General features: G+C 44.1%; 3 protein-coding genes across 11 annotated transcripts; 1 reads left to right on the top strand and 2 right to left on the bottom strand.

The window, feature by feature from the left end:
* The first annotated feature begins 25,781 nt into the window (after nucleotides 1-25,781).
* On the top strand, nucleotides 25,782-58,196 carry LOC118788675 (target of Nesh-SH3). Of its 9 annotated transcripts, XM_036544663.1 has the most exons (23): nucleotides 25,782-25,958; nucleotides 33,032-33,211; nucleotides 35,592-35,660; nucleotides 35,962-36,094; nucleotides 37,642-37,823; nucleotides 37,944-37,996; nucleotides 38,974-39,019; nucleotides 39,468-39,548; nucleotides 39,866-39,940; nucleotides 41,584-41,781; nucleotides 42,234-42,311; nucleotides 43,714-43,899; nucleotides 44,782-44,847; nucleotides 50,391-50,456; nucleotides 51,059-51,184; nucleotides 51,739-51,828; nucleotides 51,945-52,157; nucleotides 52,360-52,465; nucleotides 53,422-53,501; nucleotides 55,233-55,262; nucleotides 56,045-56,203; nucleotides 56,340-56,462; nucleotides 57,029-58,196. In XM_036544663.1, the coding sequence occupies exons 1-23, from the start codon at nucleotides 25,880-25,882 to the stop codon at nucleotides 57,142-57,144; spliced, it is 2,535 nt and encodes an 844-aa protein (XP_036400556.1). In that variant the 5' UTR covers nucleotides 25,782-25,879; the 3' UTR covers nucleotides 57,145-58,196. The 9 variants fall into 9 exon arrangements, with proteins under 9 accessions (XP_036400556.1, XP_036400558.1, XP_036400559.1 ...); XM_036544665.1 differs by lacking the exon at nucleotides 39,866-39,940; XM_036544666.1 differs by lacking the exon at nucleotides 42,234-42,311.
* A 1,518-nt stretch (nucleotides 58,197-59,714) lies between these two features.
* On the bottom strand, nucleotides 59,715-98,325 carry tfg (trafficking from ER to golgi regulator). The gene is made up of 8 exons (XM_036546023.1): nucleotides 98,221-98,325; nucleotides 95,309-95,522; nucleotides 93,435-93,518; nucleotides 83,451-83,597; nucleotides 79,756-79,923; nucleotides 78,331-78,477; nucleotides 60,870-60,962; nucleotides 59,715-60,441 (listed from the first exon to the last, which is right to left on the bottom strand). Exons 2-8 carry the CDS (start codon nucleotides 95,490-95,492, stop codon nucleotides 60,062-60,064), a joined length of 1,203 nt encoding a protein of 400 aa, XP_036401916.1. The 5' UTR covers nucleotides 95,493-95,522; nucleotides 98,221-98,325; the 3' UTR covers nucleotides 59,715-60,061.
* Nucleotides 98,326-106,015: 7,690 nt separating this feature from the next.
* col8a1a (collagen, type VIII, alpha 1a) lies at nucleotides 106,016-137,354 on the bottom strand. The gene is made up of 3 exons (XM_036545501.1): nucleotides 137,298-137,354; nucleotides 109,699-109,981; nucleotides 106,016-108,040 (listed from the first exon to the last, which is right to left on the bottom strand). Exons 2-3 carry the CDS (start codon nucleotides 109,976-109,978, stop codon nucleotides 106,125-106,127), a joined length of 2,196 nt encoding a protein of 731 aa, XP_036401394.1. The 5' UTR covers nucleotides 109,979-109,981; nucleotides 137,298-137,354; the 3' UTR covers nucleotides 106,016-106,124.
* Nucleotides 137,355-144,179: the final 6,825 nt, after the last annotated feature.

Raw genomic sequence — 144,179 nt, 5'->3', positions numbered from 1 at the left:
TCCATTTGAATGGCTTTTCACCCTGCACACATTTTATTTGTCTCTGTATCTATCAACGTCTACTCTAAGGTGGGCATTTACTGAAGCAGACAGACCCTCCCTGAGGGCTGGACATAGCTGTGGTTAGTGAGTGAATGCTGTCATCATTTCGCTGGCATTGCCTTGGAACAAGTTTTGGAATAGGGGATAAAAAAGTCTGAACAAAAACACTCTCATTCATAGTACCACATGTCTAGCTTAGTGCATCAAATTCAAACAGTGCTGAAACCAGTTAGCCAGCTGAAAGGACGACATTGAATAAATAACCCGTGGGTCTTAATTCCTTTTGAAAACTAATGAACTGACAGATTTTCCCTCTTTTCTGTGGTTTTGATTTTTTTTTTTTGGTTTTCGGCTTTAAAATAGTGTGGTCACTAATTCCGTGTTAAGCAATTGCAAGCACAGCACTAGGACCAGATTTTTCATTGCTATTTCCATACCCGGTACTCTGGTGCAACCATGGTGGTACACTCTGAGGGTCAAGAACATTACTGATGATCTCCAGAGCAGATTCCAGATTCCCAAATCATAGCAGATTGCAGAAGATCTTCCACTGACACAAGAATCAGTTGAAGTATTAAAGGCAGTTTGATTATGATGCATTGACTCTCTCTAATCCTGGATGCAAAAACCAGTAAAAAAACAAAGAAAGTATGAGAGAGACCAACAGACTGAAAAGCAGAGATCAAATGACTGTTGACTAAGAAAAAATGTGGTATATAACATTTTACATTGCCAAGAAGTTAGAGAAAGTTAGAGAAAAGTTATAAATGAGATAGTTGTCGTTTTGGCAAGTAGTGGTGGCCATACGTGTATTTATGAAGCAATGTGAGGGGCACAGAAGATTATAAAAATCATCTAAAAGAATCTTTCTTCATGAGAGAAAATAGGTCATTTTAAAAACAGTCATTACAGTCTATTCTGGTAAATCCTTACATTGCTTTCCCTTCCTGTCACTTTTCCAAAGGTTACTCTTCATTTGGAAGTCAGGATGTTGGATGAAAATAAGATTTATCACCTTTAGGGCTGAGAGATTCCTCTTTCCTCACCAGGCAACCAACAGACTGTTTCCGTCTGTCATGGGATGGCTTGTTTAGTTCCTTGGTGAAGAACTAAGAAAAAGAATCTGTTGATTTGTGTCAGCTGAGTGTTTAATGGATTGAAATTTTTCTATACTTAGCGTGAAGTTTTCCCTCAGCTGTGAATATTCCACCATTTTCCTCCAGGACCGTGTATCATTGTTCCACATTTTAGCCATCCCTAACAACTATGTTTTTTTCCCTCTCATGGATTGAGCGAGAGAAGAATCACTCTTGGAGTCAGGTTGACGGGGTTGTGATAAGGGGACTTGTAATGAGAAGCACATTGAGCCAGGCGGATTACTGTGTTCTCTGTTCCCACATGAAAATGGTGACACTCCAGCTCTTGGCACTGTTGCATTTGTAATATGCTCTCCTACACGGGTACAGTAACAAAGCAGCCATCGTTACCGCGGCAAAACTAAAATGTTTATTTCCATAGCAATTACAGTTTCATACACAGATGGATGGAAAGTTTGCCTCAGCATTTTTAATTCACCCTCAGCTGGGCAGTATCAGATGTTCAAGGAACTTCATCTTAATGGCCAACACTGGTGCAAACCTGACACTTTTTCAAAGCAGCCTACTCAGATTCCCAATTCATAATTGTTTTTTTTTTCAAGATTTGAAGAACCGTCTCAGTGAAACATTTCATAAGTCGATCGATGTAATGGTTGGGAAGCATTCAGATTACTATGGCAAGCAGGGAATTTACAGTCTTGCCTTTATTTTCCCCTGTATTTCCACATCCAAAAACCAATTTGGATTTCCTCACATCGAAGTCAATGCCATGATGGACAGTTGGACTCAGATGGTGTTTTTTGGGATGGCCAAGTGCGGGTCTACTTCACTGAGATGGGGAAAACCCCAAAAGTGTTATGGAATGTTTGATAGAATTAAGCTGCCTCTGGAAGGGAGGTCCACTGGAGCAGTGCGCACAATATAAAACGTGACATTCCTTACTGTTAGTTCTTGAATTCTGGGCTTCTGTCTTTGGACATTTCTCTTTGTGTTGGTTTGGCCTGCTGTAGGAGTTTGGAGTCCGCAGGGATGTTGTTACAAATACATTTTTAATCATAATGATCCTAATGATATGCCTGGTCAAATGTTGCACAGCACTTATGTCAACCAACAGATGTTTTCTGTTACACACAAGATTAATGGGATATCCATGGTTGTTGTCTCTAGCCAAATATGAAGGCTAGTCAACCAAATCCTCAAGAGCAAACTGCAAGGAATAAAAACAGTGATCTATATCTGAACCATACAGTTATTCATTCAACAGAAAAATGTATAAATTCATTGATTTGAATAATATAAAATTTCAATTTCAAAATTATCTGTCCCAAATGGGAAATTCATTCTGAAGTCACAAAAAAGACACATACATACTACATACAAACATACATACACACACTACAGTCATATACACATGTGCAGGATATTTCCAAGAAGAATGTGCAAAATTTACATGTGCAGAATTTAGCATAGTTATTACATGGGGGATGAATGAAATTTTCATTCTATTACACTTTGCTGTGGGCGCCCTGAACCTGCGTCTTGAACGGAGAGTGCAGGCTTCTTGTGCAAAGAGTAATTGCTGCATTCTAGAACGGAGCTTGCTTTGTGCAAAACCTGATGAGAGAAGATGTTGGTGAGGAAGGTCTGTTATACCAATGATCTTACCAGCTATTCTTACCTCCACAGTTTAAAGACCCTTTGCTGATCCATTGACGGCCTGAACATGTAATGAATAACATCACAAAGTTGATCTGCATATGACCTCAAAAGATTAGCAGTGACACTGTCAGGCCCTGAGCTTTTTTATTAGTCTTATTAAGTACAGCCATAAACCTATGTGCATTAGACATCACCTTAGAAGGGGCAATGACCTTCTTGCATTGAACCTTATGTTCATCAGTAAAATCATACTTATCAAATCTCGGATAAAAACCATTTAGTGCTTCTGCCGTCTCTTTTTTAAATTAAAACAATCAGTGCCAATAGGCTTATAGTTCTTGGGTTGTTGACCTGACATAATTTTCATACTATCTCACACTGCCTTTGGATCATTTCTGTTAAAGCTTTCTTCTTAAAAAACCTACATTTCAGTCTTAAAAGATTGCTTCAATCTGTGCAATGAATACTATTGTTCATAAATGAATATTATTCCAAAAAACAGAAGATTCACATTTATTCACACTCATGAAATATGGAGGACTCTCTGTAAATCACACACACACACACACGCACACACACACACACACACACACACACACACACACACACACACACACACAAACACACATAATAACCACATACATACATCTATGCCTACACACAAATGCACACATATTTATATGTGGACAGATTGAGATATTTAGATTTGTTGTCAACATTCTGTTGCTGCTCAGTACTCCATAACAGTTGAAGAAAATGGGTGGGTTATCTTCCCTGTCATCCAGAGAGATGCCTTCAGGGCCCCCATCTCAGTTTGCGTGACAGTGGAACTCACTTTAGAGAAATAGACAGAGGCAGATGACTCTGCAAGCTGATAATGTCCACACATTGCTCATTTAGCAGTTGATGTGGGAATGCAAGTCAACCGTGAACAACTAAAGAGTCTAAAATTGACCATACCATTCAGATTCGAGCCTTTATTTAATTCAGCATTTAAGTAAGTGCATGTTTACTTGCACAGTGATATAATGTTGTTGTCTTCCTTGAAAAATGTGAATGAGCTCACGTTTTTGTTTTGAATATGGCTGCAGCATAATCCGCTCCACAAAGAGAATTATGCGGCTTTCGTGCAACATGTGGTCATACTCAAAGGCTGAGCTAGTGCTGGTATCATGGGGATCTGATCTACATCTCAGACAACCATTACTTTCCTTTCAGTACTTATGTGTTCCCAGGGGCCATTCTTTCCTTTGGTTTAGTGGTGCTGCTCTTTAACCACATTGACAGCTTTGAGTAATTCAGTCATTCATACAATTGTTTATACTCAGGGACACCCTAAACCACTTCCAGTCAGAACCCCTAATTGCCTTAAGCGCGATGTTTATACCAGGCAGGTTAACCACAGGCTCGTGGGGAAGAGAGTGGGATCCTAATCTCACATGATAAAAAGCCAAGTCCAGAACCTGCTAATGTTAACATCAGTTCTGTGCCAGGTCTGGTTGGCACGTGAATCTAAGTAATAGTCTTGCACGATATTGTGGTTTCCCTGCAAGCACAGTACACAGGTGATCCTGGTCTACCCACTCAGGTTTTGGCCACCACGGTTCTTTGGCTTTAATGAGGAAGATTTCTGAAGCTCTTCCCCCTGTTTGTCAGAACATATTGTTTTGATTCCTTTGCCTTGGACCCGAGAGTGGTCGAGCTAACGCAAAGTCGTGCCTCATCTGGTTTTGGGACGCCTGTCAAGATCCCGTCTGCCGCGCTTGGGGGTGAAATGGTTTCCAGAAGCTCTCGCTCGCCGCGTTCCGTGGCCCCGCTGGTGTGGGAGCCCCACCCCTTTCGAGGGAAGGGGCTGCCATGACGACCCCTGTCTCCGAAGTGCGGAGCGAGCTCTCCAGTAAACATTCCACGGAGAGCGAGCCCCTCTCTGAAGTGATCACAGCTGCGCACCTCAGCCCTGAGTGAGAACAGCACACCCTCCAGTTCTTTGGCTATGTGAGATCTGAGGTGTTGAGACCCATGGCAGAACATCAATGTTTATGTCAAAACACAGTCCTGGGTATGTGTCCAGAGCAAGCACTTTAAGTGGGAACACTCTGACATACGAGATCAACACCCCTGAGACTTTGGGGTAGGGATAGAAGTATAGTGTCTCAAAAGACTGGACTGGTAATCAACATTTAATGAAAAAAGAGCTGTTAACTACTGCAAAAATGCTTTGAAGGTTTGGGATCTCTAAAACATCCTGTTTTCCTTGCACCTGAAGCTGCAGTAGAGTGTCCTAACAGCATTTGGGAAGCCAGCATCAGGAGATCATAGCTTGTGTCAGGGAAAAAAGGGAAGGCTGCTTAAGGGAAAAAAAACGTTCACTCGGCACAAGGATACCTGCTGAGTATTTCACAAACACTCCCAGAGTTCTGGTGAACATCTTGTGACTGGGGTTCAGATCAAGGTTGAGATAAGAGGCAGGCAGAGGGTTTAGATAAACCTAGAGAAAAATTGAGAGTCTTACAGATATGTCACTCATGAATTATAAAATTCGAGACACACGGCAGCTCATTTGTCACATTAATGCTGGGTTTGAAGGTTTCATCAATTGGTGATGGGTCGTGTAAGTTGGCATCAGCTAAGGGGTCATCATCATCATCATCATCATCATCATCATCATCATTGATTTCATCACACAGAATACTTGGTTTTAACAACCTGCAGAATTCAGCCACAGCCTTCGTTTAAAAACATTACCATGGAGACAAATGGTTCTGGTAACTTCACTGCGCCAGCAGAACTTCACAGCAGTTCTGCAATGTTGAGTTGTGGCATTTTTAAATGCAGTATAAACGCTGTGGGAGACTACAGCTCCTTCAGCTTGTCAGCAGGGTCAGTCTGCATTTTCTTCCTCTCTCACTACATCTAGGTTCCCCAGGGGAAACAAAGGATACACGAACATGTGTGAAACCCAATCTCTGAAAAAGGGTTAATGCTACTTACAGTGTTTCCCCCATGCTTTTCACATGACATCATTTCAGCCACAGGGACACCCACAGTGTTGAATGACATGCTGCTTTCAGGCAATTCTCCTTGTTTGTTTGGTTCACATTACCAGTTCTCTTGTTGCAGACTGATCGAGGGGCCTATGTGAACAAAATCGGGCAAAGCAGACGGATTCTTCGTCTCACGGCACTTTCGCCACGGTGATCTGAGAGGCTCCATGGTAGACACAGTTGATACAATTTGGTCTTTTATTCATGCAGTAAAAAGCAAAAAAAATCTGTCCTTTCTGGGTCACTGAAATACACTATTGCATAATAGCCTTTGAACTGCAGAGTGCTGGTTTTGGGCCTGGTCCAAAGCGAGCCATCTCTAATGGCTCCTGCAGGCCTGGCGTTAAACGGGAAGGCAGCACATGCCAGCCCTCTGGAGCTTCTGAGGCCCTTTAAACCTGCCTGTACTGGTGGCACCTGGGGGTGGGGTGGGGGGGGGGGGGTGCTGGAGAGGGCAGTGCGACACCAGCTCTGTTCAGCAAAAAAGAGGCACTCTCAGGAGTGTGGATGTCAGATGTGTCTACCTGTGGCCTTGACTTAAGGTCCTATCAAAACCACCATTAACCTTTTATATTTACTGGGGCTGTGCTGTCCACAAAGTCTGAGCTTTTGGCCTGTGACACCAGGAATACCTGTTGTGAGGCCTTTCACTATACACTATCACAGGACAGAAAACTGAGAAATAGACTTCTTTTCTTCTCCATCTTACAGTAACTGGACTTTCCATTCTTCTTATGAATACTGTTGATGGGTCTTGAATACTTAACTGCTTCTTAATTTTAGCTCATCTGCGAGCTCATCTGTATTCTGTGACCCTGCCTAATTACAGTCTGAATGCAACCACCCCTTGTCTATGTCAGACTGGCATGCTAGCTAAATCTTTACGTTTACACAGAGACCTCAGTGGTAGGATGATGAAAGTGATCAACATTCTTTATGACATAGCCTAAACAGATTTATTATGGTCCAGCTGGAGGGGTGATGGTGAAGTGAAATCATTAGCATACATTAGAGTCTAAAAGCGCTGTGGAGACCTGTTCAATTGAATTATGGTGAAGTGATTACCCATAATGCTATCCGGCTCCCGATTTGTGTCCAAGGCCCTGAGGCAGACTGTCTTCTTTTTAGGGTTGGTTTTTATTGAGAAGCAAACTGTGCCAAGAAGGACAGAGAATTTAATATTTCCATTCAGAGACGTTTGCACAGAAATGTGATTAAAATGGTTCTTAGATACTTAGAACCCTGATAGCTTTCTTTTATTACCATTACTTTCTATTTTTGCTACTCCTCATTCCTTATTTTTCCTCATTTAGGTTTGACCTTCCAACATGAATAGACAATTTGTCACACAAAGGATAAAAAGCACATTGTGGCTTTCTCACTGGACTGTTAAATGAAGGGCATGGACTGTGGCTTTTAAAAGCACCTTCATCTGGTCTAATATAAAGTTAAATTATAAATAATCTATAATGAGGCAAAAGAGTTTGGATGCTACCTAGGCAGTCAGTACAGTTTGGAGGGAGATTTTGTGAGGTCTTTAACTGGCTGTTTATCAGCTCATCTTCTCAAATGCATTTCACAAGACCCATGGAGGAACGAGTGAAGGAATGCAACCCCTTTGAAACTTTACCTACATCCATTATTAGAAAAGAGCTGATTGTAAATTACTATTATCAAATTTTGTAGACTTGGCTCTGTGTCATATTTGACAAGGCAGTGAAATTATTTCTACCATTTTTTTCCCCTCATCTAAATGAGAAACCCTCATCTGTTCACTGCATTTTCTATCAGGTTCTTCTTCCAGTGCTAAACTGACTAGTTATTTCTGGCAGGCATTTATGATTTCTGTCCTCTCTGCGGCCAGATGCACATGAGCAAAACATTCTACTTTTAGCAAAAAACATAATAACAGAAATTCCTTAGATTCAGCACAGGCAAAATCTTGTGAGACACTGTCATGGCTGGGGAAAATGATCAGTTGCTTAGCAGCAGCGCGCTAAGCATTCCAATCACCTCAGCGAGTCGTGATGCTTCATTTCATGAAGTTTAATCCAAAAAAAATTTCTTTCATCATCTGTTTTTCAGGCCTTCTTGAAGAAACCGAGTGAAAAAATGGTTGATTTAAGGTCAAAAGCCTGAAAAATCAATTACAACATGAGTGAACACAAACTTCGAGGATGACAAGAGACACAAATCCGACGGGAACAAACAATATCTGGTGTAAACACGCACGCCGATGGTCAAAACACGCAAACATAGTGTGCACAAAGCCTTTGTGTGTGATCTCAATCGTAATTGATATTGATTGCGATGATTTATGTTTATCTTATCTTTCTGAAAGGGCTTTCATGTCCATATAACCCCCTGCTTGGGACTTGTTTTGGATTTCTCTGCCATGTGCAGAGGCTGGAAGATGTTTTCTTGGGCAGCTAATAGTGTTTGCAAATCTGATATTAGCTGCTGTCCTTTTAGATATCCAGCCAAAAGCCACAGTCCCCTTATGACAGTCATATGGCTTCCAGATGGCCTTCAGCCCATACCAATCCTTAAAGTACAAAAATGGTGTATAATATTTTTCTGAATGCACAGCAAACCTCCAATCTGTGACTTGCAGATAAACACTCTGTGACAATATGCCTGTCATGAAGAATCTTCAGTTTTACATGATGTCTTTTTTAGTTTTAGTTTTTTTTTCTGCATGGTTTTCCAACCATTTTCAAGATAAATGGATAAAAGAAAATTACTAATTTCTGGCAAAGCCTAATTCTTTGTGAAATCTGAACATTTTTACTGTGAAACGGTAAGGTTTTGGTGCAATGAACCAGCTGTGTTCCTTTTGTGTGTTGATGGCCAGTATTACAACTCAGTATTACAACTTGGTCCTTTGCATGGTTCTTCTGTTATAGAATATAATCCTGCTCCAAGGTACAATTATTGAGGATGACACTCTGGATCCTGGCATGCCCTAAAATCTCCTGGAAGGAATCTCACCTCCATCAAATGGGCAGGGGTTGTGAGCCATTTTTTTCACGCTCAAGGCAAGATATAAACGATCAAAAATATGCAGTGATGGATGTCAGTCTGCCCATCAAGAGGAGATTTTCCCTAGTAAAACCAGTGCCTGCAGTATGAAACCTTATATCCATTAATCCCCTGAATTCAACAATACACACTGCTAATCCCAGCCATCCACAGTCATTTCGCCTCAAGAAGCAACCAACCCAAGATCAATCAGAATGCTTTGCATAAATAGGGCAAAGGATGGAAATAAGGGAAAATGTGCACGAATATGGCATGTTGTGAAACCTCTTATTGAAGGACAGTTTCACTGCTGAATGGACATCGCACTTTTTCACTGTTTGCCACTACATTACCATGTGCTGCAGGGGCCCTGACTTTGTCTAGAAGCAGCTCTTTCTGTAATCAAAGGGCCTTCTTTGATTATTTTCCCAGCTAAGTACACCATTCTGACTTTTTGTGATGGCTCAGATTTGATGCATCAGATTGTCTGCTCTGCCTCCTGTAAGGTAATGAGATATTGCTGTTTTAGTCATGGTCTGACTTCAACTCATTAATCAATGTCTCTCTTAATATTTGGGGTCTTTATTTCAGAACTGTAGTCTTTGCTGTTTGATGTCGCAATCTTGTCTGATTGTTAATATGTTGATGCACAAACAAGAAATATTCAAACGTAAGTATACATTTAACATAGGGCATTTGGGAAGTGCACATTAAAGCTATTTCTTGAGCAGGATCATACTGTATATGCCTGTGTGGTCACAGCTGGAGTTCTACTCAATTCCATTGGTGAGCCAGACAGGAAATGATGCAATCTCCCAATGACAGAATGCCATTGTCTTACGCTGTTCTGTACCCCCTTTTGCACTGTGTGGTGGTTGCTTCTCATGTCTGACAGCTCTTATATAACAGAGGGGCAACTGGTATGCAAGAAGCAAAATTGCTTTTCAAGAGTCCACTTTTCTCTGATTTCAGAGGCAGTCTCAAACGACTGTGACAGCTGCATACTCGGTGGGCTTGGTGGTCACATGGTTCTGATAGATCTTTTCTCTTCATGCACAGTATTAAGTCTAAAAGGCATATTATTGTGCTTAATTGATGTAAAGGCTTTGAACTTTAGTTATCGTTTTAGCTGGACACATCCACAAAGAGTCCACATGCACATATCTAAAACACATGGTGAATATTTATTTCAAATAACAGTACACACAAATACAATTCCTATGACTGGGCTACTTTTATCATGAAAAAAGACCCTTATGGTTAAAATGAACTGTTTCACTCTTCTGTAATTTATGACATGAAAGTCTTTACTCATTTCCTTTATTTAGCAATAGATGCAGCTGTCATGACTGCGGCGTCTTAGCCGGTTGTTTTCTTTTCCCTGTCCATGTGCTTTTGTTTTTCCTTGTGTTCTAGCCCTGCCCCGTTCTCCGCCCACCTGATTGTCTCTACCTGCCTGCCTGCACACCTGCATCCCATCTTGTCATCTGCCTTGCCCTATATATTCCCCGTTTGTTTCTTGTCTCGTTGCTAGTTCGTCTCAGTTATCTGTTTCGCTACAAGCTATTTTTCCTGTTCTGCCTGCCAGCCTGTTTTCCCGATCTTGCCTGTTTCCCTCGACTGTGTTTTTGGATCTGTTTGGTACTGTTAGCCGTGTTTTTCTGGTTTTCCGACTTTGCCTGTTTTTGACTTCGTTTTCTGGATTCCCCGTATCGGCTTATTATACTTCGCTTGGTGCACCCATTCCGCTGTCTGCGCTTGAGTCCCTGCCTGAGTTGTGACACAGCTATGCTCAGGTTAAAGATCTTTCCAAAATCCTCTGAAAAGGTTAAACCTTAACATAGGGAGTGGACTCTACCAAAGCAAGCACACAATGCACAACATGTTTTCTTGAGTACAAATTATGACAAATGTATTTTATTTAAACTTCAACATTTTGTACTAATTATCCCTATCCCTTAAACTTGTTCAATATGGCCTCCTGCAATCAAATTTGAGAGGAGCCAAGCACCCAGTTGACAGAGTAGGATATATCACAGGGTATGGAAAATAGAGACTGTGTTCTTCCTGAATAAAATGTTGTACATTATTAGCTGAATTCCTCAATGCTTAAAATTTTCTTCCTGAAAATTGTGTTTCCTGACTGTGTTCTTCCTGAATAAAATATTGTACATTATTAGCTGAATTCCTCAATGCTTAAAATTTAGCTTTACAAATACGCGCATCATTTCAAGTACAGTGCTGGGACTGTGAGTGATTTGCAGACAATCCACCACACAGGATATCCCTATAATGGAAAGGTATGTGTACATAATATGCCCTCAGTTTTGTTTGATGATTTAGTCTTTCATGAATTTGCAACTGGCTTCAACTCTACAGTTACACTCTGTAATTTGTCAAGGTTGACAGATCAATCTGCACTGAACTGAAGTCAATCAAAACAGTTTTGTAGTAATTTATGATGTTAAGTGTGAAGGTACATCCTTGCAATGAGGGAGACAGATGTACTTCATTTGCTATAGCTGTGCCACATGCTTTATTACAGTATAGAACTATCTGTCAGTCCCATTTAAGTTCATAGTAGTCAATAAATCTTGAAGGGATTAAGTTGAGACATTACATCCTCTGTTTTGAATAGAAAAGCCAAAACAGTATAGAATGCATTTTCTTGCATGCACTTAGGTCTGTGGGGTGTGAGTAGGGAAATCTGCCACACTGGCAGCCAGGGGCAGGTGCTGTCCATGGCAGTTTATGGCTGCTTAGAGTGGCTGGAAAATCTCTCCACCTGGCAGAGAGGGTTTTAATGTGGAATGCAGCAATGAGAGAGAACAAGCACTCAGTCCCCCCTCTCCTGACACCATTAGTCTTTCTTTCTGGTGTTTTGTCAGGTCTCTGTCAACAGTCACTAAGGCAGCCATCACTTCCCCCCACCCCACTGTGCAACAGTGTGTATGTTTCTCTAGCCCTAAATGGGGGGGGGGGGGGGGGGGGCTTGAATGGAACTCTTACTATTTTTTCCCCCTCCTCAAAAATAACACCAGTTGTTATGTAACGACGTCAACGAGTAAATTATGGGCTACATCATCGTTTGCCTTGCATTAAGTCTAATTATCTGTCTCTGCAGCAATTACGGGCCTGGCTGGAGGCTTTGGCACAGACATTATTTTAAGCGTATAAAACTCGCCACTCTGAATTTTAGATGACAAGCTGCTTACTTTATTTATTTAACATTTATTTAACGCTCTGTTCATGAAAAAAAAAAAAGCCTCTGTCCCCTGCACTTCACAAGGCTTGTAGCCTGTGCGGTAACGTATGAGTGGAATACAGTATTTGTGAAGTAACGCATTTTCACTTAATTTTGTTTATTTATTCAAACACAATTATTGATGTCCAGATGTCATCATACGCACTGGAGTCACTGCTGAATGTGTCTGTAATATCTCACTTAAACAAAGTGACATGCTATTTTCTCTGCAGAGAATGTGTTCTTTGCTATATATGTATTTATATTTAAAAATATAAGCCACTTTTAATGGAGAAAAGTAATTTAAATAGTATTTTTCAATTTAGTCGAGATAACTTACATTTTATATCTAAAATGATAGTAAACGTACCTGCTACAAATTTCACTGCTATTATTCAGGGCAAATATTAATATTATCTCTGTTATTTAAATACCATATTTGTATTCAGGTACATTCTGAGAAGAGAATAATTATAAAATTCCCTTTGTAGAATGTAAATGTATGAACTACAGGCTTGTTGCAAGGGCTCTAGGAGCCTGTCAGCCTTTTACTTCGAGATTTTTTCCTGTTTTCATGTGATTTTCTCACATGTATTGCAACAGGCTTCAGCCTATGTGTGTTTGTGATATAACTGACTGCCAGATCCAATGATCCTAGAAAGGTTTCAAGGAGAGACAATAAACTTGTCCTCTGAATCTCCGCTAAGCCACCTGGGAAATAAAATTGAGGTTTTCGGGAAGAAGCACAAGGACTTGCGGTGCTGGAGAAACAACCTCCTAATCTCTAATTATTTCCAGTACTGCACTTGAAGAGATGCTCACTCTGTACTGGAAGCCATTACTAGTGATTGCAGGTCAGCAGGCCTCTCCCAGCCTCCATGGCCAGTCCACCAAAGTGGCAGCTCTCCAGTGCATGTGTCAGAAAGCCTTTTCAAGTGTCAAAAAAGTAACCCTTTTTGAGATTTTTATTGTTGTGCTGCAGTTTTGCAGCGGGGTCTGTCTAACCTCTGTGCTGTACAGAAATCTGATGACAGGAACATTTGTATAATCCAGTGCTTTTAAGCCTTGTATCCACACAAAATAACTTTCATTCATAGATGGACTTTAAGCAGGGATAATTTCATTCTGAATGTCATCAGATCCCAATGAAGGAAATGCTGGGTTTCCCTTACTCTAAACACAATATTTTCTTCCTTTGTTTTATATAGGTGAAATGCTTTTAACAGAATATTCTGTTTATTTATTTACCTTTTATGGAAAAGTCTATCATCTAAGTATACAGGATAAGGGATACTACAGAATGTTGGATTATTCCCGCATGCACAAATGGCTTTAATTCACATGTCCTTTATTTTTGTTTCAAATACCTGTGAAAATGGAAAAAAATGACTACATTTTTTGCATTTCATTGTTCCAGCAGGAATGAATATCATTTGGAACATACACCTGCTGACCAATGTTTCCAACTGACCATTAATGTTATCCAGACCGACTTGGAAAAAAGGCACAGTAATAGTTATTTCAGCACTATCTGGTGAATGGAACCCATGGTGGCTATTTCTGCTTGAAGCCATTGTACCCTGGCAGGCCAAAACCACCTGACCTAGAGGTCACATTTATCCAGTAACTGACCATGAATGCCGCTGCTCAGGCGTGGTCAACTACTTAGATAACACATAGTGTTAGTTAAGGAAATCATGTAGAGTTATTTAGGAATTTTACTCATAGTTGGTACGATGTCTTTGGCTAACACCTGTATGGCAGTGCTCTCCCTTACTGCTGCTGCTGTGAACTGCCTTCAGTTCAAATGAACTGCATGTGGCACAACAATTTTGTGATGTGTTGACCTTCCACTTAGATTTTCCACTGAACCTGGTGCATGGCAAAGTGCACTGCCCCTGAAAGTGCACTGCAGCAGGGCTTAGGTCCAAAGCGTTGGGCTACGTTGCATGTTACTTTGGATTAAAGAACCATGCAATCTTGAGAAATATGAGTTTCAATAAATCTCTTTGGTAAGGTCTTTGCCAAACACATCACAATATTGGTTCCAATAAATTATTCATTTTCCATGTGGGTTGATAGTTCCATGCCCCCACACTCTTACTCTGTGGTTCAAAGGGTTCCTCCATTATTTTTCCTTTGCAGGTTTATTTGTATTAATCACCCATGACTGTAGATTTGAGTGGAGTAAGAAAGCCATTTAAAGACTCCAGATCAGGCTGCTGGTAAAACAAACAATGGTCAATCAAAGTGTCTCTCTTTCTGGCTTCAGTTTTAGATTGTTTCAAGATGTTTTTTTTTTACAATTTTTTTTTAATTTGTTTACTCAGATACAATTGGTAAAACAATTTTCAGACCAATTTTTATAAACAATTTTAGAATAGAATAAAACAGTTCTCCATCAATAGACAGCAGAGACACTGAAAATAAACTCTACATCTGACCCTTTAAAGTTGAAATAAAAATAGGTATTCATATGTATTTCCTTTATGAGTCAGATTTTTTTTTAATATATGGTGTTTTCCACAGAACTATATACTGTACACTGAACACAAACTCAATAGTCTGAAATGTTTTCTGAAGAATAATCTGGATTTAGACCATTACAAAACCAAAAACATTGGATAATCAAAAATATTTTCACCTGAATAGCGGTGATACTGGCCATTGTAGCGGTGACTGGCCATTGTAAAGTGGCTTGGCAGATCACCACTTTAGGTGGATTCTCAGCAGAGTTAAAGCCATGTTTGCTGTATGATATCTTCCAATGGCAGTTCGCCATCATTTAATGTTAAGATTCTTGTACGATACTATGATCTACTTGTGTGGTAAAATGTCACATTGGAACTCAGAAAACATCAAATATTGTTACGATTATTATAATATTTACAGAAATATGGCACAGGGGTGTTGTGGTTTAATGTGGAAAACATGTTTTGTTTTTATATTTCCCCTTGAGGCCTGCCTAATCACACAGGCCAGCAGTTCACCTCACCTCTAATGTGTGTGTATGCGTGTGCGTGTGTGTGAGTGCGTGCATGTCACTGTCTGCATAGGAGAGGAGGTGATAAATGTGCAGATACTTTGATTGTCATTGTCTCCTTAACACTCTGAACAGAACAGACTCAGAACTGAGAGTAAACCCGAATAACCCTCTCACAACATTTACTGTATATCAGAGTCATTAACATACAGTATATGTATCCACTTAAACATTTTCATGGCTCCAAAACAATACCAAAACACATGGTGCTTTAAACAGCTGCACTCAGGTTCCAAACACACAAAAGTGTGATTAAATTGGGCACTGTATTTGCCATAGCCATTTAAGTAACTGATTGGGTGAAGCTGACCTTGCTCTGTAGCTTTGCACATGTCACAAACAGCTGAGATGAGTGCAAGATGCTGTTTATCCCTGGGGCAAATAGCATCTTGCACAAAAAAATCTTCTGTCAGTTAAAGTAATTTACAGTGGTTCTGTTTCATCTGTATGGGAGGCAGAGCAGGGCAGGGCTTAAGGTGTCAGGTTTAACCCAAAGGCTCCATGTTTGACCAAGCTACTTCACCTGAAATACCTCTGTAAATGCTGTTGTTTAAACTATTGACATGTAACATTTAGCTTGGGGAAAGCAATGTATTTGGGCTACTGGCTACTGACCCCTTGATCCAGGTATTTAGCGCAGCATGTTTGTATTCTGGGGCAAAGTCTCAGAATTCTGCATCAATTAGCTTTGAAAACATTTTCATCTGGTCAGCTGATGGTCTGTTTGAATCTCAGCAGCTGTCTCTCTACCCCTTTAAACCCCTATGCCAGTAACATTCATTATAAAACACATCCCCAAAAGCTCATTTATTCTCAATTACCTGTTAACACAAGTTTATTCAATACTCTTCAGACATAATGACATTCCAAAGTTTGGGATTTTTTTCCCAAGGATTGATGTCTCTGACAGGGTCTCTGTCTCCGGAACAGCACCTGTTTGTCAAGACTGGAAATAGCTTTTGTAAATCTGTTTTCTGGTTTCATTGGCAACGATTACAAAACCCACACAATCGCCTCAATGTAATGTATAATGTCTGCTGTTACACTCTGCCAGATTTCTTTTTGTCCCTGAATTCCCCACCATGGTCAAATATAAATAGTTCCTTTACAGAATTCTACACTTTCTATCCCACAGAACAGACATTTAAAGATAAACACAGACTCCCTCCATCTAAACACCCATACTTCTAATGGTGTTTTACAAATGGGTGTCTCTGACAAGAATGAATCCGGCATGCAGATCAATGTAACACAGTGGCGCACAGACATAATGTCCCAGTGGCTGTGTAATGGATCTGTTCCTATGGAAGGCCTTATGAGCTCCACAGCCCTTTGCATGGTGTATTAAGAGTGTGTTGTGTTTTCCGCTATAATAAATTGTGCTGTATTCATTACAGTATGTTGGCTTGCAGTACTTGGTGAGACAAACTTTTGAGCTGTGGTGCCATGGGTATGATAAAACAAGTATTCATTCAGACAAATGGTGTGTGTCAGTGGAGAGCTTTTCTTACATTCCAGCTGTATCCGGATTACTCGAGCATATCAAATGTCCACTGTCTGATTGCCTGCTTAAATGTGTCTAGAGTGGTAACTGTTTTATCCTTTTTGAGGAAGGCTTTGTTTTGGACACAGTCTCATTGTTAATGTCTTAAATGCATTGATTCAGTGAGTATTTTCTTCCTGATGAATTGGATGGCAGGTATTTCTGGAGGGTGAGCAGGAGGTGAGAGGAAGAATTCCCCCCGGGGAAGTAATGCAAATGGATTGCTCAGGTTGGCGTCTGGGTGAATCTCCCTCACCTGGGCCTGCCCCACAGGCCTGTCTGGAGACTGAGTTTGTATCTTCTCTACATGATGATTTGGGAGGAGAATTTTCAGATGATCCCTATGCAATTAACAAACTGCTCCCATTTCCCACTGCTCCCGTTTCACCTCTCCATGTGTTTGGGGGTTGGGGTTGTTCACAAAAAACTGCTCCTATCCACCTTTGGTAGAAATCTCACTTGCCATCTCCTTTTCTGGTCAAATGGCATCCCTCCTCCACCCCATCTCCACCTTTCTTCCTTTACCCTTTGACTGTTTGGAAACCCACAGCTACTGAATCACTGCTAGCGGGTCTGTCTTTTTTACTTTGTTGCGGGTGAGTAGCTTTTACTGTGTGTGTGCGTTTTCACTGTGTAGCATGTTTCCACTGTGGTGTGAATATGTGTTTTGCAATCTGAAGTCAGTGTGTATTGAACCGTATAAAGCCCCCATGTATGGAAGGACTTTTCTGGAGGCCATCAAACAATTCCATCCATTCATTTCCATTTGTGTCTTAAATTAGACTCTTCGGCAAGGAAAATTAAATAGAGTTATTCCTGGAAATTAGTAGCATGTTGACAGATGGGAAGAACATTGCTCAACACTCTAGAGGTCCAAAAAAAGTTCATAAACACAATCAGTCTTCTCTCCTTTGGTTCAGGTTGTTCAGATGTTCATTGGTAAGATGCAGAGGTGACAAGTGGAACTTTAGAATAATCATTTTGCCATATTTCTCTGAATAACCAGTTCACACACAGCATGATTTTGGCATAGGACATCCTGATGAAGCCATTGGGGTATCACAAGCATTGATGTAATTGGTTTATATTTGTAATATTACTTATACTCTCATATGAATTCACACTTTGTTTCTTTTTCATGGAACATGTAGCTGAACCACCAACTGTAGAAATAACCATAATTTTTCTGCTTGTAATTTGGCTTTTTAAACTTTGACTCCAGGTGAGGAATTAAAGGTGTACCAGTACTCATGTAGCGAATGATTGGGTTATATAAAGCCTGTCACTTACGCTCAGAAGGGTTTATAGAAGCGTACCAGTGAGACAAATCCAGATGTCATAAGCAAGGAACTTGGCATGCATTCCTGGTATGTCTTTCTTCACAGTTACAGGTTTCCTGTGACCTCTTCCTAGAAATGACTACTAGCTGTAACTACATATTCTGGTAACGAGGGAAAAAAATGGTCTGCTTTATAGATATTTCTCGAAATTATCCATTGGTTGGATTATTGTTATTCACATTAGAGCTGTCATTGTGCTTTCTCCCAGAAATGGAGCAATGCTGTACGTCAGACCGAGGGATGCTGTTCGTCAGATGCTATTAAATAGCAGACCACAGCGAGCCGCTGCCCAGTGTCTGTTTTTATGATGTAAAACTCAGGTCATATTCTTGGGTCATTTCTTCTACCCTCCATGTGGACCTCTATAGTAAGGCACTCTCTGATGTCTTGATTTCAGCAATTATTGACGCATCTGGATCCTGGGTACACTCCTGTTTAGTTGGTTAGAATCGCTCCTCTGAATAGCTTGAACAATAAAGGGGGAAAATTTTGAAATGGTGCATGAAGCTGTCTGGTTTAGCACATCCAGAAATAGTGCTTATAATGACTGTTTTTCACCAGTCCAGAGCTTTCATTTCTGAAGCACTACACATGAATCAGTTGGTTAAATCACATCTACACATATCCATGCTTGCATATGTGTGTACAGTATGAGCATTCAGTAGACATCAACTCTTATCTCTGTTACACACACACACACACAGAGAAAAGGAGTGAAGTAAAGGGTCAGCATTCAAAGTCTTCCATCTCCTTCAATGGAAGCCCCCTGTGTAACGTGAGCCCAGAAAAAGCAGCCACCATTAAAGCCAGGGAGCTGGAGAGGCTGACATGTGGGCTTAGAGGGAGAGAGGATTTATGGAGGAGGAAGCAGCCAGCGCTTTGTGAGCAATGTCATTTTGACAATTGATCATGAGTAGGAGTTCTCCACGGCTGTGGTTAATGGCCCTCTCCCTCAGCCTGGCCCGGCATTGTATCTGTTAAGGACGGGAGCGTACTGTAAACGTTTAAGACAAGATTCCATACATCACAGTTTCCATAGAGCTGTTGTCAAGCCCCAGCAGTCCTGATGGGTGTGTGTGTGTGCGGGGGTATTTATTTTAACATGCGCCAATGTGTTGACATTTCTAGAGGAAAAACAGCTGGACTCACAGCCCTTTTCCAGTGGTGCAAACAACACGTTACATGATAAAAGTGGTGGAACAGCGTCAGGGATTAGAAGAAAGCTGACAAAATGAATGGTTTCCAGGTAACAGGTTCTCTCACATTTTACTGCTGGCAGAGGCTTAGACTTATTTTCAAGACAATATCTTTTACATTACATTATTTAGCAGATGCTCTTACTCACAGCAACTTACATAGGTTACAATGTTATCCATTTGTACAGCTGGATATTTACTGAGGCAATTGTGGGTTAAGTACCCTGCCCAAGGACACAGCAGCGTCCCAGCAGGGATCAAACCGCCAACCTCTCAGTTACGAGTCTTGCTCCTTAACCACTATGCTACACTGCCACCTAGATTTGTCTATTAATCATATATGAATAGTTACTTCTGGGTAACTGTAGTACTTATTACCATAATAACTCAGTAAATGTCATACTTACTAATTTCAGGATACCTATTGCCCTTCATTTCTCTTGATGCTTGTCTTGTGAAACACCTTAAATCCTTTGCATACATATTAAACATATTGAAAATTTCTGATGGCTAGACATTAAGTATGGGACACTGCTGAATCAGAGACACTGGGGCTGACACCCCTCAGTAATTTTAAATCAGGATAATAGTACTTTGTGTCACCACCTCAGCATTCTGGAACCGTATGGTGCTGCCCACTTGCCACTGATGCTGATAAGATTATGAAGCTTCTACCATAAAATCACACACACAATCTCTGTCGAGTTCTGTCAAGTTCTGCAGGAAGCACTAACAACTCACAGACAACTGTTTTTTGGCACCATCTGTTATTTTAGAATGGCTATTTGCATTGGCTTTTGGTGGTCTCTTCATTATTCGGAATAGGAGATGGTGAGAATTTCTAGATTGCTTGATATCTGGTTGCAGCTCATTAAATACAGTTGAGTGGATATGAATGTTGATCAATCAAGCCTGATGATTGTAATTGATGTGGGAATAGTGATATTTATATTTGGCTTGGCGTCTGATGAAGGGCTCTTACCTTGATATGGGCTGAGGGTGTTGACCACCCATTTGGACACCATGAACAGGGAAAAGAAAGGGGCAGATGGGGTGGAAGAAGGATGCTGTGAAAGGCTGAGTGAGGAAGTAGTAAGTGTAATTTTTATGAATTCAAAGATTTATGAATGTTCTGAATGGGATCAGTTTGTTGAGGCTTGGTTAATTGCATAGGCAGTGTCTGAAAAATTTCCCGATTTTTCATTTGGAACTTCAATTATTTGCACACAGTCTTAGTTTTCATCTGAGGTATGATTTCAATGTTCGTGCATCCAAGAGTCATGGCAAACTCAGAAGGGCATTTAAATGAACTAAACTGGGGTAGAAATCATATTGTCTGCACAAGTTTTATCAATTCAAACAATGGGAGACAAAACATCCCAGTCGCCTTCAGTTAACTAAAAACTAATGGAGCGGAATCTGCAATTCTGTGGTGAGAATTTAAGGTATTGTACTGGGAAATGGAAAATATTGTATGATTTTCTGTTCCCTGTCTCCAAGTGCTAGATGGTCCAACTAGGGGAATTGACCAGGGTACGTAATGAATGGACTGCCCATATGGGCTACATATGCAAACATTTTCCCAATGGCAAAATCACAAAAAATGGCTCTAACTTCATAATTTAATATTTTGAGGAATTTGATGTGGCCCACATGAATCGTTTGCAAGCCATATTTCCACTTTACTCAACGTAATCCAGTTTGAGATTCACTACGCAGAAGTTCATAAATCTCTGTGCTGACGGCTGTCACCTTGGCCTGCCAATTGCAAGAGGGTGGGTCAGAAAAAGTAGGACAATGTGCCGGGAGGTTTATGGGAGCTGATTCTTTGATACCAGCGGGGTTGGAGGTAGTGAGCACTGGTAGTATGACAGGGGATGGACTCAGAGGAGGGGAGACGGCCCCCAAATGCTGTGAGAGAGGAGGAGTTCATTGAAGTCCAAAAACTGGGGTCATGGCTATTCTCTGTGGGTGCTTCCCCAAGCTCCTCATATGTGCTTTTTCACCAATGTGACATTTGCTGACGAGTGGAAAGCCCAACGTATTGAAAAGCTAAAAAGTGAAGGCGGGGAACAGGTCATCTTGATACTTAAACCAGAACGATCGCCATCTTGGACTTACGTTTTTTCCACTCTTTCCCTCAAAAAACCCTAAATCCCTCTTCTGATCCTCTCATTCCTTTTCCCAGGTGCATAGAAACGTCCCCTGCAGGGGTTAGCAGCGTAACCACGGTCTGTCATTAACCTGCTGTCATTTTTAACAAGGACTGCAAGATGTTTAACATTTGTAGGCCAGGCAGGTTGCCCTTTACTAATATATTTATCTACTTCAGGACAGTACTGTCTGAGACCCTGCAGGCACATCTTCTATAACCTGAAATGGGATGGGTGGCAGATGGTGCTTTTGGGCAGTGGCCTCTTAGTCTGATTCTGAGCGCACTTGCAGTGATATTCTGCACAAAAGACAGCTGGACATTTCTGTGCCAGAACGCGGAGAAACAAGAGGAAGATTAATTTCACCTTAATAGGGGTTAATTGCCAGTAACAGATGTTCATACTCCACGGGTCGGGGCATTTTTGGAGGGGTCACAGCAGATAATGCCCAGACAGGCCCTCGGAGCAGTGCAGCGAGTGTTGACAAAACCCAGACGGCAACAGATGACAAAAGAAACAAAAGGAAGCAACCCCCCACCATCCCCCCACCCAAAAAATGAATATGTATGACAGTAACATTCTTTAGAAGAGGCATATATGGATCCGCTAATTCTTCTGTCATGATGTGGACATGCCTCCACACGCGCACACAGATCAGTGAGCCGCTAACTGAAACTGTATTGGTGCTACAATCTGATACTCGTGAAGGGGGGCTGACATGGGAGGTGGGGTTTGGCCTTTCATGCAGAGCTTTCTAGACCAAAGCACTTGTCCATCATTCGTCTTGCCTGGTTAGCTTGGCATCAGTCATGGACACAGAGGCGACTTTTTGTGCTGCTGTTTTATCATGTGAAATAAAGCTCCTCTGGGATCCTCTGGAATGTTTCTGGGCGATGAGGGCTGGTTTAATGTGACTGCTTGTAAAAGGGCTAAATGGAATCGTTGCTTCTACTTGACAAGGCTCTGACCGTGACAAAGCTTTAAAGGTTTGCACGCTGTCCCTCAGCCTGTTACACAGACTAAATATGGTTTACAGATTAATGGAATGCATTAATATGGTGGCAGCAATTAAAGAATAAAATGATGCCTTGTGGTATATTTTTGTACAGTTAATCCTTATGGGCTAATGAAGTTTTATACAGTCAGTGGTTTGAAGTCAGCTGATTAAATACACATCAGAAATGAGTGACAATACTGTGTCATTACTGTGTACATACAGATTTTCCATTGGGGACCGAAGGATGTTATTTTGTAATACATTTTACCAGTAAATACTTTACAAGGGTGACCTTCTAAAGTATACTAATGGGCTAAGAACTGTGGTCTCCACCAGCCAGATCAAATTCCAAATTTATTGAATTGTAAACTCAATTGAACTCCTCAGTTTTGAGCATGCTAACATGCTTTGCACACTGGAGGGTGATTTTAACTGCTTTTTTATTTGTTTGCTTTGATTAAAATCATATTCCATGTTCTCAGCGCCACTCTGGGTGTCGCTGTGTCATTCGCTCCTTGCTAGGCCAGCTTGGTTATTGTGTTGTTTTTGATGTACAACCTGCTAGGGTGGCCATCCGTGCAGTACTCACAGGCTGAAGCTGTGGACCTCCTCCAAAGATGATTGGGAAATGTGATGCTGGTAAGGCCATTCAGTGCAATGGACACAGCCATCATGGAGGAGCTGTCACATGCACTGTTTGGGAGCTGGTCAGAAGGCCTCAGTGGGTGCTCTGAAGGCTTCACCGAGTCTTAGAAAAGAACACCTCCTTCGGCTGAGGTCATGGAACAGAATGTTTTACCGTCTCAGTGGTGATATATATATGGTGGGATATTTGTTTCTTCTTTTGTGATTTTTGTACTCCCTCTCTCACACTCTGTTCTCTGAAATCACTGCCCCAGACAAAGAGCACATTTAAAGGTAGGCAATGAGTTTTCCTTCTAAAAAGGATTAGGCTGTCCGCACGGACACCGAGAGGTGGTTATATAAACTCATCTCGACGCTTGCTGTACTGGCCAGTCAGTTTCCTTCCTGCAGCTTCAACACTCATCGCTCTGATGAATTACAGGGGTTGGCCCTGGGAGTGCAAAGTTGGAGGGCGCCCCACAGTGGTGAGAAGGACTCTCCATATCCTCCTCATTACCCACCCTCAACACCTCTCCACCCCCTTCCTCTCACCCTCCACCCTGGCCCCCCAAACTCTGCACATCTGTGTGTCAGATCCTGAGCTAGCACATGCAGTGAAAGCATGGCCAGACTCTTTATCTCCTTAACCACAGTGTGCAGAGTGATTTGCACAGCATTCAGATGTGCACAGGTGCGCACTTAAATCTCTGTTTTCTGCTCCCTTGGCTCTTGGAATTACATGTTCAAAGACACTCGCAAGCAGCCCTTGCAAAGCAACAACAGCTACTACTAAAACATTGCTACCACAAATTTATGAACTGAGACATGTTACGTGATTGGAAAGAGATCTGCAGTGATATCAGCAATGTTTTCTTTTTTGTATTGCTGAGTTTGAGCAGATGACTATAAATCTATGCTGCATGTGTTGATATTCATTAGAACTACAGCTAGATCCCATTAAAGGCCTGCCTCGATGACCATTGGATGACAGTGAGTTGTTATTCTAATTAGCCAGCCACTGACGGTGCCCTGTAGCCAGAACATGCTTTGGAGGTTGAGTCTGGTATTAATTAGGAGAGCAAGAATCTCTAATTGCCCAATTATCGTGTTGATTCTTTGGTGGACTGCTCTCCTTAATTAGTACAAGCTCCTACCCCCTGAAAATCTGCCCATCCTTCTCCTTTGAACTGGAATCAATTAACTTTTACTGTGTGGGCCGAAACAGTCTCTCCGTTCGTCTGCAGCGAGGGAGGCAGGACATGGAAAAAAGCGCGGGGAAACCTGAGCTTGCACAAAACAGGAAATGGCACACAGTGCTGACTTTAGTTAGCAGCTTGTCAGAGCTCGTTTGTCTGAGTAAAATGTCTTGGGATGTTCACTGGAAAGACTCAACAGCAAATCTGTTGGCCCACCTATGGCTCCAGATGGACCAGGCCGACCTTCAGAGGACTGGTGCTCAGTCAAACATGTGCCTTCATTCTCAAAGGGACCATCACCAGGAGCAGACCCTGGCCAACTGGGCGGGGAATTAGCCTCACGGAAAAGGACGCTCGTTGAAACTGTGTGTGTAGCACAGCTGTGCTCCGTGCCAGAAGAGAGATTGGACCAGATACATGCGTCAAACCAATAGGTATATGACGAGTTACACTGCGTCACGAAAATGAACAAAGGCTTCCTGTTATGTCGTAACTTTCCATTAATTCCAGAATCCCTGGAATATATGTGTATACATAAAAAAGTGAGTGTATGTATGTGGGGGGGTGTATGTGTGTGTCTGGAAGTGTTTGTGTGTGTATGTGTGTGTGTGCGTGTATACTGGTGACGGCTCCTTTTTACCTCAGACAAGCGTGTACTGGTGTGCTTACATGTATTTGTTTAATTGCGTAATTCTGTGTAAGCTGGACTCTGATTTCTGGATGGAGGCGAAGGCTTTTGGGAATGTGCCGTCACTCGCATCCCGAGCGAGGGGGGGGGGGGGGGGGGCGTTTCGAGGCTTCACCCTTGCTGTCACGTGCGTTGGCATGTGCGAGTAGGCTCCTCCCACAGTCAGCACTTCACATATGGGGATGTCCCAGGTCCAGAGAGCGCCTCCCCTACTCCCTCACACCACCCCCAATCTCAGGGGGCTGCTCTTTTTGGCAGGACCACCTGCATGCTGACTCACAGTGATAGGCGCTGACAGTAAGGGATGCGCCAGGGGTAGGGGCGGCTCGGATGTTTGTTGTTGTTTCTGACTGCATGTGCTGCGCTGTGGCGATTGAGTTCAAAGTGGCTCTGTAAACACAGGGGTGAGCGGGGTTTTGGGGCAGAGCATTTGAAGAGGGCTCTGGTGTGCTATCAGGGCCTTTGTGTGAGGAGAATGATGAGGGAGCCCCCCCGTGGGTGTTTTTGAGTGGGGGGTACCGCTGTGTTGGCGTTGCCCTCAGCTTCCTCCCAGCTGTGCTGGGTTAAGACGAGAAAAAAAAAAGAGAAAAGAAGCAAGCAAAAAACATTTAACGACAAGCAGAGGGCTGGCAAACTGAGGAGGTGGGGAAAATGTGTAAGCAAAAAAAAAAGGAGGCAAAAAGACAGACGGAGCAAGGGGGAGAGAGAAGCACTACAAAAACTACAGTAAAACACCACATTCACCCCCCCCCCCCCCACCCTCCTCCCTCACCCACACCCCCACCCCTACTCCCCCCTCTACTGAACCTGTGGGGGTGTGACATCACCAGCCTCCCTCCTTCTGCTAGTATAGATTCTGGTGGGACCTGCTCTCTGTATCACTCAGCAGTCCTGCAACAGCGAGCCGAACAAGTCCTTGAGTCAGCCAGTCACCTTGGTGAAGTTGTCCAGCCAGCGCCTCCCTGTCCGGTCCAGAGCTCAGTGCAGACGCCATGCTCCTCAGACCGCTGCTCCTGTTCCTCCTCGCTGGGATTGTACTGCTCGGCCACTGCTCGGCGCAGAGGATAAGAGGCGAGTGCGCCGACGCGCAGTGTCATGCTGCTACCGCAGGTGTTCATTAAACGTGTCATTTCCTTCTCCCTCCTCTCCCGCCGAAGGGAACAGAGCAGGTGACGAGTCTGTGAGATATTATGTGCTGACAGGCAAGAGGATAGGTAACATACATTAACATATATGTTTAAATTAGGATTTGTCTGGGTGCATATCAGCTTGTTCTCTGTTGCAGAAAATGAGGAATTGTTGTTGCATTTTTCTGGTAAACTTTAGGAGTGTATCTCAAAATGTAACAGAATTTTACAATATTTATCATTACTTAAACATGAAGGGAAATTGCATTATAATGGCAAGACGGTGAAGTGAGTAATGACAGTGAAATACTTACTGAACTTGGGAGTTCTGATGAGCATGACCTTTGTAACATGATCAGAGATCAGCAAATTTCAAAGATCTGCAACACCATAGATTTCTGTGTATACAATATTGTGCTTTGTGTTAGGAATAAATTCATGATTTCTGTCACTATTCCTGTGAAAAACACAGTAAAAATAGATTTATATACATACATTTTATAATTTCTTTTTAGCTGAATACGGTTGGAGCTGCTGTGGGTGTGAAGAGCTTTGTGTCTGACTGAGAGTGATTAGAGTTGGTTATACCACATTGATCAGTTTGGTCAACTTCATTAGAGCCATTTAGACTTTCATATTGCATTTAGAAGAGTAAAGTAATTTGAGCTTGTATTACTTTACGCGTGTGGCTGCCATATCATACTTTCCTTAATGTAAATGAGATTTGGGTGGGTGTTATATGTGCATGCATACATTTGTGTGTTGTTATATATGCATGTCAGTGTGTGCGTGTATGTGCATTAGTGTCTGTATGCATACATGCATGTGCGAGTCCACGTGTGTGCAAGGGCATATGTATATGTGCATTGTGTGTGTGTGTGTGCGTGTGCGTGTGTGTGTGTGTATGTGCAGCGTGTGAGTGTGTGTGTGTGTGTATGTGCAGTGTGTGAGTGTGCATGTGCAGCACGTATGTAGGTATGTGTGTATGCTTGTATATGTGCAGTGTGTGTGTATATATATGTGTGAGTGTGTGCAAGTGCAGCGTGTGTGTGCATGCATGTGTTTGTGTATGTGCAGCATGTGAGCATGAATGCACAGTGTGTATGTATGTGTGTGCAGGTGTGTGTGTGTGTGTGCCCTTGTGTGTTTGTGTATGCATGTGTGTATGGGTATGTGCAGCATGTGTGTGAGTGTGTATGTGCAGCGTGTATGTGCATGTGTGTGTTTGAGTGTGTGCGTGTGTGTATGTGTGTGTGAGTGTGTGTGTGTGTGTGTGTGAGTGTGTGTGTGTGTATGTGTGAGTGTGTGTGTGTGTGCGTGTGAGTGTGTGCGTGTGTATGTGTGAGTGTGTGTGTATACGCAGGATGTGAATGTGTATGAACAGTGTGTGTGTATGCAGGATGTGAATTTGTATGAACAGTGTGTGTGTGTATGCACGTGTGTTTGTGTGTGTGTATGTGTGTGCAACGTATATGTGTTTATGTACTTGTGCAGTGTGTGTGGGTGGGTGTTTGTTTGTGTGTGTGTGTGTGTGTGTGTGTGTGCGTGGATGTGTGAGTGTGTATGTGCAGCGTGTATGTGCATGTGTGTGTGTGAGTGTGTGCATGTGTATGTGTGAGTGTGTGTATATATGCAGGATGTGAATATGTATGAACAGTGTGTGTGTGTACGCATGTGTGTTTGTGTGCGTGTGCAGTGTGTGTGGGTGTGTGTGTGTGTGTGTGTGTATGTATGTGCGTGTGTTTCAGAGAGTGCTGTTTGCCAGCTCTCCTGGTGTGCAGTATGTTGTGCATGCTGCTTCCCCTCACTGTGATTGGCGGTGGTGACCGCTGCTGTTTCTGGGGCTGTGCCAGGCACTGTGTACATGCTGCTGGAGGGAGTTTCACCTCCCCCAGCACTCCACTGCTGGAGTACGATTCGTTCCCTGCTCCCCCTGTAGGGCTTTCCACGCACCGTCAGCAGGGTCAGCTGGAACTGTTTTGGAGGAGGAAAAACATCTGACTGCTGTTTTATGCGCTTATTGTCGTGCTTGTTGCAAAGTGGTGCACATATGGACTGACTAAAAGCGTGTGGGAAGGGATCAGTCTGTGATAAACCACCGCTGCGATCTGAATGACCCCTGCGTGATTTGTGCTGATATCCACCTAACATCCATCAGGATGTTGTTTTTCGTAATTGCGGAACAATTTGAGGGCGAGAGGTATCAATGGAGCGGACGGATAGAACAGGGTAGGGTTTGTTAGTGTGAGCACTGGGATTTTCAACTGGGATTTGCAACTTCGCAAAAAAGCAACAGCAAAAAACTAACTAACCAAAAAAACAGGTTTTTTCCACTCCGGCTGATGTTTCCCCTATTAAGTCTTTCAAAATGATATTACTGTTATTGAATGTTTTTCAGATCTCTCCACCAATGCCGCAGATTAGGTCATTCTCTCCAATGGCAGAGCACATTGGCTCTTGCGCCATATGCAGGGTATACATCTGTGAGACCGCCAGTGCTCCAAATGTAGGAGGGGCTTTCTGACAGCCTTGGCCGGCCCTGGCGGAAATGATCACACCCTACTTCTTCATGCATGGAAGAGGTTAACGGGAAGAGATGAAAAGACTGTACAGCAGGCTCCGGTGTGCCAGAGCACTGTCTGTTGGACACTGCTGTTCCCAAATACACAATATTCGTCCTGCTTTGATTCTCTGCCTCTTTGTCTTCACGGGTCACTTTCTTTTGAAAGTAGAGAGTTTGGGGGACCAGTGTGATCTTGGGTGGCAGGGAGGTAGTGCCACCTAGTGGAATGACTGCCGCACCTTTAGCTGTGCTCAGACAGCCTCAGGTGGGTTTGAGAATGGCTGATCGGAGGGTGATGAAGCAACAGGTCACTAGCAGTGGAATGAAAGGGTCTGTGGAGTTAACAGCCACAGCTAAAATGACTGGGAGAGAAAGAGCATGAGCTATGGGAGGCAGAAGAATGCATGGATTTATATGTGTCCCCCGCTGGGCTGTGGGGCCAAACATCTTGGTAGAGTCTTTGTAGTATCTGAACTGGCTCCAAAGTGAAGGTGGCTTGGCGTTTGAGTGGGCGCCACGCTACTCTGACAGTGAGGCAAGACAGAAGGCCAAGACCTCCCACTCTGGGGCACCAAACCTGGTTTATCTTAAAGGCTGCTGTTATCTTAACATCTTAACCCCAATGTTATCTTAATGAAGTGAGACTTCGAAACCAGACCAGGGCTCAATCAATCATATTGTACAACAGTTTCTTGCTTCAGGAAACTAGCTGCATATTAGTAACACTGTAGCACATGACATGTATCGTTACATTCTGTGCTTATGAAATAAGTGGCTGAATTAACTTTCAAAATGTATTAGTTCCACTGTATAAGATATTAATTTAGTTATGTGGGTTTGATCTCTCGTGGGAACTCAACCAAATTCAGCAGAATAGGTAAGTACTCAGTGTATGGAAAGGGAAATAAATGGGTTAACCATCCCCAAACTGGCTGTCCTGCAAAATTATACTTGTCTTGTGATTTGCACATACGTTGCATACAAACATAACGTGTTCGTGGCCATTCCAACCTTTCAAGAGCTATCAAAAGCGCATGTACAGTACACATCTTAAAGAGAGAAACTTTCAACAGTGTTCACCTCCAGGCTGGGTATTCCACTTGGGTCAGTCAGCGTAGGGCTGGAAACCATTCAACTGTGAAACAAAACCTCAGAGCCAAGAATGAGCTTGCATGATTACACATGTCAGAAGTGTCAGCTCCAAAGATAGGCCCTCTCTATTCAAGAACAAAAAGAGGACGCCAACAAATTCTGCAAAGAAAACACCCAAAGAAAACTTTGGAGGCTGAAGACAGAGATGTAACCCCCGAATGACTGGACAAGTTCCGTGCGTCGGGAAATGCCAAGTGGCCAAGCCAAACAGGCTTCCTCGTTTATCAGAGACCAGAGATACAAAATGAGACTTTTATCCTGACCGCCTGTCCTGGCCATTAACATTAATTGGTGGAACTGAGGAAGGCTGTCACTTTGTAGAAGTTTCTAGAGAACTGGAAAGGTTTAGACAAAGAAGAATATATATATATATATATATATATATATATATATATATATATATATATATATGCATTCCACATACATCTCCCTGATCAGCGTCCTTGAACAACACAGCCACATCTTGAATCAATCTAGTCTGCTATTATATAATGTTATAACTCAAAACTCATGCATTTCTTTTAGAATACTGTAATATTCCCCATTATTTTTTACTAGTGTGTATATTTTTTTCTCCCTGAAGGGATGGGTCACGCTGTAGGCCCATCATCCCCTGCAGAAGAATAATAGTCCCTGTAATTCTTAGGAGACGTTTACTGATTTATAAGCGAGGTTCCTAATGATGGCGAGAATGCTTGATGAGTTCATCCTATGACTTTCCATCAAGCTGATGGAATCTAATTAACTATAATGTTCATTCAAAGCTTAACAAGACAGCAACAACCCCAAGTTGCTGGAGGACTCCTGGCCTTGGGTTTTTAGGCATAGAGAAAGAGAGAGAAAGTAAGAGAGTATGTTTGCTTTGTGTGAATGTTGACCGAGGTGTTTACTGACAAGAAACAGTGAGGCTTGTGATTGATATTTATTGGAAAGGCTGACATTTTCCAGAGCCTGTCCAATGTGAGTTTGTTTTGTTGCTCATTTACTCTGCCCTTTGAGCAAATCTACAGTCTTCCATAATTGGTCATGTTCGGAGGGAAACCAGTGGAGAGGGGAAGCTGTCTCCTGCTTAGGCATCGCATTTCTAAGAACTGACATTTAATGGGGCTTTCCAGGCAGGGCTTTAACTTCTGTCCTTTGTAGTGTTCGGATGAATGAAACATCCCATTGACTGGGAGATAAGTGTTGGGCCCAGGCCAAAAGGTGACTTCAGTAATCCAAGCTTTTGAGAAAAAATGTTGCCCAAAGTCACTTGAGTCATGACTGAGATGGCTGTAAGGGTCCATTAGCAGCACAATTTATTTTCTAAAAATGACTGGGTCCAGCTAAGGTCAGCTAATAAAAAATCATGGCTATTTGTCAATCTGGAAATTGACTTGACACCTGCATGTCATTCTCTGGTGGCCCCTCAGCAGAGCCATATGTGTATGAGCATGTCAATTCCCAGAATTCAGAGACACCCAGAACTAATACCTAGCCATCTGGACTCCTGCTAACTTGTGGTCAGGTGATCTGCACTTTGACCTTGTGCTATATAACTGTCTCCATGGTGATTTACACAACTCTCAAGCCATTGGTATAATGCCACTTCAGACTCAACAGTTTGATCTTTTTTGTGTTGAATGCTTAACTTTAGTCAGACTTATCTTAATGTTACATTCAGAAGTGATATCATTCATAATGATGAGTGTCATCATCAGACATCATCTTAGTTCATTGCCAATGTTTTCAGAAAAGTACACTTTAAAAGTAGCATGTATGAAGCAACATTTACAATAAAACCAGTCACCTGTCATCTTACTTAAATGTATTTGATAATGGCATCAACATTAGGATAAAGTTGTGATGTAACTTCGCCTGAGTTGATTCATATTAGAGTTTGATGTATACTGCCAAAAATCTCCGCGATTAAATGAACTGTGCATTTTCCACGTTAGGTTGTTTTCACTGAAATCAAACCCTTCATTGTTTTTTCAGTTGTACCCAAAAGCCTGCAAAGAATATTTGATTGGAAATGCAACAGGGCCCCCTTGTTTGTAAGTCCAATTTTGAGACAGTTTTGGAAAGCGCATAATTTTCCACTTCTGTTTGATTGTTTTGCTTTCAGTGGTCCTTTGTATTCGATCAGTGATACGTATTGGGGCAGTTTTCATAGGAACTATGGGAGAAAAATCTGTGTGCTCTATTCCCCCTGTTCATATCCACTGAAAGCCCAGATGTCCTATCAGTGTTTGTCACTCTCCTGAGTGGTTGGTTTATTGCTTTCTGTCTTTTTCTTTAAACTTTGTTTTTTCGCCGTCATTCCTGATCCATAATAGCTTGGCTTCCTATAAACACTCTGATTTGATGATATGGATGAAAACTGATGGTCTGTTGATGCTGGAGAGAGCAGGGGAGCTGCGGGCATGACAGGAAAGAGAAACCATTAGTATGACTTTGTATGACTTTAGATTGGGATGCAACACTTGCTCTTAACGGTACCTTTTTATGTGTTTTCATGCGTGTGTGTGTGTGTGTGTGTGTGTGTGTGTGTGTGTGTGTATGTCAGTAAAGCTCTTTTTACACAACACCCCTGAAAGGATGGTGCCAGACAGCAGAGGAAAAACAGTAGCAGTGAGAGAGAACTGTATTGATGCCAACCACAAAGTCAGCTTTGCGTAATGACTCCCATAGATACAACTGTCATGTGAAATCAGTCAAACTGATCATCCTGACGTTTCTCCCCTAATTTACCTCTGGTAGAATTAACAGAGCAGTGTGCCCAGCACTTCTTAATTACTCTGTTGTACAGCATCTAGTGTCTGCCTCTACTTTAAAAGTGGCAAGTAATTCTGTTCTGACAGAAAAACATGCTGGTGCGACAACATGTAATACACTATAAATGAACTCAATATGTGCTACATGTGTGACATTCAGTGTGCTACGTGTGTGACATTCGGTGTGCTACATGTGTGATATTCAGTGTGCTACATGTGTGACATTCGGTGTGCTACATGTGTGATATTCAGTGTGCTACATGTGTGACATTCGGTGTGCTACATGTGTGATATTCAGTGTGCTGCATGTGTGACATTCAAGTTTAGTTGAGGTTTAATTGATGTACACATTAATGTACAATTGAATGGTTCAGCTCCTCTATTTTAATCAAAGGTATCAGCATAGATTATAAATACAAAAGGTATACACTTTTTATATTGGGTAGGTTTACTCATTTCTCATTACTCATTGATGTTGAACCTTAATAATACCATAGGAATGGCTGTCTGAGATAAAATGTTATTTTCCATTCATTTCTCCCCCAGTACGGAGACAAAACATGAAGGTTCGCATCAATGCCACAGGCGACACCATCATCCTCAAGTTTGTTCGCCCGAACCCTGATATCAAGCTGGAGGGGTACATCCTTGGGTACGGCAGCAGCATGTTCTCCAAACAGTTCATCCAGCTGCCTGAGGATGGACAGCCCTACGAGACAGAGATGGGTAAGTTTGCTGTGTCCGCACTTCACTCTAGCATGCTTAACTCTCCTTTCCAGGCAGGTATGTGCCAATTGGATCCACAAGCAAAGACAAGAAAGACAAGCAACGGCATGGAGCAGACTGAAATGAGAGGCTAAGGTGCAATCGCTTCTAGCTTTGTTGCTGCTTGTTGAGAAAAGAATGAAAGAGACTGTAACGGAGCACTATAATTCTTATCTCAGTTATTTGGATGGGAGTCACGGTTCATCTGGCTGTTTCTATAAACATAAAGATACTGAGAATGTTCTGACGAATTGAAACAGAGCTTGTGCAACCGAGTGAAGCCACCCAGAATTCCACTCCCTTTGTTCTCCTGAACCTGTGAAATCCATCCACCTGAAAATCCATCATGTATCGTTTGAGCCAAGAGCAAGGTTCCATCAGAAAGGGTTAAAAAGCGAAACCATCGCCATTAGCTGCTCTTTTCCATTTCATTTCTTGGCAGGATAGCCATTGGCCATAAAAGGAATTCCCCAAGGCAAATATTAGTCATTCAGAAACGCTGTGGTGGTCGTTTTTTCAATACGGTTTTAAAAAACAAGACCAGACACACAAAGGTTAAAACATTTCTGCTATAGTGCTCAGGTGAAGCTATAATGGTTAGGTGGAGCTGTAATGGCTCAGGCTGTGCTCCCTTTGGACATAGCATCCCCTGCAGATTAAATGTTTACAAATTTATGAAAGTGTAAATTACCCTAATCCCCAAAACCTAGAAATTTAATTATGCTATAATTTTGTTACTTACTGAATGACAAACTAAATACTAGCGCTGAAACACACCGATTGACAGCAGACAGCAACATGAAGACCTAATTGTCCTGTAGGGGGCAGACTACTTGTTGTAAACCCTTTCAAAACAGGAGAGAGAGAGCTGCACACCAGCAACAGCTTAAACATCAGTGTAAATTAAGCGTTGGCTCTTGAAAGCAGAGTGAGCAAAATGCCTTCAGGGAGTCCTGGATTCCCTGTGACTGTTTCCCTGCGTCAGAGAATGAGGTACAGGGGTACCTCACCCCATAATGCATTGCAAAAACCCAAAAACCTAAAACTCTGGCAATATCCATGTTTTCATAATTAGGAACACATGCCCATGGAGAGGAGCTGGTCTAAACCCCATGGACTGAATGCCCCACAGAGTGCACAGCAAGAGTGATGGGCGGGTCTTGACTGTCCTCTATCAAACTACCAACATGCCTGTGTTTCATTTTCCTGGACTGACTCGTGTTGCAGTGCTTGCTATTTCATCTCAGACATCGGTGTCCAATACCCAGTGAGTTTGCTCGCCAGCAAAGCTCCCACGCCAATTCCACTGACATCCAAACTCGGCTCCCGAGCCATTTTTCTTTATTATTTGATTAATCCATTCGGTGCCTCTCCAGCTTTATTTCGCCAAACAAAAGCCCTTTGTGAGCATTTTGCACACGGATCCTTCAGCGGTTAACGCCCGTTGCTTTTATTTTGCCTTGTGAAAGGTTGAACTTAAAGATACAGTGGGGTTTTTTTTTTCTTTTCAGTGCCAGGCAATTGGTTATGCGCGTGAGGGCCGAGGCTGACTCACGGCCACATGGAGGGCTTGTTGGATGAGCACGTTTTCGGCCACGTTCGGTTACATCAGCGGAGGTTTCCGAGGGACGGCTGACCATGTCCTCATCGTTCTGGGCTTGTCTTTGCCAAAGCTGCAATCTGTTTTCCTTCTCTTTCTTCTCTCTTTTTTCTACCGGGCTCAGACTCACGATCGATGTATGATGGTAGGCGAGTGGGTCTCTCCGGTATGACATAATCTCAGTATGGTTCCATCCAGGACTTTCTGGACAAGCCTCCCTTTTCTACGCAAGACTTCAAACCACATCCCAAACCTCCAACACAACGCAGAGAACCAACATCATTCTGTGCTAATGGAGAGATTTCAGATGTTATTTGGCTGATGATGGTGCCTTCCCACACCATGTGTTTTCGAATGTTTTTTTCTTCATCATCATTGATTTTAAATTTCACTTTTCAGCATTCCCATAGCCCTCAAGCTTCTCATTTTTTCATTCATTCATCACTCCTTCAACATTTTTGTGTGTTTGTACCAATGTGTTTTATTTTGCACATCTTTTTAATGCTGTGGTGTCTGTGGACCATCTGTTCCATCTGTTTTGGAGGCTCAGAATCTTTTGACCATATTGCTCCCATATCTGTGAGGTCACTGTGATTTACGTACAGAGCATGTGGAAAGTCCTTTGGCTACTGCAGTCTGAACTTCAGCCCCGCTGTTCATGATAATTATTTCCGGCATTGTTTTTGGTGACTTTTCCATGTAGGAAATGGTGTGAAACTGAACTCTGATCTGTTCATTCAGATGCCGAGCCCAAGTACCTGATTGCTGTGCAGCCCATTCCCACCAATGATGTGAAAAAACACTGCACAGGTAAGCACGCTGTCCCACCAGCACATCACTAAGCGATTCATGACATCACGTGGGAGGTGTTGTCCAATCAATCTCAGATAACACACCCAAGACACTGTTGGTAAAATGTTTTGTTGTCTGCTATTCTAGTTCTTCCATTTCATTTTCTGTCAGACTTATACTGTTTTCAGAGGGAACAGGTTCTTAGTGGAATGAGGCCATTGTCATAGAATGCTCTTCATGTAGTAAGGAAGCATGACCATTCATTTACAGTAATGGTGTGACCTCTGAACTTTGACCCATACACGCGTCTCTGTAATAGGGAAAGTGGACCTGGAGAAGCCCCTCCACCTGGTGATCGGCTCTGTGACCCCCACTTCAGTGCTCCTGTCCTGGGGAACCCTTCTAAAGACACCCTATGATGGGAACATCATGAATGACTGTCTGGAGGAAGGGTGAGTAAGGAGGGAAGTGTCTGGTTATGATTCCGCGGCATCTGGTCAGACTGATGCTCTCACTAACGGGGAAACGTGTTCCCAGTTGCTGTCAGATGGATACTGTGAAACTATGTTTGGGGATTTAAAGTATCTGGTTTAAAGGAAACAGATGAAAGATCCAGTTTTGATAAATCGTGTGAGCACATACTGTCCAAAGTATTTGCTTGAGTTTGAACAGATGACACAGATATTTGGCCCTCCTCTACATTGTGCTGCTGCCTTTGGTCAACTGGGCCCCACAGTATGTGATCATGGCACCCCCTATAGTTTGTTTATTTTTTCCTTCACCTGTGCAGGGGACCTGGGTCTTTTGGCAATGTGGGCTGAATGTCTGAACGTCTGAATGCCTTGTTTGCTAGTGTGATTCCCAGAGGCCTAGCTTAGTTCAAACGCTGATGTGGATGCTGTTGAGTGCTCACATGAGGTTTGCCATAGGTAATAACCAGGATTGGCATTAAATATGACCCACCTGCCAAGTGCACATTTCAGACATCATACATCAGTGGCGCGAGCTGTTGACACAGTGGATCTGGACCCAGATTGAAAGCTGAGGATCATCCTCCGCTCTGTCACACCTTGGCAGACTCCAGAGCGGAAGACAGGCACAGATGTGTCAAACAGCTGGCCAGCACCAGCACAAAACCTGCCCAGCGGCTTCAGCAGCCAGTTAATTGAGGCACGCGCGCACACACACACACACACACACACACACACACACGCACGCACATACACACACACACACACACACGCATGCATGCACACATATGACACACACAAACACCAACACACACACACGCATGCATGCACACATATGACACACACAAACACCAGCACACAAACACACATGCACACGTGTACATGCACATACACACAAAGACACATGTGTAACACACATTCACTAACACACGTTAGTGAATGTATGCACAAAAACATATGCAGATTTTTGCACATGCTATCAATCTTGCATACACAAGCAAACACTTACTCACACACACAGTGTTGGTTAGTGTCACATAACAGCACAGAACAGGTGTAGATTCACTCACAGAGAGGTGGAGTCTAATTTCCACTGCAGGTGTGCACATGTGATAGCCGACTCAAGGGCTGCTTGGACTCGCTAACACGCATTCTCTTTACATTTCTCCTTTTCATGTTTTTTGTCTTTGAAAAGGAGAACTTTGGAAAAGCAATTGGAAAGCTTGACCTCAGCCAGTCCTGAATGTGTCTCCTACCCTTTCCGCTCTTATTAAAACCTAATGTCAGTTCCTTATGTTTTCTGCCAGCTTACTGCTGTGTGCATTACCCAACAGTTAAAATGTGTGAGAGACTGAAACTGATGCCATTGACACTGATGAACAGGGAAACAGCATTGTCATCAGAACTGTCAGCATCTGATGACCTGAGCTCTTCCACAGTGTATGCGTCTTTACAGAGTATTAGTATAAAGGAAGTACGCGGGCAAGGTGAGGTAACCGTGTTACTCCCTGCTTTTAAATGAACTACAGGCATTACACAGTCCGGTACAGGGAGCGCAACAGGAAGTGGAACTACCAGACCTGCCCCACCAGCGACACAGTGATTGACAACCTGAAGCCCAACACGCCGTATGAGTTTGGTGTACGGCCCAACAAAGATGAGCGCAGTGGGGCGTGGAGCAAGCCCATCGTCCACAACACCAACTCGGGCGGTAGGTCACTGTGAAAAGACTGAAAAGCAAATCGCATTGTGCTTATAATGTACATTATGAAGACTTACTTCAATAGTCGATGTGCACACATTTTATCTTGTGTTCTCTGGCATTTTTCAGACAAGGGCATGCAGAAGCTGTATAAGCCCAGGACCCCAAATGGAAAGCCAGTGGTACGTACAAATGCCTTGTGTAAAACAGATCACGCAGACTCCAGGGGTTTTCCACCGCTAATCGCTTCCACAGGCAGCAGCCTTTAAAAGCACCACAATATCTTGCTTTACCATTATTATATTTTTTGAAAGTTTTTTCCATCCCGTTCTTCCCGATGGAAAGGAACTAAATAAGCACCCAGGGCTAGTGAAGCCAAGAGGAGCAGCCCAGGTCAAACTAACATCTGCTTTCCTCTGCTGGCCCCCCTCACCGTTCCTCTCTCTCTTTCTCATTCTCTCACTTGTTCTCTCTCTCTGTTTTCTTTCTCTCTCTCTCTCTCTCTGAGATGCATGTCGGCTAACATGGGTTAAAGAGGGTCAGGCTCTCGCTCCAGCTGCAGCAACACGAACACACAGAACCTCCTAAATCTACCGTTGACAGGTCTGGTCTGGCACTGTTCCCCCCATGGCTCCTCCACTCCCAGAGCCATTCTATGAGCTTTATTCTGGTGTGAAAAAGTCCCAGGATCCTCTGCCTGAGCGGGGGAGAGTTACAGCCTCTCGCCCAGACCAAGGAGAGCATCCAGCAGCGATCACCTGCTTGCATGCCGGGGGGACCAGGTGGCTAAGCTTGCTCGTAAATTTAGCAGCTACGGTGTGTTTGCCAAAACACTGGTGCTTCCTGTTGGAAATTAGGAGGAATGAGTAGCTGGCTGGAGAGGACTGGGGAGCATTAGATATGGTGAAGGAGGGATGTCTAAGGGAGGCACACAGATTTATGTAACACTCTGGGAAAGAGGGGCTCTGGACAGCAGTTCTGTATGAAGTGAAGGTGTCAGGTTTGAGTGACTGCCTCGAAATTCGCAAACTAGCTATAATGTAAGGAACATCTAATTCTGCAGAGTTCAGTGCAGCCCTGTGCTTGTCCCGAGACACAGTGGTTATGCAAAGCTACATTGGTTTGGTATGAATTTCCTAATTGTCGCTTCTGTTTTTAGAAACCCATCATGGCTGGACCCAGGGCATTCTTCCCACCTCGACTTGGTAGGCTAAAAAATATACTGTATGTTTTCACCCCCCTCCCCCAAGCTCTCTATTAGATTCAAAAGACTCTGAAAACTTTCTCTTTGGACTGTCCTATTGCTTAATCATATTGCTGAAATTTTCATGGAAAATACAAAAGAAATGAAATCACTGTGTTGCGTTTTATCGGTCAGACCTGCACTTCTCCTTACCTGAATAGACTTGTGCAGACTTTTGCGCTGTACATTTTTGTAAATGGGAATGAGATTTGTGTCCATTGTGTGTAATCAACTTTGTAACCAAAGTTGATTACAGTAAGAAGAAGGGATTGCGTTCATTTGGATGTATTGCTTCCTGCTGGTGTAGATTTTTCCTCCCCAGTGAGAAATAAACAGCGGCAGAGAGACATCTGGAGGGCTCTGGGAGGGTTACCAGCTCCGCTGTAATCCTCTATTGCTTTCCCTCCCAGCTTTTCACAACAGGACTCAACACAGAGTTCCCCACCTGCTCCAGAACTCCGGGTTCCCTGGGGCTCCCAGGACATCTTTCGGTAATTGCTCTCTCTCCCTTCTGAATCCAATACTGGTCCATTTCCAGTCACACACAAAGTCGCAAGGGGTCACACATTTTGAGAACTTTTAAACCCTCTCATCTCGTACTAACTCATACTCATAACTTCCTCATCATTACAGCACAAGATTCCAGGTATTTAGGTAGAGTAACTGTTTTTCTTTCCTCGTAATTTTTTTTTTTATGTACAACAAAACATTGTGCTCAAATTCGTCCCATTTTTTTCAGCCAGAAAAATTTTCCAAAATTTGTCCTTTTCTTTCACAAAGTTTTGAAAACCTACGTTACTTTCTGCAGCGCCTCCCGCAAGCCGCCCAGGGACAGGCCCTGACCCAAGACCCAATGTGCCTCAATGGCCACAGTTGCCACTGGGTAACAGAGAGACACTTCATTTATTTTTGAATCATGCAGCTTTATTCGCAGTTGGCCATCGCTTGGCTACATTCGTTGCGCTGCTTTGTGGGTGGGGGTCTGAGAGCAACCAGCTGTTGTGATTAGCTGCATGCTGGCATGCCTTAAGTCTATAGAAAGTCCATGGACCATGGTGATGATGTCAGAGGACCAGTTAGGCTGGAGATGGAGATGTAAGTAGCCATGGGTGATGCAGGTTTTTGCTCCAAACCCTGATGGCCTTGTGCACGCATGGTTCCCTGGTCTTCTGTGTTACCCATGCGTTTGCTCGGACAGGAAATGCCACAGACGGGACATGTTGGCTGTTTATGCCTTGCCTAATCTTCAGTCACGCTCTACTTTCTTCCTCCTCTCAGCATATCTTCCACTTTCATTTGTTTTCTGCGTCCACATCACCTTATCTCCCATCACAATGGTTTTACTTTTAATACCCAGTTCATCTTTTCCACATGACTTTTCTGTCTATGTTTGTGGGGTTTCTTTCCCTCCAGCAGGACGTGTCTTGTTTTTGCAATCACAATATTTGTTTTCATAGCAAAACCCATCTTACTAACTGAGGTTGGCTCAAACACATCTAAATACTGCGCCAAAGCAGCGGTTCAGAATATTTTTCACTGGAGACATTGTGTCATCATCTTTCATTCAGTCATTCATTTATCAAAGTACCAAAAGATTAGATTTAATGGTCACACTTGTATACCCACAGCCAAACCAGACATTTTCATAAAATATTTATACTTGATCTATAAGAAGTAACATAGTTATGAAATGATCTTCAGTACAAACAAGTTCATAAAACAAGGCTTGGCTGAAAGAATATCCAGTTTTGATACAGAACAAGTATGGTAATATTATACAAATCATTAAAAAGTGAGGCTGAATTCATACTTCAAATTACCATGATACTACTATGAAATTTCATCTAAAATTAGGCTATTAAGAAGTCACCGCCTGTGTCCCTGTTTATGATACAATCAAATAAGAAGTTCCAACTGAAATTTCATCTTTGCCACATGATCTTTTGTCTATTCTGTTTTCTCTCATTGAGTTGTGTACTTCCACTGTCCAAGTTTTTTTTTTTTTTCAGAGATGTTGCGCTTGCAGCCAAAAGCATTGTTGAGTTCGTACAGTCTGCATGTTACCATGACTGCATGCAGGATAACCTAATCTTTTTGGTCCCTCAAGGAAGACCTGCACCGATCTATGCCTTTGTTTCTCTGTTCTTCTCCATCTGTCTGTCTGTCTGTCTGTTTGTCTGTACACCTGTCTGTCTGTTTGTTTCTATCTATATATCTGGATATATATGTCTTTTTTCTTTTCTTCACTCATGCTGTCCTTCAGTTCCTGAAACTATGTATATTCATTTATGAATTATACGGTGAGACCAAAAGCACATCTATGGGTATAATTTTGTATCTTTGCTGTTCTGAAAATCCTTCTTAAAAGTTTAAGCAAAAAGTCATGGTGTCAGATTGAACAATGATGGACATTTCAACTGTGCCATTTTGAATGGCCCGCGTTCAGCTGTGGACCAGTGAAAACGATGTTTACTGTAGATGAAACAACTCTCTGTTCCTCTCTCTGTCTCTCTTTCTCCCACACAGGAACCACAAATAATGTTAAAAATGTCTTGTCCCAGTCTGAGGACCTCCCTCCCGCCTACCCTCACCCCCTGCCCACCAAACCCCCCACTACCTCAGCCCCCCCAATCACTACCGCCGCTGTGAAAAACGGCGAGAAGCATCAGAAACTGGCACCGCCCCGGGCCTCTAGTGCTACCCAGCGGCCACTCAATCCTCTGGGTAAAGCCCATGCTTCCACTCTTTTTTTTCCTTTTTATCTCTGAGCCTTGGGCAGTATTTTTTTTAATAGAATGAAGATATAGTCCTTTTCGTTGTTTGTTCATTAAAAGAAAAATTGTTTTTTGTTAGATAAGTATTTTCACGCTGACAGTTTATGCCTAAGGCTTTTGAGTCTTAGTATGTGGTTTGTCCCACACAGCTGGGACCTCACTGCTCCCAGAACAGACACAAAGGCGATTTGGTCCACTGACAAAAGGAACTTTTGATCTCATTGATGAAAATTCAGTTACTTTGGACACTTTTTCCTAAACAACCTTTTGATTTTTTTGGCCCCAAAGCATGCGTGAAGTAGAATATAATCATGAGAGAGAGAAAAACTAAAGACAAATCAAAATTCCCCTGGTGTTGGATAATGGCTTATCAGAAACATAAAGACTCTGTCTCTCACACAGCATTTGGTGAATCGCGGAACGGACAGTCTCTGCCCAGGCCCGCCCATGGCAATGAGAGAGCCAATAATAATGGCTGGGGTAATGGTGACACAATTGCATTAATCACCTGACTGTTCTTATTGCCACCCAGGAATTTTCAGCTCCACGCACCCATTTCTGAATGCTGCCTGTCATTTTGTCGCTGACTCATGTCATAGCTTTTCCATTTTTGAGGCACCTCATGTGGTTTCATCTTTTCACAGGAGCAAGCAGTCTCTGCACTTCACTGCACCCCCCCACTCCCACTCCCACCCCCACCTCCCAATTCCATCCCATTCCATCCCCCTGCACCTCACACTGACCTCAGCATTCTGCCCAGGTGCTGCATGTGGGCATGGCTCCATAGTTCAGTGCTCCTCAGACCTCTGTTCATTTGCATTTGCCTGGGGCTGTTTCAAAAAGCAGCACCTGGATGACTCAGATCCACCCTGCGTCACACTCTCAGCCCCGGGTGATTGCCATCTCTTGGCCACATAATCTTGAATTGAATCAAACAGAATGTGAAACTTGAAACAGGGAATACCATTACCTTTCTCAACTACACAACATGAGCATCCGGTGTTTGTGTTAAGGCTAGTGCATTAACTACTACTTAACATTGTGGGCCATGGTAGCATTACAGACAACTCTGAACTAGAGCCATTGGTTCTGCATAGCTGGCAAAGGAATTCAAATGAGCAGAGACTTGATGGCCACCCACCATTACTTTAGTGTGCTCATTAGATGCTTTCGACAATAGTATATATTTTTTATCACAAATTGGTTTGCATGAGTCCATTCCTACTAAAGATCATCAATTTTGGATTTTGCCATAAAACTGTTCCAGTTGCATTGCAAACAGACAATTTGACACTTCTTGATGACTTCATTATTTAACTATTTTGGATTGCAAATCTGTCCTTCAAATCACATACACAAACCAAACTCATTGCTCATATATTCAGAACTGAACACAATTGGTGATTGATTAAATATTCTGTGCTCAGAATTAGTAACATATATAAGGAATCCAATCATGAACTTTCATACCATATTCCCATAATTTTGCATGTTCCTCTGATTGAGATGCCATGCTTCATGACTTCCTTTACATCCAATATACTACTGTATTGCTGGGCAGCTCAATTCCTGGAGAAAATCTGCTGGTTTCCTTGGACACTTGAGAACCTTAATACCTAGATATCCTAATGGGGGAGTGGGCAACTTGAACTGGGTATTGAGCCAATCATATGATTTAAATCACAACAACTAGAAGGTGCCACAGTTCTCCAGGAGGAGAGATGGCCAAAACAATCCCTACCATTAACGTCGTTGTTTGATCACCAAGGGCTGCTTCCAAGGGCTTCTATCTCACCTGGAATGACTACCATTTTCCTGTAAGAGGACACAGACAAATCCCCTGCTTCCCTTAATACAGGCTGTCATTTTTCTGTTTATCCAGGTAAAGGTCTTCTGAGAAACGTGAACCCCTCCAAGGCCCACCTCCCCCAGGGTTCAGTCATTGCCACGCCTGCCAGGAACCTGACATCCCGGGGCAGAGACATTTTTTTCTCCTCTCCTAATGGCATGAGACAACATTTCCTATCCAGGGCAACTAACTCATCCCAGACCCCGAAGATACATGGGGGTAATTAAATCTTTTCCCCCACTTTCTTCCTCACCACCAGAGTACAGCAGGGTTCAGTCCTTTACAAAAGGCTCTCTTTGGTCTCTCCTGGCAACAGAGCTCATCCATTTTTAGGGGATGACTCAGACCCACGCTGTGTCACAGCGTTGATGGAGGGGTGATTCCCACCTCCCATCGGCCGGTGATGACATTCAGAGCCTGATGTTTGGAGGCCACAGCTTGTGGCATGTCTGTAGGGGTGGCTTGTGTTTTGTTGTGTTAATGTTCTTGTAACATTTTCTACAAGCTCTCCCATCTGCCTATGTCAGCCTGTTTGTCACTTGTCCCTGGCACCAGCTCTATCTGCTGTTTCATGTCATTCTAGGCTCAGCGCAGATGCGCAGTCAAGGCTGTTGTGTATCTTTACCCAGTAACTGTCTGCAAGGGACAATGGTGTTTGCATTGTACCCGCCAAAATAAGCAGTGAAAGAGTGTCACGCTGTTAGCTGCAGCACAAAGATGCCCTTCTGTTAACAGAAATGTTCTGAGGCTGATGCCAGACATCTATTTCCTAAAGAATGCTTTTTTTTTTAAAAAAAAAAAAAGGATTCTGTGGCGGTTTCCAAAATTTTGTCAATGCCCATTTTCGATTATGTTCCGACAGGAAGCAACAGGCACATGAGGATAAACCATGTATTGTTTTGAATCATGTTATTCTGAGTGGAGTTTTGGGAGACTTGTAAAAATATGTCATGAAGTTTAATCTCCCATGTGCTTGGTTTGCCTATGGAGGAATGCTGCTCTTCTTTTGTTTCGGGCTTAAATCTGAGATGTTTTGGTTTTCAGTGTCTCACTGGTTTGATGTGAACGTTTTCCAAAGTAACACCTCTCTTCCTCCTACAGCCAACGGCGAACATCATAAGGGACTCACTTTTCCCAAACCAGTCATACCGTCCAGACTGCGATGGGGTAAAAGAGCTGATTACTTCTCTCTGTTTCTCATCCATTAACCCGTTGCAGAAACGCCATAGTTCCGCCTCCACAACAGCCCATATCGGTGTCGCTACCCATCCATGTTGTGTGCCTGTGTGTTGGTCTGCATCTGTTCACCCGTCCACTTTTGTTTTCTTTCTTTTCTCCTCCTCTCTGAGAGGTGTGGTGTCTTCATGCAAGCTTCAGTCCATTCATTGGTGTGATGGGCTTAATGTGATCATGGCTGGGATTGAATGGAAACTTCAGACTTCCGTCACAAGTGTTCAAACCCAGCACTGATGGCTGGAGAAGCATGTTGAGTGAAAATCCTGTTGCCATGAGCCATGGGTTTGTGTTTCGGGATTGGCTGAACAGTGAATATATTTGGTCCAATCCTGGCTCATGGTGTACACCAGAAACTGGAGCAGTTTCAGAAGCCTTCAAGGAGCATTTGGGTTCCCTGGAAGCTGATCTATGTAAAGCATAATCAAAATCAAAACAAAAAAAAACAATACAAACCAAAAAATAATCACCTCATCTGCCCACAGCAGACAGTGATGCCCAATCTCACCATTTGGTTGGGATGTCACTGAGGCAATAATCCTTCAAAACATGACTGGTCATTAGACAATTAGATACAATGATCAAGTTGTTTCCTATTCAAATTGAACTTCAATCCACAGAGGAATCTGTGTAACCTGGTTTTTAAGGGCCTTTGCTGAGGTCCATTGTTTCATGTGCATGTGTGTCTGCATGTTAATTCCATCTTGCACATCTAGCATGAGTTGCAAAAGCCTCCACCACTGTAAGTGAAATGGTCTGGATTTTCTATCATCCGCACGTACAATGTTTCCATGCTCTTCCTTAGTCTATGTACATTAAGAAGATGAATATCCTACATATTTCAATGCTGTGGCCTCATGTACATTTATCTAATGTAGACAAGTCAATGGTTTCCTGTAATGCGACTGTGATATAAAACAGAGAAATGCTTGTCTGATAATCACAGTAATAATAAGAGGCCATTATTGTCCGGTGCATGGAAATTCATTTTCTGTGGTCAGCAAACAACAAAAATACAGGAAACTTTTAAAAAATACCATTTGGCAGAAAGCATAAAAAATCCAGAAGGAACTGCCAGAAAACGGCACCTGAAAGAAAACAGAGTGCAGTGTATTGGAGTCTGTGTGCCAACACTCTTTCACACGGAAAATTCAGAGTGCATGTGTCTCTACAGATCTTTTTTTGGGTAAAACCCAGCGCATTCAGCATAGCATGGACGCGAGCCACTGGCCAGGGAGCTTAGCGTCTCCATCAGAGCAGTCTCACCTGCAGAGAAGTTGGAAAAGTTAAGAGTCTCACCAAAGCCATTACCACAAAAATCCTGATATTTCACCTCTGTGAAAATGACCTCATGCTATGGGACCAGTGGAATGCTAGGTCGACCAAACAGCATTCTAGAATTTGCGTGTGGCTTTTAAGCATCCAGTACAAGAGACCCTCTGTAACCAACCTGGCTTTGATCCAGACTTAGTTCATGACTGGCTGCTGTTCAACACTTCAGAAATGGTGATAATTTCAGAAGGCTATCACTTTGTTCATGCAAGAAAAACCTTAACATAAAATTAATTTGAGTGAAAATATTAGACTACCTTCAAAGAGGGAGGGATGAAAACAAAACTGAAATAATGAAAAGGTGTGATTTTGAATGTGATTGGTTAACTTTGAACAGAGCTAGAGCCCCCATTATGAAAGGGTGTGCAGACTTATGTGTAGCAAAGAGTGAGAACAGCCACCCCACCTAGCCTCAAACCTGGGTCTATGGAGTACCAACCACGCGACTTTGACCACAATGCCAAAGAGCCAGGCTCATTAGTATGGCAGTCAGAGTGCATACTCAACCGTAGTGACGGCACTCCGTCACACTGCCCCAAGGCCAGGTGGGGTGGCTGCTCTCGCCCTTCACTACAAATGGTGTCGGAAGTGGGATGGCTTGCCACGAGGCCATCCGAGGCGTGCCCAGTGTGTGAGCTGTATGAGGGACCCCCAGGTTAGGTTGACCCCGGTGTGACGGACCCCAGAGATGGGTGAAGCACTGGTGAGTGGGGCACCCTGGGATGGGAGAAGTAGGGCAGGAGAATGCGTGAGGGACACCTTGGTACGTGAAGCGCATGGGCGCGCTTCCGGAAGGGCAGGGCAGTGTAACGGAGTGCCGTCACTACGGTTGACTATGCGCTCTGACTGCCATACCAACAAGCCTGACTCTTTGGTGTCGTGGTCAAAGTTGCACGGTTGGTACCCTATAGACCTGGGTTTGAGGCCAGGTGGGGTGACTGCTGTCACCCTTCACTACATATGCAAGCAGGGTGTTGTAGTCTTTTCTTATTTAAAATGTTCCTAATAATTAACTATTTGTTTTTTTCTCCGGGTTTTTTGTTTGTTGGAAGATCACATTACAAAAAAAAAGTCTGACATTTACAGTTGTTATTTCTGTCTTTACATTTCAAAACCCTGCAATTTCATAAGGGTGTGTAGACTTTTTATATCCACTGTGTGTATTTTATATATATATATATATATATATAGTTTTTCTTTTTTCAATTCTTGTACTCCAAACAAAAAACTCCAAAATAAAAATTTTAGATGAGTCAAAAAAAGGAGAAAAATAATAAAATGGTTAGGGAATGACAACCATCTGTGAAATCATACAATAAACCCAAATCATCTGTATCATTCTTTGCAAAAACAGATGGTGGATCTTGATTTTAATGGCAGAGTTTTTGTTGAAGTTCCCTGTCACAGGACATAAAGCTAGAGGAGTGTGGTGATTGTGGAGGGTCAGGACTTAGGGCTGAGTATGGATGATGTGATTAAGGCTTCAGTGGTGGTTCTTTGCTGCTTGGTTTGCTGTTGCCAGAGCCCATACCAGTCAAACATGGGGGTTGTTTGAGTCGAGACTACTACTTTCTCCATATTGTTTTCAGTTCCACTAAAGTCAATGACCCAGTCTTTGGAAACTACCTTCACCTGGAAAGTATGCTGAGTGCTGATTTAAATGTATTTTGAACTTTGCTGTAGAGTATATTATTTGAATGTCTGTCTTCTTTGAATTATCCAGTTAGATTTTTTACAGGTGTAAGATATGTTTACCACTAATCATGTGCAATAATGAACCACTTATCATGTGGAATAATAAGTTCTCTGTAATTGCCTCGTTGTGACATGAACCTAAGGTTTTCTTTCAAATTGTACTAGTAATGATTTCATTTTCAAATATTCGAGCTTGTTTGCTTTCGGCTTGCTTGCGAGTTTTAAATCTAAAAATTCCAAGCTTGAGAACACAGTGCCCTGTAACAGAGGTGCCAGAGTTTACCATTCCTTCATGCTGTCAGGGCAAGAACAGCTTTCGCAAACATTTTTCACTGGATGTAGCCTCTGATGTTTTGCAATCCATTACAAACAGACCTAGATTGTGAAACACTGTAAGCTTGTTCCTGGTAGGTTAAATAGCCCATTCAAACTCATTCTTTCAGTGCCCCAGACCTATAAATTCTGATGTAAACACCTCCGACTTTGTCTAAATGTCTAAATTGGATAAACCATGTAACAAAGGCACAAAATTAACATGTAACATGTACCTAAAACATGAATGTCAAAGGAGATATTTTGATGTATTAGACTGGTACCTGGCCTCCCATCATTGTCACTTGAACATGTGATGGGACTAGATTTTAAGCTTTCATCTGTAAAACCAATGTAAGTAAATGTGATACATTGTAAATCTAATTGATGTTTTAAATGTAACTATTTATGAATGAAAATACCCATAAACCCCAATTTTATTCTCTGTAATAGCTGGACCCTCAAAATCCAGACATTGTGGCAATCCTTTGCCATTTCAACATAGTGCAATTTCTTAAATTATTCAACTGCTCTCATCGATAAACTTCAACTGCTACTCCTTTGGAGTAAGCCTCAGGGGTTTGAGATTTATCAGGTACAGATTTTGAGATGATGATCTTTATTGCAGTGCAAACTCATCACAGTTGTCTTTTAAAAAGTATAATAAGATAAAGTACATGTATGCCATCTTCTTGTAGCATTACAGGTTATTGGAGATCAGGCCTGGGCAGAGCTGCCTGTTCTGTAGTGGGTTTTATCATATGCTCTCTGGAACTGGAACAATACCATGATTGTGAGCTATTTGGCCTCGTCTCAACACAGGACTAATTGGGACCAGATTTTTCACTTCTTCCTTGGTAAATTTTGGAGTATGTGGTAAAAACCTCACAAGGCCTTATTAACTTTTTGAATGTATTTTTTTCTCTTATGGTTTTAGGTTCCTGGGAAGATTGTTCTTTTTTTCTGTGTTTCTAGGAACAGACTAATGGAGGGGGGTGTCTCTGTTGGTTGAGTTTAAAGTTGACGTAGCCTGTGTTGCTCATTTCGGTGCCGGGATCGTGCGGTCTGAGCGCTCAACAGCTTCATGCACAATTTCAATTCTAATCTCTCTCCTCAGGGCCTTCAGAGAAAGACTCCCTCTTTCCCCTTGTTTTCCTCTTCCCAGTTTCAGATTTCTAAAAATGCAACTATTTGTTCTCCATCAGGGACAGGAAAGTTAGAAATCTCTCCAGGGCCCTCCCTGTCACCTGCAATTTTACTAAGGCCTGTACAAAAGACAGTTGACAAATTAAGCCTCCCCCCATGGCGCCATTGGTAAGGCCGATAATGACAAGTATGTCTGTACAATACTCTGGGAGCAGAGACAAGGGCAAAGGGTCACCTTACATTGCCATCAATCTGAATGAGAAAGCAGTGTGAGATGTTGCCCACCACAACATACAATACTAGAGGACTAGAGACATTGATATCTCTATACATCCAAACATTTCTAACTTAGGATAGCGTGATGACATGACTGATCGGTCAGAGAGAACCCTAAACACACCCTCGCACTGCCTAGCCATGTCTGGTAAAGTGCATGTTGCGTATGTAGTGCAATGTGCGATTGGAGGAAAGCAAAATTTTGTTAAAAACACCCAAGATTTGTTCAGGTTGCTGGCCAGAAGGCTGTATTCAGATGAAGGTACACTGGTTCAGAATGTACACAGGTCTGGTGTGTATTCCTTTCTGCAGCTCCCCGTGCTTTGGCTGATCAGTGTACGCCAGCAGTTCAGTCTCCCCCCCTTCATTCCCTAGTTATTTTCAAACCTTAGCAATAGCATGGAAATAATCACAGTCCACTTCTCTTTCATGTTGACCCCAGCAACCTGGGGTGATGTTTTCTGAGAAACTGTTACAAGTTTCTGCCTTATTTAGCATTATCCCAGTACCCACTCTTCCTTCCTCCCTCCCTTCTCTGTGGTTTTGCCTGGTCCTTATCCTGGTTTATAACCTGCAGTCTTAACCTCTGTCAGAGTGTTCCATTGGGTTTTTTCTGGTTTTAGATGTGCAGCACAAAGAGTTTTCTCTGTGCTTTGTAAGAAAGATCCCTCCCAGACATCTCTTTCACTGACTGGATGTTTACCTCAATTTGCCAGGACCCCATGCACAGCGCCCATCCCACCCTATGAAGATCAACCTGGTTGGCAAGCCAGGGGACAAAGGTAAGGTCAATGGAGAAGTCAATGAGCCAATATTTGCATACAACAGCATTAACCATTTCACACAATTCTCATCTTCTCTGAGATCTGTCAGTTATGAGGCTAACAGTTTGATACACCACTGCAACACCACCTTTATACACCTGTATTCAAAGAGAAGGTAGGGATTCAATCAAGAAAGTGGATGATCCAATTTGTAAACACATACCCTTTGCCTATAATTTTTACTTTTAGAATTATCGCAACACCAATAATAATGTTGGTTTCTTGTGTAAGACATTCTCTCCAAGCTCTCCAGGATCCATCTGACTAACAAAGGCCCTTTTAAACAGTAATTTCTGCCAAACAAATGGTTCCGTGTTTTGACCTGAAAGTACAGACATGGGTGTATCTATACATGATTTCTAAAGTTCTGGATGACTCATACATATCCCGGATACAAATGATAAATTCTCTCCGGATGATATTTCCTCTCGGGAACTACCCTTGTTCTTAGTCACAGCAGTGCACTTATCAATTTGGGGATTTCTAAAACCCGAGCTCTAATGACAATGTTCAGGCAATCCAAGGGTGATGGACTATATCACTAAAATGTTTTTCTTCAGATAAGGCGAATGACCTGAAGCAACAGGACAAAGCCTCCATTCTGAGGCCTAATCTCCCTCCCGTCACGGCCAAGCCTGCCAAACAGGAGCGGAAGCAGACAACAGCAGCTGAACCGGTGGTTAATGGTAGGAGCATGCAGTCTTGCTGAAGCAGGCGGCTGGGCACTTGCTGTTTAATAGCAGTGGTGTATGAGGGAGGAAACATACAGAAGAATGCAGGTGCTTGCCTTTGTGCCAAGCCAAGTCAGAGAGAGGCACACCACACAGTCCTACATCTACTCAGACCATGCCCTGTCTAATCAAATCACTGGATCTTACATTAAATCATTACTTAACAGACACCTTATCCAAAGCTAATTACATAGCTTACATTTTACATGTTATCCATTTATCCAGCTGGACATTTACCACAGCAGTTCAGCTTAAGGACCTGAGGGGACCATGCTTAAGGGTACAATGGCATTTCCCCAACTGGGAATAGAACCTTGAGATGTTAGTTTAGAAGCCCAACTCCATCATTGCTACACCTCACTAATGGTTGTCCTGGGTTGTCTGTCCTGATGTTGGGCATATCTACCCATGTTTTTGTTTCAAGTGCTCCTGTTCCTGATTAACTCCTGAATAAAGCACAGTCCAATGAGCTGAAATGGTTAACATGTGTCCATCCCTTTGCCTCGCAGTTACCCGCTTCGAGACCTGGGAGAACTCCTCTGTCTTCAGCTCTGTTCCTGCCTCTGACGTGGACGCCATGGGCAAGAAACGATACATAGGTAAAGAACTTCCATCTCTCTTTCACAAGCTCTTAGGTGATTCCCTATTGGCACATGGCTAGTCTTGTATCTAAGAGCCCCCATCTGTGTTCTGACGATGCTCTCTCTGACTGCAGCTCCTCACGTGGTCTACAAGACGGACAAGAAGCCAGATGAGCCATGTTCCATCACCACCTCCCTCAGTTACTTCCCAGAGGAGGAGGAGACTGGGGATTTGAACGTGACAGCCCCACCCAGGACTCCACCTTCCAACCTCACCGTGGTAACAGTGGAGGGCTGCCCCTCCTTCATCATCCTGGACTGGGAGAAAACTGATAATGAGACCACAGGTGCGGGACAGAGGAAGGCATGGGAGTGAATTTGTTGCGAATGGACTGTTAGATAACCACTTCCATTTAATGCATACATTGCCTGAGATCTGTCAATAACTTAATGACAGACAGCATTTAGAGAAAAAAGAAAAAAAAAACATCCACATGAGCAATTCAATCAATATGTGCTGATTTCTTCTTCTTCTTCCTTCCTTCTTAGGGTATGAAGTCATTTCCACAACAAAAGGTCCGGACGGTGAACAAGTCTCCATCTTGACCACTAACCAGACACACACTGCTGTGGAGAACCTCAAACCAGAGAGCAGGTATCATTAGAACCATGTGAGGTGCAGAACCACAGGGAGGGGTTACCAATGGTCTGATGACAGAGTTCAGTGGTACTGTTCAAACAGTGGATCAATGGACGAGTCCATGTCGTCACTGACTAAATGGAATGATCTGACACAGATTCCATTTCTTTGAATTGACTCATGTCTCTAAAGACAAAGTCTTGCCAACATGACCCCTTGAGACCTGCAGTCTGGGAGGCAACTGTTAAATTAGCAGCTGAACAAACAAAATTATTTTCAATGCATACATTATGTTCCCTACCATCAGCAAATCTGGTCGTTCATCAGCAAAACCAGAAGAAGGACAGTTTTGTATTGATTTTTGTCCATTTTATTTTGCACTCCTTACACATTCAAATTCCCAATGAAAACCTGCCATTTTAAAATCCTTGTATTAATTTGTAAGAGCAAGAGTTCCCAGAGGCATAATTGTGAATGCCTGAAGGAGCTGTGGTTTTCTGAGGTCTGTTTGGAGAAGCATTCACTGTGAGGGATGCCTGGAGGGCCTTTAACGGGGCTGAATATGGGACTATCTGGCACAATATTACACACACAACATAAAGCAGGGCTTCCTATGAAGTGAGGCTGCTGCCACATGGGCCTTCAGAACATCTGAACACCTCACATGGAGGACCCATTACGGCAGGGTCCTGGCGCCAGCTCAAGGCTGTCTGGAGAACAAAAATATCATGTGTCGCTGTTTTGGAGATTGAAAGAATATAAACCTCCTTTTTTTCACTTGATGTTGCAATAATTCCGTCCTCGAACGCCCAGCCTTTCTGCAAGACGTGGAATGTACCTCGGTTAGATGTCCAGAACTGAATTAAGTTTTCTCCTCTTTGAATGTGATTGCTTGTGATTTGAGGTGAAAATGGTGACTGGGTTTTGAGTTCAAGTGAAGTGATTCTTTGTATTTTCTTCATTCCTTGCAGTTACGAATTCTCAGTGAAACCGGTGAACCCGCTTGGTGTTGGCCCAGCCAGCGAACCAGTTGAGTTCAACACAGAGTCAGGTTGGTTTCACTGCAGCGTCCTCAGCCATGTACCAACATCTCTCCTCTGTACTTTCCAGTCTTAAATTACTTATTACATCATAGTATATACCTATTACAGTACATTACATAGTTATTATATTACACTACACATGCCATCCTTTTATCAATCTAATCTTATTGGAGAAAGTCCAAAGGGTAAGCAGATGAACTGTAGATCTTACCTGGGGGCTCTAACTAAAAGTCTGCACCACTTTAAACACTGATCACATGGACCTGTTTTGAAGATCCATTCCAATCACTGGGTGCCTTTTTCGGAGAAATATTATTTGCCTTGCAGACACACTCATCCGAGGCAAGTAAGAAAGTTTACACTTTTAACAGATCATTCACTCATACAAGTGAATAGTTGTTAGGGCAATTTAGATTAAGTAACTTGCTTGAGGGTACAACAGCGATGCCCCACCTGTGAAACAAAACAACAGTCATGCGGTTACAAGCCAACTGGCAGTAGCTCTGCACCATGCTGCACCCACTATTCCAGACTGTAGCACACTCCTAATCTGGCTTCAAGTAAAGATAAAGTTCAAGGGTCACAATGGTTGTAATACTTTCCAAACATACATGAAAGTATGATGTACTCTCCATCCCAGCAGAACAGTGAATATATTCACAATTATGGGAAGAGTGATGTGCATTTCCATTTACAAAAGCTCATTGTCTTCCTGTATAAAAATACAGCATGAATACAGGAGGCCGAGCAGATGCTTTGGAAACGCATACCTCCACCACCGCCTGCCAGCCAAGCCTGTTAAATTATCCCCACTGTTACCCTCTCAGAGATGTGTGTAATTAACACAGCTTTATTAGCGTAATGGCTTCAACATGTCCCTGAGTTTTCGTAGCCTTGGCGCCCGCTCCATGCGGATGGACCGGGTTCCAGGGCCCCCCGCTGGCCTTCCCACTCTACCACTTGCGCTCACAATCCTGTGTCAACGTGCCATAAATAAATAGATTTTTAAAAAAAATATATATCGTACAGTCCTCACATAATTTCTCCCCGGGTTTAGCTCTCAGCCGCTGTTGCAGATTGCCCCTCTGGGATTTCGAGATTGAAAGCAGATGAGCTCCTTCGAACTTTAATTGTTCTGTACCACTCCTGTCTCATCTCTGGCAAATCAAACTGGTCCAAGGGTGCCAGACTACCAATCCCCCAGAGACCAGATTCCCCTGGGCATGCATCTGAGCCAGGGTACAGAGCTCCACGGACCAGTGCTGTTTCCTTGCCACACTCTTAAACCATATTTAACGCACTAATGCATACACTGCATGCTTTGTCTTTGGAGAAAAACTTACTCATTTTTTTAATCACCATAGCGTTCTGGATTTAGACATTTAAAATACTCTGTGCAGTACAGGTATCAGAGGCCAGTTCCATAACACTTGCAAACTATGGATGAGTTCCCAGGGACAAAATTTACTGTTGATTGTCTTGGTTTCTGAAAATGGGATTAATACGATTAGAAACAAATGCACTCCATTTGAGAAAAAGACTTCTCTTGTTCGGGTGAATCAGAGCACAAGCCTGCCAGAATCAACAGCTGAAAGCTGCAATTGGCCTTCAGTCAAGTATTGATATGTTTCGTGATTAATGTCTGAGAATTTGAAGACCTTTTTTGTACACCTTGTACTTCTTACTTTCATTTGGTGTGACAGTTTTGTGATCTCTCTCTCCCTCCTGGCATCCTGCAGCGGACCCGCGTGTCAGCGAGAATGTCTCAGGTGAGCACTCCGCCGGCCTGCGGGCCTCTGCCATGGGTCCCAGGCGACCCATCACACCGAGGATTAATGGCCAATCTAATAAGAGTTAGTGCCGGAGCACTAAGCCGTCTGATTCATGCTCTCCTGTTCTCCCGTTCTATGAGTTCAGTTCTTCCACACCTGATGCCCCGCCAGGCCGCATATTTACACAGCAATAGGAAATGAGAGGAACCATTTCCTTTCATTTAAAAGTTCTTTTTTTATATTTTGAAAAGAGAACCATGAAAAGAACACTAATCATACTGTCTATTATGATTATTGGGGACAGAATTATCTAATTGAGCCAATAATTTTCTAATCTCATTTATATATATAATAAATCAGATGACGTAGCATTTGCTTTTATGATTTCTGAGGTCCTTTCACACCAAGAAGAGTTCAAATCTAGGCTGTGAAAATCAGGCCTGGAAACCACCATGTTCCTGACTACATCTTTGACTGGCTCCCTCAACATTGAGAAAAAGTATCCACACGTTGCCACTAAAAGGCAGATGCCCACTTATCTGCCACTTTCATTCAGCAACAGTTCATGTTTCAGTGTAAGATAAGCTTTTTTGATAGTCATTTTTGCAGCCTATATTGTTTTGCTTCGAAACAGCATCCTGTGACAATAGGTACAGAAACATGTAGTGTTTGGAGAGGTGGTTGTGAGAAAGGAAGCCACAGTAGCTTTGTGTTTGCTGTGTAATGCTGCAGCCACGCTGTGTGCTCCTGCCTCAACCTCCATCTTCCTTTTCTCACAGGGAAAGACGCCATCTGGACGCAGTTCCCCTTCAATGCAGACTCATACTCCGAGTGCAACGGGAAGCAGTATGTGAAGAGGACGTGGTACCGCAAGTTTGTCGGCATCCAGCTCTGCAACTCCTTGAGGTACAAGATCTACCTGAGCGACTCCCTCACAGGTAAGTCTATTTGCTGGAGTTTTAACCGTAAGAAAATCACTCCCTATGGTGACAATTAATAATCAGTCTGAGTGTTGCATGGATTTATGATTTTCTCCAGGCATCTCCTTAGACCTGTCTCCCCCTCTCTTTGCAGGAAAATTCTACAACATTGGCGACCAGACGGGTCATGGCGAGGACCACTGCCAATTTGTGGACTCCTTCCTGGATGGACGGACAGGCAACCAGCTTATGGCTGACCAGCTTCCTCCCAGGACAGGTACTGTCATATTCGTGTGATGCTCTACTCACAAACATCTTTATGCCTGCTCCCAGGGTAACCATTTTTACACACTCTCTCATATCTACCGCCTCCACTGCCCTAATTACACACTCACATCTACCTCTCACACCGCCCTGATTATACACCCTCACATCCACACTCTGCAACATCTTAGTTGCACTCTCACACATACTTCCAGCACCACCTTAATTACACACACCCTTACACCTACCTGCAGCACCATCCTAATGATATTCACACTTACCTGTAGCACCACCCTAAAAGCACACACTCTCACAACCAGCTCCTGCCCCTCCCTGTTTTACACCTGATGGAACAACACAAATGTGGGGTTAAATCAGGATGACCTGACGCTGCACACCTCACTTCTCACACCTCACAAGTCATTCTTTTAGATTGATCTTTTAGGGTGAGGCATTTATTTGCCTCTTATCAATACTGTATTTTCAGCACTACAGGACTAACTGCATTGAACAGGGAAGGGGTATTGTCAATGTTGTGGTTGGTAAAGTATTAACCTTTGCTCCACATTTGTGTCTCAGGATATTACAGAGCAATGCGCCAAGAGCCGGTCAACTTTGGCGAGATAGGAGGGAACTCCCACATTACCTACGTGCCATGGTACGAGTGTGGAACACCCATACCTGGGAAATGGTAGGACCCCTGGGTCTGTCCTTGGAGAAGCCAGAGAAGAGGATCAACACTTGGGGCATGAGGGAGTTGCGGGGAAGAGGCGGGCTTCTCTTGGATTTCCCCAATCCTGGATGAAGACCCCTTAAGCCCCTCCCATCCCACCCCAGCCTCGCCCCACCTACTCATGTATAAAAGTGTACAGGACCTAAGTGTCAAGGGATTTTATTGAGCGCATTTGTAACATGTAATGGAAACTTAGTCTCATCTCATTATTTATCAAACGTGACAGAGAAAACACAAAAACATGAATAAGTGGTACTTCAACAGATTCTAGCAGGCGTAACCTAGCAGACGTAAAGACAATATTCAAAAAAAAAGGAAAAAAAATACAGGGAAGCTGGCTCCCTGAAACTATTTTGATAACTTGTATGATATTATTTATCAGAAGGTTGTAATTAAATATTCCTTGCGGAGGTTTTCTGGTGACTTACACAAAGGGCGGCTAAGGAACAGCGCTTCAGCAGAGAAGAGGCGTCATGCCTCTTCCATACATTACAAACAATGGGGTCCTTCATCTAGAAGACCTTTGAACTTCACAAATACTGATTCAGTTACATGAAAAAAGCACAAAAAGGCACAGCCATTCTCTATATGCACATCCATATGCGGGTTATTCAAACATATCCCAGTGTAGTCACACACATGACAAGTCTGTGTGCAGTAACGTGATGGAGCCTTAGTCAGTTAAATCTGAGTAACTCCACATGCCTCTAATGTCCACCCCTCAAAAAATCATGCAAACGCACACACTCCAAAGAAGCCCTGTATCCATTTAATATTCCTTCCTTCATTAGCCTTGCTCCATTTGGTGGCTATACAATAGAGGGTTTTACAGTTGCAATTTGCACAGTATAAATGTATTTATATGTATATGGAGAGAAAGTATTTTTGAACAAACTTGGGAATCAGAAATTTCCCACCAAGCCTGTGAACCTCCAACGATGTCACCGGTCCCCAGTTATCCTTCTTCAGTTCCTGTGTGACATATCCACAGGAATGTATTTATATACTATAATAAGGGAAATACATTGGAAATAACTGAAAAGGAATACTTTCTAGTCTGGGTTCTATGTACAGAAATACACTTGATAACAGAATCTGCAATCAAGCGTGTTTTTAGTTATTTTTATGGAAAATTTAACTTTAAACTGTATTTTTTTTATACGTATGAGCATTCCTGTATTTTCAATAATAAAAACTGAAGATTTTGTTCTTTTTTTAAAGGGTTGTTTTGTGTGTTTTTTTTTTCCATCTGCCAACTTGGAACCATTATCACTACTAGTAAAATGAGAATCATTGTTGCAGTTTATGTTAGAATAATTCATATTTCAGATACACTAAGTTTCAAGTTACCAGATAGATGGTTTATCATTGTAGAATATTATACTCATTGGCTAAGTTATGAATTTGAAATGGCAACAGCAACACAGCTTTCCTGTACAGCAAAGGCAATGAGGGGGTAAATATGTCAAAATCTGTAGTTTGCTATGTTTTGTCTATGAGACATAAACCTTGTTGAGCAAATCAACATGTGGGTCTCTGACCTCAAAAACACAAAGTTTGTACAATTGTTAATGTTTTTCTGCACGGTTCATGTTCTCTTGCGAGATAATACCTTCGCCCTGTATGTTTGCATGCCTTCACGTGCGTTGCAGAGTGCAACACCAGCTCAGAGCCGTCTTAGGCCGGCCACATCTTCTGCAGTTGCGAAGTGGGTTTGGCTCCGTTCTAGCCGCGCTTTGGAAGCGTCACACTCGGTCATCCAGCTCATCTTTCATGCGTATTACACAATGCAGGAAGGACAGACCTTGACCAGACCTCTGCGTGCAGAGGTCCCGTTCGACGTGGAAATCCTCAGGACAAGGTTTTTAAGAGATCACATTTAGGTAGAGTGCTAATAAACATGGGTCGAAAAGGGATGACTGCAGGGGTGGAAAAAATATGAGGTGCTTTCCAGCACCTGCCACATAGGGGAATGCATTCAGCGTGCCGATTTTACTCTGGGTTTCCATTTGTTAAGAGCGCAGAAAGCCTGTCAGCTTTACCTGCCATTACTCCGCTTGATACTCAACCTGTGGGACCCTGAATGCCGCAGAGCCGATCGGCTTACAGAGCACACATTCTGGTCCTTTTTCTCCATGTCAGAGTCAACCACAAACCAAATTAGAAAAAATAAATAAAAATACATGGATTACCACACTTTTCCAAAGCCGCACAGGGAGGGTAACCAAGCCAATCTCAACAAGGACATTCTTTGGAACCCTGAGAGCGCGAAAAAACCAGTGAGAAATATTCACATTAGGTCTCAATGCCTTTATTAGCTTTCCAAGAGAATGTTACAGTTTATACATAACAACTAACGTCACTTCAACGTGGAATCTTGATTCAAATATTAGTAAAAACCAGTTGCGAGAGCAAAAAAAAAAAAAAAAAAAAAAAAGTGATCTAGACAGCTAAACATTGCAATATCCTTTCAATGCTCCTGACGTCTCCCAATAATGATTTATGATATATACCTACGTAGTGTTTAAAAAGAAACAAAACAAAAAAACAACAAAACAAAGGATGCTGATTTTATTTCACATACATTTATTACTAATATGGTGAAAAGTGATAAACTGAAACAAAACATAGCCACCATTTCATACTTTGCCCTACCTGCCCGCCCTTCTGTGTACATACTGCTTAATGTTGAAGGTAAGACACAGAAGGTTTGATTTTTTTTTTTGACAGATTGACACTAACGGTTGTGTTGGTTTATTTATTTTTTTGGATTTGGGATGGAGAAAGTTTTAACTGATCTGGGTCACCGGACGCGTGCCGCCCGTTTTCCAAGTTCTAGAAAAGAGCTGGGCCACTCTCAGTGCATCCATGGCACCCTCTTACCGGTACCCTGGGCCTGGCTGGGTGTAACCCTGGCCGTAGGGAGGGCGGTTGCGGGCATATGGGTTAGCGGCGCCTGGGGGTGGGGTCACCGTGCTTCCCGGGGGTGGGGTGTAGCCTGGGCGGGGCTGGTAGGCAGGGCCAGGCTGGGAGGTGGGGGGTATGTTGTAATTAGCAGGCTGAGAGGCCTGGGAGGTGTAGTTTTGAGGGGGGAAGGCTCCTGGGGGGTACTGCTGCGCTCCCTGGGGAGGGGGCTGCTGCTGCCCGGCAAATCCTGCTGCAGGGGCCGCTGCCTGGGATGTGGGGGCATTGTAGTTTTGGAACTGCTGCTGCTGGGGGGCTCCGGGCTGAGGGGCCCCTGGCTGGGGGGTGTAGCCAGCTGAGAGAGAGAGAGAGAGAAAGAGAGAGAAAGAGACAGAGAAGGAGAGAGTGAAAGAGGGAGAAGTGAGAGGTGTCAGACAATGCCTTTGTCTCCCTTTACAATCTACCTGCTACAGAATATAGGGAAAAAAATTCTAAGCAGCTGTTGCAACACAGCATTGAGTGTATGCACGACAAGATTTATGGTTCATCCCTTACCACAAATTACAACACAGCAATCACCACAGGCAAGCATTGTGTTTTACTGTAAATCAAATTGACTCCATTAATGACTAAATACACTACATAAAATGTGTGAATGAGAGGATCACAAACTTTTGATGCACACATCTGCATGTTCTTTGGAGATGGCACAGAATCTAGAGACGGGATTCCAGAGGTGATTAAGTAGCAGAAGAGAGGGTCGTTATGGGTAATCAGTCCTACCTGGGTACTGCATGGCATACTGTGGCTGTGGGGGTGCTGCTGGCTGCTGGGGGGGGTATCCACCTGGGGCCTGGTACTGCTGGTACACCTGACCTGAAAAAACACACCACAGAAGGGCCATGTCAATACAGGGCACCCATTTTACACTCACATACTTACAAACACACTTGTGCAAAGAGTGATTAAACAGCTGGGCGATTAATCAACTGCATGTATTACATTTACATTTATTCATCTGACAAATGCTCTTGTTTGGAAAGAGTTATTGTAGTCATTTAGGTGAAGGGTCTTGATCAACAGCAGAAGCGTCCTGTTTGAGATTTGAACACACACACCACTGGTCATTAACACAGTAACACAACGTGAACACCCTTTTTGCGTGTCTTTCTGCTGCAAAGGCCAATGGGAGGTTTTGTTCTGCTGTACAGTACATGGGTGTTTCCAAACCTGCTGAGGCACTAATTGCACTTCTCTCCAGAAATTGCTTTTCGATGCAAGTGCACCCCTGAGTGCTGTCGTTTCTGACGTCACTCAAGTCTTTTTTGGACTTGCTTCATCCCATTCAACCAGACTGGCAGCCAGTCTGACAGCTGGTATTAGCCCTTTAGGTTAAGCACACTTTATCCCCCAATTTCAATTCACCGTTGCGGCTATCCTTTGTGTGGTTTAGCGCGATGCTAATGCAGATAATACAGGGCTGAAAGGCGGCTCAGTGGGAGGTTCCTCCTGTTAAGTACAAGCGTTTCCCTGCTCTGCCTCTGAAAGCGTGCAAAGCCACTGTGATCCGCCTGTCCATGCAGAGCTGTAGAGCGTACCGGAGGGGTGTGTGTGACAGCGCCTAGGGGCGCAGATCACAGGTAACAGGGTGCTACTAGCCTGGAGGATGTCTGACCATGTCGCCCGGGTAGCACACACCACTGCCATGTGAGCGGAGCCAGGCGCAGCCGCCGGGGCCCGGGGACACAGCCCCGCACGCCTTCCATCTGCTTGTTTATAGCGGGATCTCTGGGAAATTTGGCAGCGAGGAGCACACTAACCCCCTCCCCCTACCGCCCTGCCATGGGCGAACATCCAGACAAGGGGGCCTGAGTTGGGTCCCAAGCGGGGACTTCTGACATGCAGCTTCTGGCGGGCAGGGCCCCTCCGCCCCCCCCCAACATGTGCAGGTCTGAAAGACTCTGCAAATATAGCCGAATCATTTATTTAACAACTCTTTAAGAATTCTAACAGAAAACTGCATTTTTCTGGGCCGCAGTCAGACACGTTATTAGGCAATCGCACGCTGCACACGGCGAACATGTGCTGGTCGTGTCCCCTGATTTGCCGTGTAGAAGATACTCTCTTCCTGGTCTCCTACAGCTAATGTGTGGCCGTTGCCTGTTTAGACTGCGAGCCGCTGCGGGAATTGGTCTGAGGCCAGCTTGCTCCAGTCGGACGGCATAAATCACAGGTGTACTGGGGTTACGTACTGCGCCACTGCCTTTACATCTCTTTATTCAAGTGCAGAACAGGGGCCCTTATGCAGGGGAAGCACGCTGGACACCTACCCCACCTGCACTGCTGGATTTATGCTCAAAGAGCTCTGATTTAGTACTGTGCTCAGAGGCACAGAGCAAAACACTGATCCTTTGAGAATCCAAACCCACAGTGGTCTACCTAATAGCTCAGAGCTCTGGACAGCCGCCCAAAACGATGCCGTGTGTGTGACAGGCATGGCTGTCTGAGGAACAGTTACTGTGACGGACAGCAGCCATTTAAATTCAGCGTGGAGAGAACAGGGTGAGCCTCTGCCTGCTGAAAATGGACTCACCGGGATACCATACTCTGTCAATCAGAGCCCAGGATTCGGACGAAAGAGAAGAGCTCTTTGAAGTCATGAGAATCAGCTGTTAAAAGGCACCCACACTGCATCTGTGAGCTGAAAGAACGCAGTGTGCCCAGAAATGGGACGCTTTCTATTCCAAAGATACGACCCCCTATTACTTTTATAAGCCTTTACATTGTTTGAAAAACGGATGCACATTTCTTATGTGTGAAGAAAAATTCAGTCCACTATTAAAAATACAGCAGGCACTCCAGAAGAAAGGCTGTTCAAGCAAGACAAAAAAACCTCTTTGTGGATTTGGATTTAGTAAAAGCAGATGTCACGATGTTATGCTTTCTGTTGTCAAAGAGTTTTCTTGTTTTCTTGGAAAACTACACAAGCATATTTTCTTATGTACTTCAACACACTCGTTCGTAGGCAGTCTTGCTGGGATCCTGGGAAATCCCGTATACCCCAAGAATCTGTAACCATGTTCTCTAGAGACATGTACAGCTTGAGTCATAACTATGATCTTAAAATGTGAACATGGGTTCAGACTCAATACACAGGTAGAGCCCCAAAAAACCAAAATGGAATTGAATGACTGTTCCAAGTATTGGGCTATATCTTCTCAACAATAAAAATTAAAAAAAAAAGCAAAAGCAATGCTTTTGATAAGTTCACCACACTGCAATTTTCTGATTAGAAAGATTATTAACATTAGGAAAGGCTGGTGAATGTAACATGAGGCTGATCTCTTTATTTCCAAAGCTTTTAATGCCTCGTGTTGTGAAATGACATGAAATATCTCAGTCCAAATAGAAAATCTGTGGGATGGAACACGAAAAGAGCAAGCAGGGCAGGCGGAAACAGCCTCACGACTGCGAATACCATCATGTCAACACAGCGCGCCCCCCTGCAGCAAAAGGACACTCATCTTCAAGCAGGAGGACCTCAGCCTCATCCATCTCTCTCCGATGCTCCTGCTTCTTCCCTGGAGTCAGGATTCCCCTCCCTTCTCCCCTCTACCCTTCCAGCAATCAGCCCTCTGTCCTTCCATCCATCGTTCAATCTTTTTTTTTTTTTTTCACTCCCCCCAATCTCTGCGTCCAAGTTTGGGAATCCCTGCCCGGATAGGATTATGGAATTTCCTTCGAACCACAACTCATCTGTCAGAGGAACCCACAAGAGAAACATGACAAAAGGGGTAAAAGAAGAAAACACTCAAAATGAAAATCTCTCAAGGGTGTGAATCCTAATCAAACGCATTCTTATTTTCAACATTAAGAAACATACCCGACCGCAGTTTTCCAAAAGCAGTGCCAGATCACGTGATCAGGCTGAAATGTTTTTCAAAAACTCAAAAAAACTTTCAGCAAACCTCGCAAAAGCGGTCCAATAACACATTAACCATGTGCTGGAGGCACGGAAAAACAAAGACCTGTAAGAAAAAAATGATGGCCGTTTTAATCCTTGAAGAGAAAGAGCTTTCAGAACAAATAAAAGTGGAAAAATCCCTATGATTACTGCGCAAAGTATATTTATAATAGAACATGACTTCATCTTTGATGCACACTTCCAAAGGGACTTACAAGACGCATTAAAACCCAAGAGACAGAAAAGACAAGCAGAGTGGCTTGTGGGATGATGTATAAAAATGTCTGTGGGATAAAGGTGGCCAAAATATTAACAGAAAACAGTCTGAGCAAATTAAGCACAACATAGTAACTGTCGACCAACCAGGAGGTTGAGGTTTTTGGCTGTGATGCCGCCTTTGTGTGCAATCACACATCAAACCCTGGCGACAAAAGCAGGAGCTTTAACATAAAAATGAAAACGCAGTAAAAAAGGCGAAAAAAAACCCCCAATAAATGAAAGATGTATAAAACGGTTCACTAATTTTTCATCTGTCATTAAAAATAACCTGCTCTCCATGTTGTTAGCGGTCATGGTATTTACCAGAGATTCTATTCTGTTCCTACCCATGGGGTAGGGACAAAGATGATGGCTCCTACTCGGAGACAAAAATCATAAAAAAACGCTTGGCGTTGGGAGTGAGGAGGTTGAATAAGCTGTACCTTCTGCAGAGTACATACGCCTACTGACCCACCGCCTGAACCCAGAACATGTTTCCCGCTGATTGAGCTGGTTACATAAAAAGGTTACGTGAACAGATAAAAGATGGAAGTGCATCTTCACAGAACAGCTGGTGTACAAATGCACAAGCGCAGAAAGAGGAAAAGAAACCCCTGGATCTGTCACGTATAACCAAGAAAAAAAAAAAGCTCTTGAGGCCAGTGATGAATAAAGTTTTGTAATTCGAAAAGAGGACAGGCAGGCAGAATGTTCTGAGAGACACATGCCCCCACATGTGACAGGTAAGAGACAGGTATGCGTCCCATAGGACTGACATGCAGCACTGAAAGGGAAATCACTTGGCCTTCATGGCGTACTAATTACCCTGTTAACGCAGTTTTTCCGATTTGGAGTAAATCCATGCTTTGGCCAGTGCACACAATACTAATTTATACTTTTTATCAGTTTCAGCACAGATTATGTATAAATTTGTTCTGTTTTGCAGTGCTGTGGATGGTCCCCTGTGAGATGGTCTTACTGTATTCTGCACCGGAATTATTCATTCGTTCTCCTTGTATGTTGGTCAAGAAGGAGACATGAATGTTCCATTTCATAATACCAGCATTCTATGGCAGCAAAGGACATCCAGCGAAAAGGTGAAATGAAATTTACTTCCAATTTACTGAAATCTGAGTATCACTGAATGCATTTCACTCTGTAACTGTTCTACACAAAATCTCAAATACCAAGTGTTATATTTTGGCTATAGGTCTGCAAGAAAATAAAGTCAAGCAACTTTGTCATGCAGCAAACCTTACGTTTCATTTGGTCAGGAAAGGGCCTGTCTGCTTTGATATAAAAATGTCAAATAGGGGTAGGCAAGGTCCATTTCTTTTGCCTTACATTGAGGCATCCCTGCTGAGACCTGGATGTCACGATATGTGTGGGGATCCACTTGGCTACCTTTTCTGGTCATTTCCTCCTTTTTATCCCTCATCAGTTACAGTGTTGGGAGAGAGTCTAGTTTCACAGATATGGTGGAGGCTCTGGCAGTTTGCTCAAAAGACAGGGGTGTCCACAGTGATATTCTTAACACACCTCTCTCAGCCCCAGTGAAAGCCATCAGACACCATGCTCCTTATCACTTATCATTCCCTTGGCCTGCCATGGCTTTGACCCATTAGGTGATGAGCTCAACCTCTAGCAACACCACAGAACACAAGGCTCTGGGATCCTGACCCCTTGTGTTTATAGGATGAGTGTTTCTGGATTCTGCTTATTCTGGTTCAGTCAGGACATTTCCGTTTGCCTCCTTTCCTTTGAAGCTTGCGCCAGATTCGTTCTGTGCCACTTGGAAGAAATTGCCAGTGTTAAGTTTATTCAGGACAATTAACTAAGCTACATTATGCTTGCAAAAGTCTTTTCCCTTCATGCAAGATTCTAATAAGAACTAGGAAAAAAGGACAAAAAACCTTGTAGACAGATGTTCAGGAAAACAACAAAACAATCCCCACCCTCCAGGAAAAGAGAGAGAAAAAGTTTAAGGCCAAGCCCTAAGTCAAGTAAGCTGGAGCTTAAGTTCTTAGTAGGAATTCTCTGAAGAGACTACTCTTGTCCATAGGTGAATTAGACCTAATCAACTTTGCTTTCTTCTGCATGAAGTTCTCTGCAACTGTTTGGATTTTTCGAATCTGAAATCCGCAATTCCAACCCCCAAACTCCCCCACCCTCCTTCATACTTCTTCCCCACCTGCCCCTTGTCCGAGTTACATGGCCCCTGGTGTTGAACCGCAGCTCCCTACAGGACAGCTGGCTGTTAAGGGGGAAAGAACATATCAGCCACAGGGCGCCCATTCCATGTTGTTTTACCGCTCTGCCAAATAGCAAACTCCTCCAGCGGGAGCTATCAAAGCATTGGTTCGTCCCTAATTATTTCCCCTTTTCGATTTTGCGGCCCATCTGATAAGCCGTCAGCCAGTCATGTCAGAGGTAGAGCCTAGCCCTAAGTTTGTGAGAACATGATGATTCAGAGGGGGGGTAGGTAGCGATGGACTATGTCCTTGTAGATCTTGTTGGGAACATTCCAATCCCATCCCCCACATTCAGAGAGGCAAGCTGGAGGAGGTGGAGGAAATGCACCACGAGTGCAGTCCTGTGAGTAAACAGTGGCGGCGAGGTAAACAGCGTGCAATCCCGGGCCCCGAGAAGAAACGTGCGGAGGCAGCTGCCTTCGTGGAGATTTTCCGTAGAATTTCAAACAAAAGCAATAACCGCCACCCCGTCCAAAAGACATCACTTAATCAGAGCTGGACGCAGATCTTACGCCAGAGACTCCCACTGGTGCTGGTCCAACTCCCTGACATTTCCAGGGGCTGATTGTTCGAACAGATGAAAAGGAGAAGAAAACTAATCCCGAAAAAATCCGGCACCTGATTATTTCTACAGAGGAGAAACCTGTGCGTGGAGCAGTGCTCAAGTCCATCACCGACCAGAGGTTGAATCCCCAACCAGCCATTCCCATCTGAAAAACCTGGAAGCAGCTTTAGATTTATGCTCAAAATTACAATTCTCCATCCACAGAAAGGTACTGTCACTCCACACTGCATCCAGCATATCAGTTACCCTGCAGCTGACTGATTTTCACTGGCAATCCCTGCGGAAGGCGTTTATTCATTTATCCTTTTATTTGATCAATTGCCGCAACAATCGGCTGACCTTGCACCAGGATGATTCCACACTGTACATAATGTGCATTTCATCAACTTACGCTGTTACACAATGTTTGCTGCATGGAAAAACCTCACCTCTTACTGTAAGCACATGAGCAGTGCTAAGAAAATTACAAGGACACACGTGCAGTTGTATGAAAGTGATGAAGTCTTTTCATAGGGCGATTAGCGAGGGGAACTCGATACATGGGTCTTGCATGCATGACACAGGTCTAAGGCCATAGTAATTTACAGAGCAGTTCTGCAAGTAGGCACATGATTAATCATAATTAATATCAGGCAAAGCTGACTTCCCGTCTTCGGCAGGATCAAGCAAAGTCGCACAATGAAAAAGGTGGTACCTTTTGCACACATCACCACACAAGGAACAGTTCCTGTGTACTGGAAGAAGAAAGAACAATCCTACATAAAACTGAAGGCCCAAATTCCTCGAAAATTCTCAATTTGGAAAAGCTTGTCTTGTTTTCACATGGAATAACATTGCTTTATTTCCAGTACAGCATGTGTGCAATCTGCACGGGTCTTCGTCTGGCTGAGGTGCTGGCTCTCATCTGCTGTAAGTCTGCCGATACGGCATGGCAACACCCGGCCATATGTCACACACACACACACACACACACACACACACACACACACACACACACACACACACACACACCACACACACCACACACACCACACAGCGAACGTGTTTCTCATTACCAAAAAAAAAGCAAAACAAAACAAACGTATGCTGTACGAGTTACATAACACTAAAGATCTACTGACGACCAGCATGAGTATCTAATGACTTCACTGAACAGCTATAAATAACCAGTGCTCTTTGTACTAGGCACAGCCACCAATGGAATCAGCAAGCTGGTAATGAGGCATAGATTACCACCAAGAGCTGCTAATGGTCTTTTTGTCCTTCTTTTTGCCGTTTCCTGAGGGTCACCAAGGCAACATCAGCCTTGCCGCTCTGCAGGGCCTTTGCTTCAGGAGCAAAACCTCCACGTTTGTGGCTCCTCTTTCTGAGCATGCCGCAGCCTCACATTAACAGTAACGTGAACCTACCCCACTGTAATGTTTGTGCCTGCCTCCGGATCAGGAGAAAAGCCGAGTAACTGAAGAGGCCTGTCTGTCTGTCTGTCTGTCTGTCTGTCTTTAAGAAAAACGTGGCCCTCTGCAGTAGGCCGAAACTGCTGACTTGTCATTCGCATGCCATGGGAGCCAGTGTTACGCTGGCTATAAACTTCATGAGAAGTTGTAAACTTCAAAGGGAGAGCTGGCTGTGAGGGGCACTGGCACATGAAAGCAATGACGTGTCGATGAAGGGAGAGTGGGGCCTGAGATTTTGGTCCAAAAAAATGTATGCAGACACACAGAGAGACAGAATGCAGAAAACTGCCAACTGCCAACAATACAGTACCTTAACACATTCAAAAGGCGGCTTGAAATCACACCATGTTTAGCCAAAAGAAAGGCTAGAATTCACACCAAAGCTGTTTATGATGCAAATGCCAAGGAAATCCTATTTATGCTGAGTCACACTGCCAGCTCTTCATCCCCCACTGTGCCTGTGTCAGGTGTAACCACGTAGGGAGAAAAACGGTAGCATTTTCTCACCTTTTTCGAATTAAAGGGCAGTGAGACTGTAAACCCTGTCAGCTTGTAAAAACTAATCCCTCTCTTTATTTAAGAGCTCTTTGTTAACTAAAACAAATGTCAACTTCTTGGCTCCCGGGCAATGCAACACTCCTGAGAAAACCCCGCTACTCCCTTTTCAAGGAGCTGCTCTGAAAGCTACCTACTCTGGACCTCTGGGACGGCACAGGCGGCAGTCCGCAGGGTCCGGCCACGCGCGGCCTGGGTTTTCCCAGCTGGCGTTACGCTCTTGGCTTGACGCGCCTCCGTTATGTCACCACCACTGAGAACACGCTGGAAACAAATGATCTACATCTTTCTAATAAAAAGATCTGCTTCCTTGTCACTGAGCGGCAATCTAATAAAACCTCCGCATCAAAGAAATGGCAGCAGGAGATCGGTTTCACGGCAGTCTCAGTAAGGACGCTGTTTGCTAAGTGGCCAAAATAGTCACGCTACGTGTGTTACAGACCTCCAGGACCTCCTGAGTCTCTGGGAAAGGAAGAACTGAAGAAAGTGTCTGGTTGGACGGACCACATGTATAAACCAACCATGTGAGGCCTGCTGACCTGGCGCTTGATGAGGGAGAAAGGGTAAGCCACACTGAAAAAGCAATACTCACACCCGCCCACAGAGGGTAGTCTTTCATGGTCCATTCGACTAAATGCTCAGGGATTCATTTTTTAAAACCTACTTTCTCCAGAAATCATGAACTTAACTTCAGGACCCCATAGGATGTACACCTCAATGATGCCCAGCCAGGTTCAAGGTTTTCAGATGATTGTGGTCAGCACTTTCCTGCAAACTATGGATTGAATCAGACAGGTCCTTACCTGGCTGGAAATAATCAAATTACACAACCTTATATAAGGTTATAAAAACACAGCAACCAGTGAGCCAAGAAAGCTAAAACAGTGTAATTAAATGCCCTTACCGTTTATAGAAACACTCTGGACTGTTTATAGAAATACTTTGGATGTTTATAGGTGTTCCAGCGTTTCGTACAGTGGGGTCCTTGATGCTTTGGGTGAGAACATACTGTTTTCAAACTGTGTGATGTATAATCAGCTTTAACTGCTCACGGATTCCCCCCTGGACTCGACCAATTAGAGCTTACTGATAGGAGAGTGAGTGTTACTCCAAGCCAATGAGGCAGAGGGGTGGGGATCGACTGTAAACTGCTGTTTGCTGTCCAACAGGCCATCTCTGGCCAAAGAGACAGCCTCTCCCTCAGAGTCAAAATAACCACCTCCACAGGTCCAGGTCCACATGGAGCTCAGCGGGGGCTTAAAATGGAGGAGGTCAGAGGGCTGTAGTGGAGCTCAGTGCAACACAGAGAAGCTCACAGATGCCTGGAGAAGCTCGATGTGACAAGGAGAAGCTCAGAGACGACTGGAGGAGCTTGATGTGATGAGGAGAAGCTCAGAGATGACTGGATGAGCTTGATGTGATGAGGAGAAGCTCAGAGATGACTGGAGGAGCTTGATGTGATGAGGAGAAGCTCAGAGATGACTGGAGCAGCTCAATGCAACACAGAGAAGCTCAGAGATTACTGGAGAAGCTTGATATGACAAGGAGAAGCGCAAAGATGATTGGTGAAGCTTGCTGCCCTGTGAAGCTCTGTAATTCTGTCAGTCAATGTTGGCTGGTTCATTTCATCACAATAGATTGCCCTGCCCAAGAAAACAAAATTAGAAAAAGAAAAAAGGAAAAAGACAATCTCCTTGGCTGTGCAAGGCTCTGGGCAGCTTTCCCAGATGTTCCCGGAGAGAAGGTGATAACGCTGATGGGCTCCTTTGATACGATATCCGTCCTGTTCAAATGCCTTTTTTAATGCTACTCAAGGCACTCGAAAGTCTACCTCTTAAAACTTAAAACAATCTCTGGCACACAGTGTGAGGAAAAGCCAGCTTGAAAAAACTCACTAAATTTTCCTCTCCTCATTCCCAAGCCACAGAGGCAGCCAAATTACCCCTCTTCTCTTGCGAAGGAGTCCAGAGTAAGAGGAGGTAACCTCGACTGCACTCCCTACTTCCAGCCATTGCACAGATCACACGCTTCAGTCTACAACAAAACTTCAAGCATCCGCAAAGCAACATGAATCACAGTCTATTATCAAAATCTCAACACACTGCGAGATACAGCTAAAGACACAGCCTTTGGGTAGGACTGCAGAAAGTTCTACTTTCAGTAGTTTGGTAGTCTCCTTGCTGATGAAATCCACCCAGCACCTCCTCAATGGTCCACACATTGTGTTACACCCCTGAGAACAGAAGCAATGCAGTACTACCACATGGTTAAAAAAAAAAAAAAAAAAAAACAGCAAGGAAATGAGGCAATACTTCCAGGCTGATAAGGTGAAGCTTCAGCCCCCGGCTAATGCAGACAACTGAGGCCCTTTTCTTCCTTCTGCTAGGGTGTTAAATACAGCAAGCTGCATGAAAACTGACTAAATAAAAAAAGGCATGTTCAACGGTCTAAAATACTCTCTCTAGTTTGAATCCCAATTTGTATGCTGCAAAAAGAAGAATGAACTTCTCAGTGGATTTCTCTTCTTGTTGGCATTGGTATTGAACAGAACATATTTCATACCAACAACGTATATCATCGACATCCCTTCAGTTCTGAATAACCACCACAACCAATCCCATAGTAAACAGACTCAATGACTTGCAAAGTGAGTGGTCAGTAAGTAATGAACACACTGAAAAGAACAGTAATTGTGTACAAAAGGAATATGCTGAATGTCATTTTTTGTACATTCATGTTGAGAGCTTTGACATCACAAACGCTGCCCAACTTAAAGACGAGGAGTGTAATGTTTTTTTCTGCCACTGCTCCATTTCAGATCATTCCCCCATTTAGTCCTGCATGACCGCTTGTTGTTCAGAACAAATAAACATTCTCACATCCTTTTAGGGGCACGGTTCTGTGAGCCATGTGGTCATTTCGGATGCTGCTGTCAAACGCGTCTTTTCCAAATGAGTCTGGACAGGCAGCTGCTGCTCATTTTGAAGGACGGCCCCCATCCATCACCTATCAGAGCTGTTTCTCAATGGTTTTGACAGCGTAATGATATCTCCTTCAACAGTAGTATGGCTGCGTTTTGATGGATCGTAAACCACTGTAGCTTATTCAGCTACAGCTTGACTAATCACCGCTGCTGAACCATTATATTGGAACAGGAGACAAAGACCAAGAGAGGCTGGTGGTGAGAGGGTTGGGCCCTTGTACGCTGGACAGCCAATTGTTGAGGCATTCTAGATTGATGGGCCTCCCTTGATTCAGGGAGGCCCACATTCCTATTCCCTAAGGAATCCTGTGGTAATTCCCCAAGAATTAGTTTACAATATTTGCATCCCTGTGTTCTTCCTACTTTGTTACGTGCAGATGGTGTTTCCGTACAGAACTCGGACCTTCCTGCTTTATTTATGGTATTAATTTCAAAGCCTTCACTGATGGGATGGAGAGCAGACCCTGAAATAAACCTCCTGTATGCCTGCTGGTGGAGCCTAATGAGATGTGGTGTCACAGGCTGGAGACAAGGCCTTCCAAAGACACTTCCAGCAGTCACAGAAGTCACTCTGGACTGTAGCACATGATAAATGACTAAATGTAAATTTAATGTAAGAATCAGCATGGATCCTAAACCAGACCAAGCCACAAAGAGGGCTCATTAATGATTCTCTCCCTTTTCCCTTAAACCCCCTTCTTTCTTTCATTCCTCGTTCAGTGTCTTGTCACCCTTTTCTCATCAACATTCTTTAAGTTTGTCATCATTTCTGCAAATTTTAAAGCATCAGCTTTGTTTTAAGCAATCACTTTGATCTAAAGTTTCCTTATGCATAGCTAAAACAAATGTATTTCAGCTTTTGATTCACACCCCTAAAGTGGATTCATACAGACGTAAAGGATCCAACATGCGAAAAGAAGGGACAAAAAAGAAGACTGATCTTAAGTAGAATTTAAGTTCAAAAGTCTAGTCCTTAAGCATTTGTCTTAAACAACCCACAATCCAAATGCTGTTCTATGAACATGGCTTTCTCATCGTTTCAGATAAACTGTATTTAAGCTGAGGTGACAGCACCCATATGTGGCCACTTATTGTGAAGTCTCAGCACTAACAGCCTCAATACAGCATGAGCCTGTTACGCCAGCTCTTCACTCTACAGCGTCTTTCACCAGCGCAATCCAGAAATAAATCATTTTGCATAACCTAGGTTATCCATGGGATGACCTGCTCGATAGTTTATAAATATCTAAAACTGTGGGGGGGGGGGGGGGGGGGGGAAATACACTCTCTTGTAAACTGTGAGAATTGCGGTGAGGACAACCAATGCTTCAGCCAGCTCTCCAGACGTGGAGAGACGCTCTGAGACAGACCACAGGAGTTCATCCCAAACCACAGGCCCCGGCCTGTGCCAGCAGGCGTGCCGATAGGCCCTGGCGGCGGCCAGCGAACGTGCTAATTGGGCGAAAGATGGGAGGCCAGGCCCCCCCCTCCAGTCCTCCCGTGGGTGGGGGGGCTGGGGAAATGACCGGCTCACGTGGAGCGAGGACCACACCGTGACAAACAAGACGAGGACGGTGGCCGCAACAGTGGAAAGATGACTTCAGCGAGGGACCTTGGGGAGTTTCGCGCACTGCGCCAGGCGTGGAGCCTCGGTGGGGTGGACCCGCAGACCGCAACTCTCCGCTAGGATGGAAGCCCGATGGGAGGCGCTTCGTTATGAAACCACCCAGACTGAATATCCTCCTTCGGCCCTCGGAGCACTACCTCTCAAGTATCATAAACAGCAATTATGATACCACCCAGCACTTAATGCGCAACAGGAGCTTGAAGGAGGACTCCGCTTCCTCTGGCCAGAACAGCAATTAGAAGGATTACTGTTTCACACTGAGAGAGGGAAGGGAAACAAAACTGAGCCACCAGTCCAGGCCAAAACTGCAGCAAGAAAAGGGAAGCGAAGAGCAGGAAGCCTAAATCCGGCTTTCTTCGCTCATCTGCTGTTATCTTTCACACAAATCGCCTTTCTGCTCAATTAAACGTCAGACTAAAGCCACCTGAAACCCACAAGCGTGGGCTCCATATGGAAATTGATACACCTGATTGCTGCTGGCCTCTCCTGCATGTCACCCAAGCTTCTGAGATAAGACGGCCTGGAGCTGGAGAGCGGAGCCAGTGATCTGTGACGGCCCGGCCTGATGTGACCAGACCCTCGTGGGGGCCCGAGGACGGCAATGGGGCCATTTGAGCCAAGGCGGGTAATCGTTGGAGGCGAAATGATATGAAATGGAAGCAATTACAATCAGTGATGGTGCACAACCCCTTAGTGAGGGCCAGTGGGCTGGCGTACTGGTGATTGGGGGGGGTTAACCAGAGTTCAATTCAGACAACGGCTCTGACTAAACCTCTGTGTTCATGCTTGCAAGGGTTTTGACTCAACTCAGAGTTTTGCTGTCGCCAAAATTACTGAAGTGATATCTATTGGGAACTGGCAGTCATTTGGCTCCAGTATTCAGTTTGTCTCTTTTGGCCCATGGGATTTTGGAATATTGATTTTGTATTCACATTTCATCATTATCATTTAGCAGATCCAGTGCGACATACATAGGTTAGAATTTTATCCATTTATAAAGCTGGATATTTACTGAGGCAATTGTGGGCTAAGACCTTTGCTCAAGGATAGAACAGCAGTGTCCCAGCAGGCAACTGAACAAGCATTCTTTTGGGTATGAGCTCTGCTCTTTACAATTACACCACGCTGCTGCCTACAGATAATGTGTTTCTGTCCCTGTGTGAGTCAATGCTGATCAATCTGCAATCCCACTACTGGACCTCCATGTCAAACCTTCCACAGGCTCCCCACAGCAATCAATCTGTGGGTACAGCAAACACTCCACACTGATCGCTCTGAAAAAAAGGGTGTCCAACCCCTCTAACACTACCGGGAACAGGATGAGCCTTCTGCTGCACGCCCCTGTGTGGAGCGGTGATGATCCAGAGGTGGATGCTCTGGTTTGGCCTCGCTCTTCCCTGGTCTCTGCTAACCACGGATGTGGCGCACCTCAAGAAGCTCGCACATCCACAGAGAGCTGCTCTCTGCAGGGACACCCAAGCTCCTCGCAGAGTGTGAAAAAGGGTTTGACAGTGGAAGTGAGGCAGCAGATATGATGGAGGACATTCTTAAGGGAAAGAAAGGAGTGAAACGCTGCTCCTCTCAGTCCCCTTCAGATAAACGAGCTGTTGACGTGTGGAGCTCCGGGCAGGCAGCCTCAACGCACTCATTCTGGGTGTTTGTGAAAACAGCCTGTCGGCCCCAGACTCCTGCGCTGTCCTCATAAAATCACCCCTCCTCCGGGGGTTTGGGGTGGAGGTTGCCAGGTTGACAGGTGTAACGAAACCCTAGTGCTTTGGGAGCCTCTGACAGATCTGGAAACTGGAGTCGAGTCAGTGAATTTTGCACTTTCTGCACTGTAAATTTCGGCAAGAGATCTGTGGAGACATTGTGGAGTGCTGGATCAACTGCTCAAAACCTGGACTATACATTCTGTAAACAGCTTTCCTCTTCCTGTCCAGCTATAACAATGCACATCAGAGCTGCAAAGCCACATGGAACTCTTCAAGGAGCCCACAGAATGGCTTGGTGTTTACATGTGCAGTGAGAGGCAGGAGGGGCAGCTGGGGAAGGATGCAGATTTTAAGGGCACATAAAGCATGTCCAGTTCATTCTGTGCAAATAGTAACTTACTGCTAACTCCATAGATCTGCATTCAGTCATGCTCCAGTGGGGAAAAGCATCTGAATAATTGATTAGTGACCTCAACATGAAATATGGGACTCATCGGCCTCATCGGCATTTCCACACATATAAAAAGGATGGAAGAAAATGTGTCTGGTGCTGAAACAATCTTCAGAGAGCGAGGTTTGGATGGAGCGAGGTGACGGAAAAGAGGAGTCCCCCCTGTCGCGCGTGCCGGGTGTCCCAAGAGGCGAACAATCAGCACCGCCATGCCCGACAGGAATGGAGACTGAACAAAGCTTCGATTCACAGGCCCTAATTGTGACTATCTGATGAAACGGTGCTCGCCGAGCCAGAGAAAAACAAGAACAGAACAACTCTGTGTTTAATTAAGTTACCAGCGCTGGAGGCCTATCAAATTCTTAAGTTGTCCCCCTCCCCACCCTCCCGAGAAGGTCTGCAGTGTTTTAAATTCTCTGTTGAAAGTACCCATGGCGGGCGCCAAGATTCATACCAAAATGTTTCATGAGAGTAAACAGGCTCTTTAGGGGAGACGAGAGAGAGAGAGAGAGAAAGAGAGAGAGAGAGGGAAGGGAGATAATTGATGCAGCACATTTCAGATCCTAGCCGTTGACAACCCGTGGCTTATCTAAAGCAGCTCTGGGCTGCTGCATGCTGTGGCAGATTCCTTGGACCAAATGTCACAGCTATTAAAGATATAAAATAATAATAAAATCGTACATTAAGGATTTAGGGTCTGAAAAAGAACTATGGCACTTTGAGGAATTGCATGTACAGACATAGCTTTTTCCCTTCACGCTATCGGAGGCTAAAGAGGGTTATTAGCCCTCCAGAGCTGTTCAGCGAAGCAGAGTGTTTGTCTCCTCGTCTGCCTGGACTCCATAAGCCAAGCCCACAGTTACTGGTTTTAATTTAACATTCGAGGGCCTTCCTTTACTTATACTAGACCCGATTAGAAGCTAACTGACAGTACCTAACTGACAATGCAATTAGCTAAAGAGGTATCAGATTCAGCCTTGGGATGTTTCAGGTCTATTTAGCGAGAGAAAAACAGAGCACAGATTGAATGAGTTTAATTCCTTAAATCTCAAAGCGCAGGCAGTGAAAACAGAACACGCACTTTGGGGGGATCCAAAGAGCTGAAACCGGCATTACTGGTAAACCAAAGCTTATGGTGTGTTCCTGACGTTTAAGGACGTGAGACAGTATAACGACCCGCACCACCATCTTAACAGAAGCAGCTGGCTCTCATTATGAAGAAGTCAAGAAGAAGAAAAAATAAAAAAAAAAACACAAAGTTCTCAGACGATGAGACTGAACTCCTCCATTACAGTGTAAAACAGGTGCGCTCCCAGACGGGCGCCCGAACTCCCACCGTGCACCGGGGTAAGAGTGGACCGTTGAGTCACAGCGTGTTCTCTTTGAGGAGAGGATATGCGGGTGTGTGCTCTGGTGCTTTTTGGAGGGGTTGTCGGGAGAGAGGCGAGGTGGGCCGGGAGGCCTGAAGGCCTGCAGGCACAGCCCAGAAAGCCGCTGTTTGGCGCTGGCGGTGAAGCACCGCTTAGCTGGACCGACTCAGAGACATTTCCATTACACCAACTCCCGAGCATGCTGTCCGGCGTCGTGTAGCTGTGCTGAAACTGAGACAGAAACCTGGGAACACACACAGCCGCAGTGGTGAACACCAAGCCTGGCACTGCGACAGGCCGATGCGGTCTACGCTTCGAGGAGGCCCACAAGGATGAAGAGTGCCACAAGCCATTACCTTAGCTCTGGATTACATCACAGTTGTGTTACGTAACGCACCTGCAGCACCGTGACATTTAAGTCAAGGGGGAAAAGTGGGGAGCACCATGAAGAAGTGTGACAGTTTGAGCATGTGAAAAGCCCTGGTGCATGTGTCGGTCACTCTCCATCTTCCTTCATCACATTGTCAGTAAAAAGACATCCATGCTGCAGCAGCAGGATGTGAAAATGCCTGCGCTATAATTACCACTGTCACGTTGCAGATCAGGGACATGATGACAACACAACAACTAGAGCTGGCTGAGACAGCTGTACACGTACACATTTGGTCAATGCAGAACAGAGAGGCCACGCTGTGGAGAGACGGGTAAGGAAACCCGTTCTGACTTACAAAGGGAAACGAGAGGAAAGAGCGAGAGAGGAGACGAGCGGAGAAGAGGGAGAGGGGACAGAGTGGAAGAGAGGAAAGCAGACAGGGGGAGAGAAGAGAGGAAGAGAGAATGAAAGAAGAAATGAGAGAAAGAGAGAGGGTCTGAGGTAAAGGAAAAGACAACAGGAATAGGAATACTGCATAGGAAGACAAAGGAGAGAGAGATAGAGGGGAGTGTAACGGATAATAAGACAGAGAACAGGAAGGTAAAGGCCAGGATGGCAGAAGAGAGGAAGCAGAAAAAGAGGAAGGTAGAGTCAAGCAGGAGAGAAGACAGCACACTGACCATCCATGGCTGCTGGAGGCTGCTGCTGGGCCCCTGCATAGGGGGCCTGGGGCTGGGGGGCCACACCGGCCTGCTGGGCAGCTGAGGAGGACGAGGCGATGCTGTCAGGCGTGCCCGAACGCTCCTCCACGGGCCCGCTGGGGGGGCCTGACAAAGAGAGAGAGAGGGGCCAAATTCAACTCATTATCGCCACAGTGATGTGAGTGTGTCAGTGTCCCCAGCCCTCCTAAGGTCAGAGTGAGCCGGAGTCCATCTGGGTGGGTGGGTGGGGGGGGGGGGGGGGGGTAGTTACAGTAACAGCCACCCCTGCTTTGCAGACAGGAAGGGGCGGGGAGAGAACCCGGTGACTCCAAACAAATGTCACAATGGATCAGAGCCAACGCATGCATCATTGGCCCAGCGGCGTGCCACTCTGTAACTGCAAACGAGGCTGTGCTGATTCCAGAATCTAATCTGGCCGCGGTCCAGCACGTTTACAGTAACCGCTGCTCTTGGCCTCCTCTGGCTGGGCTGGCTTACGCAGCACTGAGCCCTGCTGGGGTGACCGGTAAAGCAGGCGTCCTGCAGTCCTGTCTGAGAGGCTGCCAGTCACCTGCCTGCTGTGCCCGATTCCTCCCTGTGTGTGCGTGTGTCAGCAGGTCGTCTGCATCTGGGTCAGTGAATCTTAGTACTGCACCAATTCCTGATGTGTGTGTGTTAAGAGAAAAAAAGCTGTGGTTTGCGCCAGGTGCCAGAGCTGGGAAAAATTGCCTGGCGTACAGCGGTAAGTGCGACCGCTTTTTAGGGCGTCATTCTGCGCCCGCTGGTGTAATCCTTAAATCGTTTGGACAGCCTGCCCTATTTACCGTGCCTGCTATTCCAGCCCAGCTGAGGTGAAACTGTAGGCCTGCGCAGACGTCTCTTTGCGTTATCGGTAGTACTATGATGGTGGAGTAAGCAATGGATGCCGCACACACTGCCAGTGCACGGAACAGCACGGCCCTGTTTTTCTCTCAGGAAAGATAGCATCATTTCCAGTCAGGGGAGGTGTGGGGTGGAAAATGTGCCCGTGCCAGTTTTGACAGGAAAAATCAGAGCACTCGATACCCAACACTGAAAACAGTCACTATCTAACAAGCATGCACACAGATGCTGGCAGTTTCCTGTCCAGGCCATTCAACCTGCGCAGCTGCTCTGACTAATATGCAGATCTTGCAGAAATTTGCTGGCTACTCCTAGTTCTGTGCTGTGACTGAGTGCTCTGCCGGCTGGACCATGCATGTTCCACTGCACTGACCCCAGCTCACCTCCCCGTCTGAGCTCTGTGTGTGATTGAGTGTACTGCCGGCTCCACTGCGCTGACCCCAGGCCACTGCTGCGCCTGGGCTGTGTGCTGTGATTGAGTGTGCTGCTGACTCACTGGCGCTGAACCCAGGTGACCCCTACCTGAGACCTGGTCCTCGGTGAGCCCAAAGGCGGAGATGACGTTCTTGCTGACCTCGTCCTGGTTCTTCAGGGGGTCGAAGGCCGACATGCTGGCGGCGCTGACTGGGACGGGCTGCTTCGCTGTGGAGTCTGGAGCCACGGCCTTCCCGTCGCGGCCATCCACCGCGTCTGAGAGGCACAGCAACACACATACACACACACGCGCGCACGCACACGCACACGCACACACAATAATACACATACACACACACTCAAACACACACACGCACACACACACACGTGCGCACACGCAATACACACACACGCACACACAATAATACACATACACACACGTGTGCATGCACGCGCACACACACAATACACACAATACACACACACACACACACACACACACAGACAAACATAGACAGAGCAAGCACAGTGCAGTTAGCTTGGAGAAAAGTACTTGACCATAAATACAATTATTGTTGTTTCAACATAAGCACATCTGTTGTATACGGTAAAATATTTACTCAAGCAAAATTTATGAGGAGAGAAGACGTGACATATTTTAAAACGATTGGTTTGAGGCATAAACAAACAAAAGGAAACACTTAATAAAAGTGTTTACAGTACTACAACAATTCCACCTGTTTATTACCGTCATGCGCCGCACTGGACACAAGCAAGCAGGGGTTTGTGGGTAACAGCCCAAAGCGGAACACATGGCACAAGCTGAACCCGTTAACGGTCCGGGGGATCAGAGGGTGAAACCACTTGGATCTGAGACAGCCTTGCCTTGTCATATTCCAATCTGTGCGATTACTGCGACGGACAGCGGGCCAGATGAACGCTCCGATCGACTGCGTTGCCTGACAGCGAGGATGCTGAGCGGACGCAGTGAGCACAAGTTCGAGCAATTATCTGCTGGAAAACGCACAGCGCTGAGGCAGGGACGAGGGCACCGACACACCGTTCTTAAACACTCACACCTCTCCCACAGATTTCCCTCTCAGAGCCTTTTTGGTCAGCTACGGGAGGGAGCTCAACCTAATCCACCTCTCCCAGCGCGATTATCTTATGATACACTAATTATATTGCTGTAGATTGGTTCCAGTGGGACAGGGGTTCGAACGACACCAGGCAACAATGTAAAGCACAAAGCTGATCTGTGGGGGGGGGGAGCATGGCCAGAGTCGACACAAAAATCCCATAATCACAAATGATTACTGGCTTTATGGGGATGCCTTCCAGAGGCAAAAATTCTAGCGCTCTTAAGCAACCAGTGAAATGGAGCAGGAGACCAGAGGCACAGGAGGGACGTAAGGTCCATCTGTGCGTTTCTGCACACAAACACCAGCTGAGTGTGTCAGAGGGGAAGGCTGCAACAGCCTGGGGAAAAGGCCTGCATGCATGCGCACATGCACGCACACACACACATGCACAAGCATGCATGTGCACATACACATGCACAGGCATACACATGCGCACACACGCATTTACATACAAACACACACATACAAGCACATTCACACACGTACATGCGCGAGCATACATGTATGCACATGCACACAGACACAAACACATGCGCACACACACACACACACACACACATGCAGGTAAACAAACAGAATCCTCACAATTCCATAAAGCTATGTGATTGGAGGGATGAGTCACGCAACCGAGAACTTAAACCATCCACAATACTCTGCTGCATAAATCTGTCCTCCAGCGGAATTCTGTGTACGTTCTCAAAGGCAGCTGGCGGCCAGCCATTCTGGCCCAGGTCCGTGCTCCCCTGCGCCGTAGGAATGCCGTGGTTTGGGAAACCCAATTGTACCCCACTGCTGCGATAAGACACGCCACGCCACGTTCAGGTCACGCGGCCCCACTGGTAATCCTGCCATCTCGTTCTCCCTGTGAGTCTCGCATCTCTGTCTTTAACTATCTGCACCTGGAGTGAATCAGATGTCTCCTAACTCTAGGTTTTTTATGCTTAGCCACTGCCTCAGCATCTAGAAATTCTCATGTAAATGGAAGGGATTTGGCTTGTGCTGTTACTGACCTGGCCTGCGAAGGCAATGACCCCTAGATCGCTAAAGCAGAGACGCCCTCAAGCATGCAATCCATATTACTGTCTCCCCCACGGCAATTTCTAAAAAATACATTACATCATGGGCCTTGGGGTAACTGTGGTACCCCTGAGCTATGTGAGCTATGTTTTCTTTTTTAAGACAGAGAAGTTATTGAAAAGAGAGAGAACTTCTGTTCTGTCAGACCGTGAAGAAAACCAGTAAAGGTCACGAAGAAAAAGTTTGGTTCTCACTCACATGCCCATGTCATCTATCAGATGGGATTAAAAAAGGAGACAGGCTGTTAGAACAAGATGCCTCCACTAGGGGGCGATCCCATAACAGATAAAGGCAGGCACTCTGGGGAATGCTATTACTGTGTCCAGCCTGTCCTGCCTGGCCGCACCAGTTCAACAGAAGCCCTCAGACCTGAGACAAAGCTCCCTTCCCCTGCACACACAGAGAACTCCACAGTGCGGGGTTTAATACGAACAAATAGGTTTTTTTTGGTTCTCATAAACCTGGAAAACTCCCACATGGGAGCCTCTGAGAAGGAATCATCACAGCTCTGCAGAGTCGATCAGGGAGGCCTCTTTCGAGCCCAGGCACAGTTAAAGTCCCCAGGAAGAGGTCTGGTTTCAGCCACGAGCCGCTCCGTGCCGTGCCGAGCACCTGGCAGCACCCCCGGCTCGCCTGGCGCCCACACGCGGCCACCAGCAGGGGTCCCGGACCCCTCTCCACCTGACGCCCTGATTTATGCACAAAGCCAGGGACCGCAATCCCCCACTTTGGTGGAAATCGGGGGGCAACAAAGAGCGGAAAATAACCTTCGGCTCTGAGGAGTGTGTGTGGCTCTTGGCGGGGGGGGGGGGGGGGTGGGGGAGCTTTTTAAATCCCAGGATTGCCGTGATGACAGTAAGATGTTTGTCCCCGATGGGGGATCCCTTAATCACTCTGACAGACAGGGTGGAACCCTGGAACTGCCCACTGTGGGATTACCCACTCAACACAAGCTCTTTTACAATGCATGTGTTTGTGTGCGTTCGCACCCATTATCAAGTTGACATAGAGACGCTTGCTTGGGGAAAACAAACTGGAGCATCAGTACTGCGATGTGTGCTGACCGGATTAGCTAAACTTCTGAAACTGTTGGCATGAAAATTGTTCCTTAGGCCACACTGCTTAGCGGTAATATTTAAAACACTGCTGATAAGACTACTGAATACTAATGTCCCTAGTGAAACTGCACAAAAACAGATCACGCCTGTGGAGAGGAACTTCGTGCTGCACCATGAAGGACCTGAAGACACAGTGGCACTGAAAAACTGCCTGCTTATGTTCTTTTGTGCTGGAAGTTGCTCTGGATAAGAGCACCTGCAAAATGCATGTAATGTAATGTAATGTAATGTAATGATTAGACTGACTTACTGGAGTCAATCTTAAAATGCTACATGCAGATGATACCAATGCTAGCACATGTGCATGTGTGTATGTGTGTTTGTGTGCATGTAGCTGTGTTTATGAAGGTATGTGTATCAATGTATGTGTATATGTACAGGTTTCTTTGAACATGTCTGTAGGTGTGTGTGTGTGTGTGCGCGTGCATGAGTGTGTGAGTGACTGTCCCAGTAAGAAACACTGTACCATTGTCCGGCTCACTGGCGGCGAAGCCAGGTTCCACAGGCGGCTCCAGGCTGTCCAGCAGACTGTTGACTTTATTTCTCAGTTCAATGAGCTCTCGCCTCAGGTACTTCACCTGGCTGGACTCCAATGGCCTTGGCTGACCATTCACTGAAATGAGAGAAGACAACACATATTCTGAATTTACATTGCAAAGAGAAGACATGCCTTCAAGACATACGGCCAAAAGAAGACACCTAACACATTACAAAGACAGGGCACTCAGCTGGCACAGAAAAGAGACAGACTCTCAACTCACACTGCAAAGAAAGGACATACACTCAAAACAGACTACAGAGAAGAGAATCCAACTGGAGGCAAAATTGCCAGAACCATTCAATTTGTTGAACTGGTTTGCTCAGATCATTTCTAAACCACAGACTTAATGCAATGGACTTTGAGTTAATCACAGAAGACAAACTTAAGAGGCCTAGAGTGGTGCTACTGTGTCCTATTCTGTCTCTTAACAGCACCTTCCCTTTCAAGTCAAAAACAGGGCCTAGCTTCCATTTCCTCACACCTTTTGATCCCCCTTGCATTTTTACCTCTGAGCGTCACGACACCTGAGTACAGAGCAGGTGCGTCGAGAAAATGGCACATAGAAGGACACTGGAGGAGGGTTCAGCCAGGATAATCGAGGCCAGTTCGCTTCGTCTAACTCACGCCACCCTCCACCAAACGCTGCAGCGCGTGCCTTGAGGTGATGAGCTGGGAGAAAGTGCTGTTTTGACTGTATGGAGGAACAGTGTGGGTCCCGGCCAGCGGAACCCGTGCCGGAGAAGTGCACCTGCTCGGAGGGGGCTGCTCCCAGACGCGGGGAGCATCAATCATGGCCGCGGCGCTTGCCGCTCGCCAGCGCCCTAAATTAAAAGAAAAGCATTCGTTTTCACTGGACGCCGCTCCGAATACAGGCGGGTGGGGATGCGGGCCAAACCCCACCATCCATCTCGGTGATTTAGTGCTCTCGGCTCGATCGCCAGGGCGAACTGCGATGCCGGGCCTCGTGATGGGGGAAAGCTAAAAGGGGGGGGGGGGGAAATCAGATTCCACGGGCCAGGAATCGAGCTAAATCCTCAGGAATCCTTCTCTGTAATAACAAAAGGAATTGGGGGGGGGGGGGGGGGGGGGTTCATGGAGGGGAGCTGAGTTATGAGGCAGCTCATCACCGTGGCGATCCCCGCCACTCTGCCGCACTGAGAAATGACTTTGAAGAGAAATTTCCAGAGAGCACAATAGGAGGAATATCACTCCCCTGAATCTGCTCCCCTGACTCATTTTTCCTGGATGAGCAATGGATGCTGTGCATTTGTATCAGTGCAAGTCATTATCTCTTTCCTCAGACTCCCAGGGCATCGATGCAACTCTGGTCCTTGACGGCCATGACCCAAATTGAGAGCTACTTCTTACTGGAAGCATCAGGACGGGTGATATTTTAACCCAAATAACGACCTTGAATAAACAGCAACATGATGCAGAAGACAGAGAATGCCTCATTACATTAAATTACATTCATTTAGCAGACTCTCTAACACAGAAAGAGTTCCAGAACAAGAGAACAGAAGTGTATCTATTCAAGTTAAATGAGCAACAGTGTCAGACCAGATTACCAACACTCCCAGACCAGAGTGTGAGCATGACACTATTCACGCTTCACTCCACGGGCAACACTTAGGTAACTGCGGACTGCGGTAAACAGGTGGGGTGGCTGCTGTCAAAACCCTCCATCGCACTTGAACCTTGGACACTGGTGACATCAGAATGAAAACACCAACACATCTTGAGAATCCTTCACAAAATGCTTGAATAACAGCTCCTGTTCCAATTAATCTGTGGCTCAAAGAAAAGTCTGGAGAGAAGACATTTTTATTTCACTGTGGTGGGGGTCCTATGCTGGTGGTAGGCCATGTTTTTGCAGGTTGGCGAGGCTGGGGGGGGGGGGGGGGGGGGGGATTGGGGCTAGAGGAATGGTGGGACTGGAGCCAGAGCATCGCGGAGAAAGGTTTATTGAACTAGCGGGACGAGCTATCCCGTTCTGGGTAAGTGGGATTAATAGGGTACGATCTCCTGCCCCACAGCTGTGATGTCACACAAATCACCACCCGCGCTCTGGGGTGCGGACATTCTGCTGGCCTCCCAAACCACCCCTCCTGCACCACGTTCCATCTCCCTCCCCCTCCCCCTCCCCGGTGGAGCTCCACAGCCAGCAAGGGTCAGGCGAAAAGACAGTTTTTAAAACCAATCCGATCGCTCCGATCCCCGATTGCTCTTCTTGCGTTGCGGCGTCTGGATTTCTCATCACCAGAACTCTTGTGGTTTGGAAACGGACGTCCTCTGAAGTGTAGCAAAGCACATTATTATCTTCTTAGCTTGTTTATGTACGCCACGAGTGCCAACCCCAGTACAGAAAAGGCTCATAAAGGAAGAAAAATAACAGGAACAACAAAGATGACTACTATATCTAGCACAGTCTGATATTAGCCATGTATACAGAGGCTACTTTTTGGACAGGGTTCCAGTGCAGACCAGGAGCTCTACACACCAACACAATGGCCCAGAACAGGACAGGACCAGGAGAATCTTGGGGACCAATGACTACAGCGGGGGGGGGGTAGAAGTGGTGCTAGAGGTCTTTCCAATCTTACTAAATAGTTATGTACTACTGACTATCGGGATAAGAGTGGAAACCTGATACATGTAAAATAATAAATGGGATGCTCTGCTATGGCACACAGGGCAGATTTTCAGAGTTGGTATGGACTGTGAGACTCTGAGCGCAACCTCCTGCGTGCAGCTCCATCTCTGATGCAGGGTGCACGTAAGCACCTGCTAACAGGCCACCCTCATCTTTCCCATCCCGATGCTAGAAGACCTGCTCTTCTTTTGCTTTTCGGAGCATTGCCCGACAGCGCAGTTGCCTGGCAATACTCCGGCAGTGCCAACTCTGCTAAGAGTCACTTTGCTACAAATAGCTGGACTGAGAGCTATTTGGTCCCCCAAAGACCAAAAAGAGAGAGGGGGAGAGGGGATTCATGAGGCTGTGTTCTGTCAGACACCAGCGTGCTGCATCTCTACCTGAATGGAGCCACGTCTTCCTTTTCTCCTTTTCTGCTCAGCTTGTTCTTCCCGACTGTGAAATTGCCTGCCTCTCCACATGGAAACAAACAAGCAATTCGACAAGTGGAATTTAATTTTCCCTTTTCATTTTCCTGCCCCTCCTCTCTCCACCCCCCTCCACCCCCCTACACCACACATCTCTAAACACCACTGACTGGAAGAAAAACAGCCATTTTCCTGTTTAGAATTTTTCTGCCAAAAATGATTTGAAAACAAATCAATCAAAACGAGGCCGAGGGGTGCCCAATCTTTCTAGCGTTGTCATTTTAGGCAATTCTTTTCAGAACAGCCACATTCTTGAAAGAAGCACTTCCACCCCTGGTGGGCATCCTGTTTGCACCTTCATTATGTGGTCACGCATTAGAAAGAAGGTTCCTGACACACAACGATGGCATCAGAATCGGTCGACGGATAGAAAATAAGATTGCAAACCCATCTGGCTCTTGAATGGTTTTGGAGATGAGAAGGTCCTTTTCAGGGTATCAGTGTCCCCTTCAGTGTTTTATTAGACTCACTGGGTCAGCATGGCAAGCGACAGCCTCGACGCTTCTGGCCGTAGAATGTTCAAATGTGGTGCGCAGTAACATGGTCCTGGCAGCGGATGGGCATTATCTGAGAGAGAGAGAGTTGACTGCTGGAGTCCTTGGGATGGGTGGTGTACACTAACAAAATTAAATGAAAATATGAATGAATGAATAAGGGTCCACACCAGAGGAGGGCAACCACTTTTTGCAGCACTTTGATGGCTTTCTCAGAAGGAGAAGACAATGTCCACCTTTTCCTGGGCAACTTCTGGCACTCTCTCACTGATGGAAATGACAGCCATTTCCAGCCACACTGCAAACTACCCCACAGTCTGCTGCGTTAAGTTGAGGACTAGCCTGAGGAGGGTTTCCTCTAACCTGCACAGGTGCTCACAGGCCCCATTGGAGCCTGGTAAGGCCCACATACACATGGCAGAAATGGCCACGCCTCACTAACTGGGACTCTGATCCACTCTTCCCTTCTGCTCCCTCTCCTCCGCTCAGGCTGAAGTCTCAGCGGACTCCTGTGAACCCCCTTTCTGAGAATACCAGATCCTGATTAGTCTCCCCGCTTTTCCCCTCCAAAAGAGAGGGAAAAAAAAACATGTGGAGTGGTGCAGGGAGATGAAATAACAATCGTAAATAACTGCGCTCTCGCTGACAACGCGCATGGGGCTCCCCAAAAGAAGCAATCAACGAGACGCGATCCAACAGGCGATCTATATTTCTCCGAGAATAAATTAGGTTAACAATGTGACAAAAGAGAGCTGAATAATTTACAGCAAGAACCTGGCTCCTCCACTCCCTTTTTATTTTTTTGAAACTTTTCAATAACTTTTTATTGCAGGACTGTAAATGCTTATAGGAGTAAAGTAGATGTGAGGGATTTTGTGCTTCTAGGTTTCCAGTCCTGGGTACAAAGACGTGCTAGCGTGGGGAAGAACCATCTATCATTTCAATGACAAACGGCAAAACTCCATTACGGTTTTAAATAATAAAACCTGACACATTAAAACAGGCAGGGATCCTAATCAGAGGCTATTAGTCTTGACTGGCTCCACTGCGGGCTTGTACAAGGCCTTTAAATCACAGCCGGCTGGCCAGAGGGATGGTACCCCCCTGTTTCCCAAGGACTCTGCTCCGCTTCATCGTCCCCAGAGCCCGTCACCTTTTCCGAAGGAGACCGGGGGGAAAATAAAGATAACTTGCAAAAGAGGGTACCCTGGTGGTGAGAGAGAGAAGTGTGAGTAAGCTCCTGTGGCTTGGCCTTCTGGGTAATGCCTCGAGAGCTCCTACTGTGGGACACAGGGGTGTGTGTTAATTCAACTGAAGAGGCAACTCCCGTCCTACTCTCTGCCAGATGCCAACACAAGCTGTATTCTGCCTAGGGCCCGGGCCAGCATTTTCAAACGCTCTGGATCCCACAGAAGTCACCACCCCCCCCCCCCCCCCCCCACCTGCCCGCCATTCCCATAATTCAACCATGTCTTCCCAGCACGAAGGCAGCAGCATCCATCAGTGTGGATGCTCTCGCTATTTGGGGACATATAAAATGGTTGGTAGAGATGCAGCTTCTGGGCAAGGTGGCTCAGGACACTCATATGGCACAGTAAAGCACAACCCCAACTCTTGTCACGAGACAGCTCACACTAAAAGATTGCCAGCTTTTTCCGCACCAATGCCACTAGCCTCAGGCCCCATTCCCACCAATGCAGTGTCAGTAAAGGGGTGGGACAGAGCCAGGATGTGTTCAACACCAGCAGCTGCCTCTGGCAACGCACATACTGTCAAATACACATGCAGGCAGTCCTAAGGAAGCAGCCAAGCCATAACACTTACCATAAAAGTTAACCTCATCAATGCATCATTCGCTGCACATGTCTCTAAGTAGTCTCCCATGTAATACACACACTGCACATGTGCCCTGTAATGTTAACTGACACTTCATTTTAAATGTATGTCTATCGACATAGTTTTTCCTCTATTTAGCTTCTATGTCTGTGAAGTGGATAAGCCTGCTTTTCTCTAACCCTCTGCACCCACTGGTCTACTACATTCAAACCTCCTCTGAGGTTGACCAGGTCCTGCAGAAACTCTAAAACCACAGCCTCCACTAGGCCCACAGCGTTTCATGGTCAGGAAGCCGATACGATCCCAGATTCTGGGCGGTTTTCTGAATGCGCTATTGGGCGGATCTGTCTTCCCCTTTACGCCCGGACCGAGGCGCTTCCAGAGAACAGGCCGGGCCAATCCGGCTCACACATGCCTCGTCCGCACGGTCCCACGTGAGGTCATCGTCCACGCACGTGTCATCGCTCCTGTGCGAGCCACAAATGTGTTTCAGAACAGCTGTCCGAAAACTGCCTTAAAAAAAAAAAAAAAATTCCTTATGCTGCTTTTTCTAATATTAGCAGGAACAGCGAGACCCATAACTGAGAACAGAGCCAAGTGTCGACAACACAGGAAATGACATCATTCGATTCGGGGAGGGAGTGGTGGTGGGCGACTCCTGTGTCAAAGCAAGTAAGAGTGAATGTAAAAATTCTGGCATAATCTAAACCAGACATATCCTTTGTGGAAGCTCACGTGAACAGCCCCGGCGTGTGCAATGCGCTCATGGTATGCATGCATAATCAAAGCATTCCATTCCGAAAGCTGGGAAAATATGGAACTGGAAAAACACGCATAAACATGCTTCCTTCTCTGTTTACACACAAACCTCATTAGTTCCTAAGGAAAACAGCTGTATAACTGATGGGTCAGCTAAGCTATGAGGTGAGTGCAACACGTGACCAGGCGTTACACACGTGGTTGCCATACACTGGTTCAGCTGTTATGTATAGAGCAGTCCCATGTTGCAGATGAACCATGCTCAGGGGAATGTGGCTCCAGATAGGGCCGGTAAGTCAGGTCTGTTAGAATTCTTGACTGCTTTATGACAGTTTGAGCGAAACTCTTCAAGGCGTGTGGCGCATCCGTGAACTGCTCTCTGTCTCTGCAAACAGAACGAATGTCGCGTCATGCAAACCTGCGATCCTATGACTCAAAGCTCCTGCCTGCGAGGGGTCCGACCTGCTCAGAACCGGCCGCTGTCCCGAAAGCTTTATCTCTCCCCCTGAGCGGGGCCAAGCCGTTTCCCTGGCTACAGACTGTTGTGTCTCAGAATGGCCTTCCCCTCTACAGAGTTTGTTTTCCTTGCGATTGCTCAGACAGCTTTTCCAGTGTGCTTTCCATGTTTTGCTTTGTCCCGGACAGATGGAGGGGGGAGAGCACCCACATCTGGAACAGCAGGCCTGTGAAGAAGGTGACACTGCACAGAGTTTTCCTCACGTGCTGGAAATGACCTTGTGGTGTCCTGGACCCAGGGTCCAAGTGCAGGAGCACCGCGAGCACCACAACACAGCCACACACACCCTCACACACCCACGCACACGCACGCACACATGCATGGGCACACGAATGCACACATGAATGCACACACGCACGCACACACACACATGCACGCATTCACAACAAAGCTTACATAGCTACATCCATATTAAAACAGCGCTGTGCAACTCAACAAAACAATATATATTTAAACTCCTCATAAACTCAGTGCAGCATAGCAAAACACACATACACACAGACGCAATGAAAACAACATAACAAACCATGCATTAACACACTGCACAATGCAATAAAACAATACACATTAACTCCTCGCTTCACAGCAGACCACCACAGCGAAACACATATAAACCCAGCACAGCACAGCAACACAGGCACACACATACCCACCAAACATACACACACACAGCAGAACACACAAAACCTACACATCAGTAGAAACATTAAGAGCACAATATAAAACAAATGTCAAATGCACTTAGCGACACAACCATTCAGGTTAGACAAAAACAACAATCAACAAAAGCATTCAGACAAAACAAATCTACCCTCACTTAAACAACCACTGAATAATGCCACTTTCCAAAAACACCTAAAATACACGCATTACAGCAGCTCGTTTGAAGCCTTTTACAGTTTGCAATTTTATCAACTTTTCCTACATATTGACTTCCATTCGGTAATGGCAACTTTACTTTGCCAACCAATGAGCTGTGATTTATAGTACAACTGCAAGCATTAGTAATAGCAACTCTGAAACATTTTCTGATAAATGTCTCCATACAACGTATGACCACTTATCATATTAACGCTTATTGACATAAAAAAGGGACAAAATGTATTTTCCATTCTGAGACCTACATCTGTGATCTGAATTCTCCTCGCTTTAAATCTGTAGGAAGGAGCCACTGGGCTTGCTTAATAACAGCGTTGACATTTTTGATGGATATTTTTACACCACTTTCTGACCTGATGGTGTTGGACATGCATATTTTTGCCAGGAAATGTTTCTAGGCAGATGTATTTTGGGGGTCAAAGCTAATTTATCATTAAGACACATTCAAACTAAAACCACTTAAATAGTACTTATGGTCCCCATTAGCTGGCCTTGGGGACCCTGCTTCAGAGCCCCAGACTGCAATGGGTAAAGATGGACTCATCCAAACACAAAGCATCATTTCCAGCTTTCCTGCGCTGCTGGGGTCTGGGGAGAGACGGCTGCACGTGTTGGAATGTAAACACAGTGGTAAGAGGGAGTCTGGAGGCCTGGGCTACGGCACTCACTACACAAGCACAGACACACACATAAACACCTGTACACACGCACGGACACTCACACAGGAAAAGACACCTACACAAGCACAGATGCTTACACTCACAAATCTTCATGCATGAATAGCTACATATACACAGACAATTACACCTACATCAACACTTTCACACGCAAAGATACTTGCACATGGGAAAAAATTTACACAAAGCTAATACATATGCACAAACACACAAAGACACCTACACCTAAGTACCCACAAACACTTACGCACCCCAACACAAACACACACACAAAGCCTTCCACATGCTCGCATGTGCGCATACACACACACATACAGATGCAGGTGGGTATTTCTCCTTCTTTGACTTGATTCTCGCGGTGCAGTGCCGGGAAAGGCAACGCCCCCCTGAGTCATGACGCACAGACGCCTTTACAAGTCACCCTAAGGAGGCCACTTGTTGCAGTAAAATAATCATAAAAACCTTCTCAGAAGAGAGGAGGAGGACATTTTCCTAAAAACACCTATAAAACAAGAGTATAAAATAAACGACTGCAGGCTAATTACTCTGCCTGCACAGCATCATGGGAAGGAGACTGGAGACCGGAGCTGGACTGGACTGCTGGAAGTCTGGACCCTCCAGCTTCCCGTTTGTACAAAGAGGGCACTACCACACAGTAACTCACTTCTTCCTGTAATTATTCACCACTGTATGTAAATGTTATGTATAACACTGTATGCTAAAGCACTGACTTGCTTACTGATAACTGTAATGATAGGGGTGGGGGGGGGGGGTTATATTTCAAAAACAGACGCCTCGCTGGTTACCAGCCTGACTTTCCATTCCCTTCCTCCTCAGAAACAGCTGTGGACCAGGAGGGGGAGGAGGGAGGCAGGAGCCTCAACTCCGGGGCCCCTGTCCAGCCAGTGTTGGAGACTGGGAGGAGAGGAGAGGCTGGGGGAGTGAGCTGGGAATCCCTGCGGTGCATCAGGCAGAGCTTTGGGCAGCTGGGAGCCAGGCATGCCTGAGGCTGACCGGAGGAGAATGGGAGTCGGAGCTGGGACTGTGTGGTGAATGTAACAAGGCGCAGCAGTGTGCTACGCTGAAGATGATCCTGACATATGCTTGATGAAACAGTGAGGAAAAACAACTTTCCTCTGACCTGCGATGAACACAATTATGCTTTGACCATCCTAAAACATTTCTCTTTCCAATCAGAAAATACCCTCTTGATAGAAGCAGGACATAAGTGTTGAGTGATGTTCTTTACCATATTTAACCTAAAGATTAGACACATCGGTGCACGGTATTAAAAAAAGGCTAATCTTATACTGAAGAGAGAATTCCCTTACAGCTTCAACCTTGGACACTGTCTGATCCTGAACTGCTGCTTATGATCATACAAGTTCTAGGTTTGGTGAGATGAACTTGAAAGACAATTCTCTATTTTGCAATGGAGTATGAGCACCTCCTAGTGTGACCTCGAGGTACTTGCAGATAAAAATGCCTTCTCTAGTCACATTGTTTGTACATGAGTAAGAATGTGTTCGTAAACATGTGACATACAAACCTGTGTGTATGAACATCCTTATCTGTGAGGGTATGTGCATAATAGAGATAGCGTGTGTGCGTGTGCACTGTGACTTACCGAACAGTGTAAGCTTCAGTATTCTGCTACACTGGATGGCGAAGGAGAGGTCAGAGCTGTCAAAAATGGTGATGAGGTCATCGTCTGTGGGGGAAGAAAGGATGTACACCCATCAGAAGCATAAACCAGACTCCCAATGATCCGCCAGCACCTGCACATTAAGATTGCTGTGGTCAGTAACTTTGAATAGAGGTTGCTGAAGCTCGCCCTCTGCTGGTCAACTGCTTGCACGGTCAGGCCAGGAGCCTCAGTTTCCCCAGACAGGGAGACAGGGTCAAATCGGGTAAACCTCTAAGCACTGACATCACCTCGCAGGACACCATTACGCTTTAGGCTGAGAAGTTCATCAGAGTAACACATTGAAACTGAACTGTGAAACACAGGAAGGTCCAATTTTATGACCATTTCATTAATTGACTGATTGAAAAGGAAGATTAAGGCCTCCACTTTCACTGACACAGTTGCACAGCATCAAATGCAAATTCAAATGAATTTCATCTGTTGTTCATTCCATTTTGTGTTCTGATGTTCATTTTTTCCTATGAGCTAATGTAGACCAAATTCACTGAGAGCTTCAAATCTGGGGACTAAAAGGCACGACTAAACCAGAAGTGTGACAAGATTAAAATCATCATTATCATTTATATTAACAGCAGGACAGTCTCATTTTGTTGTTCATTGCCACAGCATACTATAAGGTTACTTCTACTAACTCTGCCTGAGAGGCGAGAGAGCGTGTGTTTATTTTTACAATTCAGCTTAATCCGATCTCCTTGTCTTTAAGAGTTCTATTCTGTGACTCACTGATTATATTTATCAGATGAATGTTCCATCACTTTATAACAAAGAAGTTTCCTGCAACAACGCTATTGAAGTGACATCCATGAATCACACTTAGGCTTAAATTATCTGGTTTTAAGTGATAATTATAAAAACACCACCACCACAACATCTTTAATTATTCATCCATTTGTTCATTTATTCATTCATTTCTTGCCGCAACATGTGATGCAACATTGCAAAAATGCACAACACATTTTAATTTCAAAATGCCCACAAAGTCCAATATACATTGCCAAAATTTATTTTGTGTATGCACAAAAAATACATACTGACCAATGTAGCATACAGTATAGAGGACACAGTATATGAGTAAACCTGGGATCGGAAAGCTAGAAAAGGGGTCAAACGTGAAACCTGCCCGTCAGGACATACAGCGTTCGCCACATCTTCCTGTTCATTATGGATTTTGTATTTCAAACACATAAATATATTACATTTATTAAGACCACAACCAGATTTAATAATGTGCTGCTGGGCGTGGGTAGAACTGAAAACGGACCCTAGTCTTATTTTAAACAGACACTGAAGGGAATCTATGAAAGTCCTACGCAGGTAACTGAGAGCTTCTCTGAGAGCTTGGACTCAGCTGGTTGAGAGAGTGTTTCATGTGGGGCTTGTCTCAGGACTCCTGACTGCTCATTCCAATATTTGAACAGGATGGGGCTTCACAGTGAAGCCTCTTACAGGCCCCCCCACAGCCTCTTCCAGTGACAGGAAGCATTGAAATCAGGTCAAACCACCAGGTGATCCAATGAAAGTACAGCCCCGTTACTGCGCTCGATCCACAACTGCAATCTCTCCAAATATTAAATTGACAAAGGCCCAGCAACCAGAATGTTGGGTTTTTTGTCTTCCTTTGCATTATAAAATAGAAAATTCAGCTGGCACTCTGAAACCCACTGAGGCTTTTTTTTTTTTTTAAGAGCAAACTTCGTCCTTGTTTTCTTTTGATAATATGATTTTTGCCAGCCACAGCTGCAGCCTCGTGAAGCTGTGCTCCGGGGGCCACCCTGGTGCCGGCCTCGCCTTACCTTCGTCCTTGTACTTGATGGTGACCTCATCGGAGCTCTGCAGCTTGCCGCGGAAGACACGCTGCATCATGAGCAGCAGCTCGTCGTAAGTGATGTCCTCATTGTGGATGGGGATGCGGCGGATGTCGTCGCCCAGCTGGGCTTTGATAATCAGCTTCCCGCTGAGGTCCAGCTGCCCGTTCATGGTGGCGCCCACGTTTGACTGTTGGCACAGCTGGGCGAGAGGATGGGGCGGGGGGTGGGGTACATGTTAGCACATGCATGTTTGCGCACATACCTGCATGTAACTGTGTAGTCACATACTAACATAGAGCCCAAAGGCTGTCTGACCAACACAATGTGTAGTACAATGAATAACCAAGACACACTACTCCTTAAGCTAGTTAGAATGTCAATGCTGTGCACAATCTCAATGCATTTAAAAACATAAGTAGCACTGGCTCTGAGCTCAGCATCATGATTGCAGTGGTATCTCTGCCAGCGAATGTGTCACCACAGAATTCACCTCCTCACACAGTCACCTCTGAATTTTTTGAAGCTGAAAGTTGAAAGCCCAAATGCTAATGTAAAACAAACCACAGTAACTCAAAATGAACCTTCAACAAGAAAAATTTTAACAGGCCTACCAGACAATCTCCCCTTAAGATCCAGTTCCAGAAAATGCAAATCTCACATAAATGGTAAAACAGCTTGAGTGACTGTAGGAAAATTCAGGACTGTTTTCTTATATAGTGTGGACATTTTAAGGACAAATATGTATGGGTACTCAGTATGATTCCCTTACCTCTGCCATGTCCCACACTCTACACTCATCGGAACTGGGTTAACAACAGGCCTGCACAATACTAATGTAAAAATCTGAGTTACCCCTTTAAGAAGTCTAAGGTTCAAAGGTCAAAGGATGAGTTGGCAAGCGTGTGACATCCTTTAGATGGTGGACTCATGATAGGCCTAATCTTTGGGGTTGATTAAAGGCCTGGCTACAAACCCCATACCCAATACCCACAACTGATTACAGAGATTCCTTAGATGGACTCAAAAGGCTTAGAGCGGGGTTGAGATTGGTCAAACAAAAAAACAACTGGCTGGTCTGAAACTTATGACGAGATTTAGAGAAGGAAAGAGAACAAATGTAACACAGGCAATAATCCTGTCAGAGAAATCTAACAACATCTAGGTGTTCACTATGGTCTTCCAAGTTTTTTTCACTTGGCAAATGCCCTCATTCAGGAAGACCCAGTAATCCAGTTCTGAACCGCATCATTTTCACAGGTGCAACTCAGGTACTTTTTGGAAGGACAAGAGCGCACCATTAACAGAGAATGAAGCCTGATATGAGCAAGAAGCTGCTTGCTCATTACTATCAAGTATAAGGGGTGATGGAGGTGGGCACTATATGCCTCAGTCCAACGTTTCTCAATCCTACTCCTGGAGCCCCCCTGTCCTGCATATCTTCTATCTGTCCTTGCGCCAAACACACCTGATTGAAATTAGTGTTCTTGCTCTTGATTAAATCAGGTGTGCTCAGCTAATCAAAAGTGCCACTGAGGAGTTCCGTCAGGTAGGTAGAGCAGGGAAAGATGGAAAACGTGCAGAGCAGGGGGGGGCCCCAGGAGCAGGATTGAGAATCAGTGCCTCAGTCAATAAACTGTCAAATCGTCGGTATCTTTGTTTCCAAAGGCGCGGCCCACTTTCACACAAGAACTCAAGGTGATGATGACCCTCTCACCGAGACTCAGCGTTTCACACGCTGCCCGGCCATCTGCGCCACGTCTGACATCACCTGCTTAACCGGCAACGATACTCCGCATATTACTGCACTCCGTGCGACATACTTCATTCATCTGTTGTTATTAACAAACGTAGGAGCAAAACAGGACGCGCAGATTCAGAGGATTCTGTGCTTTAAAGAGAAAGCCTAGCCTAGCCTAACATCCACGTAAACCACACCATACAGTATACTAGCCAGGAAACAATGATTACATTCTGGTAGCTAGCTAACTGGAACTTGGAAAAAAATTACAAAGCTAGTTAAATGTGCTATCTACCGAACTGCCAGCTTAGCTACCATTGGTCAGGGCGTTGTTATCTAGATAACAATGAAAAAGAATTGAATATGTCATCTACCTACCGAAAATGGGTAACCCGGTGATGCGGTTTTGCTCATGTAATTTTAAAATAACGGCCTATGATGTGCCTAAGACAGCTAACTAGCTTGCCAGCTAGCAAAGTAAGCTAATGTTAGTGTAGCTGGGAAGCAAGATAGCTAAGTAGCGACCAATAAGCAGTGACTCACATTATTTACATGTCTACAGTTCCCATTGTCCCTTTTATTTAATGTACGATCCCCCAAACACCCCCGCCCCACAAATTCAATCGCGGAATTAATTCATCTAACGAGGTAGTAAGCTAGCTAGTCAAACATATCAGAGTTACACGTATGCAAAAATACCAATATAATGATAGGCCTTTTTCCCTGTGTCACAGGATGTCCAATCTTGCCAAATAATCATCCTTTCTCGGTCTCGTAGAAAATACAGATCTGAAACTAGGCTAGATCGCAAACCAACTTCCTGCGAAAAAATGTACCACGCTTCCCAAGCTCTTACAAGCGGCACAAGACTGGGTGTTAACAGCTAAATTATATAGATAAATCATTCGTGATCTTGCCATGACCCAGTTAAATACGTTTCAATAAGTGCATTTTTTCCCTCACACAAACATACGACAAATTTACTATGACAGGACATGTTATTTTACCTCGCGCCTTAGCACCTAGTTAGCTAGCTAGCTAACCTGGCTGACAACCAAGCTGGTTAACTAGCTACCTTTGCCACCTGCCTAAATTGAGATCGCACATCCCGCTATAAATTAGCTCTCCGTGACTAAGGAAAGTGATGTACTTCTCCTACCTGTGTTCTTGATCCCGCAATAATGGTGTCACGGCCAGGCCCGTCAGTCTGATCCTCCCCGCACCAGGAAGTCTTTTTGCCGACCTGGACGTGGCAAACAGCGTCACGCAGCCGCACTAGCTAGAAAGTACCGATCCTTACGAAAATCAATTCTGCACAGGACCTGCGCAGATGTTGTAGTTATGTAGTCCATGGATAACATGGAAGCGGGATCCTCCTGAATAATGCAAACGTTTGCAGACGACGAGTGAATGTATTATTTATTTGCTCATATGACACCTTTTACAAGGCGGCTAATATTTACCATCCATCCATTAATACCGCTGGATATTTACTTAAACATATTCAGGTCAAGTGTCTAGTTCGAGGGTACAACTGTGACGTACCGCTGGGAACCATTAAGCTTGTTGTTACAAGCCAATTTCTTTCACACTTCAATCCTGTACAAATGACAAGTTAATCTTGTACGACAATTTATGAACAATTTATGAAATCATTAACACCCCAGTATTATAATACTATGTATGTATGTATGTATGTATGTATGTATTTATTATTTATTTATGTGTTATTATTATTATTATTATTATTATTATTATGTTCTGATAGGGGTTTGGAGTTTTAAATTTCCTATTAATGCAATGGTCTATACTTTGAGGAGGACCCTTCCAGCAAACAAGCTTTTAAACAAAGTGAATGTCCCAATTTGGCACAATCTTGTCATTTTGACACTCATAATTGGGATTATATGCAAACTAAGTGTGCTCCCCCACCCCAGAAGAGATTCACACTCACAGCTCCCTTCACCCTCCTTCAAAGTATGCAGTATGCTGCAAAAATTACAGATGTTTACCTTCTTCAGGTTGCAAAAGCAATGGTCCACTGAATAGTATGTACCGTGTATGTTCACTGTTTCTTCAAGAAGTCCTTGGCTGTCTTGAGATGTTGGGAGTGCAATTCTGACTTTCAAAAACCACCGTTTTCCACTAGAGGGTGCTGTCATCCTAGTCTAAAATTTCATGTAGGGTGTGCTTGTGAAATCTACAGTAAGTGCATCATGAGCAGTTTAGTTATTTCTGTACAAGTTCATTAAGAATACAAATGTTTATGTATTTAAAATCAAATCAACATGTGTTATGTCAGATCTGGTGCTACTCAGTTTGATGAACTAACTATGAGACTGCTCAGATACTGACACAAAATGCCAGCATATTAGAGACATCACACAACACACGTATTTGTTGCCATGGTCCATTGTAGATATTTTGACTAATTACCAGTTGTATGAGGAAAATGATATGCTACAGTCAGACGTGCATTTCGAGTGTTGTTGGGAAAAGGGGGCTGGGTTAATTCTCCACAGGGGAATTGCTGGTGTTCTACAGATACACACCATGTGCACAGGAGTTATGTCTGAAAATAATGTGACGAATACTAACTCTAATATTACTCAGGAGTCATGCACTCTGCCCCATGATGACAAGTCATCTATGCATACCTTTGAACAAGACTGCTGTAAATTATGATAAGGATAACTCAAGAAATGTATGTCCTCACTGTTATACTCACAGTATGTACCATACACTCAAACTGAAGGCAAACACACTATGGGCCACATATATCAACGGTGCGTACGGTATTTATGAAAAGATACTTCCCGGGAAAACATGCGTACCTCTGCGCATGGTATCTGGGTGGCATACGCATGAAATTTGTAATTTGCAGATTGGCGACACCAAGAGGAACTAACGGTGATGCAAGTAAACGGGTCTTGCGTCAATCATTGATGAGTGTTATCCTATGGCGTCAGATTTATGTCAAAAGTCGCGAGCGCAGGAAACATGCTCGCAAGCGTATAAAACATTCTCGCGAGCGCAGAAAACATTCTCGCGCACAAAGCAGTCACCACGCGCGAGAGAATTTCTGCTTGGCGAGCGCTGGAGGGCATACGCGCTTGCGCGGGTTAACTCTGCTCGCACGAATCCACCTGAGTTTTGACAATTCGGGGGCGGAAACCAAGGGAGGCACTGGCTCTCTTATGATTGGTCACTTTCAACGCAGTCACACCCACACGACCTCCTTGAACCTTGATTGACAGCTTCCGTGAACTGAACGACTGGTGGGCAAACAACAGGCACAAGGGCAAGATGTGTACAGGTCATACAATGCAGATAGTGCTGAAGCTGAGCGCAAGGTCAGTATAGCGAGACAGAATTAATTTGATCTGAGGTTACATACCAAATACAGTCACTGGGACAATAAAGTGCTTCTATACTACCTAGGCAAAACGTGCTACAAATACAACGTAACTTGCTACAAGTACGAGCCAAGAATCTTAGATTTAAAAGGTCAAATGTCAAGGGTGTCAGTCTAGGTAGAGTCTGAGATGTCTTCAGCCCACGTCTGAAATTGCAAACAACTGAGAAATTTCAAACATTTCAAACAACTGAGTCCTGACAACAAGAGCTGAAGACGCAGTGGACGGAACAATGGCGGCGATACCTGAAGATTTATATTTAAGTGATACTGATAGGTAGCTTCGTCTAACAACCCAGCAATTTACTTACTCTGAAATTTGGCTGGAAAATGTAAATAGCTAACGTTAGCTAATTAACGTTAGCTATGCTTCCCTTATCATTCACCCAATTGCATGCAATAGACGTTAGAAGTAACGTTAACGTAAGTAAATTGCTGGGTTACTAGACAAAGCCAGCTAGCACTATCACTTACATGTAAATCTTCAGGTGTCACCGCCATTGTTCCGTCCACTGTGTCCTCAACTCCGAACTTATTGTCAGGACTCAGTTGTTTGAAATAACAAGCCTCTGGCCAAACAGTGTCTACCTGTCGTTCAGTTCACGGAAGCTGTCAATCAAGGTTCAAGGAGGTCGTGTGGGTGTGACTGCGTTGAAAGTGACCAATCATAAGAGAGCCAGTGCCTCCCTTGGTTTCCGCCCCCGAATTGTCAAAACTCAGGTGGATTCGCGCGAGCAGAGTTAACCCGCGCGAGCGCGTATGCCCTCCAGCGCTCGCCAAGCAGAAATTCTCTCGCGCGTGGTGACTGCTTTGTGCGCGAGACTGTTTTCTGCGCTCGCGACTTTTGACATAAATCTGACGCCATAGTTATCGCGCTAGGATGAAGTGACGAGGGGGAAAATCTTTTTATATAGTAAAACAGCAGGTTATCATTCTGCTATGCCTGTTTCTGCATTTTTTCCATCCTGCGGGTGGCAATATAGTGGCGTTTTGACTACATGCGCACAATTCCCTATACGTTACCTTTTCCATGTGTTTGTGCGTCATGGCCATAATATGAAATAGGAACATTTGGGACATAATGCCAGGACACCACCTAAAATTGGTCTGGTGGTAGGTTTAATGAAATTCATTGATTTAACCATGCAACAGCCTCTGAAAGGCTAAATAACAACACAAACAAAAACTACAAACAAAACTACTGTGTCAAATCAAATAATACATTTATTTCACAGCAGTGGTGAAGCCAGTATTAAGCCTGAGTGTCCTCGCACAATTTAGGGAACCGGAGCACTCGGAAGGTATACAAGACACAAAATAATAGAATTTATGAACGATTCTAACCACTGAGAGATGACTGCTAAATCAACAAAATAATAGCCGACAGCGCCAGGGTCATTAAGTTGAAAAAAAAAAAAAAAAGATCAGATCGTTTTGTCTCTCTTTCTAATCATGCCATGCATCTCTCTCTCTCTCTCTCTCTCTCTCTTTTCTCGCTATTTTTCCCCCTCTTGCCCTCTCGTGGTGCCGGGTGTGGATACACTGGTCCTGTGTGCGCTTATTCATTTTTTTTGGCCTCTCATTTAAAATCCGACCACTTCTTTTTCACCTCATCCACCGTACGCACCTCTGGTGAAGTTTCATTCATAGCAGTCACTACTTGCCACTCCGCATTTTTCCGTCGATTTGAAATGCCGCTAGTCTGGCCTCCAGAAAGGACATTTTTTCTCCTCTTTTCTCCTCTCCTCCTGGCTCACTTGTATAACACAAATCGAATTGAGTAGGGACTGGAACTGGAATTGAACTGATCTGGTGATCCAGTGGTCCCACAGTGCACCAGGAATCAGACACCATTCACGTCCCTGACACTGGCTGAGTGAGTCATTGGTGCCTAACAAGTTGCAGGGTGTTTGAGAGAGGTGAGTGGACCCTGTCATTACACCCACCCTTACCCCCATGGAATGAGGCCAGTTTGTTCTGCTGCTGTGAGGTCCTGGTCATCGTTGGCAGATGACACAGCCAGCGCAGAGCCCAGGCCGAGGGTTAGCCTGCACTTGGAACAAGCTCCTTATCTGTCTCGGGAGCCCCATTCTATCCTTGGCTGCAACTGAATGTATGCATTGTGCTTAAGAGCAAATGCACTTTGTGTAATGAAGGAAAAGTGAGAATCTGCTTCATTTCTAAGATGATACTTGTTTCAGGGCTTGTGCATGATTGAACTGAGTTAATGGTGAAAAGTAAGTTACATAAACTATAAATTATGTAAGGCGGCCAGCACTGTGGTGCAGTGCTTGGATCAGGCCTTGTAACCGAAAGGCTGTTGGTTCAACTCCCCACTGGGGCACTGCTGTTGTACCCTTGGGCAAAGTACCTAGCCCACAATTACCTCAGTAAATATCCAGCTGTAGAAACAGATAAAATTGTAACCTATATAAATCACTCTGGATAAGGGCATCCGATAAATGACAAAAATGTAATGTAAAGCATAATAAATATAAGACAGGCATACATTGACTGAGTGAGCAAAGAATCCAAAGACTGCAGAAGGCAATGATCAGAACTCCATATGTGTCTGATGAGCCTCTCTTTAACTGTGCAATCCACTGCAATCTCTGCAGGGGACAGAGAGAAGCTGGTGCCAAAAGCTGAACTGACCATTCATGTGAATGTAATAAAACTTGGGAAAAGGGTTGAACTTGTTTTCAATATTGAGAATGTAATTCAAATAGCTGTGATGGACTCAAACAAAGGAAAGTGGGTTCCCTTTTGCACAGTGTTGCTTGTGAGGGAACATGTGAATTTTTGCCTGATATTTGAAAATGTTTATCCAATGTTATCCAATGTTAGAACCTGAGCTAAATCTCTTTGGAGACCTGGATCTGTGTGTAACTTTTCATGCTAATAATATGCAGTCATTCATCTGGTGATTCAACAGGTGATTTTAATAGACTGAGAGCAGGAGATGTCATACAGATGTCCATGTGTACAGTACGGTAATCCACTTTCCAGCTGATGGACCTGTAGTGAAATCTGCCGTGTGGTATAATGGGAAAATTTGCATCCACACAAACAGCATGTTCTTATTCCATGCAACCTTCTCATGTCGATCTTAGTATTAACTACTTCCTCTCTGTACAACTGAAGCACATATTTGTATCTAACATGATTCACTTTCAGTTCAGTTAAACATATCTTTTTTTGTGGCATTGACACAGCAGTGATTTTTTACTGTTGAAAAGTAATGAAACACATTTTTTTCAAATTAATCCACCTTTATTTAAAAAACAATAATAATAGTAAAAACATTAAACTTACGACTTCATTTGGTTATATGTTTAGCACCATTGTCAGACAAAAGAAGAATTTATACATGGAGTTCATTTAATCTTAATTTCTTTTTCTTCAAAAGGCCCCTCTGTTTTTCTGCACATATACAAACTCAGGCAATCAGTAGTCAAACAAATAAATTACAGACACAAATAATGAGAGAAATCTTTTGGTCATTTAACTGTGCCTCACTCTGGGTGTGTCTGTGTGTGTGTATGTGTGTGTGAATGTATATGTTTGTGCGTGTGTCTGTATGTCAGCGTGTCTGCATGTGTGTGTGTATATGTGTGTGTTGCGGGAGGGGGTGTTGCTCTGCTGTATATAACTCTAATACTTTTTTAATGTGGGAACTTGGGCTGAACCAGGAAGCAACCTTTACCCCATCCCAAAACTGAAATTCTCGGCTTGCCTTTGGGCTCTCCCTTAATTCAACTCAACATCTTAACACTCGTCCAACATCTCTCATCTCAGTGCACCCTGCGAAAACATCATTCCTCACCTTTTTGCAGAGCTCATCTGAGGACCTCTTTGAAAATGACAAGCAATGTATTATATACATAACTCACTCCACCTCACTCTGTTTGAGTCCAAAAGCTCCAAAGGGCTTCCTCTACAGAACTTCTCAGCCTACTGCCAAGTCACAAAAGTTAGCTACATTCTGTTGAAGACAGTTATATCTACACATGAACATACACTGGCTGGGTTTGTACATCCTTTAGTGAAAACTCCCATTTGAAGTAAATTTGGGGATTGACTCATTGACTAATTTTATATTATTAATGTTATATGTTCAGATTGTTTGGTCCATTTAATGACAGTTTTCCCAATTAAGACATGGAGAGGGAGTCCAACTGTAACTGGAGGAGACACTGTACCCTTACATTAAAGCACAATCATAATAAATACATGAGAAACTATCACTGAAGACAGGGGTTTGAGGGACAGGGGCTATTGTATTGTCCAACAGGAACCGGCTGTGAAATTTGTTTTATTGTTTATACATGAGAGCTTTAGTCTTGCTGAATCATCAGGAAAGGTAATATTACCGCTTGCAGTGTGCTATGCACAGCACTAGTTGTTCTGCTTCTGGGTTACACTGAATGCAGTGGAAATGGACACACCTGTCTTCCTCACACCTGAATGATGTAGAGACCCTCAAACGTGCTGAGTTAACTGAAATGGCCTGAGGCTCCACATCAGCCCTGTGATGCATTGCTGTATAAGCCCATATGAGACAACAGATGGTGACAGGTATTTGGAGAAACACTCTGCACCTCCTTTTACTTTTCCCACTTTTATGCTTAAAAATCATGAGACATATTTCTTGTCTGCAAAAACACACTGCCCTCATGAAGCAATTCTTTCAGCCACTTTCCATCTCTTCCCTCTTCAGAGTGGACAGGTATGCAAGCGCTCCTTCCTTTTTCACTGTACAGATTGTCAATTTCAACAGCTTTCCATTCTTACACATTAGCACAATGGCGACCTTACTGTTCCTCTGAATAGTCTGTGCACTCTATAATGAATAAATCGCAATCCAGCTCTTCAAAGTAGAAAGACAAACAAACCAAGCACACAGGCAAACAATAACATATGTAAATGCTCTTTTGGACAAGTTCATCAATGCTTATTCCCACTTTAATTACCCAGATATGTAGTTTTTTATATAGGTTGGGGGGTCACATTATTATTTATGAATGTCTCATCCTATGTCTTAAGGAAAGCATCTATGAAAGAAGGCATCTAAAGAATAAAATGAGAATCTTTCTAGACTAGACTAGTTTTTGAAGATTTCCAAGTCACATTTTTTCTGCATTCCTGTTGGAGGGAAGCTGCCAGTGTCATATACAAGCATACATGTGCATATGCACAACAGAGCAATTTGTGATCTTTGAAAAAAAAAAAAAAAACATATATCTATATCTGTTGCTACCAAACTGAAGGTCAAAAATGACTCTTTACATTTTGCTGCTGAAGGATTGTCCAGGATTCAGAATGAAATAATCTGACATGAGTTTCAACATAAGCATAAACCTAACCTGTAACACAGCTCATTCGACGGCAATGTCGAGCTGTATCAAATCACAACTATGATTATTTCAGCTGTTTGTTATGTGATGATATTGTAATCTTGTATCTTGTACCATGACTATAAAAAACTGTATATATGTTCCTTTACACTCGCACATCTACTTGATAGTTGAGGTGCTGGTTCAGCTTTCCCAGTTGTCACTGTCGATTTCAACAGTGTAAAATGGATGGCCTTTTATGCAAATCATAACCTGTGTACATTTGATTTTTTTTCTTTGCTTTCTTTTTTTTTACATGGGGTACAATAAGTATCCAGAGAAGGAGGAGTGGACATATTGGCCAGCGTAAAGTCCTGCTGCCTGGTCTGATGGGAGCTGGATGTGCACTGTGTCCCCTGCCTGTAGGGGGAGCACAGCGCTTCCTGATGCCTGGTCCAGGAAACCCTTCTTATACTCGTCATACGTGTACATCGCTGGCTCATTGTTCCTGAACAGCGCTACCCACACATTTGCCCCTTTGCAGTGGATGTGGTAGGCAAAGTAGTAGATCCCGGGGATGTCACAAGTGAAGATGCCGGTCTGGGGGTTGTAGTTCTGGCGGCCGTTGTACAGGAGCTTGTCGAAGACCACAGGGCTGCCCACGGGGGGGAACGGCTTGGTTAGCAGAGCTGTGAATGCAGGCATCTCCAGGGCACTCCCGCCAAGAACTTCCCCTCCGTGCTTCCCTTTCTTATAGCCACCATGGGGCTTTATACCATCAAGACCTGGTCCCATCTCAGAGAGGACTTGTCCAACACCTGGGGGGACAGCAGGGGGGCCTGGGGGGCCAGGGGGACCAGGTTGTCCACGTTGCCCAGGTTGACCAGGAGGCCCAGCAGGACCAGGTTTTCCTTGGGGCCCTAGGGGGCCTTGAAGACCTGGTTTTCCAATGCCAGGTGGACCAGGCTGACCAGGTTGCCCCAACTCACCTTTTGGCCCTGGAAGTCCAGGAGGCCCAATTGGCCCACCAGGTCCCATAATTCCTGGAATACCCTTGGGGCCTTGAGGACCTTGTTCACCTGGCAGTCCCCCTTCTCCTCTTGGACCAGGCACTCCAGGAGCTCCAGGAAGCCCTGGCAACCCCTTGTGTCCACCTTCCCCCTTGGCCCCCAGCGGTCCAGGTAGACCTCGTGGTCCTGGCTGCCCCCCCTCTCCAGGAAACCCAGGCTGGCCTGGAAGCCCTGGAGGCCCTGGCTCTCCTTTAGGACCTACTTTCCCTGGGGGTCCTTCAGCACCACCCTCGCCCTTTGGACCTGGGAAGCCAACACCCCCTGGTGGCCCCATTGGGCCAGGCAAGCCTGGGGGTCCAACAGGTCCTGGGGGGCCAATCATTCCAGGAAGGCCTCCATGACCTTTATCCCCCTTTGGGCCAGGCACACCAGGCAAGCCACCCTGCCCTTTGTCACCTTTTGGTCCAGGATATCCAGGCTTGCCAAATCCAGGTAAACCAGGACCTCCTGGTAAACCAGGTGGTCCTTGTTCTCCTTTTCCACCAGGAAAACCTGGCTGACCTGGTAACCCATCGTGGCCAGGTTTGCCGAGGCCTGGCAGTCCTGGTGGCCCTGGCGGTCCAGCCTCACCTGGTGGTCCTGGAAGACCTGGCTCTCCGGGGAGGCCTGCTTTTCCTGGTCCTCCAGGGACGCCTGGGAGCCCATTCATACCGGGCTTCCCTATTCCTGGAAGTCCCATCTGACCTGGTGGCCCTGGTGGTCCTCCAGGTCCTTTCAGGCCTGGCAAGCCCGGCTGACCAATCCCTTTGTCACCTTTAGGTCCATGCAAACCAGGAAGTCCAGGTGGGCCTTTATGGCCGGGCTCTCCTCGGGGTCCTGGCTGCCCTGGCAGCCCCTGACCCCCTGCCTTTCCCAGGCCAGGCAGCCCTGGAGGACCAGGAAGCCCTGGAGGTCCTGGCAGGCCTATCGGCCCCTCACCACCACCAGGGCCCAGCTCACCCTTCGGTCCTGGCAATCCCACTCCTCCTGGTTTACCTGGCATTCCTGGCAGTCCTGGTTTGCCAATTCCTGGGTACCCAGGAGGACCAGGTGGCCCTGGTTTGCCTGGGGGCCCTGGAATTCCATGGCCAGGCAGCCCTGGAGGACCCTGAGGTCCAGGTGGTCCTTTCGGGCCAACTTCTCCTGGGACACCCTTCTCACCTCTTGGTATAACTTCACCTGTGGAAGGAAAAAAAACAAGAATTAGACAGATGAAAATCTGTGTTTGTTAGTGATGATGGAAGGGTTTAAGTGTTGATTGGCACTGGCTCTTCTCTTGGCAATAACAATACAGCTAGAATAGAGTTAGCTCTTTGTGTTTTATGGTAATAATGATATATGGTATCAAACAAGAACAATTTAAAAACAAGTAAACACACAAAAATTACATTTTAATATGGAATTCCACTGAGTTGGATTCAATATGGATTCAATATGGATTTTATAAGTAATTGCCTAATTAAGTAGTTATTGTAACAAACAACCTGAACTGAGAACTTTAAAGCTGTGCAGTCATATCACACTTTTTGTAATCACAACATGATGAATAAATATGCCTTCACACAGAATCAGGAAAATGGGAGCGGCAAAGTCCCCACTCAAAAACAGTATACTCTCCTCCCTCTTCATTTCTAATCACAGCTGTTTCGCAGTTCAATCTTCTCTTGAATTAATCAAAAGCTGCATGCTCATGTGAGAAATTTCACTTGTGATCTGCAGTGTTTCTTTTTTAAATTATGTACTTAGTCAAGAATGCAAATGATTGCACAATGAATCCTCAAGCGAGGCCTCATTTTCAGCAGATCCAAGGAGACACAGTGTTTGTTTTGGCAAGTGAGAGTAATTTTTCATAACTGCTGGCTTTGAAAATAAAAAGCAATTTTCAAGTGTTTTGAATGGCACTGAAGGTGATGGAGGGTAATTGTTTCATGTTAGACTCTTGGGCTGGGCCCTGAACTTGCCCACAGTTCTGACGCCTACTGACTTGGCTCCCCCTGCTGACCAATGTGATGAACAAGGTAAAGAAATCTTTGTGTGTGTGTGTGTTTGGGGGAAGGGGGTTTGCAGTCTTTTCTTTATTTAACCCTTCTCTTACAAAGTGGTTTTAAATTTTCATCAATATAACTGAATATTTGTCAAATTCATTTAACAACTCAATAACACCCATCTAGTCAGCCTAGCTATCTCATCAAACACAGTTTACAGGTTCTGTAACACCATACATTGAACAACAAATTAAATTTGAAACAAACTGAGAGTTAAACATATCTTGGTACCTTCTAGACGCTTTACCTTAAAAGTACCAGGGATGTTCTGATAGGAAACATGTGGAAATGTGACATAACCAAGAATGCCAGGTGACATTCTTGGTTATGTCACATTTGGTATAACGTGTTGCATGAGAAAGTGTTATGTCTCCCTTTATGAAGTATGACATTTGCTTGTGTATGGTTTATGAAGGCATTATGTTGTGTTTATGAAGGCTTACGTAAGCTTCACAAAGCCTTTATTAGCAACACTTCGTTTAAAGTGTGACTGGGAAAAGCAGTTGCAATCAAATATTAAACCACCATCTGCAATAGAGGGGCCTTCTAAAGGTACATATTACAAGCACAGGAAGTCAGGTCCTGGAGTCCAACTAGTAGTATTTGGTAGGTCTAAGTCTTTAATTGTCCAAGTAAGTTTAATGCATTCAGTATTTCATGATTTATATAAACCTCTGGAGTTTTTTTGTGTTCCAGACACATAACTGTTCTCATTCTAGACCCACAGTTTCAGAAATGACGGTTCCAGAATCAAAGAATTTCAGCTTGGCTTATACTCTGCGTGTGGCTGACCTTTGCCATCCTTGCGTGGCATCTCCTTGCCCATGTACATTGGCAGCTGTGGCAGCTCCTTCCTGTACTGTGGGATCATGTGCGGCATCTCCTTGCCCAGGTACTGCTGCTGGGGCAGCCCGTCCTTGCCCAGGCCCATGTGAGGTAACTGTGGCAGGGGCTGGTGCTGCTGGGGAAGCTGCTTGTGCGCGTAGTAGGCCCCTCCATGGGCATGCCGCAGCTGGGCCAGGTGGAGTGCCACCAGGAAGAGGAGACGGGCAGGGAGGAGGGGTACAGCCATGACCTGCAGCACAGACAGAGAGAGGGACAGAGCGAGAGACAGAGTGAGCAAAAGGGAGGCAGACAGACAGAGAGAGAAAGACAGAGAGAGAGAGAGGGAGAGGGAGAGAGAGAGACAGAGACAGAGAGAGACAGAGAAAGTGAGAGAGAGATAGACAGAGAAAGAGAGAGAGGGAGAGACAGAGAGACGGGATGGATTGATTATCACCTCTCTTCCAGGAACATTGTGCAAACCCACACTAGGGTCATTAAAGCATGATCCAACATTTTAAGAGTCAGTGTGAAAAAAGAACACTCATACAAACAGTTACATTCACTGATCAGTGAATGTTGGATTATCCTCATGCTTGAATGTCCTGAAGTCTTTGGTAGATGTTTTAAATAATCATAAATAATCATTTAATAATCATGACTTGATTTACAAGGTTCTTCTGTTTCTGAAGAGAAGAGAAGAGGAGATGGTAATGCCTTCAGAAAAACACTGAGGAAATCTAGCTCTTGTAAAATGTTCAATCAGATAAAGATGTGTGGCTGTGCTTACATGAAGCAATGAACATTGCATTTGCATTTTTTTTCCTACTGTGGTTAATAGGTAGAGTCATTTGCTAATTTAAATTAATGTATTATTAATTGTATTATTGTAAATTAATGTATTATTAATTAATTAATTAATCTGAAGGAAAACAGCTTGCTCCAGAGTTGTTCCCCTTATTGCACTATGGTAAAACAGTTTGAGGATGCAATTAACAAGAGATCTGATAGCCACATGTTTTGTTTTCTTTTGAGGAAATTCCAAAGAAAATTTTGAAACAGCTGATGGAGGATGGCCAACACCAAGGTGTGTCTGAACTTAATCAACTTGGGAGGGGTAGAAACAAATCCAGACCCTGTTTATGCTAGCTTCATAATGCCAGGTGTTTTATCCTATCTTCACCTTACAATGATCACTATCATAATCGCATAAATACATTTCCCAGCTTTGAGAAATCTCATTGATGCCCCCTCCTGGATACTTGTTGATAATGCATGAAACCTCTCCACTATGCCAGCATTTGAAAACAAACTTGCAGCACTTTTCAAGCAGTTACTTTTGTTCATTAATTAGTTTAGCAGGTGTCCCTATTGAAATTAAAGCGCTGAAAACCTTCTTACTATATGTTTTTTCAATAACCAACAATGGTTGTTCCTGTTTGCATCTCCGACACGTGCTTCTTAATCTATGCTGGGCACAGACAATGACCTGCTTTTGCAACATTAAGATGATGTTTTGGAGACATGTTCTATTTCCCAGAATTCTAGAAAAGGAATCTATCAGCATTTCTGTCACATTGTGCAGCAAACACACAAGACATGCTGCATGCTGAATAACTTTGGCACTGTTTGATTGTAGCTACATTAACACCTTTTAGTATCTTGGTACTACTGCCTGTGGTACTGGGAAATGGATAAACTTCCAGCAGGCCTTTCACCAAAAGTAACTAAAGAGCCAGGTTTTCAGTGACAGACAATCTAGAAACCTAAAGGAGCTCTCCAGGAACAGGGAAACAGACATACCATGGCAACAATGCATGTTCATGTCAGATTATCACTGGTTAGTAACATGATTTGAGCACCATTGGAGCTGTGAAACCAGAGCCGTCAAAGTGAAGAGGAATGATGAACATGCCAAATCCATGTTCTCAGATTTTTGCATGGAAGATTCTGAACTGAGACCATCTGAAATCCCCAGTGCATGTTATTTGCCTCAGAGAGTCGAACGCGTATCCCTGGTGTAAAGTTCTTCCTCTCCTCCACTCCCCTCTCCCCACCTCCCTGCCAAAAATGTTAATGCTTTTTATAACTGCATCAGTGTAGCCCTGCCCTTATAGTTTTAACTCCTGCTCTGTCTGTATTTCATCTCCACTACATTAGCTTTTTTAGCTCTAGTGAAACCAGTGTCACATATCACTAAGGTAGATGATACGTGATTTGCTGGTTGAAGACAAGTTCAGCTAATCACTCTGTAAGAAAGATCCTCGTGTGAAACACACCACAGAGTATGATTCCATATTTGCTTAGTAAAAACCTGTTTCCAGGGTAACGTCCACAGCATATGCTCCTACATTGAATCCATTTATGCAGCTGGACATTTACTGAGGAGATTTAGGTTAAGCATCTTGCTCAAGGGCACATCAGCATTGCCCCATGTGGGTATTAAACCTGCAGCCTTTGGGTTACAATTCCATTTCATTAACTACTATGTCAATAAACATGAAACTAGCAGCAACAATGGTCTTAGCAAACACGTACTGAAAGTTGTGTAGTGTAATGAAAATGAAAAAGGTGATTAAAAATCCAGATTGTGCTTCTTATAAATAGTCATCATAATAGGGTGATATATCTGAAATATTTCGCTAATGTCATTTCTATTATACAAATTGGCATCTCTCTGAGGGACGCATGTTGGTTTAACAGCCTTGGAGCAGACAATGGGAGTTTGAAATGTGAATTATTTGAAATTTATCTAGTGTTCCTGTGATCCTGCATGCCAAAAAGACAATGCCTTTCCTTACAGACAGATGTTCTCTGGTTCCTCTGTAAGGCTGAACATAATTAGTTGGAAGATTTTGTGTTTCTGCACAGGCCCAGCTGACTGGGGTTCCAGTATCTGGTTTTTCACAGAAGGCCACATTTTGAGAAATGGCAGATAGTCTCTACTGTGGCCACAATGCACTCTGGGAGTTTGTGCCTGGTCAGGGGATATGTTCCCACTGCTAAGGGCAAGGACAGGTTTATCAGAGAACACAGTGTGCTTCAAGTCAATGGAAAAGTAAACTCAATTACAGCCTATTTTCCCCAAAAAGTGTAATTACAAATGATTAATTCATGGGAGTTTACTTCTACATTAGTATAAATAACATTAATTAGCACTCTTTGTCATCAGTTAATTGTCATATAGTTATTAACTGCTGCACAATGTTTTGTATGATCTGCATGCAGCTCCTTTGTGAAATTTTAGCAGTGTAATAGTATCAGCATATCCGCTCTCTTTGTGACTTATTTCTGTGTCTCTGTACCTGCTACTCATTATGTAGCCCTTCCCACTTCAGTGGCTGTCCCTGCTCATCTTTCAGCTACTCCACCAACACAACAGCAGCCCCCTTCCCCTCTGTCATCTGTTTGGGTGCAAAAAATATTTTCTGATTGCTGTATTTGTGAGTAGCCAGCACGATATCTGTAGCAAATGTGATAACATAAGTTATGTTGACTAATAAGCCAGTGTTATTAACATTATTAACTGGGAAGTCAACATTGTATTCATTTTTTTCATTGACACTTGTAAGTATGAGATTTGTGGCAATGCTGATTGCCGATGTGTGTTTTAGTAAAAGTACAATTACTACTTGTGCGAGCAACCTACTGTTTCCCCTTCTTGACAGAGTAAAACACTCCATTGACACAGTGGCATGTGCTTCTCTAAATGGGCTGATTGAAGGTGAAGTCTAGTGCGAGTGAAATATAGTTCATAGCATCTACTTCTGGACTTCATCTTCCATGAGCCTTGTCCATATCGCCAACAGTAAAAGCTTTGGCAATGGCGTGGGCACTGTGAGTCATATCACCCTACAGTTGGTGGAAAGAACAGAGTAATTGTTTATTATTATCAGCAACAGATGCCATGGAACTACCTTTTATGTTTTTCTTCACCTTTTTCGAAACCTTTTTCTTTTTTTTTAATTATCATAAATAACTGTAATATTTTACTGTGATCAAATAACACATACACACGTTTTTTTGGTGGTGGGTCAGGCTTCTTCTTTCAAATGTTAGACTCCCCTATGGGACCCTAGGAAATCTCAGAGCTTGGATTGCTGTGACAATAAGAAACAGGAAAAGTAAGAAGCCACAGACAGGCAAGATGCCAGCTGAAACGCTACAACAAGACTTATGTAACTGCACTCCATCAGACAGGACAACACAGAATCACCATATTTTTAGATTCAATTTATGTGAAAAAATCAAGGTTTAAAAAAGCCCCCACAAAGTAAATGATCTTGGAGAACTTCAAAGTTGAACTCCTTGTTGATCATAAATCAACTTGTTGAATACATACTAAATCACATTTCCATTTCAAAAATGCAACGTTGAGATAAAGAGACCAACAGCTTTAAATTGTTTGTTTACATCTAGCTGATGTTAAAAAGATATATCCATGTATGTCATGTTGTAAATGCAATAGGAAGCTTCATTAGAACAGCATAAATGCTTCGTCTATCACAAATACACAAATGCGTGTTCCAGCACACATACTGAATCGCACAGAAATGCTTTTTAACTTGTCACTCCAAATCGAATGAATCATTCATCGCAGGATGTTTTTGCCCCTCTATATTGTTTTTCGCAAGGTTCTGTTAATCTGTTTGCTCTCCAGACTGGACAAAATGACCTCACTGAGTTGGACCCTGTTTTGATTTCAGATTCTTTAGCGTCGGTCAGGTCCGCTGAAGTCTCCGGCACCGCGGTGGCCGGGACGCGGAGTGTTTGACTTGCATGCGGCGATTCCAGACATGATCTGCATGGCTAATGTTTTCCCTGGAACAGATAAAAAGAGAAAGAATACCGACCGAATGCCAAAGCCTCCATGCTTAACGACCCCCCAAATGTATAATTGCCGACTTTTCAGCAACTCCGCGCCGGGGCAGAATGCGGTTATAAACAGCTGGTATGTCAATGTGTTAACTTCCTGCAGGTGGACGGCGAGCGCGCCGAGCAGCAAAGCCAAGAAACACTGTCTTCCCGTTAAAGATCAAGTGTTCGGGTCTCAGACGGGACGTGATGGAGTGCCTTCTCCTCACCAAACATCTTTAAAGTATTCGATGGGAGATCAAAGCGTCCTGACGCCAGTTTGTTCCAAAATAACACTCACCACAACTTCCGTGATGAATAACTGCATGCCGGAAAAATGTTTAAAAATCGACCCAATAAAAATATCATTTCAGAAAGTAAACATGAGCCCTCCTCACTGTTTCCTCTCCCAATTACTCTCTCTGCTCTGCTCTGCCTAGCTGGCACAATGACATTCCTCTAATCAGTAGACATGTCTCTCCCAAGTGGCCTAGAATGACCAAAGACTCTGTGTTTGAGAATAACCAAATGAGGGGATTATGTGCCAGGAAAATGGACGTCATAGTCACGACCACACCGAAAACCTAGTCATGAGCACGGCAACGAGGAAACCCGTGCCAATGCTGTTCTAATGATTAACATGGTCCATCCAGTGCTTTTGGACCAAACTGAAGCCCCAAAAGTGACAGAGAAAACCTGTTTTCATTTTCCCAAAAAACTAAAAGACTTCAGGTTCGGGCTCTGGACGTTGTCGAATACTATTTTGCCAACCAGCCAGTTAAAAAAAAAGGAAACTACTTTTGCACTGAGGAGGCTCCACAAAAGTCAGTCAGTTATCTCCTCTTGGGTGATAGAACATCAATGCCCCTCTGAAATCTGTGCAAAGTTAGTCATCTGTTTCTTCTAAAGAAGCAAAAACATAAAATGGGAAGTATTTCTAACAATGATTTTAATAACTAGTTAGATGCAGTTGTTTGAATATGTTCCGCAAGCCTTGTGGAAAGCAACTGTAGAAGAAAGCAACTAGCAACTAGCTTTTAGAAAGTAGTTATTCTCACATTATTATGGATTTCAGATTTGCAGATAAACAGGAATGTACTAGAAGAGATAGCAAAGCTAGCTAGATGGATATTTTAGGCCAGCCAGCAAGTTAATGTTAGCGTAGGAGGTCCATCTATGCAAACCCACACACTTTCAAATTATACAGATATTGTATGGAATACAACGTGGCCACTAGTACACTAATGATAACATCTATTTAGGATTTCCAGAAAATTCACCAAATTTGGTAAAATTCCTTCCTTCCCAAAATGTGTCGAAGAGCATTTCTGAATTTGAGTTTGTTTTGTCTTTGTGGAGCTAAATCCCCCGGTTCTAAGCTTGTAAAGAGGAAGTGCTTAGAGAATGACTTAAGCGATTTGCTAGCATATTATATCATGAAAATGAGAACATTTCTAATGCCACCCAGAGAACAGTTTCTGTTGGCGCTTCCTGCATTGTGCTAGCACGACACTTTCCAGTAGACACTGTGTCATCCGTTTGGCTGTGTTTTGTGCTTGGCTTGGCTGTCATTGCCCTGTAGGGCATATGGAATTGGTCAGGAAGAACAGCCTGCCTTCTTGCAGGTGGAGGTTTTGCAGAGAGTAGCAGAAAGATTCATGAATAAAGAAAAAAGGGCGGGGCAGCTCGAGGGAAATAACTCTGGCACATCTCATCTTCAGAACTGCTGCTGAAATCATCCACCTGGGAAATGAATCAACTGCCTCTCCGATGGGTATCTGTTTCAAAAACATTTCATGGAGATGCTGACCCCTCATCCCTGCCTTTGAAGGAGATTCCTGACATTCCAAGCACTAATTTTCGGTTTTCATATTTAGCAGCATCAGCGAACATTTCTAGTTTATTTATTTATATTTTTAAGAAAGAGAAAAGACTGTGGAATTAGTCTTGGACAACATGATCAATATCTCTCTAGAAACATGGTGATTTAGTTAATGAGTTACATGTGTATGCAAAAATTGCTAGAGTAAGACTCAAAGGAGTCCAGATATAAATATAAAAAGGAATCAAATTACGATAAACACAAGGAGGAAGTAAGTGGTATGTTAGGTAGTGCACAGTGACCAAATTACAGGAAGCATTTTGTGCGGAGCCCAGCCACCCTGATGAAACGCTGCAAAGGCTTTCATCTACTCACACGACGATGGCAAAAACAAAAGAACGCACAAATTAAGCCAGTGATGCACTGCATGATGGGAATTGTGATGTGCTGCTCTGGTCTGGCTGCGTGGCCTCCAGTTGTTTTCAGCCAGGTGCTGGCCAGTTCTAGAGAGAGGAACATGTGGTGGACATTAACTGGACCCATTGCAGAGCTCTGTTTGTGTTGCTGCTTTAATTTGCTTATTTATGGAGGGACTCCAGGAAAAACATGCCACTTCACTCATGTCGTCTTCTCTCCCTCCTCCCTACACCACTGTTCGTGGTCTAGGAACAGCATGAAACCTGGAAGATTCATCCAGCCTCTCAACCCTAAACACCTCAGTACTGATCAGGGGTTCAGGGGTCAAGGCACAGGCCACAGAGAGGCGGCCACTTGCTCTGCAACAGCACCGGACCACACAGTGGAAACCTTTGTCCACTTTACCATAGTTTTACCATAGTTGAAATCTTCTCTTCTATGTTAGGAGAGAAAAACTGCCAAATTATAGAGGAATATGAAATTGCTGTCTTTAATTATGGTGGAAGGGGCAGAATTCCACAAATAAACAGTGTACCTGGAAGATTGAACTGGGGGTATGTCTACTCACCCATGCAAAACCCAGCAGAAGGTGGTAATGCATTAGAATAGGGCAGCTAAAATGATCTGAGAGAAATTGGCTTGATGGTACTAGTTCCGGCCAGTAGGGGGAGTAGGAGGAGACTGATAAACGCTCAGGAACACGCTGCAGCCAACAGAGAACATTCTTGGCTGTTTCTGTGATGGGATGTCTCTGATAAGGTGACAAGGCATTCTGCTGGTCAAGGTCCTAGAGAAGGACATGTACCTGTCAGACAGAACCCCCCCCCTCCTGTGTATATGTGTGTGTGTTAGTGTGCGTGTGCGTACACACATAGAACTGGTGGAGCTAGGGGAAGGCCTACTTCATTAAACTCCTGTGTTAGAATCTGGGGCATTGTCTCCATGCCAGCTGAACAGTTTGCTCTTCTTCGCACTCACTCCCACACACCCCATAAATACCAGCCACACACACGTACAGAACTCAACCAGCTCACACCTAAGTGATAATCAGTTCCTCCATACGTCACAGTTTGCCACATCTGAACACAGCCCTCTTATTAAATCCCTGGATGAAGACACCAGAATCTCTGAGACAGCACCAAACACCCCAGGAGCAATTTCCCACCATTTTGACTACCTGGAACAGTCTGTCTTTTATGGGTCGATTTTTTTGGGTAATATGCTGAGCTTTGTGTCGTATCCTTTTCCGTCCCCTTCGGCCAGGCATTTCACCTCCCTGTCCATGGTATTATTTTTGGCTGTGGTCGTTTTTCTCTGATTCGTCCGGTCATGCTTTTCAGAAGAGGGTTACATTCTGCATTTTGGGGATGAGTGGGTCCATTCAGGAAAAGGGTCCTATGGCACTGTGAAAGACCCCACTAGGATAGTTTGTGTCCCTTGCCTTGCTTGACACACTGCTAGTGAACGTGCTCTGGGTGGCTTAGTGAGGAGGAATGGAAAAGCCAGGTAGGAAGAGCTCATGTCCATGTTCTCTTCTGACTGTCATCCAGCTTTTCCCATTCACATGTTTTAATTCCACGTACTGAGAGACAACCAATACGAACCTTAATCTGGGTTCACACACAAGCTTAAAGCACATGAGAAGCCAGACTCCACCTCGTTACCACTGATATGCACATTACACCTGTATACACAACCTGGCTATTCACTCACATGTAAAACACAAACCTAACATTTTTGCACTGTGTCATTTCAGGGCATGGGAAGGTAAAAAAAAAAATTAAAGCATGTATAATGTATAATAAACCGCACAGCTGAAGTGGCACATTTTCATCTGCAATCAAGGCTCCTGTGGTTTTTTGCTATCCAGGCTATCCAGGTCTCTCCTTTATGTTGTTTGGCTGTCAGACTTTGGAAATACACTGCACACACTACCATGATAAATTAAAGACACAAAGTACATGGTGACAACTTGTTCTCTGGTATTTAGTCATTTCCTCCAAGTCTTATGTGTGTGACTATGGAAATCATTGGCAGGGCTGTAAAATATTTAAACTATGTTTGAATATTTATTACAGAGACATTGAGAGACAGAGATGTGGGAAAAAACAGCAGTGGAAGCTTGAGGATGAAGGGCAATTTGTTGTAATATTGTCACTGTGTCTTAGGGGTGTCTTAGGACAGGGTTTCCCAAACCTCTCCTCCTTCTTCTCCCTTGTCCTGCATGTTTTCGATCTCTCCCTGCTCCAACACAGCTGATTTAAATGATCAGTTTGTTATTAAGCAGCTTCAGGAGTTCATAACGAGTTGATCATTTGAATCAACTGTGTCGGAGCAGGGAGAGATCTAAAACATGCATCTAAAACAGATCTAAAACAAGGAGAGGTTTGGGAAACGCTGTCTTAGGACAGCTGTCCCTTTAGCATATGTAAAGTGCAATTCATCATATTCACATGGTGTTAATGGCTTGACATTGGTCATAACTAGGGTCAAGTTCAACAGTGTTAGGTGTCCAATAAACTTCCTAATTAACAGTGATAGCAAAAGTAAGCAGTAGCGTGGTCAATGAATGATGGTCCACCCGTGTGGTTTATAAGTGCCAAAAGAGATTAAATGGCATATTTAAAAAAGTCTTTAAGTATCCCAGTTATTTGAAAATGGGAGGAAATACACAAACAGGAGCTACTTGTAAACACCTATGGCTGGTATAGAAGAACAGCTAACATTTCGAGCAATGAAAACACAGCACATTTGTGACTGTGACGAGAAACTGCTGTAGTCTTTCTGGGTCAACTGCCTAGGCAGCTAGCTAGCTTATGAAACTAGCTCGTTAGCTACTATCTGCACTGGGCAAGGTAATGTAGCTAGTGGCTAAGTGGCAGATTGACACCTGGCCAGAAACATAATCTTTATGGAAACAAATCTTAAACTACAAAGCTACATATCTATCTAAACAATTTATTTTAGTGTGCCCTTAGCCATTGATTTCGTTACTCAACATCTTTTGTTGGTTCTCCTTAGCTAGCTTGCCAGGAAACATGCTTAAAGCATAATCAGCAAGCTGCATTATGATAGTTCCTGTCTGTTTTGCTTCAGCTAAAAGAAATTATTTCATATTAGACAGAAGAGTCTACAGTCCACTCTTCATGCAAAGTTTACTCACCCTTCCAGCAAGCCATCTTACTAGCAGAGTCCCACACATCCTGACTGGAGTAAGGCAGAACTACACTGAAACTGACTAGAGTTTTGGTTTAAATTAATTAGGGTATGTCAACAAAAGAAGAAAACTAAAATACTGAATATTAAAAAAAAAAAAAAAAAAACTGGCAGACCAGTATGTGCTTGAACTGAGGCACTCATGTATAATAACTTCTCTTGACCACTAGGGGGCAGCCACTATTCAAACATGCTTCAGCCTGGACAACTTCAGTGTCCAATAGTTTAGAACTAAATAGTATGCAGTAAATTTAAGAAAGGACATTTTAAAAAATAGAAAACGTAATAATTTCTCTGATCAGTTGTATTATATTGCTGAGAAGCAAAAACATTAATGTTTTACCCTTCTGAACAAGACAAAAACAAACAAGTCTGCTCTGCCCTAAGGGCTTTGTTTCAACACATTCTGGATGCAGCATATTTTAATTTTAATTTTTTTTTTTACTTTGCATTTGTCAGTTAGTCCAATGATCAATATTCCAATTTACAGTATCAACTTCACTTGTAATGACAAGCTCACTTTCATAGTCAAAAGAGCATTTTGCCTCCCACTTGTTGTTTGTCTTGCTCATCTCTCTCTCTTTGGTTTCACTCTTGTTCTCTTTGCCTTCTTACCTGTATTTTCTCCTTCCTCCCTTTCACCTGGGCGGTGTAGCGCTGTTTACTTTATGATGTCCGTGTGTGTGTGTGGGTGTGCGTGCAGTGGCCAGTTGGGATTTTACAGCAGTTGAGAAATATGTTCCCCTGCCAACAGGCCGAGTCACACACACTTCCGCTCACAAACCTGGAGACCACTGCCTCAAAGATGTGTACATTTCTCTTCACATTTTCACCCTCACCACATCCATCCTTCCCACAATGCACAGCACAGACAAACACTGCCCACAATGCCCCTCTGTCTTAGATGTGTGGACAGCATGCCCTCACAGACATCTCTAATGTTGTTTTCATTCATGCCTATTTCCCTCCAAATAACAGCTGCTCCCTGTTTATTCCTTTTGAGGATTTACCAAAACCACTTGGTGACCCAACTCATTTTTTATTTTTTTTTTTGAGGGAACTTGCAGTCACAGTGCTATTGGTTCAGAACCTTGACAAGGATGCTTTCACAAGATAAAGGTTAAAGGTCAGGGGTCAAACTGCTGTGAGCCCTTGCTGACTGCTTTGGGTTGTATTTCACAGACTTTACCAGCAGGTTGATAGAACAAGTGGCGTTTCCAATGTTCCGATGACAAGAGCCAGACCACCAGCTAGTTACACCATTGAACGCATGACCATATCTTTTAGCCTTCAACCTCTGGCTTTGTAAAACACTGACAGCACCACTTGTTCACCACTTGGGTAGAACAGTAGTTGTTCTGAATGCTGTGCTGAATAACTGCGTTGGTTTACACCATACGCACTGTCCTCTAAAACACACAAATGCTGACCTCTCTCAACACACAAGTAACGCTAATAAGTTGAGAATCATTGGCCGGTAGTTCTGTCAACCAAGAGAGTATAATAAACACGACACGGATTGGGAGAGTGTGAATGCATGGTGCATACTGCAAAGCAAAACAACACAAGAACACAACGGCCACACCTGCTCTGTCTACCATATGTCAGCTGCATGCCAGAGCAGGGTGGCCAGCCCTCACCATCAGAGGCTGATTCTGCTACCGTTTTAAATTCTGAAGCAAAAACACAGTGGAGTCCTGTCAGCTGAAAAGGCTACCCTTCCAGAGCTGCCTTCACTGTGTGCTCTGCAGATTCTAGTTGCAGAATCAAAGCTCTTCCTATAAGGATGTGTATGTGCCTGTGTGAGCTGTTACCCGATTTGATTCGTTACTACAAGTTGAGGAAAAGGAGTTGGAAATAAACATAAGCTTGTACAGGTTGCACTAGCGTTTCCAGTGGATTTCATCTAACTACTTTGTGCAATGATGAGAACAAGATGAACCCCCTTCTCTGAACACTGCCCCCATCTGTGTATCCATTTCTGTAGGTCCGTGCCAGCATGAGAGGGAGTGCTTGAATCACTTGCCTCTGGTCTCGGGTCCAGTCCCGTTGGAAACGTTTGGGTCGTTCGACACGCGAGGGAGACCCTGGCTGTGGGCCCGATACGGCTCAGATCTCCGTGACGATGATGAACAGGCAACACTGGTGTACTCTGACCTTTCTCAGAGGGCTGCTGATTCTAACAGGAGCCTGCCATCTACACTTCCCTGTGGAACTTGGGCCTTTGAGCTTTGAAGATCCTGTCTTGTTTCCCTGAAGGAAAACACTGATCTGCCAACAGCCTATAAAAATGTAATGATTTGTATCAAAAGAAATTAGACTTTGATTCACTTACGTAAGGTCTGAATATTGGTGTTACGAGGGGAATATGTTTGGAAATTGGTCAGTTTTAATGACAGCAAAGGCAAAATGATGTTCTGAATCGAGGCATTTGAAAGAGGGAGGTCATAGTCCCGCTTGTCTCTTTCGCTGCAAACTGTGACTTTGCACACCCCTGGAAGGGTAAACCTTTACTCCCTTCTCTCGGACACGTCTTGTCAGACCTGTCCTCGAACCCCACAGATTCCCTCATCCCACAGCAGTGACAACTCCCCAAAGCACCATGCTGAGGGTCGCGGGGACAAACTACCTCTTGTACTTAACATCTTTCTGTACTTAACATCCCCTATACATAGTGTGCTGACCATTTTACTGTGCTTAAGACATACAAACAGTGTGCTTTCCCACATCTTGCTCTAGAAAAAAATGGTATAAATACAGGATTTGAATTAAAGGATGAATGCAACTTCAGATGCAAGAATTTGTGAATCCGTTCCATCCAGACATCTGAGGCTGAATATTAAATAAAAAAATGTGGATGCTGACAGCTTTGATTGGTTTCATGTGACACTGCGATTTCCCCTGCCCTAACTGATCTCGAACCTCCTCAGCTGACCGTGTGTGTAGCCCGCAGTGTGACATTGGGTCCAGATGTGTAAGGGTGAGTCAGACCCAGGCGGTCCTGTCCAGAAAAGAGCCCAGTTCGAAAAGAGGCGGGTGGGGGGGATCAGAAACCTGGCTGGCTGCGGCAGAGAGCTTGCGCCTGATCCTGGGGAGAGATAAAAAACACTGTCCGCGCCCACAGTCGCACTGGGAGACGTCGGATGGGGAAAGACTGTAACGGCACGCATGAGCACCACATCATTAATGCATGAGCCAGGGGATCCTACTGATTAATGCAGGAGGAGGGCAGGGGGACGTTACCCTCACAGCTTTAATGCGGCGAGCTGTTTTAGGCACATCACAGTCAAATGGCAGCACTCCAGAAATGGAAGGATCAGCGGACGCCTGGAGTTTGGTATGTTCAGGGTGGGTACAACCATGGATTGGGTGTTCCTTCCTCCATTGGCCGGTTGAGAACTATGGCTAGCCAAATTCTTCAGCTTCTCCAAGGTCAGTGTATCAAGACATCAGAGGCTTTGCTGACAAGGAAGTGGTTGGAGGCAGTCATTCTGTTTTCCCTTGACTTAAAGTGCGCCACTCCAGTATCCCGGCTGTATTTTTCTCTTTCCTGTAGGCTTGGGAAAGTGTCTGACATTTGTGCTTTTTGGTGGAAACAGGAGCAAGGATTCCTTAGTCACTGCATGTGGAATTTCTTCATCTTTAGGTCAGACATAGCAGCAGTCTTATAGTCTCATCCCCTCCCCTGTGAAGTCCAGCAGCACTGTGACCCTGGCTAGGTTTGACTTGCAAAGAGCTGTCAGAAACAGGCCCCGGTTTTCTCTCTGTGGCTGGACTGACAGACACTGTGAACGTAATGCTATTGCAGTGCGGCGGCCAACAGGAAGTCAGGCTGACCACAGATGAGGCCCAAGAGATCTGGGTTGGGCGTCAGTCCACTGACCGAACATTAACCACGTAAACAGGGTGCAATTTTCTTAAGGATCTGCTGAGGAGAGAAAGTCTGAATTACAGTACACACACACACACACACACACACACACACACACACACAGACACAGACACACACACACATACACAGCCTTGCTTTTTGTCTGACACAGAAGACTGTCATGTGGAACATGTAGGAATAATGAGCACTATCAATGCATGTTTCATCTTTAATGTAGGAATAAATCTTTCATGACACTGAATTCCCATCAACTATGTAAATTAAAATCACAAAACAATACATAAATGTATTGTAACATGAGAATGAAGTCCACACTTTTTTCCCTCAATTGTTCTTAAAAAAAGAGGGTGATAATTTAAATTAAAATTTTCCATGGAAATTGCATGCATGTCAGTAATACCACGAACGCAGCCTCTAGCAATGTGGAAGACTAATAATATGAGATTTTGATCAGTCTCTGCTGATGTACAAAACCACTGAGGTCTGCTGAGGCCTAGTCTTCAGTATTCAGAAGCAGCATACACAGACATCTTGCCTCATCTTGTTCAGGTGATGTATCCTCCTTACTTGAGATGGAAAAAAAAACTTTGAGAAGTTTAGACTTGGTTTCCTCTCAGAAATTGAGGACATTATTGGGTTGGCTGCTTGCTGACATCTGATCTCACACACAGCATTTTAAAATGGAAAAACTATTCATGTCATTGCCGTTCAAATGTGTTTCATTCCCATGTCTCACAGAGTCAAAACAATGGCACGTTATTGCCAGGCTCTTACTGGGTCTATCTAACCTTTTACGACTAAGCTAAACTGTTGGGAATTATTGCTGCCTCACTCCTGGCTGACGACTTGTCTGTAGTTCAATTTTACACTTAATATTGAGCAAGACTTACACAAAATGTTTTCTCTTGCATCTGTTACTACACAATAACTGATATTTGAGAGTTGTAGTGTAGTGTAGAGTATTGTGATTACAATCTTTTGATCAGGTGTTTGAATCTTCAAATTCCAGTAGTTTGAAGATTTAATTTGAAGGTGGCTTTTTACTTTCAGTTTACGATAAAAAACAACTGCCAAGTGAATGAGATTAATCATTACTGATTAATAATCTATAACCATAATCATCACAGCATATATATTTAATTAGCAGTATCTTTCAAAACAGTCTTCAGCATCATATCCTTCAAGTCTCTCTCTCAAAACAGAGCAATGTTCTCACAAAAATCCATTTTACTAGCATTTGACTTGCATCCATTCATTGGATGGCCTGTGACTAAGTGCAGCAGTTAGGAACTTGAGATAGAGACTCAAAGGTGGGGAAGGAATTTGAAGGAAACCTGTAATCTGAAAGACGGTTTGGAACAGGAACTCAGATAAGGAAAGAGAGATAAAAAGGCCCCAGTAGTGACTCATGCGGAGGATGACGGAAGCCGACTGATAATCGTTACCATAAAGGTTGTGAGAATGATGTGAACCTCAGTGCGGCCACTCTGCCTGGGAGCCAAGAGGAAACAGCCCGAGTCTGTGGCTGTAGAACACAGGAAGGGCGGGGACTCGATCCCATGTCGCAGAAATGCAAGACGAGCATTGGGAAAGCGACCGCCCGAGCATCGGTGTGGTCATGGAAACATCACAAAGGAAGCTGGAGCGTGAGGCACCGGGGGCTTCCAAAACAATCAGGAGCGAGACAGACTCTCCAAGACTACTTCAGCCTAGCCTCCAGGGTGCAGGACTGGGCTGCATCATTCACCTGAACTGGTCACGGATTGTCTGCTTTGATTTTCTATCCCGTACGGGACCGTTCCAGGAAACAGTGAACAAGGTCCTTCCAGACAGAATGGGACGAGAGCCCCTGAAAGAACAAACATGTTTTTGTGTCTGTTCCTTTTTACCGGTGCTCAACATCTTGTGTGGTGTCTGATAGTTATCAATAATCTTGAATATTACAACATGAATACATACCAAATGTAGCCATTAGTATATTTATGTGCCAAACCATTGATATTAATAAATGAATCAATCATCAATCAATCATTGACTAAGCTTTATCATCTGCAAACTGTTTATGGATGAATATAACAAGCAAAACATAAAATGTTAATTTGTATGCAATGATGAATTGATCGTTTGTGGTAGCATCAAATCGTGGCACTACTGAAGTGAGGTTTTCAAGAAAAATGTGCCATAGAGTAATTTCTAATGCTGGGGAAGCTGGGGAAGTAGAGCTTTGACCAGGGAGGTGACAGAATCTTGTGAAAAGGAGCTCCTGATTTTTCTTTTTCTTTCCACAAATCAAACTGCTCTGGGGGTGAGAGAACAGACAGGGGAAGTGAGGAACATGCCTCTCTCGGCATGTAGGTGGCGGTGACAGAGGGCATGACAGGGTGACAGAGAGATCAAAGGAATCGCAGACAGTGATGAACTGCAAAGAGGGAGATACAAATTTGCTCTGTAGGTGGATCTTGGGATGGAGGTAAGCAGCAGTCGGAGGGCAACAGCGTCTCTCTGTGAGTGGATCCTGGGGAAGGGTGAAAGTGATTCTTCATTGACCCCCTTCAGAGCAGCTGTGTTAACCACACCCAGTGGACACACCAGAGACGTTACAGCGCTCTTTCATGTCCCTGTCCCTGTCCCTGCCTGGTTGTGTGGGCTGTGGCATGAGGGCCGGGGACAAGCCTGCCCGTTCTTGTTCGTGTGAGCGCTGTTTTTCCAAACGCCGACACGGGCGCGCACTTCCAAGCGTTGTTTCTGAATGAGTGGCCTGCCCTGGGGTCTGGATCCAATAAGAGAGCTTTCCTGCTTTTCATCGAGTGAGAGACTAGGCACCGGAGCGCAACATCATCAAGGTGCGTGCGGTCACCTGAATCTGCTTTCAATAAAGGGAATGGAAAGTTTACTTCAGGGAGGAACTGACACAAAGGAGCAGTATGGGAACTCAAGTGAATCATTGTCTCTCTCTCCCTCTCTCCCTTATTCTCTCTCATTTCTTCCTTATTTTAGTTGTTTTGCTTGATTCCTGTCTGATGTTTCTCCTTAAAGTACACTTTGTCATGCCAAATATCCATTTCTGTACAATCAGCTGCTGGAAAGACTTTAAGCCAGAGAGCTGAGTAGGCAGTAGGCTAAGAAGAAGCTAATTAGAGTCGGCCAGAATGATCGTCCTGTTACCTCGAGGTAAAACGTAAAACAAGAGAGACAAGGCCCCAGGCTTGTTAGATTTTATTTCTGTGATTCAGTGTAATATGGATTTCATTCAAGGTCCCTAGATATTTAAAAAATACAGAGACCAGTTGGTGAAAATGATCCACTCTCAAGGGTATTTCTTCAGTAAAGATTTAAGGGTTAAAACAAGACCATGATCCATTAATGTTTACACTGATCTCATTTTTCTTATTTTTGAACGGAGGTGTTGCCATGGGATGAAAATACATTTAATCCGTGCTGAAGGAAATATGCCAAATCTTTTGAATCTCTTCATTTAAAAATAAAAACATTATTTTTCTTGAACCAGCATTTACTTTCCCCGCATTTCTTTATGAGGGCTCTCTGAAGGGCAGGATCTGCTTGCCTCTGGCTGTCATGTTCACTCATCTTGTTTGCCCTCTGCTTTGGATCTGTACCGAGCAGCCTTGTCCTAAATTGGGCATTGACAGCACCTGCCAAACTGACACCGGACAAACAGCCAGATGTCAAGTGGATGAAAATGGAGACAGCCCATGACCATGGCTCCCTTCACCAGTGGGTTGGCAGGAAACGGAGATTAAACTCTACCTGCTACATTTCACAACCATCCCCCCGGAGAAGTGAGGGTCTGTAGTGTATGGGAGTGGCCTGGTGGAGATGAGCAGTCTCCACCAATCTGGGGAATCGTTTTTTTTTTTTAAATCTTCTGGAGCCTTTGTGCAATTCCTCCATGCTGTAACCATCATTGGCTGGAACCCTAAATGATAAACCTCTCACATGTTGATGAATGCAGTTACCTTTGTGCTCTTGAGTTTCATCAGTACAAAGCAGACTATTTGTTATTTGCCTAAGTGTATCATATTTCATAGCTCTTGGATAATTGACATTTCTATAAAATTTTTGGTCTGGCTGGTGTGATGCATTTTGTTGTCTTGAAGGAGGAGTAGAGACATTATTGCCAGCATGCATGTTGCACATCTTTGCGAGCTACTGACAAAAAGGAACAGCAGAGAATGTCAACTCACACTAGACTAGGCTCCGCAGAGAGTCCAGAACCTAATTCATAAGACAGACTGAAATGAAAATACTGGGATAGGAGCACATAAAATGACAGAAAGTTGGAGATGACACCTTCATAGAACAGAGGTGAATACCTTTTAGATGAAATCACAGAATTTGTGTAAATGTTTTAGATGTCATCTTCATACCCTAGCCTGATGTCATGAACCTGCTCAAGGGAGGGCAACCCATCTTGCTGAGAGTGAGCTGACAGAAACATGCCCGCTTCTTCTATCAAAACCATTTCCTCTAGGACCCCCAGGTAAAAAGCATTTGGGTCACACACAAAAGGGCAGGACTGTTGACAGGCTGCACTCAACAGTAACAACCTTGTGGGTCAGTCATCCTGGTTCCCACTGCAAGACCCTGCAGTGCACTGTGGGACTTGGACCCATGCTCACATTCACAGGGGGAGCTGGGATGGACCCGTAGACATGGCAGGGTAAGCATGTTTTCTAGGAGCCTTTTCTGGATGAGGCAGTCTGGCAGAGGGCATGGAAAAAGCCATGGCCCTCCAAAATGAGTCACGGTGAGTCAGGTCCTCTCAGATAGGCAGTTTAATCCACTGACTCTCAGAGCTCCCTGCTCCAGTTCGGCTCCCTCTTCTCGTGTTTGTTTATCGAATTCACACAGCTGCAATAAAATCCTCACTTGGTTCCACACAGGTCCCACATTGGATATCAAGTATGATGAATGCCTACGCATTGGCTCAGGAAACACAGCCCAGGAGCCAGACCTGTCTCTCATAGCTGGCTCTCAAGACATGGTCATGTCACTAGGATCGACTTCCATCTTTTGTTACTACGTTTTGGTCAAAACTAAATAGCTCTCTCAAAAAAGTGAAGAAAACAAGCTGCCACAGTGAATACAGTCTGCTCAAAATGTTAACATCATTAATGCTGCTCCTGTGACACTGTGTGAAATGTACACAATGTACATATCTAAGACTAACCCTCTAATGAATGAGCTAGAAAGTGCTAAAAGTGTATAGACAGTGTCTTAGGACTAGAGTAACAGTAGGGAAATGAAGTGTGAGCAGGGAGAACCAAACATACCTTCACTCTACCCACAGCACCATGATGCCAGGTGAATCACCAAGTGTACCAAGCTACAAACGGAGAAGGTGAACCAGACCATTAACACAGCATACCAGGTAAACCAGGCTACAAGCACAATACACCATTATGCCTTTTCTCTGAAAGGATCAAACAGGAACAGTCTGTTTGAATGTGAGCCATGCATCTTTTATCACCTAGTCTCGGACAGATTCTAAAATAATCAAATGCTGAAAAGCCATTTTTCCTCTGCGCTTCCTGACTGTTTCCAGATGTATCTTTTATTCTTGGTAAACAAACAGAGTGGTTATGAAAGGCGCAGTGAATGCCAGCTAGTCATTACTTATAAATCTGCTCATGGACTGCAGTAAATACCCACGCTGTGATCAGGGTCTTATTTACAAGAAAAAGGAAGACAAAGACAACGTGCCGATTCTCTCCTCTAAACACGCAGAGAACAGGAAATGACACGGGGATGCCGTAGGACCACTACATGTCCAAATTATTAGGTTAGTCTTTTCCCTGTGAGACCACAGGCTGGTGATAGACAGAGGTATATGAAATGAGCAAAAACTAGATTGGGGCAGAAAGAAAAGGCACAGGGCATTGACCTTTTACACCACATTGGCATACCCCTATAGAGAATTTGGAACAACCATCTCTCTGATGCTGAGGGTGAGGGTGGGCAGGGGGCAGGAGGGGAGACCCAGCAAACAGTACTGCAATGCTATGTATGATGTTATGATTTTTCAAGTTTGAAAAATCTCTTGCTAATGATGCATATTATTTCGGAGAGCATACAGAGTACAGGCGGACAGAAGTTTCTGTATTGTGTTGTATTGCATGGTATGGTTCAGCAGGCTCAGATGTTCTTCCATTGCGGTTGAGAACAGAGAGGGAAGAAGAAGAAAAAAAAGAATGTCCATCTTTTCTACCATATGTTTGGCAGCTGTGCTTTGTTTTAATGAAATTTCGGCTGTGATGGTTCCAGAAATCAAAGCTGTATGATTTAAGTTAATTGGGGGCCGTGTTCTACAAAAATAAATTTATGATGAGTAATTGGAATTGAAGTGCTGTTATTTTTATAGAGATATCAAGGGGGCTCTCAACACAGGCTTTCTGTTGTCTACCTCAGATAGTACATAGTGTGTTCTCTGTGGATGCATTCATTAATCTTTTACTGTCCGTGCCCCTGTTTTAACCTTACACAACAGGTATTCACAAAAGCTATACAAACAGAACACAGTTATTTAGTACTGTCATAAAAAAACAACCTGCAACAACATCAGACACTGCTTGAAACATCACATTTCTCCAAATCTGAGCTAGTGCCATCATGACGGGGTGATTAAGTTACTGTTAGAACTCCCAAGTATGAAGGGACGCGTAATTTTGGAATTAACTGTTTCTTATCGGCGTCATCGTTGTTAACCGTTGAGGAATGCCAGCTCCATTCCCACAGATAAAGGCTGAATTGTTCTTCACCCCTGCAGTGTAACGGAGCCCCAGAGGCTGCTGCGGTGAGGGCGCGCGCTGTGAGAAAGCAGGGTGCCTCGCTCCCGGCAGACACTGGACATGTGAAAGCTTTCTCACCTCCTAATGGAAGTGCACCTGTGCCTGCTTTCCTCCTTTCCCGCATGCACCGAGGCCGCCTGCCTGGGATGGCTCGCCGGCTCTCACTCCTCGGGAGTGACGTCACCGCCAAGAGAGGAAACTGAGTGTGAGAGGGCCATCTTCCCCCTTATGGGTAAGGATTTTCAGGTAACCATGTGACGCTGATGGATTTGCGACCTTCTCAGCAGGCTCCAGCCCACACCTGAGGGCTACTCGGAGACTACCTCACAAGCCTACCTATGTGGGATTGACAGGTAACCTGTGTATACACGCCCACGCATTTACAGCCACACATATACCAAGAGATAGGCATGACACACACACACTGACACACACACATGTGCACAGATGCAGGCATGCATACACACTAACACAGAAATACACACAGACAATGACTCACACAGATGTACGTAGACGCTGACACACACAAAATCTGACATGCACACACAGTTTTACATACACACACACACACACACACACACACACACACACACACACACACACACACACACACAGTCTCTGTTTCAGCCTTTCTGGTTATTATTTGGGAGCCCACAGTAGTTCCAGCAGATGGAAGAATGTCAGATCTGCTGACAGGGCGTGGAGTGGGCCAAGCCCACAGCTGAAGACTGTAAAACACGCGTTCCCCCCGTCTCACCTGGACACTTTGTTCTGGGCTCCAGCAACATCTCTCTTTATTTTCCAGCAGTAAAGCAGTGGTCTTTAGCGTGACCTCTCCTGACTCAGGGTGGGGTGGTAGCAGGCAGGGGGAACTGCTAGCTTCATTAGAGCCAGGATAAAGAGCCGATAATACCTCTGGATCCAGTCTGACAGGCAGAATTCCCACTCTTCCAGTTTCCCACTGATTCTGGAGGCTTTGGATAATCTCTGCCTCTCTCCTCCTCTGTTGTCATTCTCCGCACTGGTCATTCCTCCACTCTGGCTCTGAGGGAGCGATTTACCCCGTGGCGGACGCTGCACTGAGACCTGTCAGCACTCACAATGATTTGCACGTGGCACGAAGAAGACGTTTTATGAAGCGTCTGCCTCTCATTCCCAGCCAAGTGGGCAAAAAAAGAGAACTGTTCACAGCACTGGCAGCCATCAATAGGTCTGCTGCAGAGAGCTGAAGTGCCCAGCTACACTAAAATATTTACAGCTTTAAGGAATGTCACCATTACCCTGCATGCCAAGGTGGTGCATATAAAAAGTATTGCATGGACTACAGTCTACACAGCAGCAGCTCCTGAACAGAGGGTATCTGTGCATTAGTGACAGACAGAATAATGTGGGGAGATACAAAAGCCAGACGATTTTCCTTTCCTATTGAGAACTAATGTGTACGGCACCACTGGCCGTCTCTTTACTCAATGCTGTTCTCTCAGGCCCCCACTCCCATCCATCACTCCTGTTTCCTCCTCTTAGGAATCCAGGAACCGTGGGGGAAATTTCAGCCAAAACTTTGTCTTTGCGGAGAATGTGCCTGGGATGCATAATTTTCCTATTAGCTTTGAGAAATGTCAGACAGAATATCTGGTGTCTGGGAAAACTAGTCAGCCTCAACCCGTGGCCAAACTCCTTGTTAAATAGAGAGGGGCATACGCTCTAATTCGCTTTTCCTGCCTCTGCGTTTTGACAGAGGACTCTGCTGCCAAAAAACAAGATTGTTGTTGTTTTATTTGGATTACAGGCTCTGCCCTCCCGCTGCAGCACCAACACACCCCCACCCCATCCAAAATTGACTGCATGCTAGCAGCTGCAGTCATGTTCCAGAGAGAGAGTTGCTTTTTTGCTTCTTCTGGTCAATAATTTTCTCCTTTGATCTTGATGGATCACTGCAGGTAATGAAAGAATTGCAAGCAATGACAGAAAAGCTCAAGATTAACTCTACAATTTGAATTCTTTTGGCCCAGAGGGGAAGTGACAGTGAAAGTGGTAATTATTTTAGAGTTTCATTCCTGCAAAAGTGCATACATACTGAACATATAATAAAAACAATATGGAAGTCATAAAAAACCCCACCCCGCTTTGGGCTTGCGAGAACACCATCCAGAATTGCAAGAGATTGCGATTTATGCAACCCCTGATTTATTTAACAAGTTGTGGCTAAGCTGTCTAACCAACAGCTTCTGTGTTTATGTGGGAACATTAACTCATTTTATTGTGCGTGGTTGGCTCTCACAGATTGCAACATGCAGTTGTCATGCACTTTGTCCCCAGTCCCCACGACTCATGTCACATCAACACTGCCTCTCCTCTCTGGATCAGGCTTTCTGTTTCTGGACCAGAGAGCACCTCCCTGAATCCAAAACCTTAGACAATAACAGATTCATCTTTCTCTTCCCCTCAAAACCGCCGAGGATTCTCTGAACCACCGCACCAATCCTTTGCTATAAAAGCCCTGGGGTCAAAGGGTTCTGGGCGCACTCAGACAGTCAGCCCTGCGGCCCACGCTCCATGCTCTGGCGGTGTGCGGAGAAATGTGTCACTCAGCACTCGGCTGCTTGGAGCGCCGCAAAGTGCTGTTATCCCCACAAACATGTTCTTGCAGGGTAAACTTTGCAAAATAAGCAGCACAAATCCTCTGCTGTGGGGGTCTTTCTTTTATGCTGCTGCAAGCTGCTCTCGGGGGGGGGGGGGGGGGGGGGGGGGTTTAGGTAGACTCCCATGAATGCGGGGCAGTGTGACACAGCTGTGCAGCTCAAAAACTTTCACCAACTGTTTACAGTTTTACTGATTTATTGACCGGCCCACAGCTTGTTTTCTCTTCTGCTGTCCTTTCTTTCTTTCTCTCATTCACCCTATCTCTCAGGTAAACAGCTGGGAGTGAAGAACAGGACTGCATTGCCCACACAAACACACAGATAAAGCCCAAGAGAAAAGAGCAGCCGTGCCGATTACATCTTCCCCCCTCTGACCCCGTCCTCCCTGTGCTCAGCTGAGGGGCACGGAAGGGTATGCGCTATTTGAGGTTCTCATGGCGTTCACCGCACATCACTGAGGGAGGAAGTTTGTGAAGAGGACCACAAGTGTGGCAAATTCCTACTGTGGGGGCTGTTGCTAAAAATAAAAGCACTGTTAACTGTGATCATTCTGGGTCAAAGGTGAAGACAAAGGTCAAGACACCGTCTGTGTTGTATGTGGCAAAAAACTGAAAAAAGAATTCACATTTGAATCTCTATTCCATGCGATTTCAAAAAAGCTTTTGAAAAAAAAAACACTTTCTGAAGACTATAAAATCTGTGAGGTCAAAAGTCATTTAAAGCAGAAAAGGCACTCATGTGATTCTCCTTGCTTCCGCTAACTGACCCCTGGATAGGGTCTTGGTGCAGGGAGAGCAAGTGCTGCAAGTGCTCTCTAAATCACCCCTTGCACTGGAGTTTTCTTTAAACTTCTGATGAAGTGCGTATGGACTGAAATCGGTGGGGAGCGGGCTGGGCTTGTGCTGCGGTTCTGTGCGCGTGTGTTTAATTAGTACGCTACTGCTGCTGTGTGCACTCTAGAGAGATGTTACTGTTGTTTTGTGCTCAGAGCGCCCTCCCCCATGCCCTAATGGAACATTTCAGTTTCTGGCAGCCGGGCAGCTGAATGGAGCTAGACCATTTTCCATGTGCTGAAGTATGTACCAAAGAATTCACAATGAATTGTATCGTGGAAAATATGTTCGGTCGAAAAAAATAATATAAAATAAATAAAATACAAACTTTCTTATTGGATGCAATGGTAGCTGAGGACGTATTTGACAGCTTTCTGTGACAAACGAGACTTTATGGAGGCCAAGAGGAAATTGGAAGTCACTTAGCGCAAATGACGCGTGAAAATGTACAATGAGACCTTAAAAAATGATCCTCTTGAGCTGAAAAACCTGCGCGGAAAATGCACGAGGTGATTTGTGCACAATGGTCTAATGTAGATATTTTAAAAGGAAAAACAAAGAGTGTGTGATTTAGGGAGAGACCTGGCAGTCCACTTCTCTCTCTGCCTTTCTCCCTCCCTCTTCTCTCTTCTTCTCTCTCTCCCTGTCTGCACTCACAGTCTACACGTCCAACTCACTGTGGTCTGATAAAAGAACACGGTCACTGTCCAGCCAGACTGAACTGACCGCCACCCACCCTGGCCTCCTCCCGATCTCCATCTATGTTTTTTCTCGTTAGGATAAAGCTGTGAAGTGCTTGATCTGAGGATGGGAGGATGTTAAACTGGAGCGAATGCGTCTGTTATACGTGGCATCACACCAAACCACAGAACATTTCTGTCTGAGAGAAGTCAATGAGGACACCCTCCAACCTCCGCTCCAGCAGCCACTCCATGTCTGCTTTTATTTCATGAACAGAAAACTCATGGTATTGTACTTGGTGCAGAAATGCCATGTTCTCTGTTTGAGCATTATTTCACAAGCTGGAGAACTGTCTTTCTGGAATACTGATTAATCTGTTGGAACTAGGAATGTGCCAAAATAGACCAATTAAAAAACTTTATGACCCTATTCTGTACCAAAAAAGCAACATTTCACCACCATGTGTTAATGTTGGCCTTACACAGGGGCTGTTGTCAACCTGCTGCCTGACACTCTTGTAAAAAGCAGAGTGTGTCGCATCATAAACACTTCATTAAGTGTTTTTTGCAGCTTGTGCGCTGAAAATCAGGTAATACTCCTCAGGAGACCCATAGAATATTGTGCATAATAGACTCACAACACTGCTTTGACAAAAAATATGCTCACAAAAAATCTGCAAGCCATCCCTTGACTAGTCCTGCATGTGTCAAATACAGAATATGAGGTCCTGCTTTTGTTGAAAGCATTGCCATTCTGACAGGCACATTTTCATCAGACCAACATCAATAACCTCCCTTCTATTGCAGAAAAATGTGCACCCTGCACTTGTCTAACCCAACAGCTAACTGTTAGCTAACTCTGCTAATCCCCCCCCCCCCCCAGGGGGAGGACAGACGTTTTGAAAAGGCAAGGCCGCGCACCTCAACGCAGTTCGCCAGCGCACCCCGGACCAAGTGCAGCGCTCCCCGTCTTACGCAGTGCATATGTTCCAGCTTAGCCGTAAAATTCCAGAGGAAATTGACTTTCCCTGCGAAGGGCGATTGGCCCGGGGGAGACCACCCCGGGGGGGGGGTTCACAGATACTGCACCTTCAGAGACAGAGAGCACCTCTAAGAAGGGAAGAGTGCCAACCCGCTGCCCAGGCCTCCCCACTCTTCCATCTGGGACCTGAGGAATGCCTATGTGACCCCTGGAGACAAAGAACTGCTCTTTAATCCCTCTGGGAAGTAAAGGAGGGAACACACACCCCCTTGGGAAGGGGGCTTGGCCATCTATGCCAGCAAACTTGGGAAAAGCCATGGCATTAAGGAGCTCTTGCTTACCGAGAGTCAAAAAAATGCCCCTGCCACTTTAAGAGATCAGGCGAACGCAAAGAAATCCCATTAACCTGTCCCTTCAAAAGCATCCAACAGCCAGTACAGCCTGTAACCTTAGATCAGATAACAAGACTGTATTATTATCCAGCCCGAGCCTAAAATATGAACACCATGTCTAATCATTTCATCAAATCTCAGCCAAATATTTGCAAAAAATTAAGCAAACACTTGGATTACCCTAAGATTATGTCAACGAAAAAATAATATATATACATTTTGCTTTACTTTGGTAACTGTGGTTATTACCCTGCTGTAAAGTGGTTAATGTGCTGCTTCAAAAGATTCTTTTAAGGTGAGCATGAATCTGAGCTTTGAGCAGTGCAATCTCAAGAATCACAAAAAACAATTCTGTAATGCAGTGCAGCATCATGTTAAAACCCTGATTTAAGCAACACAGAAATATCTGTTCAAAATTGCCTTTGGGATTGGCTTCAGATGAAATGTATGATTTTAAACAAGAACAGGGAACACCTTTCTGACAACATCATTATTGCAATGACTAAGCCGTGCTGTGTCCCTCCTGTATCTTGCACTGAATGTGTTAGTTTGGCAACATTCGCTGTTCAAGAGAAAAGAAACAGCCTGTACAGATAGCATGAACCTTGTGCCCTTTCATGTGAAGTTGTATAAACTGAGTGAGAGATATGTTCCACTATGACTCTGAATATTATGAACCCTCTGCAAATCAGCTGCAAAACTTCCAAATATCAGCCAAGGACCTGAATACTTGAATAGAGTCCATCTTTTAAAATACCATAACAACGCACGTGCGCATGCGTGCACACACAAACACACACACACACACACACACACACGCACACACACACACACACACACACACACACACACACACGTACACATATTCACATTTTAATTGAGAAAAATAATGAGCAAGTAAGGTGTTACTTGGTCCCATACAGGAGTTTAGAGTAGAACGCACTTCACAGAGGCTGCAATGAATTCATTCTGACTATTAATAATCATAAGCATAGTACTGCTGATGATGTGTATGGAACATGTGGCTTACCTTCTTCTGTGTGAGGCCGTGAGAGTGGGACAGTCACTGTAGACAGAGAGCTCTGCAAAAGAACTCTGAACAGCAGCAGGCAACACGCACAGGGCTTTTATGCACAGGTGGGCGGGGCTTACCCTCTCCTCTGAGGAGGTGGGCAGAAGGAAAGAGGTAGACATGAGAAAGAAAAAGAGAAAGAGAGGGAGGGAGGAAGGGAGGGAGGGAAGGAGACAGAAAGCCAGAGAGAGGGAAAGACAGACAGAATGCATTAATATCAGTGTAGACCTTAAACTGAAGATGAGGATTGAGTATGTGTGTGAGTGTGTGTATGTGTAGGTATGGGTTTATATGTTTGCGTGTGTGTGAGCCCGCGTGTGTGTGTGGGAGAGAGTATGTTTGAGAGATATTGGGATGAGTTGACTGGGGCCTGAAGAAATTATGCAGAAACGAGTTGCAATGGGCTACAATTGCTGGATGTGTCCTTGACAATGTTGTTACTTCTGCACTGGGTTTAAAAGGACATCAGTCTATATTAATTTTATTCCAGCAGTGATGGTTCATGAGAGAGAATATTGATATTCAGTACGAACTCATCCCACTTTTTTGTCAGCCAATGACTTCATCCATTCTGATGACTGGTTTGAACGTCCACATCATTTAAATGAATCATGGGCCTTCAATAAAAACAGTGCTCGTGGTGATTTGAGCTAAATCTTGGAGAATTTCTCCCTGGGCCCAGTCTTGGTTGAGCTGAGCTGACCTCAAAGCTGTCAAAGGACACCCGTCACAGCTGTTTCAAATCTGATACAGAGTTTTAAATGTGTTTGTGTTCATGTTGTGGTTTTTTTTGCTGTGTGTTCCCCACTGCAGGTCTACATTAAAAGTAAGTAAGCTTCTTTGCAATTTTTGAAATACCCTCATACGTCAAATGATACATTTTCCAACCCATCTATGCTCTTTCAGGCTAATTCAGTGATTGAGTATATGTTTTCATCACTTATCCAGCGAGAGGTCACACCAGGATTAGGGGTGTGGTTAACAATTGATAAGATAGGTCCTGTGTGGTGGGGGTGTGGTTAACCTCTTATGCTGTAAGTGCTGTGAAAGGGTAGGGATGTGATTAACAGAGGTACTTTAGGACTCCTGGAAATGTGCAAATTTGAAGAAAAAGAGGCTCATCTAAAGAGCTGACAGTTAACCACAGTTCTACAGCTGACTGTTAGTGGAAAGCAACTGATCCTACAGTGTTAGTGCTGTTTGTGAAGAATCAGTATAGTTTTGCATTTTCAAAGCCATGACAATAGATTATACGATTATGATCTTATTATTTCATATATAGTCCATATAGTTAAATAAACCTTGAAAATGGTAGCATCATGTTCCTTGCCTTGGCTGTATATCCTCTTAGTTAATCCGTTCTCAGATGTCAGGGCCAAGTTGCCTTTTTAATTTAGTTAAAACTACAAACATTTGGTAAGCACCATTATTAATCTAGAAACTTCCTTTAATCTAGCAGGCTGATGAATAACAGAAATGACAAATGCAAGCAGGTGGATGCTATGTGAGTTATGCTATGCTGTATGTCTCCCAGTCTGTTTTTTATAAGGGATTAATATGAATCACAATTAAAGTGTACAGTGCTGTTTGTCTTTTACATGAATGACAATTCAATTTTAGTCATGTTTATACATTTACAATACTCCTCTTGATTATGTCAGAGCTTTTTAGCATTCACCCTATACAGCATGCTCCAACAAGTTTCAAGGACGCATACAGAGACATAATTTTTAAGGACAGTAACACCCAAATTGTTGTTGAAAAGTTCACCTGTCCATTTTTGTTGGTTCTTTCAATGTGTTTGTGTTTATTAACATTGTGTGCGTTGGAGAAGCTGATCGTGGAAAAAGCCACACTGATGGAGGAGTGACAGAAATGTCTGTCTGCTGCTTAAACAGCACCAGTTCCTCTTTTTGTTTCACACTTTTTTCGGGGAGTGTTTTGGAGTGGTACCATCAACGTGACCGGGACACGTCCTGGTGCCAGGACCTTGGATCAACAGAAGACAGCTGTGGAACAGTCGACCCAGATTCCACACGCCGGGCCGCACTGCAGCAGCCAATCACGGAGAGTCACAGCAACCAACGGCAGGGCCCGTAGACAGGCGGGGAACGGCAAATGGACTCATGCTCAGCACATGCTGTGTGACATGGTCATCCTGTCTGCATGTTCTCCAAATTAAAATATAAACATAAATGTGTAGAATTTAAATTAATTACATTACTGGCATTTAGCAGACACTCTTATCCAGAGTGACTTACATTGGTTACAGCTTTTTTTACAATGTTAACTATTCATACAGCTAAATAGTTACTAAGGTAATTCTGGGTTAAGTACCTTGCCCAAGGGTACAGCAGTAATGGTCCAGCAGGGACTCGAACCAGCAACCTTTTGGTTACAAGTCCTGCTCCTTGAGCCACTATACTATACTGGACTTAAAGAACAAATGTTTACTTTCAAATAATCATGGTTCCATGAGTCCCAATAGAGTATTTATAATGAATAGAGTATTTATAATGAATAGACATGAAGACTTCTTGTGATCTTTCCAAACCAGTTTTTCTGAGATGATGATAATTATTATTATTACTATTATTATTATTATTATTATTATTATTATTATCAATAATAATAATAATAATAATAATAGTAGTAGTAGTAGTAGTATACACAAGCCTTTTTGAGGTCATCTTACCTTATCCTGTTTACTCATATTATGAATGTTACAGATCTTGTACACTGCAGTACTCAAGTGTGTGGAGGCAATGTGGTCTAGCACTTTCAGCCCAGAGGATTTGCAGGTTTGACGCGCAGATGGGGCACTGCCATTGCACATGAGACAAGGTGCTTAACCTGAACCACACCAGGAAATCTCCAACTGGGTAGTCTGTAAATAGGTGAACTATACTGGTTTGCTGCCAAGCACATATAGCATGTGGTAGTCCAATGAGTAATGTCACACAATAGCCTGCTCCTCCTCTGTGTACTGTGGGCATGATCCACACTCAGTAGAGCTTCAGTAGAGCTGGGGTGGGGGGTGGGGGGTGGGGGTGTTGGGGTTGGTGGTGAACTGGCAAATTTAGTGAAGGGGATGGCAACGCATGGGCAAAAGGACTACAGAGCTATCTCCTAACCCCCCCAACACTAGCCCACACCTCGGTCCTTCTGTCCTTCTGACAGCCCCCATGCAATGATGACAGACATACTGTATTATTTACATATCACTGTATCATTTACTGAAAGACCTGAACACAAATTTTTACATTTTTCATTCAGTTGAAATTTTCATTCAATTCTTTGGTACACAAACACTAAACAGCAGTATCATCCATAACATACAGAAACATAAGAAATAACCACATACAGAAATGCAAGAAATTGTCCTTTAAAAAACTTTGAATGCAATCATTTTTCCCCAACACTGTTATTTGGATAAGGGTTACAGCGGGTATGAGGTCATTGCGTTAAACAAAAAAGGCATTGGTGAAACTGTACAGTGCAATGTGTAAAAAAGTAATTGCATTCAGTCACCTCCATTCATTTTCAGTAATGCTCTTCTGCGGGACAGTTGTTGACTGTCAATGACTGATGCTTTCATTGGCAACAAGGGCAATGTTATTGGGATGTAAAAATGGAATTTTCTAAATGATGCATACTGTACTTTTTTAGTATAAGCATTTCACTAACATTACTGTGTGGTAAAAAATCTAATTTGACTCAATAATTATGCTGGTTTACTGGAAGAATGTAGAGGTTCATAGTCAGGTAAATGTAACCCATAGTTTCCATAACATAATTTATGAATGAGGTAGACCAGACCCAAGTGACTTCTAAGGAAATGGTCTTTGAAAAAGCAAAGCACCCAACCGTTTCATGATATTCAGCTCAATTTAACAAGCAACTCCTGAACCATGCTCATTTTTTCTGCTTGGAGACATTCACTCAAGCCTTATGTTGAAAACTAATGAGAAAAATACACTAAATAGCCTTAAGACTACTTCTATTGTTCAACTTTCTTAGTAAAAAAAAACAAAAAAAACAACAACAGAAAATGTCCGTTGTTGCTTTGGCAGTCATTGTGGGACCTGTGAGATGAAAGATAAGACCTTAAGTACTTTCATCTGTTTTGTTTCCTAAAGCAAATAAAGGTAAATTATTTGGATCTGAAACCAAGACAAATTGTGTTGTGAGTCAAAGTTGACTGAAAATAGAAATCCTCATCTTGACAATAAAGGATCTTTATTGTGACTTTTTTGGATCTGCAGCTTCTAAAATTGTAAAGATGACTGTCATTTTGAATGGACGTGAATGTATCTATGGCATGTTAGCCACTGAACCCACTGCACTGGATGGACTACAGCAAGGCATTCTTGGTACATCCAAGTATCACCCCAACATTGTGACTCTCAATGAAATGCTTGTCTCTGACGGTCTCTTCCCAACTTCCTATTTTACCACTGAGGACAAGGCTCAGGAAATGATGTTAGCCATGAGTTTATGGTAATCCAATATCAGCACTGATAGATCACCACCAAAAGGCAAAGATGGTAGGTAGCAATGAATGTCAGCTCTTTTTACTGAGATTGTGAGAGATCACACAAACAACTTTGTGCTTATGTGTCAAAGGGTGTACCCCTCCTGTAACGACCCTCTAGCCTGTAATGAGAGAGCGCATTTACTAGTAATGTTACTTAATGAAGCTCTAATGAGCTTGATTCTGAAGCCCTTGCCAATGATTCCTGGTGATATTCACTGGTGGGAATATACCTCACATAGTAGTTAAACATCAGCTAGAGGGAGAGAGTTACTGTGGTTTACAAAGCTGGGCACTGTGAACAGCGATTTGTAAATGTCAGCACTTAGTGTGGAAGAAAGTACAAAATAAACAGAATGCCATTACATAATCATGTTAGAATGGCTGTTATAGCTGGTTAAATGATAGATTGAGGTGTTTTAATTCCAAGGCTTCTTTGAGGGCAGGTGGGAGGAGATTGGGGCTCTTTGGTGCTGGATCTTGGTTCAGGCTGAGCACTGCACTCTGCTCAGGAGAAGCTGATCTTTGTAGCAAAGGCTCCTTTTCCTATGAGAACATTCCATTAAAGCCAGTCACATGATCCCTAAGAATGCCTGCTGTATTAGTGTTGCATAGCATCTCTGAGCTTCCTGCCAAACTAATACTGTACTGAGTGGAAAAATATTCAGTCTTGTTTATATACACTTTATATTTGTTCTAATAGTGTATTTTTATGTAGTAAATGCTGGCTGGATAAGAAAAGATGTTAGCAATTATCAGTTTATCAATTATCAAAAACAAGTTAAAATAGATGCAAGGTTACTTCTGAGTCCTTTCAAATCCTACAATAATACAGTTACCAGTACATATTGCCCTCATATAAAATACCTTAAATTGATACTTCATTTGTATTGAAATATGACCATGTGACTGCAAGAGCTCCACACTGATGCTTGCATTTTTATATTAGCTGTATTATTACTTTAAATTAATGGGGTAATAATGAGTGATTGATTCTACACATCCATAATTCTTTATTTCTGCTAGCACCAGAGGGCTATTTTCTGACTGATATACTTTATTGTGCTATGCTGTAGTTAGGGTGAGTTGCCCATGTTCAGATTGTTTTGTGTTTTGTCACTGAGGAAAGTGTTTGTGAGGGGCAGCTGTCTTCATTCAGAGACCCCCCTCAGCTCCTGAGCAACTGGTCTCTTTTATTACCCATTGCTCAGATTTTTCCTTTCATGATACATAAATCCTTCAAAAAAAAAAAGGCAGGAAACCCATCAGGTGTGCCGGCTTTCCTGCCACACTCGCATCATGTGGGTCTGAAGATCCTCGACTCTTGGCCTATAAGAGGATTGACTTGTTCTGTTGCCTCGGACATCCAATGACCGGACCTCTGTATGTGTTTTGTGTCCAAGATGCGTGGCTCTGAGCACTACCAGGTGGTGAGGGCTGTGCAGCAAAGGGTGACCGAAAAATCTGTTGCTAAAGGAGGATGTCGGCAGAGCTTGCGGGAGATGACTGGAGATACAGACACTGACTGAACGCTGGTTATTAAATCACACCTCAAGTCCGGCACGTCTTTGAGCCCAAGCGGTATTTTTCTTTTCCTCAGCGGGGAAGATATTCCTCTGTCTGTCAGCAGTTGTCCTAAAATAATTCCATCTGCAGAACTCTTTCTGCCTCGGTAAGCTTGAACCATGCGAGCCGCCGGGGCGCCAAACTCAACACGTGAGCACTTCCTGTTGATTCGGGTAAAATTTTGGACACCGCTCGTGTTGAAGGGCTGCCAGGGACAGCAAATAACCTGTTTTATTGCCCAGTTGACTACTGTGTAATTAGTTTCAATATGAATTCAAATATGGGAACGCTGCAGTTTAACGTGTGCACATTGGGAGACGTCTCACATTACAAGGGTGTTAACACCCTTTTAACGTGTTACCAGAACCATTACAAATATGTTGCCCACATGGCCACAATGAAAGGATCAGATGGTGCTTTAAAAGAATGAGGGATAATTCTCAGTGTAGATAATAGTAATATTGATTTGGCCCACACAGTTTATCCACTTCAACTGCAATATAATTGAATTGTCACTCAGAGGTCTCCCCACCTGTTTCCACAGCAGTTGATTATTCAGGTCAAATTGACCCACATCACCAACCCCTTTGTCATCTTTGATAATCTGAGGTATGACCACTGGTTCATTAGTGTGATTTGACAGCCATGACAAGCTTTTTAATTGGTCCTCTGTTTTAGAATATAGACCCATCAAGAGAGGACTATTTGCAGCTGTCCAGCCAATCACAATGATGAACGGG

This window comes from Megalops cyprinoides, chromosome 14 (assembly GCF_013368585.1).
Source record: "Megalops cyprinoides isolate fMegCyp1 chromosome 14, fMegCyp1.pri, whole genome shotgun sequence".
Taxonomy (NCBI): domain Eukaryota; kingdom Metazoa; phylum Chordata; class Actinopteri; order Elopiformes; family Megalopidae; genus Megalops; species Megalops cyprinoides.
The sequence above is the reverse complement of the archived record's forward strand: the minus strand, read 5'-3'. Positions and strand labels throughout refer to the sequence as shown.

Excerpts from the sequence above, each read along its gene's own strand:
- LOC118788675 (XM_036544663.1), top strand. The coding sequence starts at position 25,880 with ATGCTCCTCAGACCGCTGCTCCTGTTCCTCCTCGCTGGGATTGTACTG. Across the intron at positions 25,959-33,031 it reads CTCGGCGCAGAGGATAAGAG|TACGGAGACAAAACATGAAG; the intron begins GCGAGTGCGCCG and ends TTTCTCCCCCAG. Across the intron at positions 35,661-35,961 it reads TGTGAAAAAACACTGCACAG|GGAAAGTGGACCTGGAGAAG; the intron begins GTAAGCACGCTG and ends TCTCTGTAATAG.
- tfg (XM_036546023.1), bottom strand. The coding sequence starts at position 95,492 with ATGAACGGGCAGCTGGACCTCAGCGGGAAGCTGATTATCAAAGCCCAG. Across the intron at positions 83,598-93,434 it reads ACTGAAGCTTACACTGTTCG|TGAATGGTCAGCCAAGGCCA; the intron begins GTAAGTCACAGT and ends CTCTCATTTCAG. Across the intron at positions 60,963-78,330 it reads GCCTCCAGCAGCCATGGATG|GTCAGGTGTACCAGCAGTAC; the intron begins GTCAGTGTGCTG and ends GTGTTTTTTCAG.
- col8a1a (XM_036545501.1), bottom strand. The coding sequence starts at position 109,978 with ATGGCTGTACCCCTCCTCCCTGCCCGTCTCCTCTTCCTGGTGGCACTC. Across the intron at positions 108,041-109,698 it reads GCCACGCAAGGATGGCAAAG|GTGAAGTTATACCAAGAGGT; the intron begins GTCAGCCACACG and ends TTCCTTCCACAG.